At 44.1% G+C, this 144,179-nt stretch overlaps 3 protein-coding genes and 1 non-coding gene across 9 annotated transcripts in view; all 4 read left to right on the forward strand.

The window, feature by feature from the left end:
• Window positions 1-11,994: 11,994 nt before the first annotated feature.
• On the forward strand, window positions 11,995-72,673 carry LOC105024005 (LIM/homeobox protein LMX-1.2). Of its 2 annotated transcripts, none has more exons than XM_010893612.3 (8): window positions 11,995-12,647; window positions 13,073-13,259; window positions 64,761-64,993; window positions 66,410-66,588; window positions 67,024-67,101; window positions 67,321-67,387; window positions 69,753-69,914; window positions 71,398-72,673. In XM_010893612.3, exons 1-8 carry the CDS (start codon window positions 12,509-12,511, stop codon window positions 71,553-71,555), a joined length of 1,203 nt encoding a protein of 400 aa, XP_010891914.1. In that variant the 5' UTR covers window positions 11,995-12,508; the 3' UTR covers window positions 71,556-72,673. The 2 variants fall into 2 exon arrangements, with proteins under 2 accessions (XP_010891914.1, XP_019898208.1); XM_020042649.2 differs by having other exon boundaries at window positions 69,756-69,914.
• A 581-nt stretch (window positions 72,674-73,254) lies between these two features.
• Window positions 73,255-82,536, forward strand: LOC105024003. 2 transcript variants are annotated; one of them, XR_002195958.3, is made up of 3 exons: window positions 73,255-73,382; window positions 73,759-73,884; window positions 81,434-82,536. It is a non-coding gene; the product is annotated as an uncharacterized LOC105024003 (transcript). The 2 variants fall into 2 exon arrangements; XR_002195959.3 differs by lacking the exon at window positions 73,255-73,382 and adding an exon at window positions 73,389-73,540.
• Window positions 82,537-119,335: 36,799 nt separating this feature from the next.
• On the forward strand, window positions 119,336-126,152 carry zbtb43 (zinc finger and BTB domain containing 43). The gene is made up of 2 exons (XM_010893610.4): window positions 119,336-119,437; window positions 120,735-126,152. The coding sequence occupies exon 2, from the start codon at window positions 120,755-120,757 to the stop codon at window positions 122,120-122,122; it is 1,368 nt and encodes a 455-aa protein (XP_010891912.1). The 5' UTR covers window positions 119,336-119,437; window positions 120,735-120,754; the 3' UTR covers window positions 122,123-126,152.
• Window positions 126,153-130,095: 3,943 nt separating this feature from the next.
• LOC105024020 (ras-specific guanine nucleotide-releasing factor RalGPS1) overlaps window positions 130,096-144,179 on the forward strand; it is a 130,050-nt gene continuing 115,966 nt past the window's right edge. For all 4 annotated transcript variants that reach the window (XM_029117012.2, XM_029117011.2, XM_029117013.2 and 1 more), the window contains exon 1: window positions 130,096-130,173. The gene's annotated coding sequence lies outside the window, so the exon portion shown is untranslated. The remainder of the gene's footprint in view (window positions 130,174-144,179) is intronic.

Genomic DNA, 144,179 nt, shown 5'->3' on the forward strand with positions numbered 1-144,179 from the left:
TAATCAGTCATTGGTGAAGAGGTCCCCTTGTGCATCATCTTGGTGGGTCAAGAGGGTCAGTTGTAACACCTGAGACCACACCAGGCAATGCCAGGCTTTTTGTTGAGGGGGATGTCTGTACATTCGCAAGGGCAGAGTGGACAGGAAGTAATCCAGGTCTCGGAACAGGTGTGGTAATACTGCATGCCCTTGGAGGTGCTACGTTCTCTTGGACGTTTACAGCCGACCTTTTTCCTTTCATCAGAGCCAGATGTGCTCAGTAAAGACCCAGGCGGCCATGAGTAGGAATAACCTACAGCTCCCCCATGGAAAACCAGGTCCACTAACAAAGCGAAGCTAAGAGGTCAAAGGGAACAGGGGGCCAAAAAATGTAGTAAATGGATGTTTCTGGTCAACTTCTGCAAAGTCTTGCAGGGCAAAGTGTGAAGCTGAACTTCTCTGCTGTTTTGTTCACACAGCACCCACAATGCACCTGCATGAATTACATCCCTCAACCGGCAGATTTCTTTGGGCGTGAGCAACATTTTCCATTGCTGTATACTTTTCAGAGTGCTTGTCTTTGAGGCTATTTATATTTTTCCAAAAATGTTATATCCTACCAGGCTTTGCCAGATCTTTTGAATGAAGTGACCGCTGCTCACTGGATGGTAGTGGGTCTGTACTGAGAACTACAGCCAGCCAAATCAGACCTCAGCCTCCACAAATCAGTGTACGCAAACTGGTTGTGGAGTACAGTGATTACAGAGATCATTTAAGATGCTGTCTAGTTCTTTTATAGCTCAATCGTTAGGGACACATGCAAGAGGAGGTGTGGTGGTGGTATTTGGTTCATGGAAATTGTACAACATTGTTCATGGCATCCTTTTGTAAAAACAGGAATGCTAGGCTGAATCTGAGCCGGCACAGTAAAAAATCTTCAATTCTGTCACCGCGCTCGGCAGTTGCTTACGGCTTCGAAGTTGTAGCTGGGAAGGACGTGTTTGCAGTCAAACCTACCTGGTGAAGCCAGGGGAAATAACAGGTTACAAAATGTAAATGCACTTCAGATCCTGTTCAATTTGTTCTACCGCAATTATATTATGTCCCACAAGTCTTCAGAATGCCTCACCTTCCCCATCTATGACTGACAGTAGTCATCCATGTTGGTTCAGTGTGTCACACCCACCAGAATTAGTAATTTTGCTCCAAAAACGTTCACCAGACAGTGTACTGTAGTGCAAAGTGGGGAATACATTTTGCCAATTGGCAGGGGCAATTGCTTTATTAAAAACAGTACACATTTTCCTTAAAATTTCTTTTTTTTCCTTCTGTTATTTTGCGAGTTGGTCCAATCTAGTCAACCCTTTTTCAGTCGTACTTTTAAAACTGTTGTCATGCCTCATTACCACTCAGCCATATTGCCGTCATGGAAAGAAAGTGGTGGATTGCTGTCACACATTTACAATGAGCTCCAAAGACATCAAAGTTCCATTAGTTGGTGTCTTTATGGCCTGGGGGGCACTTTTGAAGCTTTGGTTTTTCTATCAGAACATGGCAGATCCATATACTTTTCATAAAGGGCAGTCTGTTTAATAGACGCCCAGGTGTGTTACATGACAAAACAAGAAACGAAATGGCACAATTTTACAGACCACATGCACCAGTGAAATGGTACAGCCTATAATTTGGATGAAAGTTATGTGATTATATTCGGAGTCTGTTATTATGGAGATCTTAGCGGTAAACTGAATACATTGTGTTGCTTGTATAGTTTCTCTGTTATTCTGTCTGGTCACTTTCTCATATTATTATGAACTTTTCCTCCAAATGAAGGAATTATTTGAGTATTACCAGCGCTGTGAGGAAGGTCAGCATAGAAGCTCACACTTGATAAAACATACGATGAGAGGACATAGCCGAAGCTCAGACAGACCTGGACAGTTCACACAAATTACAAAATGTCACGCAAAACAAAAGACTAGAAACTATACTTTAATGACCACTACTTGTGCTTTAACTACCTGATAACTTTAGTACCATTTTCAAACTGAACAATTTCTTACTTGTGTAAATTATCAATTGTAAAAGTTTTGTGCCTGGAAGGGACTGTTCGTCAATTACTTTAGATTTTTTTCTTGCCAAATTTGGTGTTTAAGCAGATAATGGGTAAACAAGGATAATTAGGTGAGTAAATATTTTGGTCCCATTTCATGCAAGGTGTATTAACAGATTTGTTATTTGCATATTCCACCTACCATGAGACACTCTGAGAGTGGGGTCGCAGGTCACAGCCAGGGATCAGCCATTATTTATGGCGGCCCTGGAGCAGTTAGGATAAAATGCCTTGAACAAGGATTGAGCAATCGTCTGAAGCACTAGGCTGCCTACTGCCCTGAAGTTTTGTAATTTGTGTAGATTGTGCCTTTAATTAATGATATAGGTCTAGAGTTTAATTATTTGCGATAAAGTATTCCTCATGTTGCGTAATATATGAAACTTTTATTCTTTAAATTCATTTCAAAACACAGAGGGCCCCATGCAGCAACATCTGATTGGTGCACTCTTCTTATCTTAGCCATATAAAAAAACATTTCCAGCACTTAAAAGTGCAATCTGTTGTACATTGAGTAAAATTGCTCTGAACGCTTTCTGTTGAACCCACCGAAACCATTTTAAGACTTGTGGCGGGACGATTTTCCGTTCAAGTTTAAAAGGCTCCACTGTCATATCCTCCAGCAAAGCCAAACACAGTAAATTATTTCTCTGTGTGGATTAATGTTTTACAAGAGCTTTGATGAGACTAAAAACGTGATTGATGGTGATCAGCGTGTGGGGTACATCTAATAAAAGTGCTCTCATCATTTAGCAGCAACCTACCTAAACCCAGTCTTCTCTGTGACTAGCACACAGCAAGATGTCTGATTTGTGAGAGGATCAAACGTCCTTCTCCTTTGCTCCAGTTTTACAGGGAATAAGTTGTCAAATTAGTTCCTTCCAGCAAAGTGTGGTACTTCCAAAGACTATGTACTAAGTTAATGCAAAAACAGCCGTGACATTTGTCCCTTGGTTGTATTAGCAAATTTGAAACATACCATGTCTTCATTTCAGTCAAGCTGAGCAGGCCTTGTTGTTTTAATTGTGAGCAAGCTTAACGAAGTTATTAAGACAACACCATCAAATGGCCAAACAAAATGCTTGTTGATGTTTATTGCACATTTGTCTGAGGGCCTATAGTGAACCCTGGCTGATGAGGGAGTTTATTGAAACAGATTTTCCAGAATCACTGGCACCAACTTTACTATCATCCTTATATTTATATTTAGAAGTAAAAGATATATATATTTTGTGCATTGTCATTCTAATTTTCTCCTCTTCCAATTGCGTTAAATTGTAGACTATGACCTTGCAATATGCAGAAATTCTCAGCAGTCAAACATAAAGATATGAGCACACCAAAGTACATTTTGCCAAGATTAAATATTTGCTTTATCGTACGGGTCGCTCAATCAGGAAGACCTCGACACTTGGAGAAAATCCTTTCATAGCAAACATCCGCGACTGAGCTTCCAGTTGCCCTGACTAACCACATGGAATCATTAGTACACATCAAGGCACAGAAGCAATGTCGAATGCTAACCTCCAGTGTTACTGAGTTGCATCGTCACATGTATTTGCCCACAAACCAGAAAACGCTATTCACAGATTTAAGAAATATTTGACCACATATAGTTATGAATTGACATGGATTGCTGGGGTTACCCTCTAAGATCTGCAAATCAGCATGTGCATGAAGTTACATGTGAAGTGTCTTGCTCAAGGCCACAATCAAACAAGGGCTTTCAGACCTTTTTATGCTCGGGTAGTCAATCAAGCAACCTTCAGAAGCCTGGTGCAGTGAATACAGTGTCTGCTTTCCTCTAGATCACGATGTAACCCCCTAACTTGCGCTGTTACCTTCTCCTTGTATTCTACATATGCACTAATCTTTTTTCATATTGGATTTTCTGGTCTTTCAACCTTCTTGCCAGTTCTCAGCTATGCAGACACCCTCTCTTGACACTGCAGCACACACAACTCAGAAAACTTTTGATCCAGTTTACCACAGTACTTTTACTGAGGGGGACATTTCTAATACTCATCGCTGCGGCCTGTATCAGACGTTCCGCTGGACCTCATTAACTTACCTCTGGTTAAAATCTTAATCCATTTTGTTTAGAAATCTTTGCTCCACAGGTTTCCAGCAGACCTGACTTCAACTGGTATTCTGTTAACACATGAGGCGCCAAACCTGTTGACAGCAATCTCCACCAATCTAGCAATATCAGCCTTCAGTTATAATGCTCCTCTTTTCAGGAATAACCTGTGAAACCCATTTCATCTAGACTCTCTGTTGTCTCTAGAGCGGTTAAGAATTCTGGTGTTGGATATGTTGGGTGAGAAATGTAGTACTGGGATTGATCGCGGGGATTTGTTGTGTGCAGATTATTATTATGTTGAATGTTGTAACTTTCTTGTTTTGTAATTAAAGATACATTTCAGTTATTATCCTACTTTTCAATCAGGGGCTCTGGGAGAATAAGACTCTTATCAGTGGATTTCCCTGCTTACATTTCTAAAGCCAAACCAAATATCATAATATTCCCAAGAGGCTCTGCCATTGCAAAACGCTGCTGTTGTGTAAATGCCATCCTACATAGGGCTGCTATGCCAGCCTACATAGTGTTGATATACCACCCTACATAGGGCTGATATGCCAGCCTACATAGTGTTGATATACCACCCTACATAGGCTGATATGCCCAGCCTACATAGTGTTTGATATACCACCCTACAGAGGACTGATATGCCTTCCTAAATAGTGTTATTATACCACCCCAACATGTGTTTGTATTACCCCCTACATAGCGTTGATATGCCACCCTACAGTGTTGTTATACCACCCTACAAAGGGTTTATATTATACCTTACATAATGTTAATATACCACCATAGAGATGGCTGATATCCCACCCTACATAGTAGTAATATATACCACCCTACATAGTGTTTATATTACACCATACATAGTGTTAATATACTACCGTACAGGGACAGGCCAGCTGCAGAGGAAGACGAGAGGGCCAGATTACTGAATATGAGCTGCTGCGGAAACTGCTCCTCAATATAAGGTAGCTAGACATACAGTATTTTTTGTTTTATTTTTTTTCTGGTTCACTGTGCTGTTTGTTCTTGAGTCATGCTTTCAACCATTTTACTGTGAGGCTCAGCACTTAGCACTGTCTACTCCTTTAGCAGAGTGAACCCATGCAGTCATCGCAGAGCCGACAGTCAGTGTCCTGTCTCAGTATTCTACAAATAATATCATAATTATGGCATGTTTAACCATGATGGGAGCTAGGTAATGTTGTGGGGCAGTTGCTGGTGGGTAAGTGCATCAGTTTGTGGGGGATGATAGGGTCTACTGGGGTGCAGGGCTGGGGCCGTATTTTGGTCCCAGTCCGTCCCTGATGATCGGCAACATGGTATAGGAAAGCCCTTGAACTTGACCCACCTCCAATCATGTGCCTTAAAGCCTCATCAAAGAGAAAGCATTCCTTTCTAAACTAAATCAGTAAAGCAATGAAGCCCCTAGCATTAACCAAGAAGACTCATTAGAACCGGGTAGAGCGACCAACAGTTATGCTGGTTCCATTCCTTTATGGAAACTCGCGATGGTTCTACTGGGAAAACGTTAATTAACACCCCTCCAAATCATAATAACAACGAGGAAAGTTGGGTATGATTGCTGAACCCCGATATCCTCCACATGCTGAACTTCACGCATCACTGAAAATGACAACAAACATGACCGCAATTTCTTCTGCTATGAATGGTTCTAGAATTCCATCCTAGTACGTGAAAGCTCCAAGTCGGCCTTCTAAGTTTGCCTCTCAAGCGTATATCAGTCAGGCTTGCAAGGTTTTTATATTCCACTTTTTCTCAACAGAACAGTGGGTCTAAGCATATTTTTCATGTGTTAGAAGCTGAGAAAGCTGTCGCAGCCTACTATAAATGTGCTACTTAGTAGGATTGGTTACGGTAATTTGTGCCTTTATATAAGTTTTACGTCGATCGTCAAGCAAGCAAAAATAAATCATGTTTTTCCGTAATTAACTAACCATTGACAATACATACAGTGTGTACTCAAAAACATTCTGTATTTTTATTTATTAAAATGTGAGTGTTTTCTCTCATGTAGTAACGCAAGGTTTCTGATGGAAGTCCTAAAGCGTACATATTAACGTTAATTGCATGTCAGTATCACATAACTGGATTTAAACATACGTTTGTACAACCAAAAAAGGTTGAATTGCCAACACATTAATAATGTAATCCTCCATTACTTATTTTTGGCTTATTGATTTTACCATGAAAACCAAAACGTGGAAATGTGGACTTTTCCACAATTCCACAGCATATAAAACTTTTATTTACAACCCCCTTAGCTATTATTTCCTATTTAGTATAATTGCATTAAGGAAACTTTAAGATAGAAGCCCTACTGGTACATTTAAGTATCTAGTTTTGCTCCCAGGTTTACTACTCCCAGAGGACAAACAGTAAACACATTATTTGTCTGCTTGGCCTGCTACGGAAAGGGCCATAAATGTATTGAAGTTCAAATAGGTCTTAAATGACAGATAATTTGTGCAGTTTAAGCAACTAATATAGATGCCTATTAAAGTTTTCGTGTGTGTGTGTGCGCGTGCATGCATGCCCTTCCAGACAACTATTTGTGCCAAAATAAATATAGCTTAACTAAAATCTTACCCATCTTACCTGAAAGTGCTTTTGTTGGTAGTATAGAACATATTAATAGACAATTTGCAATGGATAAATTATTCAATTTAAATGTAAATTTATCAATTGCCAATGGCAATTTAGCTGTTGGAACCCATCAGAACACAAAATAAAACGTGTTTGGCATACAAATATGCCAAAAAACGGTATATGTAAGAAAACATAATTAAAACAACAGAATTGTGATATCATTAAGTTTTAGACTATGTATCCGCCGCATTGCTTAGGAATTCTTGCGAGGTTAAATTTTGTAACCACGTCCGTCAGAGTTACAAACTTTACGTGGCGGGATTACTGATGTCTCATTATTTATACTTATGATTGACTATTTTAAGGTAGAATACGATTCACACTTAATTGTTGCATTCCTTCTCTTTATAACATGTTATCTTGAAATGCACAACATGTAAGCAAAGTCATAATGTTGGAAAGGGTTAAAAAAGTTGTGCAACTATACTACTTAAAAAAAGTAATAGGCTATCATATCGTTATAGTAGCCTAATAATATTTCATATTTTCGCCCATTTAAAATATTGGGTGGATCTATTTTAAAACTTAAAAGACAGAATTATGGCTGTTAACTATTATGGTTTTATTTTCAAACCACCAAATATGTATAATCGATTGACCAAGCCTAATATAATTTATTATAATTGTTTCACATTTTTGTAATTTATGCGTTATCATATATATTTTACGAAAACAGATATGTTGTTAATTAGGCGTAACATTCTTTATAGGCCAACCAAAATGCTAAATTAAAGTACGGTACCAATATCAATTAATATGAAAAATACAGCAATGCCTCCCGAGAATGAGGATACATTTAATACTGCGTAAGCAAATTCCCAAGTAACCAAATTTGGCTTAAAACGCTACCTGATACAACTGTTGCACGTATCAGAAAGTATTTCGATTAAAGATGGGAAGTTGATTTAACACTAAATGATACCGGATTGATGAACAGTATCAAGGCAAACTGAATGTACCAGTTTTTAAGACATTACTATCTTCTCATAACTCCAAAATATTCCGGTTATATGATAGATTTTAGATATCTGAGGCATGGGACTCCTTCAAATGTATTTACTACAAACGTATGCTTAAAATGTTGACGCTTGCTGAAGGTCTGAATCGAAAAAGATAGATTCATTTCAGGTTTTAGCTATGACTTTACTAATGCTTTGGCATTCAATAGTTGTAGACCACTTCAAAGTTCTGGGTGATATTATTTTTTTGTTCATTAGCCTGTATCCAAAAATTGCATAATGTACTTCATTGCATGTAATAGCTATTATTTACAAAATAAAGCATTTTATGAAAGCCCCTAAAATAATCTGAATTACTATGTAGGCTATTATAATTTCTGAGACGGCTTTATAACAATCGAACTTTATAGAAGGGAAGAAAGCAGAAAGTTTTCTCTTCTTGGCTATTTCATTTGACTTTACAATCCTCCCAAATTATTCGAAATCTTGTCAGAGCATAGCTGAACACCAAAATTAGTAAATTACGCTTACCAACAACCTCCACGCTGCTTCTTCCGATAACAAAAGAAAGAAACGTGAGAGTCAGTTCATGCAAGACTTAATATATTCATTATAGGTCGTTTTTTCACATTATCCAGCCCAGTGTCAGTAATATGAAGTAGTGAACGGAATTCGTAGAGCAACAACATTATTGCAGGGAGCACGTGCTACCCACCTGTTGCACAACCTTTACCCGGTTTCGCGGGCATTCTTGAAGCCCGTGCGTAACGTGCCAGGACTGGACCTGCTGGTTGGGCACCAGGTGAGAGTGAAATGGAGCTTACGACTTTATCAATAATAATATATATATATAATATATAATAATATGCATTATTATTATTTCGTTGGCTGCAATACTTGATAGCCTACTAAATATGTGTAGCATATACGTATCTTACGTATCGCCTCGTCGTGGTCAATGAGTGTCGACCTATGCATTTTCCAAGTCTGTCTGTTTAGGGACGTTGCCTTTTCACATTAGCCCACAGCCTGCTAACCATTAACATGTGATAGATTTAATTTGCGTTTAAAGTATTTTATGGCCATGGTGCAAGCATTGGTTTTATGAAACACTTCGAAAGCCAATGACATAGGCTCTAACTTCTAACCCAACATTATGCTATTTGTGGCTAGAAATGTGAACTGGTATAGGTTTATGCTTTTTGAATTAAAAGGCCAGATATGCTAATAATTTCACTTCAGACGGACTGTAGCCATGAATAAATCCAGTTCAGATGCTCCTATCACATTCAAATGCAATAATTTTAAACTAAAACGTACACCATTAGTTTGATCCTTACCTCGTGTGCTCCTTCAACGAGCACGTAAGTTGTGTGATTTTCTATGAACTTGTTTACGTAGCTATTCGATGGACTGTTTCATTTTAAATCGGAACATTTTTTAATGCCGTCACAGTATTCTCAGATTACTGCAGTGATTTAAAATGTGTTACTCAAGCGCACTAGTGCACTTCTGATCGTAAACACTAGGGGTCAGGATACTCAAAAATATTAAACCACCAGTTTGAGTCCGGTGACAGCCAAGCATAGACAAAAGCAAAGCTAAACAGCTGGCATGCAATAATGGGCTTTCGAGTTAATACATTTTCTTGACATATTTATTGCATTATCGTGCATGCGCACTAGCCAACCGCTGTGCTCCTTACCTTGTTCTGTCTTACAGTCTAAACTGTTTGTCATTTTCTTTCGGAATCATATTTGTTGTGTAAAATACATTTTCTTTGGTTTATTGGAGAGGAGGTAAAGCTACTACCAACCCTACATTTTTAAGGCTACTTCATTTAAATGTAGCCTAATGTGTTTATAACTCCCCCTACTGCTATTACTGCTAATAATAATATTTTACATAATAATACACAAATAATATGTTTCCATATAGGATATTTGTTTCAATATTATAAGATCGATTTTTTTATATTGATGAAGGTGAATCTAAATCTCAATTCTCCATATATGGGCTTAAATGGAGAATTCGCCAATCGGTTGGGTTAATAAGCTATAGTAATAGAATCAATGACCCTACAAGCGAAAGTAGGAAAATGTTTTCCCCTCCCAAGGGACTATGTCGTCGACCTAATACGGCTGGCATCAGTGATACTGCAGGCATCGAGGCGTAATTATCTCCAGCAGTGTTTATATCCCGATTACACGGAAGAGCTACGAATGATTTACCTCAGTGGGTCAAAATAAGACAGTAAACCATGTTGTCAGTGGCCTGTCCGTCTTGTCAGCTTCGTCCTGAATGCCACACTCGCTTCGGTGCGGGAGTGGCTCAACGTTATTTGAATAAGGCTTTAATTTCTTAAGATCTTAAGAAAACGATTGAGGGTATGGGATAATGAACCGTATGTGGTTCACTAGCCCGAGGTACGCTGCCCCAGAGGCCGGGACCGGGCAGCTGTAGACTGATTTACAGCCTCTGTGGTCCACTGAGCGACATTCTATTCCCATATCTCTGGCAATTGCCGGGACACAGATTTTCAACGGACAGTAAGCCTACAATGTTGCATGTAAAACGCTAAACTATTTTGGAAAGGCAATTTATTTTAGGGGGTTGCATGATGTTTTTAACTAATTGTAAAATAAATTGACGACCTGCACCGGACTGTATGTTATTTTGAACACAGCATGAACTTTCACATTTGTTTCTTTATTGTTATTGTATAGGCCTATTATTATTATAAGTTTATTGTTATACAATACATATTTTGCATTGTATAATTAACAATAAATTGTATAACAATAAAGTATACAAATGTAGGGCATCATTTGTGGGGTATTATGCTCTGACATTGTTTATGAGCGGAAGGAAAGACGAATGTCAGAGACTTCAGGCAGCCATAAAAACGATCAAAAGAATACATAGGTTAAATATTCTAACCTAAATATGTAGACTTCTTCGATAAACAAATTCATAGTTTACTCGTGACAAAAATTATAAAAATGATATTATTGCACAGACACGAAACAATTTATTTTTAGGACAATCATACAACAATTTTTAAGTCGCGGTTTATTGAAATTATTTTATAATTTCTTTATGCCAATGTGTGTCCCTGACTTTGTTTCTATGAAACGCTGGTGAATATGTACATTGACGCAATTCATCCATGACAAAATATACTAAGTATCCTGTACAGCCCCCCTTTAATGTCATAGATAGCCTACAGATTTTTATCTGTGAAATTAATTTTACTGCATTTTATGGACAAAGGAACCAACTTATGAATATTGCATTTAGACCCAGCCGATATGATTCAATAGGATAAAGAAGTGATGAACGGGAAAGCATTTCATTTAAAACTCCGAGCTATCTCCGGTTTTATCTGCGGGCTTATTAATCATGTAGATATGCCATTTCATATAGAACTAGAAGGGGCCCTGTCGCCACTACCGCTCTCTCCTCCACGAGCTACTTCGAAGCTGCGCGGGCCTTTGTGGTTATCAAAGCCAATCGCCAGGTGCTTTGGTTGTGCGAAGTCTGGAGGGCTTGATGCTTTCCAATAGATAATGCGATAGTGCCAAAAGGACGTCATACACAGAATAAGGATAATGAATAATTGTAGGATTTCGTATTGGCAAGACGTCGCTCTATGATTTACAAGGACCATCATTCCAAAAATCGAGATATAACTGCACTTTTATGAAACGGTAATAAGAGTTTAAAATCTCCCCATTGCTAATAAGCATCAAACCTATGACATAACAAAACAACAATAATAACAATAATAATATTAATAGTAATTGTGAACGAAATTGTTTATAATGTAACGTAGGCTACTATATAAAAATAGCCTTAGTCATGACAACTTGTGGACTATAACCTCACAGCTAAATTAATGTTGAATGAAATCAAATAACGTGCAAACATAATTCATCATTTTTTTGGTCTCTAAATTAGGGCATTGAAGTGCATATTTGTTTTGGTTCTATAGCCTACATATTTTTGCTTGAAAGCACCACAGACGTAGCCTTGTATTCAATTCAACTTGAAGGATTCTCTGATGCTTTTGGAGGCGGAACGACTCGGTTCCGTGATACTGAACACACGAACTGTGCGCACCAATAGAATCCCGCAGTAGCAGAATAGTGCAGAAAAAGTGCTACGGAGAGGGTAAGGGGTGGGCTTCTCTCCAGTTGCTTCAATCTCGGCTTCACCCTCTTCAAGAGACTATACTCTCGGCATGGCACATTAACTTTAGAGCTCACTTTGGAACCAGCTCCACTCGACGTCTCTGGATTTACAGCACTTGCTTATTACATTACTTCCTCGTCAATATTTTGATTTGGCGGACGGAGATTTCGCCAGAAACTCAGCGCACTGTGCCGACGTGATATATTTTTTTACCCGCAAAATTTAGGGACACGATAAATCCCTCAGCATTGAACTGGTGACAACCTAAAACCATTCTTAACAAATATGTTCCTTCAATATGACAGGATTTAGGCGGTGACTTCAACGTTTTCCTTGAATAAACACCGATAACCGTAGTTTATTTATCCTCGCGCAGTAGAACTCCCAACCGGTCTCTATTATAACAACTCTTTCCCTCTGGTTTTGTGTCCCTGCGAAGAAGTTCTGTGTGCTAGAAGGAGCGGTTTGGGTTGGAAAAGACCACACTGTCCGTAACCATACATTGTTATGGAAATTGCAACAGGTCTCGAATCACTGGAGAGACGCTTCTCGGCGAGGAATCATTCAGCCTGTTCAAAGATGCTGGACGGTATTAAAATCGAGGAACATCTTAGAACGGGAGCGGCTACTTTAGGCGTTATGATTGGTAAGTTGACAAAAAATTTAGACTCGTGTTGTCTCTATTTTGAATAGATAAACATGGCTCATATTTGTGGGATTTATCAAATTCGGTGTGGTCTTCGTCTCACAAGTACCATGCCATTGCATGGCAAGGCCTTATTGGACACAATAGTTGGCATGCACCTGTATCAACAAGATACAAATTAGACAAATGTTAGAAATGATGTGCACAAACCCTAATTTAACTAGGGCTAATCTTCTGACGTCGACGTCTTTGTCAGGCATGGCTGTTAGCCTGTTTATAGTTAAATAAGTTTGAGCAATGTTAGGCCTATTACTGCAGTTCCAAGTTTAGTGAGTGTGTGCGCGCTTGAGCTCAATAGCATAACAATGTTTAGACATTTTCAACCTGAGAGACACACTTTTTAATTTCCGATATTTATCTCCCAGGAACTGAGTGCCATCATCAGGCGGTCTGCGAGGGATGTCAGCGGCCCATATCCGACCGATTTCTGATGCGGGTCAACGAATCGTCCTGGCACGAGGAGTGTTTGCAGTGCGCTGTGTGTCAGCAGCCGCTCACCACAACTTGCTACTTCAGAGATAGGAAACTCTACTGCAAAATTGACTACCAACAGTGAGTACATATATCCTTCCCTTTAAATGGCACTTCTGTTTTCATTTAATTTCATTTACCACAGACCAAACTCGTTTTACCTTTAACGCGGGGCTTCAGTCACACAACTATATTCAAATGTTTGTAGCAAATGTAGACCTACAATGGTGTAGATTTTTTATCTTATAGTAGGCTCTCTTACAAATGTCTTTGATCAAAAGCGTATCCGGCTTTTTTTCAGGAAAGAGTTTGATAATTGTGCAGGACGTCGCTATACCTCATTTCTACGAATATTTCTTAGCCGTTGGTGACCAAATTAATTGACCCATCTTACATGTAGAAACTATATTTTATTCGTCAGAGACTTGATAAGTAATTTTAAGTATTTAAACACATTGAAATATTATTTGTACAAAAATAATTTACGCTTTATTTTGTTGTTAGTTAATCCGTTAATATTTTGTGTAATATTGAAATCACGAGTTATTATTTGTTGTCTTTTGTACTAAATATATTTCAAATTTCTAAGTAGCGACTGGCAAATATATCTACATTAGACAACAATTTTAAATGTTATAGTTTATAGGGAAATAAAATAGTAGTCACGAACTCCAACGGACTGAAATCTAATGAGACGGAATGAAGCTTTGTGGTAACTCCAGTGATTTCTCTGTACGTTTTGTATGACTAAACTATTTCAAAATATGAAAGTCAATTGTAGGCGAATAAGACGCTACCACTGAATAATTTCTAAAAATATCAAATCTATACATGGATGTTATAATCAAGATCTCTGCGATATAACCGTTCTATATCTGATTCAATTACTGTTGAATAATTCTGATTTGTAGTTTCTGTAAAGAATTGTAAATAATATGGATGAAGTATGAAACCTTTTCCAATATTCAATTACACTTTCTTCAAGCTCACTATTCCATTTCTTATTACAGAAAAAAAACACATTATTATTGCTGCTTTTATAATAGTTATAATACCACTACTAATTATTGTCATTATTATTTTCGTAACCGTTTGCTATTACCTCAGTACAGTTATGTTGTAGTTTCAAAGTTTTTCGCCGTAGTTATCTTACAGCGTTCTGACAGTTTTGCTGGTGCCATGGTATATGTTGGTCGATCTGTGGGATTGAACATTCAGTTGTTTTTTACTTAGTGAGTTGTCGCAATGGTTATGGTACACAGAATGGACGCAGTTATGAAAACAAAACAAAAATCTGAAGAAATTAGGATCTAGGCTAATATTGTGTTTGGTATTTGGGTGTGTGAGGGTTTATATGTTTGTAGGGATTTTAATGGGTTTGCATGTGTGAGTGTGCGCCTTTAGGGATCTTATATGCTTATGTCTGTTGTATGTGGGGGCTCTTTCATGTGTGTGATAGCATGATGTTGTGATTGTATATGCTATTGTGTGTGTTTGTGTGTGTGTGTTTGTGCCTATACAGTTGTATTGATTTTAGGTGTGTGTGTGTGTGTGTGTGTGCTTGTCTCTCTCATGAAAATGTCACGGTTACGATATTAACAAAAATAAATAATTGGTAGTTCTGGGGCCGCATCGTGTCTGTGTGTGTGTGTGTGTGTGTGTGTGAGAGAGAGAGAGAGAGTTGGGGGTCTGTGTATGTGGGAGCCGTGTGCAGACAGTTTGAGCAGTGTACGGACAGTGGGGTGTCTCTCGCTCTCGTCTCTCTGCACGGTTGCTCTTCATGCCTGTCAGTAAGTTTTAAGGGCCCTTTGTCCAGGGGCTTTAAACATTGCTACTTCAATCACTGCGACATTATCGCTCCCTGCTAGAAGTCTGGCGAGGAACAATGGGCGACATCCATTGCCTCGCATCGCTGTGTCTGTCTGCCTTTCAGCGGCCTTCCCCCGACATGATGGCAAGCAGTTTGTGGGAACAATGGGAATTTTCATAGCCGCAGCTCGGAAATTCCATCACCTGAGAAACGCATAAATCCAAGGGCTTTGGTGCATGTATGGTTTTCTGCCCGGGTCAAGAAGATTGGGTCGGGCCTACTGCTTGGAGCTATTGGTACTGTTGTGTAAGTCTTGTACATTTTGTGGAGGAGATGTTTCGGACACTGTTCGCGTGCCATGAATATAAGAGTGCGGTCAAGATGAATATTTTTTTTTTGTATGTATACTTTATCTGCATGATTTTTATTTTATTATTGTCACATTTGTGACGGTTTGTTTTATTTGGGGGTGGATACACCCCCCCCCCCCCAAATATATATATTTTTTTACATTCCTACATTTGCTCATATGAGGATTTTGTTGATAGACTGAAAAATAATTCCTTTTAGTCCTTTTTCAGCCCGGGTTGCTGCTGTGAATATTTTTATGTTCATTCTGGTGTAATTCACAAAGACAGCTTAGGCCACAATCAGTCAAAACAAAAATGTGATTCTTCATATTTGGGCATGGTGCCCAAACCATAATGAAACGCTAGGCTTTTCCTCAAACTTAAAGCCCTCAATATTGGCAAAAAGTAAACTGACAGTTTTTTCTTGTCCTGTAAGTCTTGATTGAAACGTGATAAAAACGTTATGTAGAATAATTATAAGCCCACGTATCCAGTAGAATAATTATATGTGTACATGGAAAATGCTAAATATTTTTCTGTTTGTTTTCTAGGATTTATTTCTAGAAGTAATTTATAAATCCTTTACGTTTCACCAAATTGTAAAATCATCTAGCCACAAAAACAACATTAGAAGAGCTTTAGGATAAATAATCACTACATTTTCAACTTACTCAACATTCAGATTACTAGAGCTACAATCTAGAAACTGTTCTCAGAATAGTTAATAGTGGCCTTCAAAGTTGCAAACCTTTTTTAAATGTAGATGTTTTAAACATTTTCATTACTTTTTTATGCGGGTATTAAATTTAAAAAAATTGCCTGATGGACTGTAATTACATTCTAGGCTAGTGTGCCCACATGTTGTTACATCTAATATTTCATCTACAGTAGAACACCATAAGCTAACTGTTACTGATCAGCCATGTTAGCTGTGATGCTAGGGCTGATCCAATAGGATAGCAGGATTCTGGCTGAGGTCATGGGGCTGATCCAATAGGACAGTAGGATAGTACGTGTGGTTCTGTGGGTCAATACAATAGGATAGTTGGATGCTAGGTGTTGTCCTGATGCCAGTCCAGTAGGGGTAAGATGCAAGCTGTGGTCATGGGGCTGGTCCAATAGGATAGCAGGATGCTAGCTGTGCTCCTGGAGCCAGTCTGCTAGAGAGAATGCCTTCCGCGTGTGTAACCCATTGTTTAACCTGTATGCTTCAAGCCCCGCCTTTCCATTCTACGTTGCAGTGCGTGTGGAATCTCTCGAACATTAAACTAGGGATAAACTTATCTCTCCCTCCTACAATACAGTATTTACTTGCAATAATGAGATACTTAGAGATCTAATTCACACTCATTCAGACTTTTATGGCACTCATTTAAGACACATTAGTCAGCCTGCAAACTGACAAGGGCCCAGGGCTATGCTGACGGGTCTGACAGGTGGTTGCGCAGCAGACAGCAGTCAACACACTGTGCCCTGTGATTATCAATACTGTAAATCCTGATATTCCAATCCCTCCACACCCCCATCAGCTCAGTAAATGGTTTTTAATTGGCATGTGGATTGCTGTATACATTTTTTTTTGCAAGTGTTTTTGCCTCACGCGTTTGTGTTTGTCTATGTCTCTGTGTGTGTTTTTTTTGAGGCGCCAAATGATTGCAGCTATAATACAACCGTTGCTTTCTTACTCTGGCCTTCTGAATCTCTTTAAAAGTTGTGTTAGAGGAAATGTTTTGTAGCTGGGTAGGTAGTAAAGCAGTCTGGTCTAGTCATTAATCTGGTTGTTCAGCTGTTGCCTTGCTAATATGTGTATGAAGTATTAATGCTTGGATACTGTTAGGCAACGGGCTACATAAGAAAATAAATTTTGTGGACTTATTTCAACTCTGGACATGTTTTCTCTGAAATGTCTTTTGAAGTTCCGTCCCGGCAACAGAAAAAAATTTGTGGATTAGATTCTTTGAGGTCATACATGTAAATTATTTCGGCACTGCACTACGACTCAATGCCAGTGGATTGAAATAGTTTGAAATAAGCATGAGATGAGACGGTGTGCTAGTTTTTGGGGGATAGCAGACAGTGATGTAATGTCATTTGAACATAGAAAAACCCAGACCTCCAGACCTCAGTGAGGCCAGCGTGTGGGCTCCAGTTGGTTGGGGTTTAGGATGTCTCCCTGGCAACTAGGCAACTATGCAGCAGGCTTTGCGTGAAATTTGGAGTGGAATTCTCTGTGTGTGCGTGTGTGTGTGTGTGTGTTTGTTTGAGAGTCATTTATTTGTTTTCAGAACAAAGGGGGAGAGCAGAATAACCTTCTGGAAAATTCTTTAATATCTGTATGTTTGGCCACAGTCTTTCCAAAACACCAAAGCTCATCCTTTGTTGAGAACTGTAATTGTGGTGCATCTCACAGATTCTTCTCGCTGGGTGCATTAACTGTCTACAATTATAATGTCGTCCCACTGTATGACATTTATACCCTCCGTGTATGTTCTGGCTGTGTGTGATCATGACACACAAAAAAAAAACAGTATCTCTGGACGATTGTTCCCTGGTGAAGGAATTCTAGGGCCACTTTGTCCGCTGGGCCAAGGGCTTGAACCCTACAACTTGAAATCCTACTAGTCTTTCGGCTCGCTATGTTTAGATTACATCTGATCAGAAAATATTTCTCAGTTTACAGAGACAACAGAGGAAACCTCTTCTATGAAACAGTAAATTAAATCTTAATTAAGAATTAGATATGGGGCTTGAAATGAAGAGTAATCAAGAAAATCAGATTTTTTTTCTTCTTCCTCCCACTATGTTTTAAATGAAATGCCGGTTTCATCGCTCAATTCAGTTCCTGCCGATTGGACAGGGCGTATATGTTTTTTGTTTGTTTTGGAAACCCTCAGCATTTCTTGTGGCGTTGATGCTGTGTAGAGCTTTCAGTAATGCCCTCAACCACTACATCCCTGTTGAGTGATGAACCAGTTTGTTGTGCTGACGGTGGATTTTTGTTGGTCAATGGCCTTTGGCGCCTCCTCACCATTAAGTGTTGTTTTTTAATTAACCAGAGCTCAGGATCCCAGTTTATAAATGCTGACTTGAGTTTTCGACCTGCCCGCATGTTTTTAAGACTACACAGTGCTGGATCCTCACCCCCTTGGCGGGAAAAATATTAGTACTGTGTTTACTGTATAGGAATGTGGTATATTTTTATTATGGTGGGTCAATCCATATAGGCTCTTTTTTTAGGGAATGTAGTTCTGTTTCTCTGTGGGGCTTTTCAGCGATGATCTCTCCACATGAAGAGGTTATAGCGTTCCCATTCTTTTTGTCCCGTTGTCCCGGAGCATTAGCAAACACAGAATGCCTTGAGATATTTACTCATGTCAGTCTGTGGGGAGGTATTTTAAAGAGAGCAAGTGGAGATCTTTTAGTTGTTGAAGAATAACGGACAGCGATTTCAAGATGAAGATCTGCTATTTTAAAAAATAGCTTTCAGTGACTTCAACACTAACTCATTTGCCTATTTTAGCAGCTCGTACAGTATTTGTACAGCACTGTTTCAGCTTGCTTGGCCTCTGGCTCTGCAGTGTCTATGGCCTTGTCTTGGCTTGGGTATCCTCAGTAAGGAAATATCTGGTTTCACATCAACACATGCTTTCCTTTCCAGTGTGGTGATGCAATCGTCTGTCATTCCATATTTTACATCCGATAATGTGTGTTTCACTACTGTTTTTTTTAAGTGCATTTGTTATTATTATTAAGTAAAATGTTGTTGTTTCAAAGTGAGGCCTGGCTGTTAAGGGCCCTCCAAATTGAATTGTATAGTGTCACCGAAAATACTGCAACAGGTGTTTATGGACATTTGCAGCAATGCCAGAGAACCACTCAAGAGCCTTTTTTTTTTTTTTTTTTACTCTATTACAGTACAGAACTATTCGTAATGACCCCTTGCTCTTTTCTCAAAGTAATCTGTCACGGAGCACTTAACAAACGGACCAGGCCCAAACTCCTGGAAGTCATTTGACGCTAAAAACAATAGGGCCTCTTCCTCCCCAAAGGCCCGACAACCTCACTGTGACTGTTTATTTGTTAATGCTATAGTTTGAATAGCCCATTCCTGACCCTCTCAGCCAGAGCAATTCTTCCTTCGACGGAGCAAAAGAGCCCGGCATCATGAGGCGTCAGACGCAATGTAGATACAACAGGGAGGCTCGCATGTAAAGTTGTGCCCGTGCGAGTTTGTGCCGAACAAGGGCGTGAATCAATCAAATCAAATTTATTTATAAATCCCTTTTTACATCAGCAGTTTTGTAAAAGCCCAAAGTGCACAAAGTGCTTTTACAAAACACCCAGCCTGAAACCCCATGGAGCAAACAACAACATTGTTGAATTTCAGTGGCTAGGAAAAACCCCCAGGCCGAAATTTAGGATGAAACCAAGAGGGGAACCTGAACATTTTAAGAGTACTTGTACAACTCCTCTTGAATGCCCATCAGATGTCCCCGGTGTATACTTTCCTTCAGTTTCCACAGTCTTTACTTCAGTTATACCGAGTAGGAAAGCAAAGCATGACTCATCCCGTGACTCATCTCTATTCAAATTGATTGGTTTGTCTAATACATAGTTCCTGGGAAGTGCCAGCAGTGGAGCAGCATTCCTATTCGCGCCCTGCCTCAGCGCCGTGCTACGGGGTGACGTGGAGACGAACAGGATTGTGCGTCACTGTTCTGCTCTGCGTCAATCCGGAATTCCAAACTTGGCTTCCGTGCCGTTCGGCTCACCTTCCTGCTCCCTCGGGGCAGCCCCAGTCGAATGGACTGGATTCGTCCCGCTCCGACACTCGTCACTTCCTGCGCCTTGTCTCCCGCCCCGCTCCGTAGGGGTGCGACTGTCCTCCGAGCACGGCGTCTCATGTCACCGGGGTGCGAGGAGAAGGTGCCACTGGAGTGCCAAGTGTTTGCCACGCTGGTGCCGTGTACCCAGGGCCCCCTTCTCGCACCCGGCCGCCAAATTCCGCCGGCACGTGGGGACGCGGGCGCAACCTGACCGACTCCCTCCTCCCCCGCCGGAACGGGGTGTTTGAGGAGAGCCGGGTTGCTCATTGCCTGGGGCCAAGTAAATCACAAGGCATCTGCAGGGCAGCGGAATTAGTGCCCCCCCCCCCCCACCCCCCCCGTTATTAACGACAGAGTTATATCGCCGTGGCAAGTGAAGACCGAGGAACATGTGGACTCATAAGGGTTGCGAAAAAGAGATTGTCCTGAACTCTCGCTGATATTTTAGGATCTATTTAATGCACTTTGGTACTGCCCCCGCCCCGTGCCCCCCCCCCCCCTTCTCTTCGTCTTTTCCCCCCTCTTCATCATAATGAGATTTGGTCACGGACCCCCATGTATGCGTTGCGGCTGACTGACAGTGATCTGTACTTCTATCACTGACTGTGACACTAAGCTCCCTGCCGCTTTGTCCCCAATGGAGGGACAACGGAAACCTGGTCTCCTAATCCCCTTATTTGTGTCGAGCATGGAGAAAAACGGGGGAAACAGTTCAGATTGGGCTTTATTATTAACACGCCCACCCAACCAAACCCTCCTTGGTCAAATGAGCATGAGGCTGATAATATGAGGGGATCGCCCTGTTGCCCTGCCTGCACCTTAACCCTCTGGCCCTACCAAACGTTTTGACTTTTGCAGCTATCCGTGAAGTTTATGTCTATCGTTTTATGTCGGTCTTCTTTCACATTTATTTCAGTGTCTCCAGTTTGATTTAGAATGCGTGTTTCTTCCTTCTTTTTTTTTGATTGTGTTATTTTCTACCCTGGCTCGGCTAATATTGCCCTCTTTCCAAGGGATGATGGGTTGTGGGCCATCCATAATCAGTCAAAGAGACCTCTCTACCACACCTGACGACCAACAGCGAAAAACGCACAACCAGTTCAAAATAGAGAAAACAAAAATGAGTTTACCAAATGATGATGGTGCCGCGTTGGTAGAAATGACATGTTATGTGGAAGTGGAACATGTTATGATGGTGGTCCGCAAGTTGCTGTCAAGACAGAGACACAAAGGCCTTGCCTTGCCCCCCCCCCCAACCTGTTGCTTACAGGAATGCCACAGGAAATCCCCCCCAAGCTGTTTGTCCTTTGAGCTCAATGCCTTGAAATGGTCTGGGAGGTGTAGCCTCGAGATGAAACGACTAAACTCTGCCCCTGTCTGTGCGTGGAGTCTTTGCAGCCCACAGTCCTTCACCATGTGCATTCCCAGAGTCCCCTTTATACCCAGGGACCTGGACGGCTTACATTCCTTTGTGTGCGCACCCCTGTTGGTAATCTGCTTCCAGGTGGTAGAGTCCGCACAGGATAGCAGCTTTTTGGGGGGCACGCGGGGGGCAAGGGGGTTGGTTATTTACTTGTCCAAGTGTTTTGGAAGTCTGTTAGGGCAAAAAATCAGATGCACTGAAACAAATCTCATTACTCAAAACCGGCCTAACCCCCCCCCCACCCCCCCCACTCCATTGACTTCCTTTCAGTCAGAACTAATGTGGAGCTGGCAGGTGGCGGGCGTCTACCTCCTTAAACCTCTCCGCCACCTTCAGCTTCAAACCCCCCGCCCCACAAAAAACATTTCTGGAGTTCTTCTTAAGTTCTTCTTTTTGTGAATTAAGGAGAAAATGTATTGCCAAAATATATCGTTGCCTAACAGAAACCTCTTTTATTAAACATCACTGTAAGACTTGTAGATTCTAATAAAGGAAGGCTACGTCTTAAGCGAGAATTTGTAGTGAAATCCTTGAGACATTAAGGAGAAGAAAATAGCCATTAGGTGACTCAAAAGACTTGAGGATATACTGCCTATGACGCCTTTACTTTATAAATGTCTTCAAGGTGGAACCTGTTGCTAGGCAATATGTATAGATTTCGTCTCGGTGTGACCTCAGACACACCACTTATTCCGACCTCGGTCTGGGAGTGTGTTCCTCTCAGTGATATAAGAGGTTAAGGCCTATCAGTGAAACCGCGGAGCCTCTTAAATATGTTTTGCTCTCTGGCCGTCTGTCCGAGCCGGCCATAATTCATTAGTAAACGAGGAGGCATGCGGAGTGTCACATTGTAAAAATGAACAGCTCCGTTTTATTAGAAACCAGAAGATCTAGTGTGTTCTCCATCTATCAAAGGGGAAGGCTGGGGCGTGTATCCGGGAGTAAATCCAAGACCCGGACACAGCAGGCTGTCGGGAACTCTAAATATGCCCCATCCCTCTTGGAGTGAGAATCACGGGGAGAGGAAAAAAAGTTAAGTAAACCCCCCAAAAACAACACTGGGACCAGCAAGAGCTCCTTAAAACCCCTGTTTGGGTACTGCAGCTGATCGCCGACAGCTCTCATGGCAAGAAAAAACAACCCTCAGTGAAAACCTTTGCAGATAGGGTTTCATAGCCTCTCGAGCCTCTTCAGTCAACCCTTGGCTTGACTCTGCTCCTCCTCCCCTCGCCCCATGCTCCTCCAGCCAGAGTGATTTGTGCACCGGTCCCCTTCGAAAAGAGGCAGAGGGAAATATTTCTTTCAGATCTGAATGAATGCTTAGGCAGAGAGAGAGGCTTGGTGTCTGTGCTTTGTCTTCTGATCCACAGTTGTTTGCTACAAATTGCAGTCTGGGACTCCTTTCATTGCAGCCGTTTTTTTGGGCAAGTCCAAATGAAGGGCGTTGTACGAAAACAAAGTCATCAGCAATTGAATCATCCCTGACCAATCATAGAATCGAAGCCAATGACACATGCTCTAAATGGTGCTTTACCCACGTGTTCATGGACTCACCCAACCAGTTGTTTTCCGGGCCCAATAAGATTTTTTTTTTTTTTTTTGCAATCTCGATATCAATCTCGGATCCAGACTCCTCTGAGAGAAAAAAACAATGTCTCTGTTCGTAGAGGTTTGTCAAAGCAAAGGAGTCTGGGTAGCCAGGCAAATGATTCGTATGAGTTATTTTCCCAGGTATGTTCAGAGAAAGTGTTGCCCCAGCGATGACAAGCCCATGAGTGTATGGCATTGTAGCTTGTGTAGCGAGCCAGTTCTAAGTCCAGGGATACTATCTGTTCGTTTGTTATCATATATGTTCATATATTACTATATTACCACCATATTACATGGGTGTATGCACCCTTGACTGTTATGAAGTGTGTATTGGCAAGTGTCTTCAAAGTTGCATTTAGAAGTTGAGGATACTTAGACAGATGTAATAGATGTTTCAGGACTTTAAAGGAGCGGCTTTCGCAATAAAATGTTAGCCTGATGCCGTTTAACATTTTGTTGACTTAAGTATGAAATACGAATCCTAGTCTCTTAGTATCTTTCCAGCGTGAATACTAACCTGTCATACTGTCTGCCTCCTACTGAATAACAGCAAAAATTATGAGCCCTGGTTCAGTACTGTGAATGATTTAGACACAGGTAAAATATTGCCCTTTCTTGGCACGCATCTTGGTCTCTCCCCAGTGACCTCAAAACACCTTACTTGCCATTTTATGAGGAGATCGGCCAGTACCAGTTACGAGGGCCACATCTCCTTCCATGCATCTTTTATAAATAGAAACCTAGCCTTGCTGTTAGATTTGGAGGTTGTACGTGGAAAACGATATGTACAGGAGAAAAGGCAGTTGGTGGAAATGTGTGTTTTCTTCATACCCAACCCAACCACCCCACCACCTTCTTGGATGAACCCTCTGCGGTCGACACCCCCCCCCCCCCCAACCCCCCCCCCCCTCCCCCCGAGAGGCCACGGGCCTCAGAGGGTTGGAGGTCTCGGACGCATGCCTCACATTTTACATGGATGATGTGAATGTGTCGCTAACGTGTGCGGTCGAGGCTAACTAGCAGGTGGATGGGTCCTGGCGTTTGCGTCGGATCAAAAGATTAAAACCACCGCGCTCTGCTTAGGATCCCTTTGCCCTTAGTCCCACCTGCAATAATGTCCACTCACTTATACTTTTTAATTAGTTTCTCGGATTGCCTCACCTGCCACTCCAGGCTCTCAGTCTTCGTTGTTGTTGTCCCCCCCCCCCCCACCCGCCCCCACCCCCCCCCACAGCGGATAGAAGTCAGTCTTGGTGGTTTTGCTCCTGCCTCAGCGGTAGGTGCTGCTCCAGTCGCTCGGGGTAAAGAAATACCATCCCCGCCCGCTGCCCCGGCCCCTTTCACTGCATGCACGACCCCTGCTGCCGGGGCCCCCGAAACCCAAGCCGCCGTTTAGCGTTCTCCTCCCAGCAGGAGTGGCACTGTTGCCTTGACACGACCTGTCGGGGGAGCCGGCGAGGCAGCCGAAAATGCAGGCAGGCCTTCCGCTGGAACGTGTCCCTGGGTTGGCCAAAAAACACCCATCCACTCTCTGCTCCGAAATCATGGAAGCTCCCACTTGGCAGATCTGGACGCCCTCTCCAGATGGCATTTGGGCAACTTAAAGACTCATGGGGTGAAAAGATAATCCCAATGGCTGATCTCCACACTGCCACATACAGCATTTTAGCTCACATTGACTTTCTTCATTGAAAGGATGGGCTCCTACAGAAACACAGAAGCTCTTTTTTCGGGTGACCTTCACTGTTGCTGAAGCAGTCGGTTTTAATGAACCATTACCTGGAAGGCTTGTCTGGGTACCTGGAAGACTTGACTGTGCTATTCTTCAGGGTTGGGGAGGGGTGGGGGCGTGGGGGCGTGGGGGCGGGGTCAGAAAGCAGATATCGCGTTTCACTCCATACGGATGATAATAGGCTGACATTCCAGCTGAACTTTGCTCTGGAAGACAGATAATTCAATTTCCTCTTGTTATTGTTTTTTTTTTGCTTATTCAGTATCCAGTTGCTTCCTTGTGTGGTGTCATCACAAATGTTCTAACTTCGGCTCTGTTGTGATTCATAGTGTGTCTCTCTGTAGTAAGACTTGGGGAAGGCCTTTACTTTGACTTCACTGTTTATCCGTAAATCAGTAAGATACCAAAACATGATTGCATGCAAAGTATGATAATGGCATTAGTGTCCATCCCGTCACCATCTCCCAACCCAAAAAAGTCCATGTCCCGTTTGAATAGTCAAACCTATCAAACCACCTGAACCAATCAGCTGGCTCCACAAGTTTGCTCACCTGTCAATTCCCGTCTCCTCGCCGTCCCAACCTTGGGAGGCGTGGCCTTTCAGCTGTCTGTTTGCACAGTGATGTCGAGGTGTGAAGCAGGACAGTGAATAAGTAATGTACATCCCGTGTTAATTAACAGTGGAAAATGAAAGCAACCTCAGAACTGCTGAATTATTTCTATTGCCAGTGCACCATATTACAGCACACGCAAGTGAGTCTCCAAAGACCAAAGTAATTTCAACCACAACAAATCATTTTTTTATATTACTGATTTTTATGTGGGCAGATTGCGTTTTCAGTAGAATTGGTTTTAGCTGTTTTTGCACCAGGCCTTAGTTCCAGATTTGCCAATGAACACAAGTGTCTGGTTCGGAAACAAGTCTACCTACCGGTAGAAATCAGGGTTGTCATGAAATGTATTTAGGTCCCAGAAAATACTGAAAGTAAACTAAATTCCAATTCCAAATGTTTCCCATTTGAAAAAACATTGGCGAGTTTTGGAATTTCTGTATTCTTCCTGGACTGACTCCAGTTGGAACAGAATTTACCCTAACCCTGCTCGGAAACTCAACAGTATCCAGAACTGTTCTACCAACTGATGTGAACCACTTAAAAAGTGCCTATATGGCTCTCTGCAAATACCCCAATGCAGTTTTGATTTAATCAACCCAAAACACGTCTTATCAATTACCCTCAAATATTATATCACATCACTGCTGATGCCATCAGGGGCAATCTGTTCAATTCTTACAAAATGTATTTATTAAACTTCACTGGAACAACTCAATTGAATCAGAGCGTATTGTATTTTACAACAATGACTGGGGGAGTATTCGTGGGGAGAGGACGGGTGGACAGAAGAGTTGTTCGGTATCCAGGGACGATGGGGACACTGTCTCGTCAATACCTCCACTGCTCCGTGAGCAGCCCCCCCCCCCCCCCCTCGGTTGTCATGGCGCGTCCGTGTGACTGCGAAGGGTCGACACGCCGGTGTGATCTCAGCCCAGGCGGGGTGGCCAGGCGGGGTGGCCAGGCGGTGCTCCACAGCGGTTTTCCACAGCAGGTGTGACCACATGACAACATTTCAACTCGCCGCGGTTGTGGCTGACACGGCCTGGCGAGAAAGAGGGGCGTCCCTCAGTCACTCACACGAACGCACGCACACACACACGCACGCACGCACACACGCGCACGCACGCACACCATCCCACCATTTTGAATCAGCAGGGTGGATGCAAAAGGCACACGTGTACATGTACATGAAGCAGAAGATCAGTCTCCACTCTAAGAAAACATTTGCTGTGACACGACTTGTTTAATCTTCAGAAGTCACTTGTTTCTCATCTTTCAGAACAAGGAACATTTCTGCTGAAATCATGTTCCAGATGCTCACTACTTTTATAGGGAACAAACAGTTACTCCGGTTCAGTCAAAGACAGGGAAGTGTCACAACCCATGATCCCTTAGACTGCATGTTTTCCAAAGGCCTCACAGCAGGAGAAATGGGGGACTTTGAAGTACGCTGAAGTAACTAAGGCACTGTAAATCAACAGCTTAACGTTACAAAGAATGCAGACTATTTCACCATAAGAAGAAATGCCTTCTGGTTCCAAGGCTTTTTAGTTGGACTGAACTCCCTAAATGTGTACCGAACTAGCGAGCGACCCGACGAAAGACCTCCTGGGTACAAAATACCAGTACATACACATACACACACACACACACACACACATACAGTACATACACAAACACACACAAGCGCACGCAGACAGGCAGGCTTGGGGCCCTGGTGCACGGACGCTCCGCTGACCCACTGTGAGATAAGTGATCTCAGAGGGTAGTGGGAGCCAACATGCTCCAGCTCCGTGGGAGGCGGCTTTGATGTGCTCTGTTTGGGGAGGAACGTCAGGACACCGAATATGTAGCTTTACACCCTTCAGAGGCGGAATGACATACGGACCGCAAACATACAGAGAGAGAGAGAAAATAAAAGAGGGGGTGTGGGATGGGGAATGTCAGTCAAACTTTCAGGCTTTCCACAAAAACGCTGATCCCCCACTCACAGTCATCCTATTAGCGTTTCTTTTTTATCGGTTGTTGTATTTGTTATGGCCGATGACCGGGTTTTATTTCACTATGTCAAATTTAAACAAATTAGTGAGGGAAAAAAAATCCCAGGAACTGATTTAAATGTAGCCTAAAACCACATTTGGTCGGCGGGCCTAATCGTCCACCCGCTTCTGCTGAAAACACTTGGTGGGGGTTTCAAACACTGATGAACAAATGTTTCATTTGTTTACCCGCTGGTAGCAATGTCTAATCAGACGCTAAACTAATTATGAAGAACAGAGTCGCGGGTGATAATCATTACCATCTCTCTTATTGGGGTGCAGAAATAATATGAATTCCTACGACTCGATGACTCTGTCCTATCCCCAGTGGTCGATCCTGATGTCCCCGATGTGTTGTAGGCCAGCCTGGCAGTACAATCTCCGTTAGCCTGGAACTAAACTCTCCGCTCTTTGGTGGAGTTATTTCTTGGTCCATAACGTGAGTTAGGAGGGTAGACGTAGAGATTTTATAGCAACCAGCGGAACCTGAGCAGGGAGCTCCGCCCTCTCCCTCGCCGTGTGTGATTTACAGGCGGCGTACTGATGCTAACACCTGCCAAATCCTACCGAGTCTGCAGTGTTCATGATGTTCATTATGGCACCACCGCTAAGACATGGCGGAAGAAAAAAAATGAACCCCACCCAGCTCATACAAATGTAGATGGTTTTGTCTCCACTCGTATTCACTCATTCTGTGTTTATAATTTTCTTCTGTTGGCAGGAGCAGTTGTTCATGTCCTTGACAGGCAGACACGAGAGTCCACCATTCAAGTGGTGGCAGGGGGGGCGGGGAGATGTTGATGGAGTAAATAAACCTGACGAACACATTGTCTGGAGTCAGGCGATGTGGGCGTGTCTTCAGTGCGTCTTCAGTGCGTCTTCAGTGCGTGCCTTTGGCTGGAAAAGATGAGAGACGGTTTGGACTGTAATTTAAAACAGCCTCTGTGCCGTCTCTCCCAGGGTCTGGCTTCCTAATGACACCCAGAAGTACACTTCATAGGGAACATATTGCCTGTGTAAGGTTGAGGTCTGCGAGGGGACAAATGGCTAGCAGGATGGCCGGTGTCTCGGCCCCCGATGTCCAAACGGGAAAGAGTGGTTGAGGTGTTAATATACAGGTGCACATTTCATTGGAGCGTGCTTGTTGTTAGTCCTCTGGATGAGGCCTGTAAATCGGGAGTCAGTATGGATGTGAGTGTCTTCGTGTCGGTTAAATGGGCCACATTTCTCCTGCATTTGAGATTTCCCCCGCACTGCTACCGTAAATATAAGCGCGTCAAGGACTAGAAGCAATCTGCAGGTTAATGGTTGAAGTTAACGTTTCAAAAAACTTTTCATGCAAAATTGTTCCGGGTACCTGAGATATTCCCCATTTAAACTTTCTCGCCGGTCCGTTTATCAGTTTGCGTTGACCTGTAATCTCCTCACACTCGCTTTAGACACTCGACACAGTAGTGTTCCCCCCCCGCACCTTAAACCACCCCAGGCTAGCTGGTACTATCCCATTCCTGTTTGGTCAGGGAGGAAATGTAAGGGACCAGTCACATCACAGTTTACATTCAGTAATGTAGGTGTCAGTGCCCCTTTAACATATCCCGACATTCATCAGATAAATTCTAAAACCGTCGTCTATGATTGCAGTATACATTTCCCAAAAATCCCATTGCCATTTTATAGACATGCTTAGTTGCTTGCTCCTCTTGTCCCACGGGCTTAAGTGAAGGGCAGTAGCCCGTAAACAGCGTCCAGGCCGTAGGTTCCAAAGCACGTCTTTGTAGCTCAACGTTTTTTATCTGTCTCCCCCCCCATCACCGTCACTTGACTGGACTTCCATGCCAAAGTCTAGCACCGAGCAGCATGGCTCTAAAAGTGTCCCTGGCCAGGAGACATTTATGTAGTAGATTCATAACGCCCCGCGGGATCAAAGCGTATACCAGTCAGGGTAGTAGTCAGGGTAGTAGTCCACCACTGTGAAGAGGGATGGGAGACAGAAACAGTGGTGCTGTAACCGCTAGATTTACGACGCATCCCCGGGTAGGAAACCATGTCGCGGGGAAAACAGTTTGTTGGGTTAATTATTTTTATTGCCGCAGACTGGAAAGAAAATAAGAAACAGATTCTCAGAGTTTGAGAACAATGACCGTTGGGGCTGTCATGTCATCCAGTCCTCAGCGGGCCACAGCTCAGTTTGAGCTTCAGGAATGGATTTGGCGTTTGCCGAGCTTTGATTTGACTCTTGGGCGTGAGGCTGTGTGGCTCTAAATTTGAATCACTGATAAAAATAAATAGCAGAGTAACAGTTGCATTTCTCCTCAAAGACATAATGTAGTTAAGAGTGGTTTCTAATTATTTTGGCTTTCAAAATCATTCCTGTTGATTTTTCACCGCTGTCTCTTCCCACTCCTTGTTTTAACTGTTTTGACAGATAGAAAAGACCAGATTTTGCATTGGACCCATCAGATATCTGTCATTTCTGATTAGCTCCAGTTGTTACTAAAGAACCTACATAACCTATAACAGGATGGAATTCTGATTGGTTGAATTTGTTTATTTAGATCCCATCATAGCAACAGTCGTAACGCCATAGCGACAGCTAGTCTTCCTTATTTCCATCACTCAACAAAGTATACATTACATGCAAACAAAAGTCCACAATGTGGTATGTACGTTTTAACGAAAACATCAACAATTAAACATTGCAGTTGTAATGCAAATAATGGAAACCAAAGGCAAGTTTTATGTATTTTGGGTAGGTTTCCATGAAGTAACAAACCAATTCTCCTTCAATTAGAATAGGGGCCAGTCAACAAGAGCTTAAGGAGTGTGTAACTTGTCCTAATTTTAGATGGTTCCTTATGCTGAAAGTAGTATATAGACCCAGAGAAAATTTTATCCACAGTTTGTTATTATTAAAACAGCCAATAGCATCTTTAGCTAACAGCCATTGAAGTAATGGTGATGTTAATGCTCATGTTTTAATGGCAACATCACCTTTAATAGATGTCAAACCAAACATCAAGTTCATTGGACGTTAGATCAAAATGATGTTCCAACCCCCGGATTTATTTTAGCGAGAGATGGATTAATTTAGCCAAACTCTGGAATGGTTGTTCGAAATTACCTGAAGTATGAATTAGATCGTGGCTCATTTTATCAGATTACGGTTGGACTCAGAAACCCTTCCTTATGCCACAAGTGGTGTCCATTACCTGTAAACCAAACTGAGTGAATGAACGGAGGACTTTCTCCCATTCGATGATTCGAAATTCAGCCCGTCAGCAGGAGGAACATGAAAGGTGAGCTGCTGCTGAGTTATGGGAATCTGTCCTGGATGGACGCCGCGATTGCCCATTGCCTGAGGTGGTGTCTAACCACAAGGTTGTGCATCTGCTAGCCCACCTGCACCACACTCTCCAATTGCCTTCAGTAGCTCTCTCCCTGCCCAAACCAACCCCAGTGCCCGTGACCGGAGGACAATGCAAAACAATCTCTTTGCCATGGTCCTGAATTGAGTGCCCTCACTGAGAGTGCCCTCATCCGTTCATCTCCGTCCTAGTTACAAAACGCCTCATCCGTTCGTCTCCGCTCTAGTTACAAAACGCCTCATCCGTTCGTCTCCGTCCTAGTTACAAAACGCCTCATCCGTTCGTCTCCGCTCTAGTTACAAAACGCCTCATCCGTTCATCTCCATCCTAGTTACAAAACGCCTCATCCGTTCGTCTCCGCTCTAGTTACAAAACGCCTCATCCGTTCATCTCCGTCCTAGTTACAAAACGCCTCATCCGTTCGTCTCCGCTCTAGTTACAAAACGCCTCATCCGTTCATCTCCGTCCTAGTTACAAAACGCCTCATCCGTTCGTCTCCGCTCTAGTTACAAAACGCCTCATCCGTTCATCTCCGCTCTAGTTACAAAACGCTTCATGCATTCGTCTCTGTTGACCACGTCTCCACCTGTCGGAGGACGTGTCCTTCAGGGGACAGACTCACAGCTCCTGTGTAACGCCCAATCTCATCCAGAAAAGAGATGTTCTGTTCTGAACTAACGAGTTGAAAACCGGCAGCAGGGTGTCACTGATACCTGTGGCCCACATCCCCGTGTTGTCAGCCCCCCTTGTCTGCTACTGTATGTTGGAGCGGTTGACGTCCGCTCTTGGTTTTCGGATAGCCCGGTCGAGGTGGCCAGCATTGACGGTTTTCCAACAACGAGCATCCAAATCACTCAATCCCTGTGCCTATCTGATTGAATTAAATATTGCCCGGGATAATGCGTTTTGTTTGTCTTTTTTCAATGCATCGGCTCTCAAATAACAATTTGTCACTCTGGCAGTTGGTTAGGGAGGGTACGTGGGGAGGTGTGTTTTTTCTCTCCAAAGCTAATATTATAGAAGGGGAGGTGGAGCATATATGACTTGACCCAGGGGGGCCATGTTGGCGGTGACACTGTGGAGAGGGTAATATTGGCGCCCGGGGCCCCCGGCTGCACTCTCAGGGTGGCCTGCTTGACTCTTGTCTGCCTCTCATTTGCAGGCGAGGTGTGTGTGTGTGTGTGTTGCTGTGTGTGTGTGTGTGTGTGTGTGTATGTGTGTGACCAGAGCATTGTGATATTATTTCAGCTCTGTAGGCTCCAAGAGAAAGGGTTTACACACACACACACACACACACACACAGTGAGTCGGAGGACAGCAACTGCCTGCTCTGACAAGAAGCGTGTTTGCCAGTCTGGTTTGGCAGATTTTATTTTTCTCTCTCCCTCTTCTCTCCTTTAATTATTTGATCAGTGCCGCGGGCCTCTCCTGGGTACCCGGCCGGCATTTAGCAGTCTGAGACGGCACTCCAGACCCCGAGGGGTTGTCCAAGCCATGCCTGCTCAGAGCTGCCAACACTATTAGCTCCTCTCCCTCTCCCTCTCTCTGAGGATCACCTCCTTTACTCCTTCTGCTCTGTCTGTCTGTCGTTCTCTGTCTATCTATCTCTCTGTCTGTCTGTCGTTCTCTGTCTGTCACTCTGTCTGTCTGTCTGTTATTCTCTGTCTATCTCTATGCCTGTGTGTTTGCCTGTCTATTTCTCCCTCTGTCTGTCTGTCATTCTCTGTCTGTCTCTCAGTCTGTCATTCTCTGTATATCTCTCTGTCTGTCTGTCTATCTGTCCATCAATCAAATGTATTTTATAAAACCCAATACAGTTTCCGAGCCTCTCTCTTTGTAATTTCTTTCCCTCTCACTTTTTCTCTCACTGTTTCTCTCAGTCTCCTACCCCAAAGGGGTATCTTCCCTTCGCTCCCTGCCCTCTCTCTCCCTTGAGACGAGATGAGGAACCTGGGTTGAGGAGGCAAAGAGTTGCCTGTCGTGTAATAATAATTACTCCATTGATATTCCTCTGGCAATTACGCCACTGTAATTTGCATAAATCCCTGTTCCCTTTTTTTCTGCGGGGGCAGACAAATGCCTGTAATGTCTTTGGGTTCGTTCACAGCATATATTATGTATGGCTCCAGGCTTTATCTGTTTTTCTGTCTCTCTCTGTCTTTCCCTCTGTCCCCCTGCCTTTGTCATTCTTTGTCTTTCTGTGTCTGCCTCTGTCCCTCTGCCTTTCTCTTCCTCATTATCTCTCAGTCCCTCTGCCTTTCTCTTCCTCGTTATCTCTCTGTCCCTCTGCCTTTCTCTTTTCCTCGTTATCTCTCTGTCCCTCTGCCTTTCTCTTCCTCGTTATCTCTCTGTCCCTCTGCCTTTCTCTTCCTCGTTATCTCTCTGTCCCTCTGCCTTTCTCTTTTCCTCGTTATCTCTCTGTCCCTCTGCCTTTCTCTTCCTCGTTGTCTCTCTGTCCCTCTGCCTTTCTCTTCCTTGTTATCTCTCTGTCCCTCTGCCTTTCTCTTTATCTCGTTATCTCTCTGTCCCTCTGCCTTTCTCTTCCTCGTTGTCTCTCTGTCCCTCTGCCTTTCTCTTTTCCTCGTTATCTCTCTGTCCCTCTGCCTTTCTCTTCCTCGTTGTCTCTCTGTCCCTCTGCCTTTCTCTTCCTCGTTGTCTCTCTGTCCCTCTGCCTTTCTCTTTTTCTCGTTATCTCTCTGTCCCTCTGCCTTTCTCTTCCTCGTTGTCTCTCTGTCCCTCTGCCTTTCTCTTTTCCTCGTTATCTCTCTGTCCCTCTGCCTTTCTCTTCCTCGTTATCTCTCTGTCCCTCTGCCTTTCTGTTCCTCGTTATCTCTCTGTCCCTCTGGCTTTCTATTCCTCGTTATCTCTCTGTGTCTCTACCTTTCTATTCCTCGTTATCTCTCTGTGTCTCTACCTTTCTATTCCTCGTTATCTCTCTGTGTCTCTACCTTTCTCTTCCTCGTTATCTCTCTGTCCCTCTGGCTTTCTCTTCCTCGTTGTCTCTCTGTCCCTCTGCCTTTCATTAGGATTATGTTTGATCAGCGATGACTTTGGGCCTCGGCTGACAGACATCGCAGAGACTTTGCTGATGTTTGGCACGTTTCATCCACGGCCACCACTTGACCGGGGAGAACTTTCACATTGCAAATATTGTTTTAAAGCTGGATATTGCCTGTGTATGGTCAGTGGGGATCAAACATGGCCGCCGTAGAACGCTGAAGTGTCCTGTGAAGTGAACGCATCCCGTGTCAGTTGGCGTTGTTTTAGGGCTCTTCCACCACCCTATCAGGGCAATAGAAGGGCTTGTGTTTTCTCGAAGGAATGACGGGTATCAGGAACTGGCAGTCAAGACAGTTTTCCTCAAATGTCATAGCTGGATGTCAGTATGGCTGACGTGTTGCAGTGCATCATGGGTCCTTCTGCTTGTCACAATGACAATAGCTAATTTGAACGTGCTAATGTTGCCTTGGGAGGGTCTGCGCTTTGATAGTCGATGCTGGGTTGCGTAGCTGAAGATCAGCTGCAGCCCTTGTCCTACCTCAAAAAAAAGTGTCCCTTTCACTTCTAACCGCCATTATGCAGTTTACAACATTGCATTTATCATCGAAGTGCGGGATTGCCGTTTCACGCCGATAACCCGTTCTTGCAACACAAACGGGGGGGGGGGGGGGGGTAGATTTGTTATTTTTTGTCACAGCTCCATCAATAAGCGCCTGTCAGCCCCAAAGGCATCTCATTGGTCACCGGGGAGAGTGAGGTGCTGTCGGGACCACCCCCCCCCCTCCCCCCGCGCGCCCTCACCCCTTCACCGCTACCAAATTAAAGGTAGTGTTGAGGCTTCTCAGCTCCCCATCTCACTCTCTCTGATCTAATTTACAGTCTGGTACTTTATTGTTTGCCGTTTCACTGTCACTCAAATGACGAGCGGGCAAATTCGATTCCCTCCTGTGACTCTTCTGGAACATTAATGTTGTTAGCGTCTTGCTGTAGAAGAGGCAGGAGCGTCCCATTGAATCCAAATGGGGGTTTTGATTGTGGGCTGAATGTGAGAAGGTTTGATTTTTTTTTTTTATCATAGCTGAGTAACAGAGAGGCATTTCACATTGTACACATCAATCTTTCTGGCATGCTTAGTTTCTCAGCACTGATTTTTTTTACTATTTTCATGCATTTTTTATGGTATGCAGACATGCTTCACTCATTTTGAACTATCGAGCGTAACATCCATCTTAATCAGTGAGTTTTATAGCATTGATTTTATTGCAATTATGTTAGTTATACTCTCTGTGCAGATTAGTAGTTGTGTGTGCCTGTCTGTCTGTCGGTCTGTCTGTTTGTCTGTGTGTCTGTCTGTCTGTGTCTGTCTGTCTGTGTCTGTCTGTCTGTCTGTCTCTGTTTGTGTGTGTATGTCTGTCTGTCTCTGTTTGTGTCTGTGTCTGTCTGTGTGTGTCTGTCTGTCTGTCTCTGTTTGTGTGTGTCTGTCTGTCCATGTGTGTGTGTGTGTGTGTCTATCTCTGTTTGTGTGTGTGTGGCTGTTTGTCTGTCTCTGTTTGTGTGTGTCTGTCTGTCCATGTGTGTGTGTGTGTGTGTGTGTCTGTCTGTCTGTCCCTGTTTTTGTATGTGTCTGTCTGTCTGTTTGTGTGTGCCTGTCTCTGTTTGTGTGTGTCTGTCTGTCCATGTGTGTGTGTGTGTGTGTGTGTATGTCTGTCTCTGTTTGTGTATGTGCCTGTCTCTGTGTGTGTGTGTGTCTGTTTGTCTGTCTCTGTTTGTGTGTGTCTGTCTGTCCATGTGTGTGTGTGTGTGTGTGTATGTCTGTCTCTGTTTGTGTATGTGCCTGTCTCTGTGTGTGTGTGTGTCTGTTTGTCTGTCTCTGTTTGTGTGTGTCTGTCTGTCCATGTGTGTGTGTGTGTGTGTGTATGTCTGTCTCTGTTTGTGTATGTGCCTGTCTCTGTGTGTGTGTGTGTCTGTCTGTGAGCATGCACGTGTGTGTTTCATCCTGTGAGTGTTCCTCTTTATGATGATGGATGAGGGCCTTGCGCCTGTCCTCTCCAGAGACGCCTGTCAAGGACTTAAGTGGTCGCCCGCCAGGGGACCTGAGGCAACCCAGGCCCTTACAGAGGTGCAGGTGGACAGTCTGAATTCCTCACGTATTTTCACAGCAAAATAGTCCTGCAGAAGCACAATTTGAAAGTTGCTTTCTGGGAATACACTGTCCTGTACATCACAAAGCTCATTGCACTTCACATTTTTTAACAGAAAAGATAATTTGCTAAATACATGTACACATACTTTTTAGAATTGTACCTGGTGACTGCATGAGATGAAAGAATATTCGCTGTAAGAGTATGCCCTGTACATTGATTTACCGGGAATTACACCTTGTGTGCACAATCACAGATTTACAGTCCAATCTAGATAGTATATGCATCTATGTATATTTTGAGGTGTACTATTGTGCTGCTATTTAATTAGCCGTGCATGGTTACGCGGTCTCTAGACTTCTTTAAAAGGACACTGACATGGGACATGGACAGTTTCCAGTAGCACTTGTAGCGTTAAGTATTTTTAGCAGCAGACTAGTCGTTCTCCCCCGAGAGTAATATTTGAATGGAGGAAAGCCGATCCGAGGGAAGCACACCTACTTCTTCTTGTCAGTGGAGATGCACAGCGGGAAACAGCCGTTCCCTCAGGCGTGCTTGTTTTGGAAAGGCTCTCGCGCAAGGTGGCCCACAATGCATCTGGTGCGATCATCATAGTGCTTGAGTTACATCGAAACTGGGCAGCGAGACCCCGGGCGGGGCTCAGCCCGCTACCGAACCAGACACAAATGACCCATGATGACAGGTTAGGCGTCCGAAGCGTCATTAACCGTGGAATTAAATGGAGACAGAGACTACCTGGAGACATGACGTGCATGTAGGAATACGTTTGGGCCATGTTCCGTCCCAGGTACATGACCTCGCATCCCTGGTTTTACTTCTGGACTTTGGTTTTCTCAACAGAACCTTGTAAGCCCTACGAGCCCGGCACCAATCATATGCGGATCCCAGAGTTCCACTGTTTTCTCGTGCGTTCTTCCCGGGCCAAACCGAAGCCCTCCCTTTTTCCGCTGTGCAAAGCGATTCACCCCATCGTAGAAGAGACACACACACACACACACACATGCACAGAATACAGTGTTGTTTCAGAGGCTCCTGGGAAACGTAGTGCGGTCGGAGACACTCAAGGCCTCTCTGGGAGAAGCGTGCCTTCCATCCACACCTTCGCGCTCCGCCACCGTCCCTTCCAAAACAAACACGCCGGGTTGGCACTTCAAAGGAGCCGGCTTGGGCGGGGAGGGGGAGGGCCGGGGGTTTGAAAGCGCTCCGTCTCTCACGTCTCTCACGTCTCTCGCATTACGGCAACTTAACCTGTTCTCACCTGAAGCACTCCGTACCGCTCCGCATAGCTGGCATTGCTGGGCAGATTATAACCTGCCATCCTGCTGCCCGCCTGTGCCTTTCTCAGTCTGTCAGGGGGGCGGTGGGGGGCTCCCTCGGGGTTATTAAAGCCATGACACAGGCATTTTTAATCTGATCCCCCCCCCCCCCCCCACACACACACATACACACACACACGCTCACAATGACTACCTATTCAATACACAGAAGCCGTTCCCTCTCTAACCCCCCCTCCCTCCCTCCCTCCCCCCCTCTCTGTCCATCACACACCCACCTCCCCCCCTTTCTCTCTCTCCCCCCCTCCCTCTCTCTCCCTCACCCTTTCTCTCTCCCCCCCCTCCCTCTCTCCCCCCCCCCTCCCTCTCTCCCCACCCCCCCCCCCCACCCCCCCCCCCCCTCCCTCCCTCTCTCTCCCCCCACTCCCTCTCTCTCCCTCACCCTCTCTCTCGCTGTAATCTAATAATGGGGCCCAAATCAGTGGTATCGTCCCTGAGGTTGAGAATGGCGAGACTGCCCATTTATTTCACTCCAGCTGTTTGTGTGTGTTTGTGTGTGTACTGTATCTGTGTGTGTGATGTTGTGTGTGTGTGTGTGTGCAGTGTGTGTAATGTCGTATGTGTGTGTGTGTGCAGTGTGTGTAATGTCGTATGTGTGTGTGTGTGCAGTGTGTGCAGTGTGTGTAATGTCGTATGTGTGTGTGTGTGCAGTGTGTGTAATGTCGTATGTGTGTGTGTGTGCAGTGTGTGTAATGTCGTATGTGTGTGTGTGTGCAGTGTGTGTAATGTCGTATGTGTGTGTGTGTGCAGTGAGTGTGATGTCGTGTACGTGTGTGTGATGTCATGTATGTATGTATGTATGTGTGTGTGTGTGTGTGTGTGTGTGTGTTTGTGTTCGTGTGTGTGCAGTGTGTGTGATGTCACGTGTGTGTGTATGTTTGTGTGTATGTGAGTGTGTGTGTGTGTGTGTCTATCGTGTGTGTGTGTGTGTTTAGGCAGTGTGTGTTTGCTCTACTTGTTTCAAGCCTCTTGGTGTGTTCAGGTCTTGGTGCGTACCACCATCTGACGGGTCTACTATCAGGGTAGTGTGCTTATATTAGGGTTATCAGATTTGTCTGGGACGTACTTGGTTAGCTCCCTCACAGACGACTATTACATTTTGAAGCTGCTAATTTCATACGAGGGGCCTTTTTGAAATCTCAAAATGATCCCTTGCCAACGATGCACTTAATGATGCACTTACCGAGCTTTATCGCGTCCGGCCAAGTCAGGGCTGCTAGCTGGGACATTTGGAGATGGATATCTGACAGGTTTGTGAGAGGGCGTGAAAGCAGGAGATGGTTCAACGAGTCGCCTACGGACTGTCAATATTTATTCAGCAATCGCTGCTGGCAAATTTTTTCTCTTTTCCTTCACACTTCTTCAGTTGAGGTTCTGAACATATTTGGACATTATTAACCTTTCATTATGAAGAGCCAAGATGTGTGTGTATGCCAAGTGTGTTTTGACGAGTCCCAGTAAAACACAGCAGGCGGTAGAAGACCCCATCTAGACCTCAAATTGAGTATTTTCAGTAAAACCCCTAATAAACTACTGTGCCATGTTCTCTTTCAGGGTAATCTCTGGTTTACCCAGAACATTTGGTTGTAATCCCCTCTGGGTTATTTAGGCGTTTCCATACGACGGATGATTCTGTCTGTAATAGAGGATTCACAAGTGAATCATCCAGAACGTCCACAGCTCTCGTCCCCCACTGATTGTGGTTTTGGGAGAGAAAACGGCGGTTTGCATGATCTAAACCCTCGTTTTCTGGCTGAACAACGTCTCCCACGACGAGAACCGGCGGCTGAGAGGAAGAAATGGACAAACATCCAAAACGGAGGACGAGAACAGATTTTTCCTTCCGACAGATCTTTTGGGATCCCAGCGCTTCCACCAGTTGTCAAAGATAAAGGACAATGGGTTCTCTCTCTCAGTCTGTCCCTCACCTCTCTTTCCTTTCCTTTTTCTCACTCTACCTCATTGTCTGTCTCCATGTCGCCCTTTCCCTCTCTGTCTAACTCTTATTCCTCCCCAACCCTCACTCTCTGTTTCTCTCCTGGCACACTCTACCTCTCCTTTTCCTGCATGCAGTGTATGTCAGACCGAGAGAATATAATACATAAAACCCAGTCATTTCTACTCAACAGTTTTGTGATCCACCCCAGTCCTGCCGCTGAATAATGAAGAATGACTATAAGAGCAGGAATCAAAGAGCCCACTGGTTTCCCCTGTCAGAGCCCACTGCCGCCTTTAACTGGATCCAGATGTGCCGAGCTAGGCAGACAGTGCTTCCATGCGTGCCTGCGTGGTGGCCCGTGGGGCCCTGCCAAAGCCTCGCAGCCAGGACCCTGTCCCTGGGTCCTGGGCCAGCTGCTCGCCGGGCCACCGGAGCCTGTTGCCCGGAGAGGGAGGGGGAATAAGAGAGAGATATACAGGGCCCCCCCCCCTCTCCGTTATGAGGACATTCTAGCACCCTGTGATCTTCGGTCCTCGGGCTGTGTGGGCATCTTCCCTGGCTCGGAGGAGTTGACCCGACAACTTTGTGTGTTCAGAAACGTGCGTAAGGGTGATCGCACGCTGAGTTACATACCAAGGGTACTGTCTGTATGTTCTGGCATTGTATGAATGTACCCAATCTATGGACGTGTTACCATACAATAACACATGTATGCCCACATTAATTCTGCGTTTGTACGTTAGCAACTCTTCGGCACACACAACCCATATAGCAAGCTGTACATGCAAATAAAATGACACGCACATGTCCTTCTCCAGACACTGTTATCCAGAGCAACCTACAGTAGCGTTTGTATATATATTTTTTTTTACTGGGCCCGTGTGGAAATTGAACACCCAACCCTGACAATGCAAGCACCGTGCTCAACTAGCCGAGCTACACACACACACACACACACACACACACATTCTGCCAGTGCTGCTGAATACTAGAACAGAGAAACTTTCCTCGACGCCATAAAAGAGGTTGACGGCCATCTTTTATTAGGATGGTGGGTGTTAAGACCAAAAGGCAGTTCATGGCCTCGTCGAAGCATGAGAGTGAGCATTGTACCCAGGAAGACAACTCCTCAGCGCCGCCCTACCCCCTAGGAAGTGCCCTCCCTGGTCTTAAGTAGAGGGCTTCTCAGGGAGTGGGCCTCCATTTGGGACTGCGAAGCAGGCACGCGCCCCCGTTGTTATTTCTGCTTGTGTTTTCCTTCCCTGCTTTTCATCACGCGGGATTACGGCCAGGCGAACCGACACTGAGGGCAATTATATTCAACTTGAATCTTTGTTTCAAACCCCCATTTACCTTTGGAAACATCGGCACTGCTGGAGTGTTCTGTTCACCTCTGACATGAGTCCCCATGCGTGCACGCGCACGCATGTGTTTGTGTGTGTGTGTGTGTGTGTGCGTGAGAGGAAGTCTGAGTCCTTCTGGCTAGGGTGGGTGGACTGGTATGACATTTACTCTGGCTAATGTTGAGACCTATAATGAGCTTGAGGTCCTTTTCTAAGCCCTAGATACCTTTTTACTACTTTTGGAACTTCTGTTAATTATCTGATCTATTTGTTCCTAATGGGGGGCTTGTTTAGTCCACATTTATGAAAAGAAATCTTTAAAAAAATAAACATTACCATTTGAACTTGTAATGAGAAGATACAAAACATTCAAGCAACCTTTTAAAAACCTTTACCTGATGCTTTGTTTGACCGTCATCCTTTCCTATATTTCCCTTTGCGTTGTATAGCATCATTATAATTAACTCTGAAATAATAAGGCCTTTTAATTTATCAGGACAATAGTTCCATGGTTACTTAAAATGTGGTAACACCAAAATAAAATCCCCCTTGTTTACTCTCCACTATACACATCTTTTTGTCCTATTATTATAATTATTTGCCACCTGCAATGGCCAGAGACAGGCAATATGCATGTGGAAGCAAGTGTCCCGGGGGGCCTGATTCAGGCCAGGGACGCTCCCTGAATACCCCCCCCCCCCCCCAGGCCCATAACGCTGGCTGGTACTTGTTTAGAGTGAGGAGGGCAGAGCAGGAAGGTCCCGTCGTCTGTGGCGGATGCCAGGTGGGACTGCAGTCAGTAAAGGACAGAGAGGGTCGTTTTGCTAACAGACATGATCACTGCGCCGCGTGATCTCTTCATTCCTGCACAAAGACAAGGCTCCCGTGGGAAATAAAGCCTGCTCACCCCACCCCCCCTCTTCGAACCCCCCCATCCCCAACCCTCCCCACGCCCTCCTCTTTTAGCATGCTTCATTTGCCTATCTATGAATGTATAAGTGAACAGCTGGTTGTCTTTACATATACAGTGATGGTGTGTCGCTCAGTTCGCAAAACCAGGATTGTGGTCTTCAATCGCTGGGGTCATCCGTGTGAAAACCATGATCATGTGACTGCAAATCTCTTCGTATAAAAGCATCCACCAGATGGTGTGTGTATATATATATATATATATATATATATATATATATATATATATATATATATACACAATGGGGAGAACAAGTATTTGATACACTGCTGATTTTGCAGGTTTACCCACTTAAAAAGCATGTAGAAGTCTGTCATTTTTTTCATAGGTACTCTTCAACTGTGAGTGACTGAATCTAAAATCCAGAAAATTACATTGTATGATTTCTAAGTAATTAATTAGCATTTTATTGCATGACATAAGTATTTGATACATCAGAAAAGCAGAACTTAATATTTGGTACAGAAACCTTTGTTTGCAATTACATAGATCATACGTTTCCTGTAGTTCTTGACCAGGTTTGCACACACTGCAGCAGTTTGGTCCACTCCTCCATACAGACCTTCTCCAGATCCTACTAATGGCTTTTCTTTGACTGTGGTCCCAGCTCTCTTCAGGTCATTGACCAGGTCCTGCCGTGTAGTTCTGGGCTGATCCCTCACCTTCCTCATGATCATTGATGCCCCACGAGGTGAGATCTTGCATGGAGCCCCAGATCGAGGGAGATTGACCGTCATCTTGAACTTCTTAAATTTTCTAATAATTGCGCCAACAGTTGTTGCCTTCTCACCAAGCTGCTTGCCTATTGTCCTGTACCCCATCCCAGCCTTGTGCAGGTCTACAATTTTATCCCTAATGTCCTTACACAGCTCTCTGGTCTTGGCCAATGTGGAGAGGTTGATGTGTGTTTGATTGAGTGTGTGGACAGGTGTCTTTTATACAGGTAATGAGTTCAAACAGGTGCAGTTAATACAGGTAATGAGTGGAGAACAGGAGGGCTTCTTAAAGAAAAACTAACAGGTCTGTGAGAGCCGGAATTCCTACTGGTTGGTAGGTGATCAAATACTTATGTCATGCAATAAAATGCAAATGAATTATTTCAAAATCATACAATGTGATTTTCTGGATTTTTGTTTTAGATTCCGTCTCTCACAGTTGAAGTGTACCTATAATAAAAATTACAGACCTCTACATGCTTTGTAAGTAGGAAAACCTGCAAAATCGGCAGTGTATCAAATACTTGTTCTCCCCACTGTATATATATATTTATAGTTATGTATACAGTAACTCACAAAAGTGTACCCCTCCCATTTTTGCTAATATTTGATTATATCTTTTCATGTGACAATACTGAAGAAATGACCCTTTGCTACAATGTAAAGTAGTGAGTGTACAGCTTGTATAACAGTTAAAATTTGCTGTCCCCTCAGAATAACACGACACACAGCCATTAATGTCCAAACCACTGGCAACAAAAGTGAGTACACCCCTAAGTGAAAATGTCCAAATTGGGCCCAAAGTGTCAATAGTTTGTGTGGCCACCATTATTTTCCAGCATTGCTTTAACCCTCTTGAGCATGGAGTTCACCCAGAGCTTCACAGGTTGCCACTGGAGTCCTCTTCCACTCCTCCATGACGACATCACAGAGCTGGTGGATATTAGAGACCTTGTGCTCCTCCACCTTCCGTTTGAGGATACCCCACAAATGCTCAATAGGGATTAGGTCTGGAGACATGCTTGTCCATCACCTTAACCCTCAGCTTCTTTTGCAAGGCAGTGGTCGTCTTGGAGGTGTGTTTGGGTTCATTATCATGTTGGAATACAGCCCTGCAGCCCAGTCTCTGAAGGGAGGGGATCATGCTCTGCTTCAGTATGTCACAGTACATGTTGGCATTCATGGTTCCCTCAATGAACTGTAGCTCCCCAGTGCCAGCAGCACTCATGCAGCCCCAGACCATGACACTCCCACCACTTTGCTTGACTGTAGGCAAGACACATTTGTCTTTGTACTCCTCACCTGGTTGCCACCACACACGTTTGACACCATCTGAACCAAATAGGTTTATCTTGGTCTCATCAGACCACAGGACATGGTTCCAGTAATCCATGTCCTTAGTCTGCTTGTCTTCAGCAAACTATTTGCAGGCTATCTTGTGCATCATCTTTAGAAGAGGCTTCCTTCTGGGATGAAAGCCATGCAGACCAATTTGATGCAGTGTGCGGCATATGGTCTGAGCACTGACAGGCTGACCCCCCACCCCTTCAACCTCTGCAGCAATGCTGGTAGCACTCATACGTCTATTTCCCAAAGACAACCTCTGGATATGATGCTGAGCACGTGCACTTAACTTCTTTGGTCGATTTTGGCGAGGCCTGTTCTGATTTGAACGGGTCCTGTTAAATCGCTGTATGGTCTTGGCCACCGTGCTGCAACTCAGTTTAAGGGGCTTGGCAATCTTCTTATAGCCTCGGCCATTTTAGCAAGAATTCTTTTTTTCAGATTCTCAGAGAGTTATTTGCCATGAGGTGCCATGTTTAACTTCCAGTAACCAGTATGAGGAAGTATGAGAGCGATAACACCAAATTTAACACACCTGCTCCCCATTCACACCTGAGACCTTGTAACACTAACGAGTCACATGACACCGGGGAGGGAAAATGGCAAATTGGGCCTAATTTGGACATTTTCACTTAGGAGTGTACTCACATTCGTTGCCAGCGGTTTAGACATTAATGGCTGTGTGTTGAGTTATTTTGAGGGGACAGCAAATTATACAAGCTGTACACTCACTACTTTACATTGTAGCAAAGTGTCATTTCTTCAGTGTTGTCACATGAAAAGATATAATCAAATATTTACAAAGATGTGAGATAATATATATATATATATATATATATATATATATATATATATATATGGGTGTAACGCTACGGTTTGGTACTTATCAAACAGTGGAAAAAAACTGGCAAAACATGCAAAACTATTAGCTAGCAACCAGGAACCCAAAGCTAACGTTAGCAAGACTAAGAATTATGTCAAACTCTGAGTTATCGATGCTTGGAACAGATAATTCTATTTTTCAAATTATTCGGAACATCATTCTCTATCGGGCATTGGTGCACAACTGCTTTCTGAGCGGTGAGTAATTGCAAAATGCTGTAATTGTGTTTTTTTACTGAAAAAATACAACATACTGCATGCTTTAAACACAGTGGCAATGGGCAAAATGTATAACTTCGAAATTAATTAAAGTATATGTTATGTTTTGCATGTTTTTTTCCACTTTACCCTAGTCATACTGAATGTGATTAAAAAGTTTCGGTAAGTACCAAACCGTGACTTTTTTTGGCGATTGAGCTAGCAGGTGGATGACCTGCCACAAGGAGTCACTAGTGAGAAAGGTGGCAAGGTCCAACAGTCCCAATGATACTGTGGCAATGCATTGCACCCTAGGGCCACTAGGTGAGCCCCGCTAAAACACATACAGCACATTTCTATTCATATTTTTTTATTACAGTGTCTCAAAGATCTCCAGAAAGAGAGATTTAGCTTTGAACTTTTTTTCCTCCAGGAATATGCAAATGTTCTCTCAAGAGCCCCTTTTGTTTATATTAATAGAAGAGTGCAGGGAGCGATTTAGTTGTTTCTTTGTTTCTCTTGCTGTGATGAAGGACAAAGGACAACAGTCCGCTAGACAAGTTTATTAACACAGAGTGTCTTGAACCTTCTGTCTGTGAAGCCCAGGTAACAATGAGATCTGTGTCATATTAAACAGGCTTTTTATCTCCGCTGCTGCCGAGTCTGTATTGGGGGGGGTGGGGGGGGGCAGCTTTTAGCTAAATTCTTTGTGAGTCTTCAAGTAAATGCAGTCATGTAAAAAAGGCAATTGCTGGTTAACCACACACAGTCCTTCAGAGCTTGGCTCTCTCTTGTAAAATCTAAACAGCACAGTTTTCCGAGTCAGTCGGAATGGTTTAAGGGGAAAGAAGTTAGATCTTGTCTTTCATGATATCCGATATGTACTGTTTAAAGAACTGGTTTGATTGCCCTTATTTTCTCAAGTAGCACCACTTAAATTGTATTCAGACCCTCAAAATGTGGCTGCGATGTTATCCTGATAATATTCTTACGATTTATAATCCTTGCGGTTGATTAAGCTAATCCATGCGGCTACACTGTCACAACAAATCCTTCAAAGTCATCATTTTATGCTAGCTTTTGGTAGGACTACAAAATTTACCACAGTTGGCAAAGTCAGAAAATACTTTCCAGAACCCAAAAAGCATCCACAGAGTTGGAAAGAGGTCTCATCAGTGTGTCTGTCTCGTTATGGAGTTGTCCGCGCTTGGTCAGCGCCGTTGTGGCTGTATTCTAGTAGCAAGTAATTTTCTTTGCGATTGGCTGATCTGTTCTAATCCAGAACACTGTAATGCAGCTCGGCTGCCTCAAAGCCAGGTATGACTCCCAATAAACCTGACTTAAATACGGCTTACTAATCACCACCATGATTTACGTGTCAGTTTATCTCAGAATGTTCCAGACACAGTTTGTCTTCACACTCCCTAAGCCACTTTCTCGCACATGATTGGTGTGTTGACAGGAAGTGTTATCTGCCTACCTAGGTCGATGGGAGGGGCCGCATTGGGTTGGGAGTCAGCAGTGTGAGATAGTCTGGAATTAAGGGGTCATGTGATGATAATGACTATGACATAAGTGTTCAGAGTCCATGGTAGATCCCCTGGCTGAGACTGCGCTTGGCTGGATTCCAACACCCCTCCACCACACACGCACACGCTCAATTCGGTATCTGTGCTAAATCACAAAAAGACAAGTGTGGTTTGTTGTATGTGTGTCTTGCTCCTGTAGCTGGAGAATTTATGACACATGTAATGAAGAATCCAGCCGTTCGCAAAGACTCAGTCCTCTGAGGAGCACGGCTGGATACTGGGCAGCTTAGAGGATGCTTAGCTGGTGGCAAGAGAGAGCAGAGGTTGTCTGCTTCAATCTATAAGCACACACACACACACACCTGCAGCCAAATATTACTTTAACGTTTGCTGGCTACTCCCAGTGCCTGGACATTAGGTATATGAGTGGAGATTCTCTCTCTGCAAGCTCTTGGCCTTCGCAGTCTGAAGGGACAAATATCAGGCTGACAGAGAGATGCTTAGTGTTCTGTTCTATTTCTAAAATTTGAATGAAATATCTGCCCTTGATTGTAGAAATTGTTCTGAATCCTGTGAATGTTGCAAATCAAGCAGCATTCCATGTCTCCCTGGACATAGCCCATTAACTTTTCCCTACAAAAGCCTTGGAACCAGAGATCACATTAATTAAGCTCCTAATTAGATGTGGGAAAAGCTAATTCAATCAAACTCATTATCCCCAGCTCTGAGGTCAGAAACCAAGAGGCGTTTTTGGGAAACCAGGTTAGCGCTCTCCCTCTCGTCCATTATGCCCTAGCTAACTCGTTTACGCTGTGGTGCTGGCTCGTGCCGCGTTATTACCGTGTCATAACCACTTACCGATGACGTTCCGGCGTCAGGTGTGGACGGATATGGCCTTTATCACGTTGGTTTGTTCTTCTGTGTCAGCCTCTTTTCTGATATGATACATTACAGGGTCTGCATAACCGCATTACAGGACCGCAGACACGCTGTGGAAAAGACGGCAGGTTTCAGTTCTGCCTTTTCCCCCAATTACGATGGGCTGGGAAGGCTTTGACAGCCAACCAAAAATTGTAAAGGGTATTTTTAGGTGTCCCGATGTGAGGACATCTATTCAAGGAATGTAAGGAATGGCACGTGTGTACATGAGCACAGAAAAAATTAACGCTCCGTTACCGTGTGTTGAATCTGTGGAAAGTAGCACACCCAACCTCAGTTTTGGTGTTCAAAGGGTGTTTCAATTTAAAATCCAATGTTAGTGTTGTGGCAGACAGAAAGAGTCTTATAACAGAACTGAAGTTTTCTAAAACGCCCAACATTAGTTTCAGTGCTTGTTGAACAAAACACATTTTGCTACGCTGACATTTACGTTGTAGTTGTTTAGCAGACACTCTTATCCAAAGCATCTCGTACTTTTCTCATGTTCACATTGTGGCATTGTTTTGAAGTTGGTTTACAAATTTGAGAAGTTCAAATAGTTTAGAGCTTCTGTTATTACTTAATGCTTTGTTTCATGCCTATTCTGAACAAAACTTCACGTTTTGTCTGCTTTAAATTGGAGGCAACACAGTTAGCTAATATGTTTGTTGTTTCAATGCATTTGGCTTTAAGTGTACTGATTCTTCCTATTTTTCCACATTCAAAACGCAAAGACCGCGTTTAGGAGTTGGACGTTTTTAACTCGACTCTCGCCGTATCTCACAAAGGGACCTTTTTTTTGGGGGGGGGGGGGGGCAGATGACATTGTGACGTCCTCACCTCGGCATCAATGAAAACGTCAGGGGCCTTTTCTTTTATTTGCCTGCTCTTCTGTGGTCGTGTGGACCCACCGTGTTGATTGAATTAGACACACGATTGTCATCACCCCCCAGTCTGCAGCTGGGAATCAGCCCTCTACCAAGCGTGTCCATTGTCCCCATCAGTACAAAAGCAGGGCACCAACAGTTTACACACCAGAAGAATAATAAAACTGCGATGAAGACGAAGTGTGTCTCTTAATGTCCACGACTTAGTGGTTCTCATAAAGCGTTTCAGAGCCGAATGGCCTCATATATCTCTCGGCATGAAGCGACGCGACTTTGTCGCATGTGGGAGAAAGATGTTGCGTGTCGGACGTTTGGCCCCTCGCTGAAATTGAGAGCCGGCCTGTAGCAATTAGCGCCGTTAAATGGCGAAAGAATTGAAATGGTGACTCCAAAATAAAAGCTTTATGGCGAAATGATTGAAGTGTCTTGCAGCTGTCCTAGTACAGAAAATTGTTGGGGAAGGCATGTCACTTGGAGAACACTGGCTGAAACACACACAGGAACATCGGAAATATATGTTTATAGGCCTGCGATTCCGGATATGTAATTTGGTATTTGCTAACAAAAATAAATTATATTTAGTTGCAGTCATGGCAAGCGGATGAGCTTAACCAGCTATCCTAAAAGTACTAGAAACAGGGTGTCAAATGGGTTGGATAGGGTCCGTCATTCAATGTGGCCTTCACTAGAAATATTTTCTCCTGTCATTGAAGTAACAATACTAAAGCGGTGAGGGTGAGGGTGAGGGTGAGGAGGGGAGAGTCACCCCGCTGGTGACTTTAGCTGACAGGGGCGCAGGTGAAAGGTTGCCTCCCCCAAACCCCCCCAGGGGCTTACGAGTGGAAGGGCAATATTGGACGGCGGCCATTATGTGGCGAGTGACACCAGTCGCTTGGTGGAAGCAGCCTTTGACAGGCACCTGGCGCGGGCGGGGGGGGGCGGGGCAGGCCCCCCCAGGGCGGTGTCATGGAGACGGGGAGTGATGAGAGAGATGCCCGGCCGGGACACACACTCTGCCCTCCGGCCTCTTCTGAGATGCTCGGCTACAGCACAACACCCCCCCCCCCCCCCCCCCCCCCCCGCTGGGGACTGGCTGGTTGGGGGACAACACAGGCTTACTGGGAGGAGAACTGGGAGAAAGAGGAGGTGGAAGAGGAGGTGTAGACGTTGGTGGGGGGAAGAGTGATGGGGCGCCTTTGGCATGCGGCACTATCCCTGTGGTTAGCCTCCTCCAGTGGAGCCCGTGTCTGCTGTAGGCTCACAGAAAGGGATTAGCTCATCTGTTTAGGAGCGCCTCCAGGACCCGAGAGGTGACACGGTGTCGGCGGCTGTGTGGGTGGGGGACTGTGTGGTGCCGCAGGGACACGTACGCGCCGGCACCTCCGTGTGTCAGGGGGAACGTTGCGCGTGTTTGCATGTTTACATTGCGCACGCACACACACACACACACACACAGACGTGCGTGCGTGCGTGCGCGAGTCCCTGCGTATTTTTTTGCGCCAGGGGTCGGTTTCCATTGCCGCCTCCTCGTCCCTCGTTTGTCATCCGGCAACATAAAGTGGTGGCCCCGCAGCATTATATAAACAGCTGCTTGCTCTGCAGTGCGGGAGAGCCGTGTCAGCCCTTGGACACACAAAGAGCAGCCGCCGCCTCCTTTCAGGGAGTGTAAAATTGCCCGGCTGAATGCAAACGTTTCTCACTTTTTGTTTTTCCCCCCTGTCCGCCTGAAAGGGCTGACGCGCTTGTCTGTTCAAGCAGGAGTGGGTCTCCACTCGTCAGCAGACTCCAGGGCCAAGGGGGTGTCGTGGGTGGCTGGGGGAGGGGGGGGGGGTGGTTGCTTGTTGTTTCTTGACGCGTACGTCGTGGCGTCATACACGGAGTACTAAATTTGGCACCGAAGTGGGCAGTTGAATTCCACTATTCAAAGTTAAAATCGCTCTCCACTTTTCACTTTTCCTCCTATCCTATTCACAACTGGAGCGAACGGCAGCGACGGCAGAGGCTCTGCGATTGGATGACATTGTTTGTCTGGCTGTACTATTAAACTACGAGAGACTGTTTCTTCCAGTTAAAACACGGATTAACCAACGCTTTTCCAGGTGATGAGAAGGATGCAATTTCGTGTGTGTGTGTGGGTGTAAGGGAGAAAACAAGATAAAGCAATAAAGGTGGAGCCATGTGAATCAGAGACGATCCTGGTGCCAAATCACCTGAGGGTGTCCAAGGTACCGGGGGAGCCTGAACCGAATACACACCAGCCCACTGTGAAGTACATAACTTGGCCGGGCAACGTGCGAGATGAGAAAACCCCCGTCTTCAGATAAACAGAAATATCGCTATCGTACATGTCTCAGCAGGAACAGAGGAGGATTTCAAACAATTATCGAATTGTATCTCTACAGCGGTTTCTTTCATGTGTGCTTTATGGTGCGATGTCTAGACATTACGCTGTGTGTGTGTGTGTATGTGTGTATGTGTGTGTGTTTTTTTCCCTGTCAGTTGGCTGCATCGTCATGGGCTGCCCGCCCAGAACCAACTTTTTCTTTCTTCTGTTCTTTCAGGCCGGCTTCTTGTTGTCCTCTTTTGTTTGGCACGTCGTCATGGCAACCCAATTTCGGGACCATTGTCTTATGACCCCTCACGATGCAGGCTTCAGTTATGAGGATGGAGGGACGGGGACAGATAGGCAGACGTGAACTCAGACCTCCCTCATGCAAGCAGTGGAAAGCAGTCAGACTCCACGACAGTCAACCTCCAAGCACACATTAAACTGCAGCGTAACAGATCAGAACATATACAGCAATTCACCTGTGACATTATTCATTACACACATCGAAAACGTAGATAAATATAGATCCGACCGTTTTAATCAAGCCACTTCCCTCTCCCATCGGACCTCCAATATTTTCCTCTGTATATAGTCAGAACCCTATAGACCCTGGTCAACACCATATATTTTGACAACCCTATAGACCCTGGTCAACACCATATATATTGACAACATAAAGACCCTGGTCAACACTGTATATATTGAGAACCATATAGACCCTGGTCAACACCATATATTTTGACAACCCTATAGACCCTGGTCAACACCATATATATTGACAACATAAAGACCCTGGTCAACACTGTATATATTGAGAACCATATAGACCCTGGTCAACACCATATATATTGAGAACCCTATAGACCCTGGTCAACACCATATATATTGAGAACCCTATAGACCCTGGTCAACACCATATATTTTGACAACCCTATAGACCCTGGTCAACACCATATATTTTGACAACCCTATAGACCCTGGTCAACACCATATATTTTGACAACCCTATAGACCCTGGTCAACACTGTATATATTGAGAACCCTATATACCCTGGTCAACACCGTATATATTGAGAACCCTATAGACCCTGGTCAACACCATATATATTGATAAACCTCAAGACCCTGGTCAACACCGTATATAGTCAGAATCGTATGGGAGAGATACAGCTCAATGGACCTACAGTATGTAAACACAGTTTATAGTCAGAGCCCTATGGACTCAACACGTATATAGTTATGGTTGCAGAACACTGGTGACTTAACCAAAAATAAATGTTTTTTGTTGTTGAAATCCTGGGTGAAGGATTCAGAATGTTCTGGCGATTCCATCCTGATTATGGGAATCTTATAAGAAGGCCAATCTGTGCAACCTGGGGGTTTGAAGAAAGTCAGTGAAATGTCGCGACACTGCTCACAGGGCACACCCCGGTTCAGTGTAGAAACCGACTGTTCTAAATCCCCTGGTTATCCAGCTGTAGGCCTCTCCTCTGCAGTTAGCCTCACTCTGCATCTCAGCCATCGGATGTGAGACTGCAAACCAAGCCCAGCTTTTGCCCGACGTATAATAAAACGTTTCACTAAATAACCCACTGTTCCATAAACATCTTGGAGTGTTTTTGGAATTGACAGAATTACACAGACAAAGACGAGCCACGATTCTCCATGAAATTATTGCGACCCTCAACCAAAGTTGGTTTTGAAAGGGTTCAACCGGAGCCCCCTGACATTCTCTGGTAAGATGGCTGGTTGCCATGGCAGCTGTACTGTACCTGCAGAGGGCTACCCTCCTCACACGTCGCCACCATCCACAGGGGGGGCTGTTACTCCACACCCCACCGAGAGGCCCTTTAAATCTGGGCTGTGAGATGGGTACCGCGTAGGGCTGCAGGTTCATTTTGGGCCAGGATGTTTTGTGCCACCTGAAGTGCTTCTAATCCCCCCCCAATCACTTTTCCTCTCTTTCTTCGTGTTCCTATCTCTCTTCCGACAGTTTTTGCTCTGCGATTCTCCTTCATTTCAATCCTCCCTCCCACCCTCACTTTAACCCCACCCCCCTTCTTCTCGATTCTGGTCCCCCCGGCATGGTTACTATGGCGATGTCCGCAGACACTTTGTGTGGTGCCACTCCGTCAATGGGCACCTAACAGTCACTGTGAGCTGGGCTGGGGATTACCCGACACCTCTCCTGTGCCAACCGCTCCAGAACCGCGAGCAGAGCTCCTTCTCCGCCTTCTCTACTTCTCTACTCCCCCCCCTCATTCTCTCACTCTGCGTGGTGTTTAGCCGCGGTCTTTCTTCTGGGGGGTGTCCAGCAGGGACGATCCATCAGCTGCCCTCCCGTCTCCTCCCTCCCCCTCGTCAACCCCACCACCACGTCCTCACCCACGCCACTGTCCTCTAGTCCATTCTGGGGCTTTGCCTGCCGAAATGATCATCAGTCGGTCATCAGTTATGGGTTCCACATGTTTCTAAACCCGACCTCTGATACAGTTAATCGTGGCGGCTCCAACATGGCGGGCCCCAATGACATGGCGGGCCCCAATGACATGGTGGGCCCCAATGACATGGTGGGCCCCAATGACATGGCGGGCCCCAATGACATGGTGGGCCCCAATGACATGGCGGGCCCCAATGACATGGTGGGCCCCAATGACATAGCGGCCCCAACATGGCGGCCCCAACCATATGGGGGCCCCAACATGGCGGCCCCAACCACATGGGGGCCCCAACATGGCGGCCCCAACAACATGCCGGCCCCGACAACATGGCAGCCTTTTGTGTCTTGTGTTTATAAATGTAATATTGAAATCAAAGTGCAGATCGTACATTTTTGTTTTCTTTAACTATGCATTTATACTATGTCACTAATGTATATTTGAAAGACAGTGGGTTATTTTGGTTACTTTGATGATGATGATAATGAAGATGCCTTTAAATCCCTTACTTTTGCTTTGGTGGTCTCAATGTGTCCATAGTGCAGCAGCATTTAAGATTGAATATTGCAGTTCGAACACTGGGTCCCTGCATACCTCTCACACACACACACACACACACACACTCATACACACTCAAACACACACACACACACACACACTCACACACACTCACTAACCCACCCTAAGGACAGGAACGTCTAGATTCTAAGTGGTGGGGACGCCCCCATCCATTCCCACTTGCAGAGGCCCTGCATCACAGCCAAGATCTAATATCGCACAACCTGCCAGCGCTACCATGGCAACCCGCCCTTTCCACAATGCAATCTCTCTTTATTTAAGGACAGCGTCAGTGGGTTTCACTCACGCCGCCTTCCTGAAAGAATGTTTTCCTGGGTCCTGTCTTTCGTGTGTGTGTGTGTGTTTGTTTGAACCTGTCAGTTTCAGCTTTACTTAATGTCATCAGGCGATGTTACCTACTGATCAGTGCTTAGTGTGGCTCTAGTGTTGGAATGGTTGTGTAATAGGCAGGACCAACTTTTCAGCTGAACATACTGTATGTCTGGATGTAGATCATATCTCCTCCCTCACATCCCCACTTCCCTCCCAGCGCGAGGACCGGACTGTTGACTTGGCTCTAGCCCCTGTTAATTCCCCCTAGTCCTCTCTATGTCAGACCACCCAGCATCACCGCTCTCGACCTCTGACCCCAGACCCGTCTGACTCCGGTCACCCCCAGTAGGACTGAAGGGACCCCAAAAAGGTGGGAACCAAGAGATACATCTACACTGGGATGAGAGGGTCTCGCTTTTGGTAGTGACACCCCCCCCCCCAGAGGTGACACCACCCTCACCCGTCTACCCTCCCCCAAACTCCACACACACACACACTCGCGGTGTTGCATAATAGCAATGTCCAGAAAGCCTGAGACAGTAGAATCTTGAGAGCCTCCTTCTGACTTTTTGAGCTTTGGCTGAGCAAACACCGCCCTCCCTCTCCCCATTCCCTTCTCAGCACCCTCCACAATAATCTCCAGATTACTCCTACTAATTAAAACTTGGACAAGCGACCCCCCCCCCCCCCCCTCCCCAGAGCCGCCAGGTCCCTAAAGAGGGAGAACAAACACGGATGGAGAAGAACACACACAGGCTGTTTTTCCTTTCCTTCGCCACTCGTCTTATCCTTGTTAATCCAGTATCTTTTTCAGGCGTGTTTAAGCTCCGGGCCTGGTGGAACCGTGGGCCAGGGGGCCAGGGGGTCAAGGGGGAACCCGGAGAGAGGGGCACATGGGGGTGTGCGGGAAAGGACCCGGGCCCCTTCTCAGGTCCTCAACGAGAGTCAAACCTCGGAGGAGTTTTCATTAGTACGCAGCTGGGGCACAAGCATTCTGACCACCCTGCAGATTAACGAGAGGTGAATGGGGGCCGTTGATGCTAACCCTCACCCACCCTCTCACCCCCTTCCCCTCCCCTTTTCAAATACTCAAGGACACCACTTGAGAACCCCCCGCCATATTAATGTTTATTTTTGCTCTTAAGGCTCCGGCTTTGGGACCGAGTTAGTGAGGTGGGGTCAGTGGTAATTATAGAGGCTGGGTTGACTCTCTTTACCCGATCGGGAGGCTTTAAGCAATGCCCTTTTCTCTTCCATATAAACCATGATGGTCAGTGTTGGCTCTGTGTAGGGTTAATAAAGATGGCTCTCCTCATCTTAAGACGGTTTTATTAACTCTTGCTTTTGTGCGTCTCTCTCACCTTCCTTGTCCAGCTGGCGTCTCATCTCCAGATTGGGCACTAGGGGCGCCAAGAGCCGTGAGTTGGCCATTCTAAGAAAGAGAGAGCGGTCCCCACCCTGCGCCCAAGGCCCCACCACCACCCTGCTTCCCTCTTCCCATGGCCCCACCTTCACCCTGCTTCCCTCTTCCCATGGCCCCACCTCCACCCTGCTTCCCTCTTCCCATGGCCCCACCTTCACCCTGCTTCCCTCTTCCCATGGCCCCACCTCCACCCTGCTTCCCTCTTCCCATGGCCCCACCTCCACCCTGCTTTCCTTTGCCCATGGCCCCACCTCCACCCTGCTTACCTCTCCCCATCACCCCACCTCCGCCCTGCTTTCCTTTGCCCATGGCCCCACCTCCACCCTGCTTACCTCTCGACATCACCCCACCACCCTGCCTCCCTCTCCTCATGACCCCATCTCCACCCTGCTTCCCTTTGCCTATGGCGCCACCTCCACCCTGCCTCCCTTTCCCCATGGCCCCACCTCCACCTTGCCTTCCTCTCCCCATGGCCCCACCACCACCCTGCCTCTCTCTACCCCATTAAACCTGGTCAGTCCTTGAATGGGAGACCAGTTGCTGCTGGAAGGGATGTTGGAGATCCAGTATGGTCCACCCTCCCTCCATTTTTCAGTTTTCGGACGGGAGGTTAAGAGGTGTCCTAACTCTATCTGGTCCCTAAAGATCCCATAGCACTTATCCTAACAGTAGCCTGGGAAATGTGTCCAATCTGACCCATATGTCGTTATGTCCACCTAATTACTCCCCTTTTCCAGTCGACTCACCCCTCCCCGCTCTTCCTGTAACTGTGACCCAGGCCACTACGGTTAATGAGAATGTGATCCCTGTCAACGAATCCCGGTAAAATACGGGTGAAATTAGAAAATGTTTCAAATTAATGTTAGTTCATCCTGGTACGATGCTGTACAACAACAAAAAGATAACTTTTCTCTGGTTAAAATATGTGGTGATCACTGCTACTTTGGACAGTTGTAAATTTTGCAGACGGCTGCATCTTTCCGTTTTCAGAAGAGGAAGGGGCATGCAGATTGAGAAGGTTTGAGAACGCCCCCGACACCTCTGACCCCAGAACTTGATCGAGCATACCTGAAGTGCTAACATTACAAACCTGCTTTGCCTCATTTATCCAGGATCGTAAGTAAAGGCAGAAAGAGAAAGGGAACAGAGAGACACAAACACACAGAGATGAAGAGATAAGACAAATATAGAAAAAAGTTAGAGTTACAGTATGCGGTTCACTTTTGCTTTCTGAGCATGTACAGATAAAATATGCCATGATCTTCAGAGGTCAGTGCTACAAGGACCATCTAAATACCATTATAGAGGGATGAAAAGGGGTGGAGTGACATGCCTCTAGTGACCGCAGCCCTCGTCCAAATGATCCCACTTACAGTATGCTGGGCTCCAAAGACCAGCGTGAGATGGTGTCCTTCAACACTCTCCAGCTCCACAAAATCAATAGACTATGATTGCCCTTCTATAGTTTGACTCTTTCTGCCCACAGCTGTCCCATTAATTATCACCCATATGGGAAGCAATTATATAAGCTACTGATGGAATTGAACAAATATATAACATGCCTGCAAACAGGTGACCAGTATGGTCAGTGGAACGGTTCACTGTACTCTGCCGTTAAACAACCATGTATTCCACGCAGTACCAGCATGTACTGGTTATTGTGAGCAACACGTTGGGCAGAAACTCTAGTACTTTCTCTCTATTCCTTCCAGTCTCTTTCTATCCCCCTCCCTCTCTCTCGTTCCTCCCTCTCTCTCTCTGTCACTCTCTCTCATCCTTTATCCATTAGCCGTGTGGCGGCGTTGCTGTGTAAACGGACCTCCTCTGAATGGAGCACTGCTAGCTGCTGAATAGAGGCAGGAGCCGCGCTCAGAGAGAGGCTGCAGCTGTCCAAATATAACCCAGAGCCCTGTGTACCTGCCTCCCGCCACTCTTCTGTCTCTCTATCTCTCTCTCCGCATCTCTCTCTCCCCCACCAGGCTGTGTACTCAACCTTGCCCACGCCCCCCACCATTCTGTCCCATTTCGGCACCAGTCCTTTAGCACCGTCGACCCGGCATCTTTTATGGTGTTGGACGGGCTGGACCTGCCAGATAGACCCAGAGAAAAGACCCTCCTCAACAGACCTCGTTGATTTTATTCTCCGCTTTGATTCTGTTGGTTCTGGCTGTATGATTTGGTTCCGGCTGTGTGACTTGGTTCTGACTGTGTGATTTGGTTCTGGCTGTGTGACTTGGTTCTGGCTGTGTGGACTTGGTTCTGGCTGTGTGACTTGGTTCTGGCTGTGTGATTTGGTTCTGGCTGTGACTTGGTTCTGGCTGTGTGACTTTGTTCTGGCTGTGACTTGGTTCTGGCTGTGTGGACTTGGTTCTGACTGTGTGACTTGGTTCTGGCTGTGTGGACTTGGTTCTGACTGTGTGACTTGGTTCTGGCTGTGTGGACTTGGTTCTGACTGTGTGACTTGGTTCTGGCTGTGTGACTTGTTTCTGGCTGTGACTTGGTTCTGGCTGTGTGGACTTGGTTCTGTTCATTGTGTGTGTATTTGTTGTGTGTGTTGTCTGTGTGTGTGTGTTGTCTGTGTGTGTGTGTGTTGTCTGTGTGTGTGTGTGTGTGTGTGTGTTGTGTTGCTACAGCTCCCAGAACTCCCTGTATTAGTGTTCCTAGGCAGGAATGTCTGAAAAAGATTTCTATGATGCATTGAGGACCCTGAAGACCTGAATCATCCTCCCATCAATCTCTCCCACAACCTCTCTCTCTATGTCTAACTCTCCCTGCCTCTTTCTGTCTCCCCTCTCCCCTTCTCTGTCTGTCTTCCACTACCCCTCTGACTCCTCTTTCTCTGCCCCTCTCTCCCACACTGTCTATCTCCTCCCTTTCTCTCCCCCATGTCCCCCCTTTTCTCTCTCTGCCCCTCCTCCACTCTCTTTCCCCACCCCTCTCTCCCACACTGTCTCCTTCTCCTCCCCCATGTCCCCCCTTTTCTCTCTCTGCCTCTCTCCTCCACTCTCTGCCCCCCCCCCCAACTTCTCCTCCCCCTCTCTCTCACTCGAATACCTGCTGGGAGCTTAATTAATAAACAAAGCAGCTCAATGTAAAGACCATTACCATGTTAATGCAGCGAAAACTAAGCGGTGATTTAGCTGCCCAAGCAGTTTAGCTGCTCGCTCCAGCCGTCCTCAGGGATCGGAGGAAAGGGCATCTTTTCATTTGGCTGCATTTGTTCTTGCAGTTAGCAATTACGTCCATTTGCTGACCCGTGATAAGGTTGCTTAGTTACGATGCTCCTAACTTTTAAGTAGCTTTTTATTGTGTGTAATTATAACATAATTCCTAGAATGGTAATAAGAGAGCGTGTCTCATTTACAGTTTAGTAAGTCGGTGAATGCATTTACCCTTACAGTCAGTTAATTCATCTTCCAAAATAGTGGATGTGCCCCTCACTCAATAACGCAGCATTGAGCAGCGCTAGGAGAACATTAACCGCTAGCTCTGACTACCCTTTTTTGATTTCTGAATGTCTAAAGACAGGGGAAATCTATTAATTATTGCTGTTTGATGATGAATCGATCACTTCGAGTACATCGAGATCCATCCACTCAAGTTGTTTTCTTTGAAGATCAGGACAGCGTTTCGACCGATTAGTGTTGCTTTATATTTGTAAACCTTTATACATCTCCTGTTTTTACCCCAAATCCTGGTTGGAGGATTTTTTATTACATTTTTTTTATTTTTAATGGTCCTCCAACTGGGATTTAGAAAACAAAGGGACATAGCCCTGCATAGTGTTGGCAGATTTTACTTTAAACGGGTGTCCTGACTCTCTGTGGTCTCCAAAGGTTCCTTGGCACTTACCGTAAGTGGAGGGGCTGTTAACCTCGGTGTCACGGCTAAATGTCCAATCTGGCTCTTATAACATAATGACCCCCTAATCAGAATCCACTGGTCGTCTAAAAAGCAACCATTATCCTACTGTTATTATATTACTACTAAAATTGGCCATTTCATTAACGTCATTGTACTGCAGTACTGGAAAAATTTTACTATATTATAGACTGGGTGGATTGAATCCTGAATGCTGATTGGCTGGTAGCCGTGGGATATGACATCAGGTCATTTTTCACTGCTCTAATTGGTTACCAGTTAATTAGAGCAAAGAGGCATCTTGGGGGTTTGTGGTATATTGGCCATATAGCACACCCCCTCATGCATATGCATATAACATAAGCTACTGTGTACATTATGAGAAATGTTTACAAATGGTATTTAATTCCAATAAAATCTGAATGACAATGTGTGACGTACAGTGGCCAACATTTTTGGACCGCACAGGGATCTGGCCAATCAGAAGTCCCCTATCCCCCTCCCCCTCTGATAAGAGCTCTGCTGTTTGACGGCGGTGGAAAAAAATCTGCTGCCGGTTTTTGTGTTGTCGTCGTCCCCACCCCCCCGGAATACGCTCACACGGACTACCGCAACGACACAGCATTATCCACATGGAGGCTCTTGGTCCAGTAATACCCCAGATCTGAAGGAGAAGACCATCTGAAGCTAGCGCAGCGTTTAATGGCACCCATCGGCCTCTTTGTAGTGCACACATGTACACTCATTAGATGGATGTGGGGGGAGCGGTCGGAAAAAGCCCCCCCCCTCCCCTCTCTATCTGCTGATGCACCCTGGTGCAGAGTCCATTATAGCATCAAAGGACCATTCAGAAGAACGGGCGGCGGGGGGGGTCTAGTGGAGAGAGGGTTAACAAAAATAATTGCACAAAAAATCACTCAAACACGGACAACATCTGCTTATCAAATGTGTTTTAGATCGCGTCAGCAGGGTCACCACTGGGAAGGCCTGGAGATGGTCAGGAGGCTGTGGCTACTGCCAGGCTCTCTCTCTCTCTCATATTTTGACTTGTTCCTTATACAGTACTTATTGTTGGTCAGTGAGATAATCTGTGGCTGTTCTGATACTGAGGGGATTTCCAATGTCCTCAAATGGTCCCGAATGGCAGTCTATTCACTGAAAACCTGGCTACGCCTTACCAGAGCTCTATGGGGAAGTACTTCCTATACACTAGAAAATAGTGTGCGATTAGATTTGTTCCTATGCATCATGATTTATGTTTGAGAAGGTCATTGCCCAGTAACACTAAAACAAATTCTGACTACTGAAATCTTAAAGGAGTTCAGTCTTTAAAGAGAAAAGGGCACACAAATCGTCAAGAGAGAGAAAATGAGAAAGTACAAGTGAAAAAGAAAGAGTGAAAGGGAGTGGTATCGAGAAAGAAACAGATAAAAAGACTAGAGATTAGAGAAAGAGATGAAAAGCCAGAAAGAAAGCAATGATCTCCGTAAGGAGTCTGCTGTCAGCCTTCACTGGGGATTAACTCCATTCCAATACAGACACTAACTAGAGACAGCCAGGGTTCTGTTGGAGAGACAGAGAAGTGGCTGCTGGGTAATGTCCTGTGTCAATATTGATGCCACTGCGATGTTTGTGCAAACAAAATGGGTGACCAATGAGACAGATCTTCCAGCTGAATACTGTATCTAGTATCTTGGGTACAGAATGTGTTCTGGGGTCCATATGAATGGACAAACCGACGGACAGACGTCACGCGTACAACAAGTGTCATGGTCGCTTTGGGGTCTCCTAGGCTGTTCTTCATCCCCCCTAATCAGGCTTCCACAGCCTCAGTTTCTGTACTGAAAGCTGGCCCAAGGAAGGCCTTTTAAGATGTTGACCTGTTATATTGAACAGGATCCAGTGGTTCTGGCTTCCACAAGCCCTGGCGCTGCAGGTACCACGCCCTGCCAACTTAGCCACAAAGGACAACTGGATACTTAATGTCTTGTATTCTATTACCTGCTATTTCTGCTCTTGGCAAATCTAAGATGCTTTGCAGAGTCATTGGATAATTTGGGGTGAGGGAGATGCAGCCAAGACCCCTTTCACGTAACCCAGAACCCCCCGACCCACCACCCCTGAAGACGCAATTCCTTCAGAAGCCAAACTTGGAAAGGTATTAAAGTGGGATTAGCTTCCCCCACAATGCAGTGCCTGTGTCATTCAAAGGGCTCTGTTTGGGAGAGCGGCCCCTGTTTGATTGTGACCAAAGGCAGGAGGCTGAGTAAGGGGGCCATGCACACACACACACACACACACACACATATCCACACAAAAACACACATACCCACACGCACAAACACACCTCCCTTTACCCCAGTCCGGCGCTCCCAGTTAATTCCCCTTCTTCAGTTCTTCAGAGAATGCTTTAATTCCTCTGCCAGCTCCAGTGAACCCCTCTCCCCTCTACCCACCCCTGGAGAGGGTGTGGTGGGGTGGTTGCTATAACGTCACGCATGGATATACTGAAACCAGCCCTGTAGAGAATGGAGCTCAGGGGGCCCAGTGCTGGGCAGGAGTCTGGATTAAACATCGGAACAATGCCGGACAGGAAGATTCCTCAAGGGACAAATGGGAATTACAGGCCCGGGAATAATGCAAGGTGACAGAGACAGGAAGTAGAAAAATAATGGCAGACAAGATTAGCCGGTTTGGTTAAAGAGAGGGAGAATAGAGGCCTCAAGGCAGGCTGATTCCATCCGGATGAGGAGTTGTTACACTTCCCTGAGTTGTAAGGAGGTCGCCGTCCCGACCTTTCACCCTTTAATTCTGTTGGCTAACTGGGATTCTGATATCACAGTGACAGCCTGCGTAGCCCTGCCCTTCAGAGTAAAACTTTGTTGGGCCTTTGTCAGAAGAATATTTGCGAGCTTTGACAATTAACCATAGTAGAACACGTTTTAATAATTCTCATACTCCTGTTACACTTGCTCCTTTATTTCCCTCTCCCAGGCATTTTTTTGCCCAACCCCCCCCCCCCTTCCCTCCCACCCTTTGAGTACCCATCAGCCCTGAGGTGCTGTGATTTGGGGGCAGCGATATTACAGATACTGAGCGCGTTATTAAACAACGTCTCTGCGGTCATTAACGCCGGAAAGAACCGCCAGGAGGCAGACGTCAGAGCAGGTTGCGATTCTCACACAGTAAGGGGCATCCACCCCGCGCACTGTCCCACCACGGCCTCTCCCGGGCACCTGCCTGTAATATTCATGAAGCAGGATAATTGGTTTGGGACTCGGCACAGATATGGAACGGCGGTTACCTTTGGGAGAGGTGACTAGTGGATCTGTGAAACTCTCCTGTAGATAAAACCCGGACTCCCTGGAAAACTATTGGACCATCCTGGCAAAATAAATAGAAGGAAATTAAACAAAATGTAGATTCAGAAGTAGCACATGCTAATGGGTGGTGGGTTGTCAATGGGAAACAGGAGGGTCGTTTAACATATTGTTCTAGAATGTGTAATCCGAAATGTCAACATGGTGTTAGAAGTGGGATCCGAAGTGCCACAGAGGAATTAAAGGGACAATTTTGGGTTTTGGTGCTTGTTTAAAATGTCTACTGTTGACACACTTCCGAAATGTTTTGGATGTCAAGAATACACTTTACGGAATGCATCAGGCTGTCGAAACATGACAACAAATTTTCCTTTTCTTTAAAACAACGAAATGTTTATCTCGTTTTCAAAATGAGCATTTAAAAATAAATTGTACATTGCCGAGACATAACGCGTGGACTTCAGACTTCTACCGGGCGGAACGTCAGTCACAGATGAGGAATATTACGACCTGTGTCCAGTGTCCACTGGAGTCTTAAAGATTTGCTCAGCCGGCAATGATACATCAGGTTTCCACGGTGATGACGGAAATCTCATACGATTAGCATCACACACGTGCTGCTTTGCTTATCGATCCCCAATCAGCTGGCTCGTCTGGCCTAATCACCATGGAAATGGCCTCCCCGGCTCTTTATATGCTGCCCGCTGTGTTTGTGATTCATCACTGTCATGTCTCTCTCCGGTTGTTGACTCCTGCATGTGGCAGTGCGCTCGCTTGCCTCCCTTGTCTCGCCCGGCTCACGCTGTTAAATAGATGTGAGCTGCAGATATCCGGTTGTCCGGCAACCGTCCGATTAATGTGTCTTTGTTCTACTGTACCGGCGGCCGGTCCTTCGTGGATGAGGTTCCGTTGTTGGTACTGTACTGGGAGGGATGTGCCGGTACTGGGAGGGATGTGCCGGTACTGGGAGGGAAGTGTCGGTACTGGGAGGGATGTGTCGGTACTGGGAGGGATGTGTCGGTACTGGGAGGGATGTGCCGGTACTGGGAGGGATGTGCCGGTACTGGGAGGGATGTGCCGGTACTGGGAGGGATGTGCCGGTACTGGGAGGGATGTGCCGGTACTGGGAGGGATGTGCCTGTACTGGGAGGGATGTGCCGGTACTGGGAGGGATGTGCCGGTACTGGGAGGGATGTGTCGGTACTGGGAGGGATGTGCCGGTACTGGGAGGGATGTGCCTGTACTGGGAGGGATGTGCCGGTACTGGGAGGGATGTGCCGGTACTGGGAGGGATGTGCCGGTACTGGGAGGGATGTGCCGGTACTGGGAGGGATGTGTCGGTACTGGGAGGGATGTGCCTGTACAGGGGTCTGTGCATGTGGATGTCACTCATCACATCCCTGTTAGCCGTTATGGTACCTTGTTCCCCATTCAGGGCACTTCAAAGAAGGGCACTATCATAGCACCTAGGCTGCCATTTGGGTGTCATGTACAATGAGGAAAATCAACACGTACTGTGCCGCTACAACAGCATTCTTTGAGACTTAAAAGGTTAAAGAACAGAGGTGGGGGGGGGGGGTCGGGGGTCGGGGGTAACGGCTGCGCCCCACCCATCAGGGGACTCGCCTTGTTGCCATGCAAATGGACCGTCTCAAATCATTTAACACCCCCCCACCCCCCGAAGGCCCTCCTCGTTTCCCAACCGCCGGCTGCCCACAATCAGGCTCAAGCGGAGCGTTGCGAGGTGGTGGGGGGGGTGGATGGTGGGGGGGAGGTGTTCAGCTGAGCTTTTACAGTCGAGCGGGTGTCAAAGGGCTAAGTGGTCATCCTGCTCGACTAGCCAAGCATGGGCTGAGAGACAGAGTCCGGTCCTACATAGGAATCACACTGGAATTACATCAGCTGAGTTTTACATTTGCTAATACATGGCAGTGAACAGTAGGAATAATTCTGCCTTAAAACAGTATTAATACATCCACTGGTCAGCAGCTAACAATTCAAGAATGTATTACAATGTAATATATAAAGAATGTATTACAATGTAATAGAAAAAGAATGTATTACAATGTAATAGATAAAGAATGTATTACAATGTAATATATAAAGAATGTATTACAATGTAATAGAAAAAGAATGTATTACAATGTAATAGATAAAGAAAGTATTACAATGTAATAGATAAAGAATGTATTACAATGTAATAGAAAAAGAATGTATCACAATGTAATAGAAAAAGTAGCTGAAGCTACGTGGTGGTTTTGGTTGGCAGCTTGAGCTGCAGTGTGGAGTTAGGGCACCCCTGTCTAACCCCAGCCTTCTTCACCTTTTACTCTCCCCTTGTCTCCCCAGGCTGTTTGCCACCAAGTGCAGCGGCTGCCTGGAGAAAATCGCACCCACCGAGTTTGTGATGCGTGCCCTGGAGAGCGTCTACCACCTGGGCTGCTTTTCCTGCTGCGTGTGCGAGAGGCAGCTGTGCAAAGGAGACGAGTTTGTCCTGAAAGAGGGCCAGCTGCTCTGCAAGAGTGACTACGAGAGGGAGAAGGAGCTGCTCAGCTCTGTCAGCCCCGAAGCTTCAGATTCAGGTAAACGGCGGAAGATCCCTTGGGCCGTTTGTCCTCTTAGTCATGTATGTGGGTAGGTAGGGGCACAGCACTGTTAATCACCAGAGGCTAAAATGATCTAGTTGTGCGATGCGAAGAAGCTCTGGAGTTGGTTTCATTTAGTCAACTCCGGTCGCCTAGGATCAGGGGCTGAAGAGACTGAACAATGTTTTTAGTAACTGCTTCGGCCGGTGAGGTAATGGAAGAGGTTTCTGAAAAAGGAAAAAATATATATACAATGGAAAGACTCGGAGTGTAAAACCTTGGCTGATGTGTGGATGGATGTCGTGTCTTGTGATGAAGTGGATGGTTCATTATGCATGACAGTGGTGCTCTGCCCTGTTCGGCAGACGTGTGAGCTCCTCCAATCTGTTCCTCTGGTTCTATCTTCTCCAAATAACGAGGCAGCTTGCCAAACCAGTGTGGTTAGTGGCGCCATCTGGTTCAGATTCCGCCACACATTTCTGATTAGTGGGAGCGTGTGTGCATCTGGAGGCGTCCGAACGCAGACTGTTTTCATCTCCGCGTCACAGCGATGATGCTATCAGTCCAGTGCAGCTTCCAGCCACTGTTTGGAGCTGCTGAAGACTTCCTGGTCAGAGGTTGTGTGATAGGAAGTAGCTAGTACGCCATTTGGAACAGTGCCACGTTTATTAAAATGGACGTGAATACTCATTAGGAATGTTTGTAATAAAAAATTATAACATTGACATCGAAGGTAGGATTGCAGTCTAAAACATTTTTCAAAATGAGAAAAATAAGACATGGCAGTGAAAATCCATGGAATCAACGTGACAACCATCTAACGGTTGAAAGGACCCCAGAAGTATTTCTTTAGCTATTCTATTATAGAAATGTCCCTTCACCTACGCTATTCCAGTCTGGTAACAGGTTTCAGTTCTGTCAACAACATCTGCAGCAACTCTCTTGCCATCCACTGAAAGTCACAACGTTCAAATGACTGGTGCTCTTTGTTTTGTATCCATTAACAAAGAAGAAAAGATCTACATCTCCGGACCACTGTGACAAGGTCACCCATGTCTATGAATGTAGAGCATATCAATATTGATTATTTCCTTGATGATTGGATAATGGCAGCCATCGTACATTTATTTAAAACATGAAAATCCCAGCCATACATCCCAAAAGATCTGACTTGCAAATATTCAACCTTTTTTTTTTTTCATTCTTTTTTTAGACAATCCACCTTCGTCTTCAGAGGACAAAAGCAACTTTGTTTAAATGTTAAAGCAATTTTACAGATGCAATTTAGGACTTTTGGTACTTCTCTGCACAGTCCCAGTTTCAAAGCACATTCTACCTCTCCTTACTCTTCACAGTCAATAAAATAAAATAATGAAGGGGTGAATGACAGCATTTTCGGTTTTGTATTTTCAGAGAAGAGTGAGGACGAGGATCTGGACGTGAAGCCCGAGAAGGGTTCGGGGGGGCAGGGGAAGGGCAGCGATGACGGGAAAGACCCCCGCCGGCCCAAGCGGCCGCGCACCATCCTGACCACCCAGCAGAGGCGAGCCTTCAAGGCCTCCTTCGAGGTGTCCTCCAAGCCCTGCCGGAAGGTGACATTCCTCCCTGCAACGTCCGACCCAACTGTTAGTGCAGTGTTAGGTTCTAGGGCCTGACTCGCTCCAGGATGGGCTGGTACCTGTGGCCTTCTGGATCAGAAGAGGAATGGGATTAGCCTAGATTGTTTTTGTTTGTCTGAACATGGCCAGGGTCTTCACAGAGCCAATTCCTTTCCAGGTCTTTTCTATGACTATTGCTGTGTCCAAGTGAATAAAGACATTTCTGCCACTTGTCAGAAGTTACTATGATAATGACTAGTTTATATGTAATGACTAGTTTATATGTAATGACTAGTTTATATGTAATGACTAGCTCTGAAAATGTAATAACCATTTAAATTATCAGTCATCTTACAGCTGTTGAATCACCTCCTCCTTCCACCATCAGTGGGCTGGAAATAAACCTGTTGGTTTTGTCTCCTCCTCCAGGTCAGAGAGACGCTGGCAGCAGAAACTGGCCTCAGTGTCCGCGTGGTCCAGGTCTGGTTCCAGAACCAGAGAGCCAAGGTGAGATTGGCCCGAAAGATGTCTGAGGCAGCACCCCGAACTGAAGGGGAAAAAGCACACATTGTAATCTGGAAAAAGACATAAGTCAAATAAACCAACATTTCAACCTATTTAGTCCGAAGGGCTTTGGTGTGAAGTAGTGCATCTCCAGGAAGACACGTTGCACTTTTGCCTCTTTTTCTTGCGTCTGTTGTTAACACGGTTGTGTTGTGTTTGTAGATGAAGAAGCTGGCCCGCCGGCAACAACAGCAGCAGGAACAGCAGAACTCTCAAAGACTGGGCCAGGGTAGGCTGCTCCGACTTTGTGTGTGTGTATGTATGTATGTGTGTGTGTGTGTGTGTGTGTGTGTGTGTGTGTGTGTGTACATGGTCACGAGTGGGAGTGTGCCCAAAAGACTTTCCGGTTTGGACCCCCGCTGAGGGTGTGGTTTGGAGCGGAGGCGGGGATGGAAAAGACAGGGTCCTTTCTTTGACAGAGTGCAGGGCAAACCTATGATGTGGCACCACTGAAACTGTTATACTGCTAGAATATCGGCAAAGCCACAGCAGATTACAAATCTCCCACAGAACCGGTCCAGAAAGACTTGGAAAGCCTCGCCCTGTAGATGCCAGATCTTCTTTTGACAAGAGAAAATGTTGATGTTTTAGAAAATGCTTCAATATTTTTTATTTTTTTTTCACTTCGAAATGTTGGATTTAATTTACCAAATGGAAAATAATACACTCACCCTACAAAAACTGTCCGTCAATAATCCACAATTATTCACATTTTCTGTTGCTGCAGGATAATTTTCCTGCTATGACAGACTGGCTCAAATTAATATCCTAAATCTGTGTGCCTCAAATGTCTCAGAGCTGTAGTGCTGATGCGCTACCAGTTATCCTAAATCCGTGTGGTTGTGATCATTAAGGGAAAACAGCTCTGGGTGTCAATACTCGGTCCGCTCCTCAGCCAAGCCCGTCTATCCATTAATAGTCTCAGGACAGAACTCCTCACAGGTCGTGAGACGGCGAGAAGAAAGGGGGGTAAGACAGGGTCGTGAGACAGGCTTCAGTCCCATGATGTGTTATTATTACCCACTATCCTTCCAACCCCCCCCCCCACCCCCGGGCCCTGACCTTTAACCCCTCCACTCACCACCACCTTTGTCTGGGATATTACAGTGGATATGAGTGTGTATCTTTGTGTGTGTGTTTATATGTGTGTTTGCGTGCGTTGTCATTGGGCAGTGTCAAACTCCCAACCTTGGAGAAGTGTGACAGCAGCTCACAGACTGAGTTAAGGGTAGGACTATATTCTACAATGAATGTTACAGTATGCTCTACAGTACATTCTAAAATAGATTATACAGTACATTCTACACCAAATTCTACAGTAGATTCTACAATATATTCTACAGTATATTCTGCAGTACATTTGACAATAAATTCTGTGGTAGGTTATATAGTAAAATATTTAAATATGTTAAAATATGTTCTGCAGTAGATTCTACAGTATTTTCTACTAGACATTTACATTACAAGATCAAAATAAACATAATAACGGTAAATGTAAGTTCCGAAAAGCAGTCAGTTTTAAGAATCGTTCTTCAAATCTAAATTGCACAAAAAAAAACAACACTAGTATGTAAATGTAAAATCTCTCTTTATTTTACTCTGTGTAGATATTTTCCAGCTACATCGCAGAATATACGAACAACAACGTGTAATCATGTTTAAGCATTGCAGCAAACCGACATGGTTTGAGTAACAGTGTGGATTAGAAGCAAGGGTTCATAAAGTGAGGCCAGACCTTTGTGGTATCACTGTTATGACTCCCCATGCTTCTGTGTGTGTGTCTCAATGTGTGTGGGGCGATTATTGCCACTGATGACAAAGACAGGATATGAGAGATGGAATAGATTAGTGTTCCCATAGTACAAGCCCCAGCCGTTTGGTGATCTGCTGCCATGTCAATAATCAGATCTAATAACCCGCTTTATAGCTACCTCAATCAGTCTGTGAAGTTAAAGGTAGACTCAGCAATATGTCGTTGCCTTGCACAGCGCTGGAGATAATTGGGATGAGTGAAATGAAGGACAGCGTGTGCACAGGTTCAGTTCTAACTGTTACAGCGTGGTAACCTTGGACCCAGAACATTGGAAAGCTTCAGCATTGCAGTTTAACAAAGTGTAGAGGAGAATTTTTGCATCAAGGTTTTAAAAAGAACAGGCAAGAACTTTAGGTCACGATTTAACAAAGATCAGAAGAGAAGTTCAGTGTCACAGTTTATCTCCCATAGTTGTTTTGTGAATTGAGCCCCTCTACCTTTAACGCCACAAGTTCTGGGACTTAACAAGTCTTAAAGCTGTGACCGTAATAAGTGTGCGGTCTACCAAATAATAATATGTACAGTGATGGTAGGTTATGGAACGTTATGTCATTTGCACACACACACACACACCTCTGCCCTGTTATGGGACACGTGTGGCTGAGTTCATGTGAAGTGACCACCTTCCTGTCCGAAAGCAGAGCGCGGGCATCGCCACTCAGTCAACACCCGGCTGAAAACCATGAAAACTAGTTTCCACACACACACACACACACACACACACACACACACTCACACTAACCCGTATCTCTGCCCCCCCTGCCACCCCCACCCCATCCAGAAGTGATGTCGGGGCGGATGGAGGGCCTGCTCAGCTCCTACACACCCCTGGGACCCCCTCAGCAGCAGCTGGTCGCCATGGAGCAGAACGGCTACAGCACAGACCCCTTCCAGCAGGGACTGACCCCCCCACAAATGCCTGGGGACCATATGAACCCATACGGTGAGCACCGCAGGTTACACACTCACACACTCACACACACACACACACTCACACAAACACACACAATCAGAGGAAAATGGTAGCACACCACAGGAGGCTGGTGGCATCCTAATTGGGGAGGACTGGCTCGAAGCGACGGCCGGAAACAATAAGCAGAACACCATCAAACAAACAGATTGTGTTTGAAAACATTACAGTCACTTCAATCCAGCCGTGATCCAGGGCTTTTGTTCTCCATCACCAACACAGGAATTATGTCTGCAGACTCTGCCCTGAATAAGACAATGTCGTAATGTTCTGGGACCCCTTATGTAACATTGTTTATTTGGTGTAGCACATTGGGCTCCACAGACTCCGTCATCTCCAAGCTTCAGTAAACAGCCACTCATTTTCCCCCATAGACATTTCGGCATCATTGCTGGAACTGGTGCTTCCAAAAGCTGAATAGGTACTCTCCAGTGAACATCATACACCTTTCTTTCCCAGTTTGTTTTGATATAAATTTGATTGGTTGAATATGTATATTTATTGCATGTTTTTTAAGTAATTGCCGTGGAGAATTTTTCAAAACACTGTAACCAGCAAAGTTGTCTAAATGTTACGTGTGAAATTATTGACGGCTTTACTCCCCACTCAAAGACCTTGGGGGAGGGCCATCAGCCCTGTTCTATAATTGGCCTAAAGATTGCTGTCTGTTAGGTGATTGGGTGTCCTGTGAGCCAGTGGGTCTTGCGGGATCTTCAAGCGTCTGCTCTGTCCAAACGACCACCACTATCTTCTCTCCTGGCATTAGCCCAAATTATGTCATCCTTCACCAAAACCCTAGGATCTTAAAACCATATCTTTTCTAACCCGCACCCCACCCCCTTACACGCATACACAGTCACACACACACACACACACTGGTTTTATCGGCTGCGAGGGCCAGCCAATAACGTGAGCATCTGATTAAAAATGTATGACCCATCAAGCTGTCTGTCAGCTGATGTAACGGTGTCATTTAGAACCAAAGCGTCCAATAAAGCCAGCGACACCCAGGAGAGAGAAGACACCGCGCTGTTGCAATTAAACACTGGGGCTAGTGAAAACACACACCACGCACGCAGTCAAACACACACACACTCACTCTCGGTACTTGTGTTCCCACAGTGCACCATAACACATTACATCCTGTTATCTGCCATCTTTATTAAGGCTTTGGAAGCTCTTCGGCAACTTTGATTCAGGTGCCAGAAGGTGCAATATGAGGGGTTCAGCCCACACACTGGCCATTAGCAGAGAACGCTTGTCCCAGCTCATTCTGCTCTGTTGTCAGGGCTAAGCTGCAAACATTAACTGTGGGGTTTTATCTTGGCTTTTGGGAGTGTTATTTATCATTTGTATTTTATTCACAGAGGGGCCTTGAAAATCTGTTTTTTTGTTCAACCAGTTCACATAACATCAGTAACTAACTCTGCTTGTCTTGTGGCGTTCTCTCTGACAGGAAACGACTCCATTTTCCATGACATTGACAGTGACACGTCCCTCACCAGCCTCAGCGACTGTTTCATGGCGCCGTCCGACATGGGTTCCCTGCAGGCGCGGGTGGGAAACCCCATTGATCGTCTGTACTCCATGCAGAGCTCATACTTCGCCTCCTGAAAGTAGACCCCAAACCATAGGGGGGTGAATTGTGTGTCTGTGTGTGTGTGTGTGTGTGTGTGGGGGGGGCGGCATTCAACTGTACAGCCATAAAACAAGCCTTTTCAAGATAATAAACAGAAAGGATCAACGGAAAACTACCACGCAAAACAAACAATAACCTTGACTGGCTAGTAACCAGGGACTAAGAGGGAAGGACGAACTTGAAGACGAAATTGGACACTTTTTCTCCCTCCCCGTAGCAGTGGAAATGAGCTTAAACGACAGGGTTTAGAGCGAAATTGACGGGATGTCGGTGGGATGTTTGTCTGAAATGGGGGGATAAACAAAAGATGTGTTTGCTCTCTGGTCAGAAGGGTATTCTGCATTTGTATAGGTAATAACATGGGAATATTTGTATGACCTGAACACTACATGAGAAGATGTATAAGTATTACTGAGTCCAAGTCACTGATTTTGAAATGTCAGTCAACTAAATGCTGCATAGAGAAGATATAGTTAGGAGATGTCCAGCTCCGTGCATGTGCCCCAGCTTTATTAAATGGACAGGGAACATTTCCTAAAAAGCATACACAAAAAAGAACCAGCAGTGGCCAATGCCAAATTGGTATATTGAAATGTATGAAGATGTATGTTGTTCATAATTCTTTATCATCACTACGATACACAAATAATTTTGATAATAAACGTTTAGCCATTAAGCTTTTTGGATGTGTAATATTAAAAAGAGAGTCTGTGAACGTAGAGGATTTTAAAAAAATGTTATGTTTTGTTTGTTAAGTGTTTGTATGTGGAACATTCTCAAAAACCAAGCAGTTTTGCATGTTGAAATGGACAGCAATCTATTTATTAACCAACAACATGCTAAGTGGTACTTCAAAATGGAAAAGCTTTATTTAAAATGGCAAATATCCCAGTGTAAAGTAGTGAGAAGAAGCATTATAATTCATTTCTATGTCCTTTGATTATGAAATTTATAGTAGTATTTTTGTTGTTGTGTAAATTAGGCTGTAAATTAGTATCACTGTGCTATTTATTTGTCACAAGCTCCCTGAGACCTTGTCAAGAGTGCATTTTTAATGCTACAATTTGCTAAATTACCAAAGTTTGTTGGTACTACAAATAAACTCTGAAAACACTTCCAATGTCTTGGCTTAATTTTGATGTTACATTGAGTCATATCATCTTCAAAACAGCTTCAGGCAAAAATACAAAGCAGATTTTTCAGGTCACTTACAGATTCTGTATTATACTATTTATTTCTGGGGGTTTATTTCTTTTTTCAGTATGTGGTTCATTTACAAGACTTAACATAGATCATCAAAACTAAGCAAGTTTTCAGTTGACTAAGTTCACAATATCCCACAGTAACTTTAATCTGCGTTTATCAATAAATACATGTTTCACATTACAATACATTTTCATATACTGTAATGTAATTAATTGCCTGTCACTGCACTTCTCATACTACAATTGATATGATTCTCTTTCTTGGTAAGTACGTTTCACTATTAATTCAACTTAATAGTGAATACTAATTAAAAGATTCATTCCAGGATCTTAAAAGGATAACCAATCCAAAAACCACACAATCCTATGATTTATTTTACACGGGTAAACGCAAATATCGGAGAACAATCGTGTGATGTGACATTCTTTTGGATTTCTCAGTCAATATAAACAGTGAGTTAAGAAATTCGTAGTGGCAATCTGTTAACACTCAAGAGAACTAGAAAACCCACAATGCAGGCTGGCTGGCTCGGTTTATTTAAATCTCAGTGGAAGAAATGAAGAAAATGTATATATACACGAACAATAATACCAGAGGTAATTTTAGCCTGTGTGGTTTTTCGTTTTAAAATCCCCTCAGGTTCATTATCAATACAGGAGTTAAATTGAACACTGTACTACTCAGTTCAACTTTAGAAAATGCATTAAGTTAGCGCAAATCAGTCATTCAGGTTGCTGTGTGGCAATGCCAGCAGGTAAATACATTGAAATGCTTTGCGTCGTGGTAGCTAGCTGGTTTTTACGAATAAAGGATATTAATATGACTGTACAGTTAATATAGTTAGGACATTTTTACTAAAGATTAACTTTGTCATACCCAGATAGATGGATGTGTTTTATACAAGCATGCCCATGCCGTCCAGCTGAATTGGCAGCCTGGAGTTCAGGTTATTGTTTTTGTGTTTGTTTTCAGGCGTTGTATGCTTTATCGGACAGGAAAGTGGTGAACGATTGAGTAAAGAGCTTGAAAGAGCAGTGGGTCGCATTGGGACGCAGCAGTACAGCACCGGGGACAGTGGCCCAGAACGTTGGACACCAGGTAATTGTTTTACACGTGAACGGTTACCTTCCATGTTTATTCACCGACATCTATATCCATGGCAGACAGACAACTTGGAAGTAAAATTGTAGGGAGAACTGCTACCAGGTGTCGATGAAACGAGGGCTTTAACCAAACTGAAGGCTTTTTGGGTCTGGGGGTTGATTAGCCCTAGTTTAAGCACACCAGGTTGGTTTTCTCTGTTGTTAATTGGATAAGTAACGTAACAAATCGGCTACTGAGCTGCGACTATGTATTGGCAGAAATTATGTAATAACTTCAAAGGTCACAGCTTTGATCACACATGGGAATGAAGTGGTGGAACTTTAATGTGCAGTCAATTTTAATATTTCTAGTGTAATACCTATCAATGACGTGAAAACGTTGCCATGTGTACAGTCCTTTGAAGTATTACTATCGAAGCAATTTTTAAACAAATTTTTTTATATAATTATCAGCAAATTGAATTGTCATTATTTTGTTTTTAAATAATGACATAAGTAAATACAGTGTAGTCAGTATATTTCCCAGTAAAAGTATGATGCATCAGTGGTGGTGGTTCAAGATGTAAATGTGTAAGGTTTTGATAAGTAACACTGGCTGATTTACAGCTTTGACTAATTTTGAATTTTGTAAATATTTGTGAGTTTTTTTAGAAATTCACCAGATATTTGTTAAAATACTGTAGCAAAGTTGTAGTGTATAAAAAAAAAAAACGAATAAAAAGTTTTCCATTCCGACTTTCAGGCTTAATTTGCCCCCAAAAAACTGTACACTTACAAAAGTGACATAACAATTCACATTTGCAGTTGACACACTTACAAAAGTGACATAACAATTCACATTTGCAGTTGACACACTTACAAAAGTGACATAACAATTCACATTTGCAGTTGACACACTTACAAAAGTGACATAACAATTCACATTTGCAGTTGACGCAAGATCCTCTACCGGCTGCTGACACCCAGCTCAAATTAACATCCGGCATCTGTAACTAACCACCAAACACAAACATTAGAGGCGCCAGGACAAACCACAGATCAATGGCGTGATATTGCACAACAAGACAAGGGTAACCCCCCCCCCCCCCACCCCCCGAACCCCATCGGCCAGCGTGTGTCCATGGAGCCAGGTCACCCTGTTACTAAGTGTTCACAAGGGGCCCGGGAGGCATTAAGACACAGTGGATGACACCCAGACTGTACCCGCGGGGCCTTGTATAATCAGGCCAGGCTAATATCTGCCTGCGGGGGGAGTGATGGCTAGAAGATGAGCCTTCTCCTAAGTCCCCAGTAGACCTGAACTGTGGGCGGCTGAGCGGCTGCGTTGGATCACCCACTGGGGAACCCTTGGGGCCGAGAGGTCAAGACAGCTGTTTATTAAACTCACTTTGTAATGGTGGTCTCGTGAGGACCGTAAAGTAGCCGTGGACAACGCCTCGCGCTGTGGCCCTATGTGGTCAGGCTGAGATAGGTTTGGCCTGGCTTGGAAACACAATCAGTTTCCCCTAGTGCTTTGCTAGTGGTCGTTTCGGTGGATAATATTCTCTCTGATGGCAAACAATGTGCTCCAAGTCCTCAAATGTGCACGTGTTATTTTATTTCTTTGGCTTGTCAGCACTGGGATCCGATCTAACAACCTCTGGGTTTTTGGTCAGATGCCTCAACCACAAGGCTGCCTGCATGCGGCCCCACAAATACCATAATTTACATCCAGCTAGGATTCATGACATCTGATTAATTCCTCAAATAAATATTGCAACAACATCTGTGGTGATGACATCAGCACAAGACGATATAAACACAGACTAAGAGAAACCAAAACTGAAGAGGAGGAAGGACGTGGCGAGGGAGAGACGAATGACGAGAGAAAGGAAGAAAAATGGAGAGCTAGAGTGGGTCAGAGGAAGAGAGAAAACAGAGATGGATAGAAGGAGGAGAAGGACAAACAAGGGGCAAGATTAAGGGAGAGAAAGAGGGACAGGGAGAGGTAAAGGGAGGAGGAGAGAGAGGAGGTGCAGCCATCCAGACATGGGGATTAGCAGGTGAGAGTGTAGCCAGAGGGGAGTGTACATTCGGAGGTGTCAGGCAACACCTGGGTCGCTCCTTCATCATTCTGACAGCAGATCGGTTTGGCAACCCCACCCCTCCACCGCCACCTCTACCCAGCCCTTTGCTGAAGATCTGTCTAGATAACCGGTCTTGATCTCCTCTCCCTCCCTCGCTGTCCTTTCTTCCTCTCTCTTTCTCTCTCATCTGCCGCTGAAGTCCCCACGGGGTATAATGGTGGCCATTACAGAGGTTGCCTCTTATCCCAATTCCTCATGCCTGTCCTTCTATCCCCGCAAGGCAACATGTGGATTAATAACACCACTGCATCCCGTCCCCGCATGCGCACGCACACACACACACACACACACACACACACACACACACACACAGAAGCACACACACACAGACAGAAGCACAAGCACAAACAATCACCTGAATATGGACACACACACAAACACATATTTAAAATGATTTATTTGAAACCAACAATCACATCACAGTTGAAAGGAGTTCAAAGGTTGTGGATGTCTAGACGTCCCTCACTACGCTGCCAATCTGGCCATGACCTATGACCTCAGCAGTACCTGGCTAGCTGCTGTCCATGACCTCTGGCATAGCAGTACCCCATCTTGGTTTTAGACAGGGCTGCAATCTGGAGGCCACCTGCTGTCAGTGCACACATGTAGTCCCAAATACCAGAACTGCATGTGTGTGCAAATACCCAAGGCTGTTCAGGTTTGACACTAAGAGCTAGTATTTTAGGACCACACACACACACACACACACACACACACAAATGCATACACTCTTCATCTTCCTGCCGTACCTATGGCATGCACGGCTCAAGTACACGGTCGCAGTCCCAGCTCCCATACTCCTATCGCTCCTCTTGTACCCGTTAAATGATTGTGTTCTAATGTGTGGTAGATGCTCACCACGACGTGTGTATGACCCGTCTTCCTGGCGTGCTACGGTGCAGAACATAAAAGACCGCCTTAATTCGTCTCTGCACTAGGGTACATTTCAGATTTGCCGTGCTGGCTGAATGTATCTTCCTCAGGTCACTGAACACAGGCGATAGTTCACACCATGCTTGGTTAGCTTTCCTGACTGACAGTCCATGACAATATTTACACACGGAGCAACAAATATCTCCCCCTGCTTTGTATCAGCAACAGTGAACATGAGTGGAATAACCCAGTTTGTTCCAGTCGGTCGGGTTGGCAGGCGTAAGACAAACAACCACCTCATTGCCAAACACTTGATCGTAAAAGAAGTCCTCCGTCCTCACCCCCACCAACAAAAGAACCAACAGACGCCTCTCGTTTGTGTCCGCTCAGGTGGAAGTTACAAACCGAGGCAGATGTCAATAGCCTTCCGCCTGACAGAACCCATCGCCTGACAACGTTTTTGTTTGGCGTCACCGACAAACACTTCCCGGGTGATTCAGAGGCCAAGTTCAGACAGCAAGGTGAGCAGAGACGGTTATGACAGCTCTCTTTGTATTAGCGTGAAGAGCTTGATATGGATGTTACTCAGCTACCAGAGTGGGTTGGTTGTAAGGTTTAGTAACCCGTGCCGGAGCTGTCAACCAGGCGAATGCCTCAATGTTGTACACTGCACCATGTTGCCTCTCTTGTTTTGTAACAGTCAACCCGTCAATTAAAAAGTAACATAATCCTACCTGTGTCTAACCAGCACTAACAGGCACGAAGCCCGAAGACAGGCGGATGTTTGAAGACGCCCTGGGGGATTCTCCCGGGACCAGTTCCGTAAACACCGGTCCAAACCCAAAATCTGAATAAAAATTTAAAAAAACATCACAGTGCTGAAATGATTAGTTGCTTTGTGCTTATTAGTGTGCTGTTACTAGGATTTGGGGTTGTCCCATGTTAAGTTGAGTGCCCACTTAACCGTTTCCTAAAGGACTCAAACGTGATCGGTAGTCAACATGAGAGCCGGCCTCTCCCTGATCACGAAGAGGTAATCTCAGTAACAGGAATGCTAAACCTTACAGTAACCCCCCCACCCCACGGTACGCTCATGTGATCATGAGCCTCACCGTGTCTGAGGGGCTCCGCCCCCTGGTACCGCCCTGGTGGACGGCTTGTCTGTCCGTGTCAGTGGTCCGTGTCAGTGGTCCGTGTCAGTGGGCACCATGAGAAATTTTGGGCTTCTCCCTGCTTATCGCGTTGTGCCGATCTGACAGTCACAGGTGTGAGCAAGCGAAGCCGTCAATCTCGCGGCCTGTCAGTCAGCCGTTACATAACAATGCCGCGGGGAGACTGCCCGTTTGGCTTAGGATGGTGCAAAGGGAGAGATCTCGTTCCTCGCAAGGCCTGGGAAAGTAACACACTGCCGCTTGCTCAGCTTTTTAACCTCCTGTGAGCTCTCTCCCTTGCTGTCAGTCAAATTACTACCATACTTTTCCTCACCTTTGAGAGAAGACACTAAATTGATTGATTGGTAATGTCTGAGGCAGACGAATGTGGGCCACGGGGCAGGTAGTTGCACACACTCTCCGCATTTGATCTTTCTAACCCTTTGAGCTTCGATAATGATGCCCCTGGCTAATCTTTGGATTGTGTGGCAGTTTTGTTTTCTTTCAAGTGTACACAAAACACCAGAAAAGAGCCTGACATCATTCTCTGAATAGCTCGGCAGGTTGGCTGAGGACGTGCGAGTGGAGTTCATTAGGGCCGCTTTGAAGGTTGTCCCTGACTAAGCCTGTCTGATTAGTACTTTTCTGTTATTAACAGGGTGGATGACACTTCTGCTCTTACCCCACTGAGGTGTTTACCGTAAACAACCAATGCGTGAAGTGTTAACCTCTTTAAGAGAAGGTGCAGCCTTAGGGCAGTATTCACTTGCAAAAAAGAAAAGAGACATCAAAGAGAAATCTACAAGATTTGTAACCATAAGTTCTCAGCTATGCAGATGGGTGATTAGCGTTCTCAAACAAAATGGCCGCCACGTTGTCTCTCTGGAGGGTGCTGCAACAACTTGATAGTTGGGGAGGTCAGTTAAATTTCGCCCTGTACAATATCATAAGCTCAGGCAACAGAGGAATATTTGCTGTAAAGATCATAACTTATTATCAAATTTGCATACTCATTGAAGTTGTTAGTGATGACGTTTCTTAGCTATCAGTGACAGTTTGTGTTGCAGGTGTACGCTTCAAGTTAGTTGTCTGTCCTTTTTTAGCGTAACCATACCTGTTCTTTAATCTCATTTAGGCCTAGACACTGTATGATTTCTTTCCTGACACCCTTCTTTATTTGCCAGAGATTTATTATTATTTTGTAAGAACCAAAAGGCCCACTGGGCTATAAATGGAACAGCCATCTGGCATTGGCCTGGAATGCCAGATGGCCCATCCCTCACTGTACTCTGTATATTTCTAGTACTTTATACTGTCTTGGAGATTTTAATCTCTGTAAACCAAAATTGTGGTTTACAAACAAAGCTAACAGCCAAAACAAACAGATGCAGATGTGACATTTGAGCGATGACAACCCTCAGATCAAGGAGTTGCCCAGTTAGGATCACTGATGTAGCTAGCAACTACCAACTGCCCAGCAGTGGAGGACATCCTGCTGTATTTATGGCGCAGCACTCTTGAGACAGGGTTGAGGGGTTAGCGTGCCCTCTTCTCAGGCATGCGCACTGGACAGAAGAGGGATTTATGGAAGCCTGGGGCTAGTGACGCGCTAATGTGGAGAGTCCTGACCCCCTCACCCTTAACTCCCGCTAAAGGGCTAGGAACGACTCCACCCGGGTTTAACCGCGGACGTTTGTGTCCCTGCTTGGCCTTAGGGGACACCGGCTGCCACAAAATGAGAATATTTATTGCGCTTATTGCATTATACCAGCAGCTCAATATGAAATATGGATGTTTTATTCATTATTGATTTCTCTTAATTGTCCCGCTTGGTCTCTCAGCTGCAAACATAGATCACATTGCCTCATGGGAGTTATTTTAATGTTTAAAGATGTTATCGATGCTGAATACTCCATCATTGCTTGGTAAATATTGTATACAGTGCTAATGTAGTGTCTGGCAGTCGTATTGAAAATAATTCAAATTCAGGTTCACATGGGTTTCATATCTGGATGTGGCAGCCGATCTGACCGAGTTGAAGGGGTTCAGTAGAATGGACGCGGAGTGTTGACATTCTACGGGATTTCTTCAAAACAAAAAGGGCGGTTGTCCACCGAGTGTGCCTCTTTCCTTAAGACGTTTTTTAATTAAGTTCGGAATATGGACGTTTAGGAAACCTGTACCACCCAGCTAGGATAATCGCATGGTGAACACCGGACTCTTTGTCGACTGCATAGAAATGATTGTTTGGAGACGTCTGCATGTATGTTAGTAAAACAACCGACTGGTCTACTCTTTCTACCGTGTCTCTACATGCCTGTGTTTAGAAGCCACATTTCCCGCTCACATATCACCTTCAAATTATTTAGATTTTGTTGTATTTAAAAAATATTTTCATCTGCTCTACGGGGCAAACCTGCACTCCTTTTTTGCTCCCAATATCACTTTTGTTTTCATTTTCTGAACCATGACCTTTTCTGTTGACCCCACTGTTGAGGGACCCCTTCAAAGTCAACAGGGCGGACATGTCGGCGTTTCAATATGGAAGACAAAAGATAACAGGGCAGCGATTCGGCCAAGATGGAGTGACAGCCAGTGTCTATGCGGGCTCCCGATATTTGCCCTTTGGGTCGCTCCGTCAGTCCTAAAGCAAAGTCCCTTGAAAGCCCTGGGAAAGAAAACACAGGTCGTGTAACTCAAGCTGGACCTTGGTCAATAAAGACGCTCAAGACTGTTTGGCCACATGGAAACCTTACACATATCATCCAGTATGACACTCCAAACACCTAGGAAATTAGCCCAGCCACAATATTTTCAATGGATTACAAGCAATACCAGCCTTCTTTGGCCGTGTCACTGAGCCCTTTGCTCCGAGCCAGCCATTCATTTTTATTATTTTTTCAAGCCTTTACTCTCCATCCTCATTCCACCATCAGACTGAGCAGTGTTGACTGTCAGGATAACTTAATGAATAAACTGGACTCTACCTGTATGGCTCTCCGTTCTCGAGATGCGCTGTGTAGCTGCTAACACTCCACGCAGCGTAGCGACCTGGTGGCCACAGCTGTGATTCTAAACAGGATTAACTTCCTGTACGTAACGGTTCAAACAATTGATCTCATAAGACGAATCAACGGTAAAAATGGCAGCCGTATGGCATTCCCAGATATGGTAGCACGAACCGCAACCCTTCTTTGATGCTATGATCTACCAACAACACTCTAACCCCCCCCCCTCACTCACCCTCCCTGACCACTTGCCCCCCTCCTCCCCTCTATTGCCCCTCCATGTTTCCAGGTGGGTTTAACCCTTCGTACCCCAAGGGCTGTAAGGCAGCCGGAGAGTCTCCTCAGCCGTTGATCGCTATGTTTTTTTTTTTCCCTTCTTCTTTCAGTGTCGTCAGAGCCGACTGGGTACATGTCTGTGGAATGCCTGAGATCCGTTTGAAGCCTGAGCCGGCTAACTAGGCCCGGGGGCACAACGCGCCGTGGCAACGACCCCAAGGGTTAACTCAAGCCACCGGCGTCCCAAGCCTCCTGCCCATCGCCGCCCCGGCTGTGGGCTCGGTCTGCCGTCCACCGCTGTGTGCTTTTCCCAGAACCCTCGCTGCCTGCCGAGACTGAGACAGACACATCTCACGGCCCGTCCGGATTCAGTCACCGCCAGGGAGACTCCGCTAAAGAGGTCGGAGGTCAGATGGAAAAGAATGGAGCAGAGGTCAGTCACTGACGTTTTCCATTAAAGCTACGCGTTCTTTGGCATTTTTGGTCTTTATTGGACAGAAACTGTAGCAAAGATGGAGGAGTGTGCTTAAAAAAATTATTATTATTATGTGCACAATATATATCACCTGTTCTGAACATTCCCAAAACAAATGATTGAGACTGGTCATCAACTGTCGTTGAAGTGCTTTATCATCTGATTGAAAGATTGCCTCTCCATACGTGGTGCTGGCTACAAACCAGGGTTTTCCTTTGATGTGGACAGGATAGCTGTTGGGTGTTGATGATTTGTCTGTTACCCAGAGAAACAGGTATGTTGTTATTCGGTGACTCGGCAGAATGTAGGTCACCAAAACACACGCTGTGATCTTACGGCTCGTCAGAGGGGCTAAGGTGTGTCTTTTGGTTCCTGAATTTGACACGTTATCTATGCATTGTCTTCTTCATATATACCTGTTATCTATGCATTGTCTTCTTCATATATACCTATTATCTATGCATTGTCTTCTTCATATATACCTATTATCTATGCATTGTCTTCTTCATATATACCTATTATCTATGCATTGTCTTCTTCATATATACCTATTATCTATGCATTGTCTTCTTCATATATACCTATTATCTATGCATTGTCTTCTTCATATATACCTGTTATCTATGCATTGTCTTCATATACATACGTATTTTTAGCAATTCTAGCACTATCGGTTCAGGCTTATTCCGTTTTAAATGGGGATATTTGGGGGATTTTGTCAATAAAGCCTGCTCTCTACTTTTCCAGAGTCAAATGCCATTTTTATGTCTCTATCTCCTGCATGAAATGAGTAATGGTTAGTTGTGCAAGCTAGTGTTAACTAGCATTAGCGCAAGTATGTTCTTGCTGTTGACTCAAGGCTTCTGTTAATATGATTTAAAAGAGACCAGATTGATTCAGCCGACCAGATAAAGCCTCTTGTAAAAAAATAACGACTGGCGTGTGTTCATCGTTCCGCAAACAGAAGCAGAGCTGTTCACTGTGTCTAAACTTTGCCCATGGTTTTATGGAAGCTGAGTATAACTACTGAGCAATTATGTCATGAGGAGAAAACAAACAGATTGCTATGTCTTTATGACATTGCTTTCATATCCGTGAAAAGGCCTATGTAAACTAACTGTAGCAGTGAAATGACCACGCTTACAGCATCGAGTGGAAGGAAAATGTCAACGAAACGAGGGACGTCCACAATATAGCGTTTAACATTTGAAAAGCTGCAAATGTGAGGAGATCCCTGAATTTTATACCAAGCCAGAAGCGGAAATCTATGGTATAAAATGTGTGGATGTTGTAGACAGTCGAATGGGGGGAACCCCAATTGGTTCTTCAAGGCAAAATGTCAAAGGATATTGTAAATAACTCTTTATAATTGGTACTCAAAAACCCAAATGAATGTCTTGTTAAAAAAAATTACTCCAGGAGGTTCTACAAATGGTTGTTTGGGTAACCTGCCGGGATTCCCCCAAAGTTTCGGTGTAGCCTATGAAAAATATCCGGAGAGTGGAGATTAATAAGGGTTGGCGAAGTTTCTGCACGTAAATAGTGTGAAACCCTGTCAAAGATTATTTACGACATGTTCCAGTGTAAATTTACACGCTATAGAAAACATTATGCAAAAGGAGACATGTTTTGTTCTGTCTGTTGTAGTGTGGATGGCCACTACCATGTCACCCTACACAATTCATTTTCACAAGCCTGGCTATCACCTGGCATTTTGGAATGCCAATGGGTTGTGACTGACCAGTTCGTTTCTGCCAAAGCAACAACTCTTTGTGGGGCCCACACACTGACACACTGACAGGCCAAAACAGCCACTCACATGTCAAAGGTCAGATGTAGAAATACAATTCACTATTAATTCAAGCTTGTAGGTTCATTTTAGTGTTATAAACGAGTAACTAAACTAGTAATCAGTCACCTGACCATACTCCGTGAAGCGTCTTTTTTTTTTTCACGGCCTCTGTGACGTCCAGTGTTGATTGGTCAGTCGTATTGTAATAGTTGTGACAGTGTATAACACCGCTTTACAGCTCAATAACCTCCCGCAATCAATGCTGAGCTTCAGGCAGCAGAAGTGTACAATAAAATGTCTACTCAATTATTTAAACCCCTCCCCCTGTCCCGTCGCTCCGATCCCAGTGGAATTCTGCCTAATCTCCCAACAACGTTCCCTCTGGAAATCCAATCGGACACTCCCAACACCATTCCAACTGTCACAGAAATGACAGGTCTGATTTGGTTTTCGGTGACAGGGGGAATGTAAATTAGTTGGTGTGTGTGTGTGTGTGATGACCCCTGGTGTGTCACAGACACAGAACACTGTCATTTTATTGACCTGGTAACGGGTGGCCACGCCCAGGGGGTGGCCTATGCTATTTGATAATGTCTCTGAAACTTCTTTGAGACTCATCAGAAGGTCACCAGGTCTATAATAGTTCTATATTACTTCATTGATTAGGCTTCATAATGTGTATTTGTTGTTGATTGGTTGAGATGAGGGCATTAACCCCACTGACTATTATATGTACAGAAACAGTGTCAGCAATTCACCACCCAATCTTCCCTGTAGATTTCAAGCTCCCTTATATTAGGTTGGTTGAACAATCCACTGACAATAACACAGCTAATTACTTCAATGTGTTTCTCATTCATCAGATTCCATATCTTAATTTGATCATCCTGTTGTTGCAGTAATTTTCCTTGCAAGGCAGGAAATGAAAGCTTGTAGTGCATTTGAGCGTTAAAACGGCTTCTTATTGCTGTAATTTCCTCTTAAAAAGGTTTGTCTTGATTTGCGCTATCAAAAAATGCTCTAGCTCCGCAAAATATTTTTGATTAATTGTAATCCTCATAACAATTCAAATTTCCTGTTGCTCTCATTACTGTTCCTGGCACAAACTAAGATATGGCTTCTTTACATTCAACCAGAGTTATGTAAATGCCAAAACAAATCACTGAGTTTAGATACAGAGGCTGTGATTTCTAATATTTTGACACTAATTGGTCTTCGGACTAATCAAAATGGGGCCTGTGCTCATTTGAAAGTAATGTATTTGTTTTGTTGAGAACAGGGTCAAAACAGTAATGGCCTGGTCGTTAGAACCCTCTTCAGAAAGATTGACCTACACGATTACTTACCAATCAAAATGCTTGTAACCACATCCAATTAACAGATGTCTAGTCAGTTAAGTGGTCATTTCAATCCAATTAAAGGTTAGTATTTCATGTGTCCACAGTATTGGATAATAACGAATTGAAGGGCTCCAATGGGAAAAGCCACACTGTGTGATTTAAAGTGTTGCGTTTAACAGCAGCACTGGCAAAGTGAACCTTTTGTTTGTGTGCCAGGTTAAATAAGATGAATGCCATGATTTAAGGGGCTGTGCCTTTAAACTTAGACAGAATTACCGCTCCAGTTGGGGCTACCGAATGACGATAATTACCTAGCGAAGAAGACCAGAGTCAATCCATTTTACATTAGCTATGCATTACTGTCAATACGGCATCCTCGCTGATACTTGATACTTCAGATTGTCATTTGTGGCCTGCCTCAAATTGCTGTGCCTCGGTGTCATTTCTGAGGCACAGTGACAGACCTAGGCGTACAGGGAGCATAGGACATCTCATGTGGAACTACTCAACTGCACGTCATACCGCTGAGGTTCCTTTGGGTTCTGTTAAAAACAATCACGGAATGCACATCTCTCATTCCTTACTACGTTTTATGTCATGGTGTTCAGTGTGGTGTCACATTTCAATAGGATAGGATGTCTGCAACTCTGGTACACTTTCACAGTGAATGTATCGCATAAGGTGGATTTGTACATCTCTTTATACAGGAGATTTATACAACACACAATACCCCATAATGACAATGCAATTTTATTGACTATTTATTGAAAACAAAATGAAATATCTTGGGCAAATTAGTATTCGTGCCCTTTATTCAGTACTTCATAGAAGTGACTATGGCAGGGATCACAGCTTCAAGTCTTTCTGGGTATGGCTATACCAGCTTTGCACTTCTAAATGTGGTTAGTTTCTCCCATTCTTCCCTGCAGATCCTCTCAAGCTCTCTCAGATTGGATGGGAAGCGTCGGTGAATTGTAATCTTCTGGTCTGCCCAAAGATATTCAGTTGGGTTTGAGCCTGGGCTTTGGGTCAAGGACATTCACCAACTTGTCCTGAAGACCCCCCATCATTGCCTCAGCTGTGTACCTCATTACTGTCCCTGTGTTCTGAGGCCTGGTGTGCTCTTAATCAAGTATCTTCAAGGACCTCTGTATTTTGCACCGTTCATCATCCCTCAAACCTCACCAGTCTCCAAGTCACTGCCTCTGAGAAGCATCCCCATAGCATGATGCTCCCCCCACCATGCTTGACTGTAGGGATGGTATTAGCCTAGTGATGAGGACCTTGTTTTTGCCAAAAGTAGCGATTGGTCTCATCGAATGAAATATTTATCCTCATGCTGTCATGGTCCTTCAGGCAGCATGTCTTGATTTTTACTCAAGTGACTTCTGTCTTGCCTCACTAAAGTACAGACCGGATTGATGGAAGGCTACAGAGATGGTTGTCCTGCTGGCAAGACCTCCCATCTCTGAAAATAAACTTGGAGTTCTGTTTTGGTCAACAAGGACCTGATTTCCTGGTTACTTAATATGGCCGGATGGCTAGGTCTGGGGAGAGTCTTGATTGCTCCAAACGTATTCTATTTCACATTGATGAAGCCCACCGTTTTCCTGGGAACGTTTAATACTATAGCTTTTTCTATGCGACAATTCTTGTAGGTCTACAGAGTTTCTTGGACTTCACGGAGAATGTCAGAGTAACAACCAAGCTATGAAGTGTGGGACATTATATAGACAGGTGTGTGTGTCCCTTGATCATGTCCAATCAATTGAGCTTGCCACAGGTTGACTCCAATCAATTTCTAAGGACATCTAAAAGATCAACGGACTGAGGATGCATCTAAGCTTCATTTGGAGTGTCACTGCAAAGGGTCTGAATACTTCTGCGCATGAGATATTTCAGTTTTTTTTATTCTCATTCAAATCTGTTGTTGCTTGGCCCTTTTGCATTGTTTGCTGTAGATTGATGGCATAATTAAAATGTAATCAATTATAAATTGTCTACAGCACAACAAAATGTAAGGGCCTGAATACTTTCAGAATGCAATGTATGACATTTTAGCCTCCTATATGAGCTACCTGCCTCTGGTTCCCCAAAGCATAGTTCCACACAGATGATAGTTCCACTGTGATAATGGTTCGTACCTGATGGCCGTTCCATGCTGATAGGGGTTCTACCCCATGGTTCCACACTGATGAGGGTTCCACCCTGATGATTTTTCCACCTTTATGGTTTGATGCTCATGACGGTTTAACCTACATGGTTTTACCTTCATTAGAAACACAGGCGTTTCAGATAATGGCTGTTCTGTTATTTTATAATTGCTTCCTTCTCCTATACGTACCTCGTCGTTGCTTAGTAATTCACACGAGCAACTCCACCGGTCTGTACTCTGCACGCTGCCACCAGCTGTTGACAAACATCTTTCAGGCCTACCTGGTCCAACTGGATCGCGTGCATAAGAACAGGGTCATGGGTTGGAACAGTGAAACCTGTGTGCTAGCAGCCTGGTAACATTGCGGGAGACAGGTGACAGCCATCTTGAATGTTTATGACATATCTCTCTTTTCCCCGGCTCTGGTGATGTCATCAGGGGTTCAGGGGTCATTAATGAATAATGTCTGGCTGAGGAAGCTTGAGTTTCAGTGTGAAATAATCCACCTCTTTAAATGATGTCAGAGAGAGAGCGAGAGAGAGGGGGGAAAGGAGAGGACAGTGGGGGAGGAATAGTGAGAGAGTAGAGTGAGAAGAGTGATCGGGCAGAGAAAGAAAGAAAGAGGGAGTGAGGGTGGGGGTGAGAGTTGAGGAGAGAGGGTATGAAAACAGAGGAATGGGTGTGAGACAAAAAAGGATGGGGGGGAGAGAAAGAAGAGAGGAGAGGGGCAAGAGAAAGAGAGGGGGAGAAAGGGCAGAGAGACAAGAGGGGTGAGAGAGGAGAGAGGAGGTGAGAGGAGAGAGGAGGTGAGAGGAGAGAGGAGGTGAGAGGAGAGAGGGGGTGAGAGGAGAGAGGGGGTGAGAGGAGAGAGGGGGTGAGAGGAGAGAGGGGGTGAGAGAGGAGAGACGGGGTGAGAGAGAGCACACTTTCTAAAACAATAAACTAATCAACGTCGGAAACCGAGGAAACAGTTCGGGTTACGGAGCAGCTAAGGGCCAATCGGGCCCCACACACTGACAGACAATGGACCTGGCACCGCTGCTGTTCCCTCCTCTAAATGCTAACTGTGATGTACATTGAGACAGCTACAGGTTTTGATCCCAATGCATGACTTGCACGTAAATCACTGTAGCAATGCTAATGGGAGATTTAGATGGAAACGTGTGCTGCTCATAAAAATGTGAAAGTGGCACTCAGCCTAATAGTCAATGTCATCACTACCAAATAATGTTCCAGTGTGATCTCAAAAGCACCTTTGAGAAAACGTTCACCTGACTCGGAGCATTAAAGTACATTTTACGTTTCCTAAAAAGAATACAAGGTACATTTCAAAATTACCTGTCTAATTAATTCAATCTTCCTTAACATGTAAGGTTCAATATACCTTAACTTGTAGTGAACAGCCAGTGGAACTACCTATAAAGGTATTGCGTTTGAGGAGAAATGCATGCATGCTGTTCAGTGTCTGTAAAAGACTGGCCAGTCCCACCCACCACTAGTTTCATCCAAGGTCAAGGGTCTCACAGTAAATGTTTGTGCTGGGGACTCTTATTGGGTATGAAGACATGAAATCATGTCAGGGGAGCGTGGGTCTGCATATGTTGGTGCAGGCTAACAGTTCTTGGAGTAGAACGTGGGACTGGAAATTGAATTACCAGAAGTCCCTTCGACCACAACAATTAGAGTGGAACACTCGTGGTCTCGCTGAATGGTGAAGTCATTTATATTCATTCAACTTCAACACTCGTGGTGTAACTCATTGTGAATATGAATGTCACTTCTAGTAATTATATTTCTTGGGTTGGAAAGGTCTTCCAAAGCCGGTGAGGTGGGGAGAGCTCTGTAATTCAGATCTCTGGTTCAGATTACGGCTGGGGATTAGATCTGTCTGACTGGCTGCCTGGACTGAACGGTGACTTCCACCGTCACTTCCCACTCGTAATCATATCATTATCATACCACAGGGCAAGAGGGCTCGTTTTTCAGGAGTGTCGTTAATCTCTCCGTTGTTCTGTGTTCTTTGTGTGTAAATGAAGGCATTCAAATTAAACACGGCGTTGTCCAAAACTGCTATCGCTTCGCATTTGAGGCGCACTGTGAACCGTTCCTGCTGAAAACCACTGCTACCGATTACCGAACCGGTAGAAATGTTGTGTTGGTCGTGTGTGTGTGTGTGTGTGTGTGTGTGTGTGTGGGGGCTGGGGGCGGAGACTGTGAGGACATGGAACTGTCATTTCTGAATCTCGGCAGCTTCGGTGAGTTGGCTGCGTTGTGTTCTCTCAGCGGGCCTTCAGACTCCTGGCACACTACTTACAATTCCAGTTGACCGTGCCAACATGGGCTCGCGATGCTGCACAACTATAGATCTGATCATCTGGTGCTCTGACCTCTGAGGGACCCGGGCAAAAATGAAATAATATTGGGGGAAAATGAACAGGGGTTGGGGCCAGGGACTGGCCCTAGGCTGAGAGCCCGGCCTGTGAGTTGGGTAATCCTGCCCTGACCTTACTTAGTCAACTAAATCAACATGTACAGATCCCAACACTTGACTCCGTAGATCTTCCACACTCAGGCAATGCCTGCAACCACACAATCACACACGAGTTGCCGGCGTATTTACACATTCTGTTGGCCGTTTCATATTATGCTCCAGGCTACTCCGCACAACCTCAATCTCCAGTTTTCAAATCCAAACACAACATGCTGGCCAGCCGGCAAGCCAAACCAACCATCCATCTAATCTCGCTTGACAGTTTTAAAATGCCATGGTGGTGTTAAAATTACACACTGTCAATTCAGGAAAAAAAAATAAAAAATTCATTGCAACGAAACAAAACAAAATATAACTAATATTCACGCACAGGAATGTACCACAGAATGGTCTGGTGCTGGAAGTGTGGGACCATCTCAGTGTGTGTTTACTGGAGGTGATATTGGACCAGCCCAGGTTACTACAGAACCACTGTTTAAGAAATGCCAGTCTGTAGTTAATAACGGATGATGACAACCATCGCACCACTGTGTGTGTGTGTGTGTGTGTGTGTGTGTGTGTGTGTGTGTAGCTTTACACACAAACTGGTCTGTCAAGAAATATGTTGGACTTAAATTGCCCAGGGAGCCCGCTTCGAGACTTTGATAAATGAAGCCTGGTTATTTTTAAGCTGCGTGTGTACATGGATATGGTCGTTGCTAAAGCTAACCATGGCGTTTTTCTGGCAGGTCGAGCGTACGTGTCACCACTGAGCAGGAGACGCTTGCTGGTGCGCGATAAAACACGGCGGTCAGAACGCCGCAGACACCTCACGGGCAGAAACGGAATAGGGTTGCGTTTCATTTGTTGATCGAATGGAATAATGTGGGTAGAAGCACTATTGTTTTTTTCACCTGTTCCCTACATTGTGTTGCATACTTGGTGTAGGCAAGTGTGAATTTTGTATGTGTGTTTGAACGGTTTTGGATCACCAAAAACCTGTCTCTATTGGCACCCTATTCCCTTCACAGTAAGGCCTCACATGTAACTGCTATAGAGCACTCGTTTAGACAGCAGCCAATGGCACTCTGGTTAGATGTAAGGACACTATACTGGGAATAGTATGGCTGTTTGGGAATCGTAGCCTTGTATCAATTACCAAAGGGATGAGCATCTAGGGGTTCTAGAGTTTCCCTCGCCAAGCTCACACCCAGCAACACTGTGATGTTTTCCCAAGGCGTTTTCCCAAGGGGTAAGTTAGCAGCCATCTTTGATGGTTAACCTCTGCTGACCCTTGTCCAAAGAGTTGCCCTGGATCCCACAGCAAGCACCTCCTGCTTCTCATTAGTCCCGAGTCATGTGTTAGAGGGGTTTCATCTTGAACATGGCAACCTGGCCCCCGAGGAACTTGGCAACCTGGCCAAAGGAGTACTGAAAGTTGTCGTGTTTTATACTCCAACATGCTGAGAAGAAGGTTCGATCCAACATCTTCAAAGAGAGAAAATGGCCAGGGTTAAGAAACTTTCTGTTTAATCACACCGATGCCATGAACGTGAAGTGATTAAAATATCTTGATTTGAGAATACATTGTGTTGAATGATGGGAGCATCTATGCATTGCCTTTTGGAGATAGAGGATGGATGCACTCAACCATAGTTTATTATACATATTAGCTACAAACGATCCGGTCATTCTTTCACATTAGCAATTTCCCATTTAGCCAGGTGAAGGAGATAGTGACAACCCCTCGAAGGGATCCAACACCAAGTTACATAATACTATTTTATTTGAGCCTCTGTGATGTAGAACACAGTCAAACATTTTAGTTTTACGAAGACAATTTTACATTAGCAGTTTTCCCAAAGTGCTTTTACAGACACCCAAACCTGAACCCCAAAGAACAAGCCACAATAGAGTTGATGCACAGTGGCTAAGAAAAACACCATAGAGTTGTGTCAAAACTTGGGAAGAAACCTAGAGAGGAACCAGAATGAGGGTGGCCAGTCATCTTCTGGCTGTGCCAGGTAAAGATTATAAGGGTACATGACATTTTGGGCCACATCAATGTTTTTGAATGTTCAGATGACAATCAGGTCAATAAATGCATGTGGGCTGTGTCCAGAGCATTCTAACAGAATCCAAGTCTGCTGCATAACCAAGTTGGTTGAGAACAGGGACAATCAGGTGGGCTGAGAACAGGGACAATCAGGTGGGCTGAGAATCGGGACAATCAGGTGGGCTGTGGGCAGTGGCAGGAAAAATCATCAGGCACCGACTTGATTTGCAACACAATCCCCATCACAAACAAATGTAATATAAACAGTTTGGCCTTATGACAGGACAAATCTAGTGTCCAGCACAATAATACAGCGTGGCCCCGGACAGGGCCAACCAGGCAGGAAGTAACCCTACCCACTGGCAAACACAGTGTAGCGCCTCAGTGAAGTAGACCTTGTGGAACCTCAGTGAAGTAGACCTCGTAGAGCCTCAGTGAGGGAGAACCTTATTGAAATAGACCTTGTAGAGCCTCAGTGAAGTAGACCTTGTAGAGCCTCAGTGAGGTAGAACCTCAGTGAAGTAGACCTCGTAGAGACTCCGTGAGGTAGAGCCTCATTGAAGTAGACCTCGTAGAGACTCCGTGAGGTGGAGCCTCAGTGAAGTAGACCTCGTAGAGCCTCCGTGAGGTAGAGCCTCAGTGAAGTAGACCTCGTAGAGACTCAGTGAGGTAGAGCCTCAGTGAAGTAGACCTCGTAGAGACTCCTTGAGGTAGAGCCTCAGTGAAGTAGACCTCGTAGAGACTCCTTGAGGTAGAGCCTCAGTGAAGTAGACCTCGAAGAGACTCCATGAGGTAGAGCCTCAGTGAAGTAGACCTTGTAGAGACTCCGTGAGGTAGAGCCTCAGTGAAGTAGACCTCGTAGAGCCTCAGTGAAGGTCTGTGATATTCTCCTGCTCTGAATGCAAATGGATTAGATTTCTTCTGTAAATAAGAGGGTAGGGATGTCCACTGCAGACTGAATATAGTCAGAATCTGGGTTGTGTTGAGTGTGTGTGACAGGGTACATCTGTCTGACTTGTCAGTGTGGATCATTACTATATAAAGTGTGTGTGTGTGTGTGTGTGTGTGTTCATCACCGCCCCTGTTCTCCCGTATTCATATAGAGTCTTCACCAAAGCCCAGTGGAGTGTATAAACAGTGGCCTCAGGCCTAGCCCCCACTATGACACCACCTGCAACAGAACCTCTGTCCCTCATCCGTGTCTCATCCATCTCCTCTCATCCTAGCGCACTCTTGTGTGTGTAAGCGCGTGCGAAAACGGAGGCTAGAAAATCCTTTCTTTTTCCGCATCAAACCTGTCTCATTCTTACCCGCAACATTGCCTCTGTGATCGATAGTTAAAATAATATAGCAAGAACAGAGCCCATTGTTTAGAGAATGTGTTATTTTTCCTAAGTTTTTCTGATGTAGATAAAAACTATATATATATATATATATATATAATTTTTTTTCAAATGTAGTTCAATTAAAATATACTTATAGCTTAACTTGTGTAGCTTAACTTCATCCACTGTAGCTTAACTTCAACCAATGTGAAGTACGTCGATTTTTAAAGCACGTTTCTCCCGCATTAGATACCCGCCTCCATAATGCAGGTTGTGAATGCATGCGTTTTTATCATCAGAATAAATTGTATTTTACCTGAACTGGATTTATCTAGACTGCAAAATGATCAATGATCAGAAGTGCTTTGAAGTTTACATTTTGTTTTGTGTTAACACGTTAAGCAGAGCGCAATACAACAAGATCAAATTACCAGATTAGGCTACTAGCTTTTACTTATGTAGGTCTACGTGGTATAACATTTTAAAAAGGCCCAGGTTTGCTGTTTGTCTTCATAAAAACGTTTTGAATATAAAACGTATAACATTGCAATAAACACAAAGAAACATTAATACAATGAAAACTAGCAAAAATAAACTTGTATTTTTTGTTTCCTACCTTAGAACTCAGAACTGAAGCAATTGGCTTTGTTAAACTGTTTTGTCAAATTCAAGTAATCCTGTGGTCATTCTTGCAGGATTTGCCATGACTTCTTTTGGCTTTCACTGCATTTTCTGTCTTCAACTTGCCCAGTGTCCTCAAATTACTATCATATTTCTTCTAACCATTTTCTGACCATCTCATAAGATACCTCATGTATTTTCACCTTTATTTGTATATATTCTAATGTTTTTGCGAACAAAACCCTTAAAGTCCAGATAAATTGCTTTACATAAATGTATCGTGTAGCCTAAGACTTTTGCACAATGCTGTATGTTGTAACGAATTAATTAATGGAAAAACCATAAACATCTACCAATATTTAACGGAGAAAAACAAATGTCGCGTCTGATTATACCACGTGACCAAAAACAAAATCTATTACAGAACAATAAACAGCCACAGGACAATTGTTGATTTTATACATATTTACTTAAACAAAATCTAATAAAAATTGTACGATTGACAACATTTTTCAGTTTTCAGATTTTTTTAAACAATACAATTTTTGCACATGTTTATTTATAAACCATTTGGCATTTGGCACCAATGGTACTAATAAAAAGAATAGGCCTACTTCTATTTCTAATAATAATAATAATAATCATCATAATCATATTCATAACCAAATTAATATGTCTACATAAGCTAAACCAAAATTGGAATAGGCCTACATTGACAGGATTCAACTATAACCAAAGTGTTCATAATAAAAAAATGTGCCATTTTATCTAGTTGCAAAATGTCTAATATTAAGCTAGCTACTGAATTATCACGTTCAAGACTCAGGAGCCCGTCACTTTATGAAGCCTTCGGCTGGCGGGCCTCTTCCCTTGACACGTCTTTCAAGCCGAGAATGTTAATAACCAAATTCCGCATCGGGTTGTTCTCTGCGCTCCATGAAAAGTACCATGTTTAAGCCCCATATCGACTGGAGCCATCGCAAAATGTTAGGCTAATTATCCCGTCCAAAAATTTATGCATTTCAATAATTTGGCTACATTTCGATATTGTGACAGCAGCTATCATTGTGAAATTCCGTATTCTCCAACTAAGCCACAGTCAAGATCTCTGACTTCAATTAAACGCCAATTAAAATGTCAAGCAGGTGAAAGGAGCGAGGTTTTATCGAGGTTAGACTAATATCTCATTGGTCATCTTTTAAATACATAACCTGGGTAGGCTAATAACATTAATGTAGACTATTTAAGGCGGCAAGTTCACAGTATTTTCATTTATTTACGTAAACGTATTGAATTATTGCATACAAATGATCAATTATCGTTATTTTATAAATCATTTTATTTTATAATTTGTCTCTAATTTTCTTTTTAATGTAGCCCTATCCTACACGACTTCAGCCATTTGACTTGGGGTCATTGTACTAATGTGGATATTTAACGAAGCAGTTTTTAGTTCTTTGATTCGGATATCTTGGAAATAGAACAAAATGTACAAATTATCATACAGAATAAAAAATCTGTCATGACCGTAGGATACATCTTAACCTAGGCCTACCTCTCAAACTTTTTAATTGTTAATGCATCCATAATATTTAATATAAAACACACACACACACAAAAAAAGACTCAACGACATGTTATTTCTATAAAATGTAAATGTTATGCATATCGGCCAAATGGGTAGGCCAATTAATCGCCCAGTTTAAACTTATTTTCAGATTCCTGGTTTTGGTGGAATTCTATCAATGGAGACGATTTCTATTCACCCAGATTATCCACCTAAATGGGGTGACTTCAATTGGTTCCCCTTGTTCAATAGCGCCATCTAGAAGCTAAATAGTGTACATCACAGAGTTGTCCATGAAAGTTTCTTCAGAAGTTGGTATTGAGTCCCAAACCTTGGCACACATGGAGGGCCGTTGATTGTGCACACATTAAACGATATACAGGTAGCAGAACAGTCTCCTGTACTGGATCCCCTCCTCACTGCGGGGAGGAACGTTTGTAAAGTTAATTTCAATTGCATTTCTAAACCGTTTGCCATTGGGCTGTGAGAACAACTGGACATTTTATTAAAGAGATTAAGAGAGAAATAGTGATCTTGCTGTTTTAAAAAATGTACCGTGGGAGCCATTTTCCTATTGTTCTAAAACATTATGTGATTACTTGTATGGATGTTTAAGTGATTTTCACACAAAATGAATGGAGCCCAAAGGAGTTGGGCTCTATGTACCCTGGGTGTTATTACACGTTTTAGATTGATAACTAGACTGAATACCCATCTAATAACATGGCTAACGTGGGGTCCTGTGTAGCTCAGTTGCCGAATGCCGAAGGTTGCGTGTTCGATTCCCACAAGTAGATATGTGTACACTCACTGTAAGTCACTCTGGATGAGGACTTCAGCTACATGACCGAAATGTCAAATGTAACAGTCTTATGGTCAGCCTGTTGTGTGACTGGCAAGACAAGAGAATGGGTGCTGCTGCACTCATGTCCCTGGTGTATTCTACTGTTCTTATTATTATAATTTTTTATGTTTAATTGCTTTGGTTTGGTTAGGGGTGCCCCCTTGTGGCAGGTGGCCCTAAGCCACCACCTATTTCTCTTATGACTGCACTGGATACTATTAGTCTTTCAAAAGTTTTTTTTTTTTTTTTTGAAAAATGCTGCACTTGCAAGCTATCCACCGTCTGTTTAAATTGGCGGTAACCTGGGCTTTGCCTGGACGCGTGCACCTGCCCCTTATCTCCAGATCCTATCGGCCACTTGTCGATTCTGCCTGTCATCGCCGTGACTGCGGGTGAGAAAGAGCCAGTTATGATGTGGTTGATGAGCGGTCAAACTGCAAGAAACGAGTAACAAAGCCTGGTGACAGCTGACATTAAGCCTAGTTTAGCAGGCAGCAGCTCAGTGTATCACAGAACCACAAAAATGTAGGAAGAAGACCAAATGATTGGTCAAAACAGTCACATTTGACCTCCTGAGGTGTTTCTAGGCTGAATTGGATGTTCAACCTAACTCTGTAACCAGCTGAATACTGAACTATGACGAATCACTAACAAAACAATAATTTGCCAAAATATTTCTTCTTGAGAAATCTTTTTTTTTTTAATTCATCAAACAATATTGATTCATGAATTCACTTGCCATGCAAACTTAAATGTATTCATTAAAGGCTACTTGCTTTGCAATGATGCCCACAAACGTCGTGGTTTGCATATTAGCTTTTCTGTCATTTCTGTGTAATAACCTTAATAAGGTGAAAAACAAGGGTCTTGGTAATGATTGATTTACTAAGCTCTCAGGGGCTGCTGTCCTGTCATTACTTTAACAGGGGGGACAGAATTAAGTGTCACACTTGCCCTCTCTTTCGTTGTCCTTAGTGACCCATGTCCCCATGAACAAAAACTCACCCCAAGTTGGCTGATTTAGGGGATCACAGACGCAGACGGAGCTCTCCGGGACCTCTCACTGCTGACAATAGGACACGGAGAAAACTGTGGCGGAAGGCGGACCAGAAATTCCCCTCACAGCTGCAGGCCTCGTCCGATCCCCGGCCTAAATTCCGACGGCTGACCTGGTGTCTGAGTCCCCGAGGGTGGCCTCCAGACTGACCGAGGAGGCTCAATGGATGCCTGGCATCCCGCATTCATGTTGTGTCGAAGTGATCGAGGAAATGACTTGTCACCTTCAGAGCGATGACTTTGAGTGATCAGGTGCTCCGAGTTTAGTGAGGAAAGCGTGAAACATTTTCGAACAATGGACAGCTGAAATCCTGGCCGTGTTTGGTGTCAATTTCGGCGGTGCCTGTTCAGCGTATTGGAAAGATTGGAGTAGACAAACATTGGTACTTTTCTTGGTTTCGCAATTACAAGTTGGAGGGCTGCCCACTTGTGTTTTCCCCAGTGTCGACTTCCCCCGTTTCCAACATGGCGTGAACACCATACCAGTCCGGGACCAGACATGGGGGGGTCAGTGGGAGGGTGTTTGGGGGGAAATGTAGTCTCCAGACATTTTGGTGACTATTACTACATTTCTGACCTCCCGAAGCTCCAGGAATGTCTAGCCCGTCTCCGGTGTCTCCCACGCTCAGGCCGGTAGTGCGTTGCCACGGTTATCTCAAAAATATGTTCCAACCCAATAACATTCAGCAGGTCCCCCCAGAGCGGTTGGTTGGATAGGAGTATCTAGCTTCCAGAGTTCGCGTGGAGGCCAAAGGTAAAGCACCTCCTTTTCTCTCTGCGGGGATGGATTAACTAAGAAGATTCTGAGACAGGACAGGGTTAGGAGTCTGTTCAGCCCCAGGAGGCTGATGCATGATGGACTCTTGTGTACTAAGTAATCCAAAAATGGGACGTGGGCACTGAGGTTTTTAAAGGCAATGTTCACAGGGATTTCCAATCACGTACCATTTTCGGGATACACTGCGGACATCTGCCCAATCCAGAATTTCCTTTTCAAAGCCCCAGCGGTTCTCGTTAGCTTTTGGATTCAATCCCGGCCCAAGTGTTCGGAGTCCAAAGATTTCTCTCAAGATATCGATGTTATTGCTCACTTCGAACTGATGCTTTTTTTACTTGACCATAATTCCATAATAAAATGTGACGTACAGTACAATCACATTACTCATAAAGCCACAGACAACTGTTGTTGTTGTGTTTTTGTTGTTGATTTAAATGCTTTAGTCAGTTGTTATGAAGACTGTCAGAATGGGTTGTGGGAGGAAGGGAAGGAGGCAGAATCCATGGTGCAGGTTAGGCAGAGTACGCTACTGAAGACAGTTGAGAGACACTTGATCTCATGATATCGGAGCTCTCACTGTTCCACGCATCAGTAGTGGTCTGAAACAGCACGGACAAGCCTCCGTCGCCGTTTCCTCTCACTGTGTCTGGTGTCCACTGGGCTCATCTTTCGGGAAGAAACATTTATTGACACCTGTAGCTTCTTCGTGTGACGTGCCAGTTCATTGTTGTTCTGCTGTGTTGTCCTGTTGTCTGAACATGTCCTGCTGTTTTCCTGCCACCAGGTCGGTCCGTGCCTGCTGCTGTCATGCTGTGTCTTCCTGCTGTAGTTGGGTGTCTCTATGGGATGGGTTATAATGTCTCCTTGTTAGTACTGTGCTGCTGTCATGCTATGTCCTCCTGCTGTAGTTGGGTGTCTCTATGTGATGGGTTATAATGTCTCCTTGTTAGTACTGTGCTGCTGTCATGCTATGTCCTCCTGCTGTAGTTGGGTGTCTCTATGTGATGGGTTATAATGTCTCCTTGTTAGTTCTGTGCTGCTGTCATGCTATGTCCTCCTGGTGTAGTTGGGTGACTCTATGTGATGGGTTATAATGTCTCCTTGTAAGTACTGTGCTGCTGTCATGCTGTGTCCTCCTGCTGTAGTTGGGTGTCTCTATGGGATGGGTTATAATGTCTCCTTGTTAGTACTGTGCTGCTGTCATGCTGTGTCTTCCTGCTGTAGTTGGGTGACTCTATGTGATGGGTTATAATGTCTCCTTGTTAGTACTGTGCTGCTGTCATGCTATGTCCTCCTGGTGTAGTTGGGTGACTCTATGTGATGGGTTATAATGTCTCCTTGTTAGTACTGTGCTGCTGTCATGCTGTGTCCTCCTGCTGTAGTTGGGTGTCTCTATGGGATGGGTTATAATGTCTCCTTGTTAGTACTGTGCTGCTGTCATGCTGTGTCCTCCTGCTGTAGCATGCCTTGTTGCTGCTATTACAAACTGGTTGCCCACGCTACAGGAACAGTAACAAATTACATTATGTAATTTCCATGCTATCCTAATGGTCTCATAAGCCACGGCTTTCAGTTGAGTAGGCCTACTAGCTACAGATGGTGGTATACTCTGGTAATGAACAGTGTATTTCAGTTCACTAAAGTTAACTAGACAAGACTATAGGATTATACAGTATAGTGAATAGTAGCATTCTATTTTAACATGAATTAGGTTTACATGAGATTTCTATGTCCAGACAGTCAGACAGACCGACACGCATGCCATTTTGTCTCAGCATTGTTTGATAGTGATTTCCAACGGACAAATGGGAAATATGGCCAGGATGGAATGCCTTCGTGGTCCGTGTGTGCGTGTCTTTGAGGTTACTTGGGGAGGGTCCACTTCTAAGTGTTTACTGGTGGGTAACCAAGGTGGGCTGGGCCGCAGACATGAAACAGCCTGGTTCAGCTGACCGTGGAAACACAGCACACCTGACGCACAGATCAAAAAGAAGCTGTGTGCGTGTGTTTCAGCAAGCTCATGTGTGTGTTTGTGTGACTTTAAAAGCGATTCACTTGATCCCATGGGTTGGCACACAGGGGGGCAGTGGGGGGTGCTTGGTTGCTTACAGGATCTGACCAGTAACTGGAAAGGTGAATCAAATCCCTGAGGTAAAAAATCTTTGTCCTGTTCTTGAGAAAGACTGTTAGGTACCTAAAAAAAAGCTGCAAAGACCCTTTGCCCTATGTAGGGTTCTCCATAGAACCCTGTGTGTATGGTTCTACCTAGAACATAGAATAATTATATTATCTAAATGTTTTTTCTTGAAGCCTTTATGAAGGATCTTCAAACTACAGTGTTGCCTTTGCAGCTTTTTTTCTTCAAACAAGCAGCATATGTATAGTTCCACCAGTTCAAGCCTATTTAGCACTTATAATTTATAAGAATGCATACTGTATTAACACACTATCCTAAGGCCTTTGAAGGGCCTTATACAACCCAACAGAGTTGTGTAAGGAAACCCCTGGTTCAAACGTGTTTTAAGAGGTTCTTAGTTGTACCATTGCATTATTTCTGTCAAATCAGAAAATATTAATTATGAAGATATGCAAAAACTAGACACAGACTGATTTATTTTTCGTACTCTGAACTAACTTCTAGACTAACTTACTAATATTGCTCAGAATCACACAATGCAAGCTACATTGTTTCTTTTTGTAAAATGTGGAAGCTCCACAATGGATAGAGGTTTCTATTATTACAGAAATAATGGCTCATTCTTTTAGCCATAAGAGTTGCTAATCGCACTGGTATCTCCAGCAAAATATAATTGCATGCCATTGTTTTTAATCAGTAGTTAGGTTTGCTATACACACACAATCGCTCTGCTTGAGACAGATCATAAAAACGTATTAACAACAATTTAAAAAAGATGTCATGGTGTCTTATGAAATTGGCAAACCTTTTCCAAAGACCTCAAAGGTCAAGGCGTAATACCAAAGTCATTTCTCACATAAAGCACTTTTGTCTTCTCTCACAAAAGGTTGAATCCCGGGGCATCCCAGAAGCATGAAGACATTAAATTTGCTCCATGTATTGATTGGTTTGTTATTAGTTGGGGGAGAACATTGAACTCCGGAGGGGGGGGGGGGGTGAAGGGAGACGTTCCTGGTAACGAGGGGTGGAGAGCATTCTGCAATAACGTGCAGATTTTTAACAATAAAATTATATAAGGACGGTTCTCGAGTGGCGCAGCACTCTTGGAATCTGACTCGTAGTGCAGCTGTGTCATTGTGATCCTGGTCGCTACATACCGACCAGGTGTCCATGTTGGAGCCACGGGTGGTTGGATTGGGTGGCCTCGCCACTTCATGAACAAGAATGTCATTGTGTCGGCTTCTATGAAATAAGAAATATTGAGATTCTGAACTGATTGTAATAAAACATGACAATATTAATTAACAAGAGCAGCACTGAATGTTCACTCTTTGCTTTCATGGTTCTCCAATGTCTGTGTGACCAAAACAGAAAGAGTACTCCCTAAATGTCATTTTACTCCAAGTCAAGATCAAATTCTCATTCTGTGGCTGTTTACCCAGAAGGCTGTGACCACATATCTCTGCATTGATCTGCTGGCTTGGCGCAGGATCGATTTGTTTGCATCTGTCCTTTCCTTATTGTTTCAATAATCTCTGTGATAACAATAAGGTGTGAATGAAAGGTGCTGTCTGACTTGTGTGACATTTTTCCACAAATTGATCGTATGACCTGGTGTCGTGCTTGGCAGTAAAAAATGAAGAGATTAAGAGAAATGTACTGTATATATGACTGCTGAAAGTATTTGACGGTTGTTTTCCATCAACTGATGTAGACATTGAGAAAATGGTTTATCAGAGTAAGATGTTTATTCACAAATAGTTCTACCCAGGGGGAAACAACATGATTACAGCAATATACAGTTTTTTTCCAAAATAACTAAAGGTCTTACAAATATATTGTCGTTCACATCATTAATATACATTAAATATCAAAAATTCACCTATCAGGTACAAGAGTTTGGATTTCAAATCAACCATTACCTCAGCAAATTTAGTAAATCTGTCTCTGGGTCAGGAGGACTTGTTTACATTCCTTTGACATGAAGTGGAAACTAAATGATTGCTGAATTAATGAGCTCTATTCTCTGATCCTCTACCATGGTGGGTTACAGGAGATATTGGGGCTACAAATCACCTCCGATTCTGTCACAGAGTTTTCCCAATTAGCACCAGACACATGTTCTTGACAGCTATTCTTATAGGTGAACGTCTCACAAGTTACACATGATTTGTAATAATGTTATATAATAATATACAGTGCTTGACTTTAGGCAAACAGTGTTCCGGTTCCTTTTTTAGGCAAAAGAGATCTGAGATAGGCTACTTTAATTGAACAAGCCTTATTAACACATACATTTTGATTAATATAGTCTAATGTGCGGTTTGTCAGTTACTGCACTTATTTTATCCCAATTTAAGCTCTGACAATGTACCCTATGTTATTAGGAACTGCTTCCTCATGTTTCAATTAGGGATTAAGGGTCATGGTTAGGATACAGGCCATGGTTAGGATAGGGGTTATGGTTAGGATTAGGGTTATGGTTAGGATAGGGGCCATGGTTAGGATTAGGGTTATGGTTAGGTTAGGGCCCATGTTTAAGATAGAGGTTATGGTTAGGATAAGGGCAGTTTGGTTAGAATATGGGTTATGGTTAGGATAAGGGCAATTTGGTTAGAATAGGGGTTATGGTTAGAATAAGGGTAATTTGGTTAGAATAGGGGTTATGGTTAGAATAAGGGTAATTTGGTTAGAATAGGGGTTATGGTTAGAATAGGGGTAATTTGGTTAGAATAGGGGTTATGGTTAGAATAAGGATAATTTGGTTAGAATAGGGGTTATGGTTAGAATAAGGGTAATTTGGTTAGAATAGGGGTTATGGTTAGAATAAGGGTAATTTGGTTAGAATAGGGGTTATGGTTAGAATAAGGGTAATTTGGTTAGAATAGGGGTTATGGTTAGAATAAGGGTAATTTGGTTAGAATAGGGGTTATGGTTAGAATAAGGGTAATTTGGTTAGGGTCTCAGCTCATGGATACTTGAAATGTCACTAATAGTCTGTAGAGCACCAGTCAGCTCAGTCCGGAAGCATCCATTATTTAGTTCCTGCAATGCATCATGGGGAGAAATCAACAGGGGCTTTTCGGAGCAGCCATCTTGCCATGGCTACAGCTTTGGAAGACGGTCACAACCAAGGGGCTGCGGGGAGAGAGGCGGGGAGAGAGGCGGGGAGAGGATGCATGTTGCCGTGGCATCCAAATGCACATGGTTTGCATTTTCCCCAAATCCTGCTTAGACGCTTCTCAGACAGACCCGGGTCGGCACGGAAATCCAGATTTAGATACACAGGGAGATAGACTGGGATCCGAAGCGGGCGGCCCGGAGTCAAACCCAAACTCTTATTAAAGCATTAAGTACATGTTGCCACTGGACCCAGTCAGAGGCTGCTCCAGGGGGAAGTTGTTGCCTTTGAAATGAAAATAGTGCCGGGTGGAACCGAGGAGAACGTGCCATCTGTACAAACAAAGGGTTTAGAACGGTTGTCTTAGGTGGAACCGAAGATGAAGTGGAGATTCAATGTTGTTCTGTGGATGTTAAGTAAATACAATGTAATGGGACGCTGTCATAATGGTATTATATTAGCAAGAGTGCGCTGTAAAAAATAAAGGGCATTTTAACCAGTCGCTTTATTCATGTTTTAATTTGAACTGGGTGGACTTTGAGGATTCAGCTAAACTAACAAGTTTTCTAAACAAATCAGACATGTAGGTGCCTGGACTTTGCTGTAGGGTCTGGATATTCAGTCATCTCAATACAGGTTGGGGCGGGTGGTTAAACATTTTAATTGTTGGATATCCCAACATGAGCTGGATTCCAGTCGGATTTGTAATTGTAACACAATTGTGTCTGTGTGTGTGTGTGTGTGTGTGTGTGTGTGTGTATACATTCAATACACACAATACAACTGATGTGTTTCCTCTTTGACAAATTGTTGACCAAACTGCTATCTCACGGGTCATCTGAGCGTATCCTCCAGACCTTCTGACTAGTGGGGGACCAGTTATGTTTAGATAGCTTGGACGACTCGGATCGGAACCGCTCCCATTCCTGAGATTTTCTCTGAGAATAGTGTTGGCTGCAGTTCTACTGTGGCCAGTTGAGAGAGGTTCCCATAGTTGAATCCCATGAATTGGCCCTTGTCAAGCCCCGTTTGGCACCAGCGCTCTGGGCTGCCATCCAGCTCGGGTCCCCTGACTGAGTCCTCCGTCTCTCCCTGTCTCTCCCTCTCCCTGTCTCTCCCTCCAGTGGCTCCCTATTTGAACGTTGCCCTGTTGACCCTGAGGCTTGCTGAAAACTGCAGCCTAATTGAATTAAGCTTTTGATAGCAATGACAGGCAGAGTAAATATTGTTGTAAACTCCTCCACCTCGGTGTTGCTCCAGCTAGTTTGGTTTTCACATGAGACCAGCAACGTGCCGTGACGCAGCCTCGGCCCAGATCGCACAACAGAACGGGCCGGGGCGCACTTTAGGAGGCCCCTGGCATTACCGTAATTACATTGATAACCATCCCCTTACCGCAGGCACGCGCACGCAAAACGTGCACTGCAGTGCTTGATGAACCAGTCGGTCAGTACTTTCCATTCATCATCATGTATCCGAAGACATCTTTAGGAAACTAATTAAATGTTGTGAAGGAAATGGCTGCTTATTGAACAGTTGCATTGAATCATTCGCTCCTTGAGACCCAACGGAGCCCTTGGCTCACACCGGGGCCATGAGGGTTTTGAAAAAAGGATGTGTCGGAGGGGAAGTTTGTTGTGTTGGATACAGGTGAAGGCTGATCGTCTGACTGGCTCAACCATGCCGCCACACAATGAATGGATGTCAGTAGAAGATTCAACACTCAAGATGAAAATGGAAGTCCCCTAATCCAACAACCATCAAAAGAAGGGTTTAACTTTTAGTGGAAATGTAGTAATTGTGAAATAACAATGAAGTGATAATGTAGTTCCCGTGTAGTAATTCAAATTCAAATGTGGTGTCCTTGCAAACTAGATAAAAAATTATAATAATGCTTGATTTGTGTTGTTGAATATACTGGGGCAGGGTTGGGGTCACTTACATATATTTTCCTGTCGATTCAGAGAGTGCACTGAAATTCCCAGGGCATAGAAATGGAATTCAATACAAGGAGAAAAAGAACCTTAACAGATCCCTGTAAATTTGAAACTACAGAAAAAGTTACACATTACTTAAAGGGGCAGTTCACTTAAAGGGGTAGTTTGAATTTACAACGTCAGTTTGTGTGTAACCCCTCACTAAATATATTGGCTGATTTAATGATTTTTGGGCGGAGGCGTTAAGAAAATGTGAATGTTTGGAGTGCACCTGTAGCCAGAGTTAAATTCCAATAAATTCAGAAAGTATTCAAAACACTAGGCCAGTTTCAGTTTTTGCCAAACCCTAAACAAAACACTAAACAATGTGTCGAGATGAAAACCTTCACAGAGACCCAAGAATACATTAGAGAGCATCGTAAAATAGAAACCGTTCAGGGCAGATTTTGGTTCTTAACTTGTGACTCCTCCTATTTTTCATGTTCCTCCCCTTGGTTTACGGCCCCCTTTCTCTACCTAGAGTAGGGATTATGTTTATTGCAAAGGGGAAATGAAAGGAGATGTTATTCCATGTGAACACAGGTAAAATGGCTCCCAAGCTGCAGCATACTGGAGGAAATGTAGAATTTGTCAGAGCAAGCTGTGTATGATCTTCTAAAACAGACGTTGAGGTAGAGCAACCCAAGTGTTTCACCTAAACCAAGTATTCTGAGCAAAACCGGCCCCTACTCCTGGCCCTGGTGGAGAAACCACTGGGATCCAGCTTGGATAAATGTCACAATTTGAAATTGGTACTTGATCTTTGTTGTAGCGCGGAAACCCTCTTTATTGGGATATTTATTCACTACAACTGTGATGCTGTTGTTTCACTTGGGTATCTAAAGATTTACTGACTGTTATTCACTCTGGGTAAGAGCATCTGCTTAAATCACTGAAACTACAATGTAAAGTTAACCTATACGGTTAGGGGATCAATGTAAAGTTAACCTATACACTTTAGGGGGTCAATGTAAAGTTAACCTATACACTTTAGGGGGTCAATGTAAAGTTAACTTATACAGTTTAGGGGGTCAGTGTAAAGTTAACCTATACAGTTTAGGGGGTCAGTGTAAAGTTAACCTATAGAGTTTAGGGGGTCAGTGTAAAGTTAACCCATATGGCTAGAGGGTCAATGTAAAGTTAACCTATATGGCTAGAGGGTCAATGTAAAGTTAACCTATATGACTAGGAGGTCAATGTAAAGTTAACCTATATGGCTAGAGGGTCAATGTAAAGTTAACCTTTACGGTTAGGGGGTCAGGGTTAGGGGCTAGGGGTAAACCTTCCAGTTCTCCACCGGCACTATTCTAGCTCTGACCCTTGATTGACCCTCCCACTGAACACGTCCACAACATACCTAAAGAGTGGGCTTATCAACAGAATCATGATCCTTTGTTCACTGTCTCTCCCGAGACGCTAAGTTGTGGCGTCTCCCAACTATGTTTTCCCCGGCCTGGGTTCCCAATTCCCCGGGGTCCTGTGCCGTAATGAAAGATGCTCCTCTTAACACCCCCCTCACCCTCCTTATCCAGCCCTAAACCCACCAGCCACTGTGCAGGAGGTTGGAGCTACAAGCCTCAGATTCTTCTTCTTTGGTGCCAGGATAACGGACACAAACCGTGGGGTCAACCAGAGGGAGCAGGAATTTAGATGAAAGATGTTCTCTTAGGAAAACAGGTGGGGATTCTTAGGGCTTTAATCAAAAGATGATTGCTTTTGTTTGCCTGTTATTTCGGAGTCGTCCATCTAAGACGTACCTGGCAGAATTCTTCACCAAAATGAAATACTTGCCTTGTACATACTCAGACTGACCCATTGTCCTGAAACCCACACAGAAGCTTTGATCGTTCAGAGTCAGTCAAACGGACTCTATCATTTGTCAAACTGTCTGAGATTACATAGGAAGGTGGCCTATTGATTGGTTGTCCTTTCACTCAAACAATTTCAAAGAGAAGAAATGTGGCTGTGTATGTTAAGTTGTGTGTTTGAAGAGGATCCATTTCCCTAATGATAAAATGTTGGTGCTTTCGTGCTTGCGTGTGTGTGTGTGTGCGTGCGTGTCTAGGCCACGAACAGTTCAATGATCCTCAGCCTTTATCATCTCTGCAGCAGAACAGCAGTGTGCTCCTGAGAACCCTTGGGCCCAGTTTTGCTAAAGTTATCTATCCAGACCACGGTTTCTCGGATAGATTAATCTTTTAAATTGTGAAAGTTCTGTTCAACTTCTGGAACACGGAGGCAGAACACAAGTTAACAGTTACAGACAGTAGAAATACTGTAGCTTTTATTTTAAATCATGTAGACTACATTAGCCTTTTTCTGGTATTCAGTGCTGGTCTGTGATCAGTTAAGCTTTTTATATTAGAGCCTGACATTCATGATTTTGTTCTTGGTCTGTAACACTGTGGCCCATCACTCTAAATTGGAACAGGATTTAATGTAGTTTACAGTAATAAAGCAATGAAAATTATATGTAAAATACATTAAATAAAACATTATTACTGTATTATGTTTTACAAATAACTATCAAATCTAATGAGGCATTCCAAAACGGAGTAAGGCATTGTTGGCAGAATAGATTGATGTACATCAAAAAATTATTAATATAGTTTGCTTGGTTCTTAAATAGGTATCAGGTTACAAATCAGAGACATTGCTTGCTGCCAGCGTCTATCAGGAATTATACACGATTTTGTTATAAAGTAGTTACCTACACAGTTGACCACTTTTCTATCTAGCTCCTTTACTCTGAACTTACTAAATATCATTCACTTAGCATCTCTCTTGTGAATTGGCTTTGATAAAATGTGCTCAGTGGTCAGACAGGCAAGTTCCTAATGCTGTATTTGCATTGCGACGATGTTCATTGACAGCGAAATTTGACAGCGAGATTAAACAGTTGTGGGGCTCTACCTGCTTTTCCCTCATAAATTTTAGCGAATCGCTCTGGCTGGTTGATGTTGTCACACGCTGTAGGTTGGTTGTCACACGCTGATGTTGTCACACGCTGATGTTGTCACACGCTGATGTTGTCACACGCTGTAGGTTGGTTGTCACACGCTGATGTTGTCACACGCTGTAGGTTGGTTGTCACACGCTGATGTTGTCACACGCTGTAGGTTGGTTGTCACACGCTGATGTTGTCACACGCTGTAGGTTGGTTGTCACACGCTGATGTTGTCACACGCTGTAGGTTGGTTGTCACACGCTGATGTTGTCACACGCTGTAGGTTGGTTGTCACACGCTGATGTTGTCACACGCTGTAGGTTGGTTGTCACACGCTGTAGGTTGGTGTACACAGCTGAGGTGGAAAGCCTGCCTGTTCATTCTGTGGTTGTACTGTAGTTGCAAGACTCCTTTGGCGCTTGTATATTGTCAGTAAAACATTCAGGGGAATTTTCGTGGCTTTATCAAAAACATTTTAGCTAATCATGTACGTTTGTGGTTTTGCTACTGCCTGTAAACATCGACACCGAGGGTAGACTGAGATGTTGCAGATGGCATATGTGCATATTGCCCTACAGTAGCTCTGACTGGCTTTGGGCCGCAGGTAAGACTGACCCATTTATATTGACGTGCTCTAACTCTGCCTTGAACAAAATCTCAGACCTACAGTATCTTACAAAGTTATATTTGTTATGGTTGGTGTCATTGAAAAGGGTTGCGATACTGTGTTGATTCGATCAGTGAAGTTTGTCTCCTCTATAGTGACGCTGCAGTTTAGACGGTAATTGGTCCATTTGTAACGCCTCTCCGTGAAAGGTACTTAACTTAAGCTGCTATCAGATAAATGCACCTGCTGAACCTGTCTTACCTATCAGTTTAGGTATCATGCTGTATTTAGTACATGTTGATATTTATTGTCTTTTATATCATGTTTATGTGTGTTTATTGTAACGGGCACAGACACGTGTAGCCGAAAAAAGTGTTCTGGGCCCTGGGGGGCGTTTTATTTACAGAAATAGTGGGAGGCTCTTTTGCGTCTTTTTGCTCTTCTGCCCAGAGCTGCATTTACGGGGGCCCATTTATCATACCCCTGATTGGGGGCAGGTTTGCCTCTTCAGTTGGTGGCAGCCATGCTGCATTAAAGGGTAACAGCTGGGCTTGGTTCAGGGCCCCGTTTTGCAGCAGTGGGCCAAGTGGTTGTCCCTGGGGCTTAGGCGCTCATGCCGAAGGGAGCACGTTCAAGCCACATTATACACTTTTTTTACACAATTTTGGTAGTTCTGTTGTATCGTCCTCATGTAATGGAATTCCTTTGGCTATGGTGTAATTGAAAATGGGTATTAGTTCCCAACTGACTTGCCTGTTTTTTTTTAATAGTTTAACTTTTACTAACACATCCGATCTGGCAAAATTCAGATTGATAGCTGTTTGAAAAACTGGGCCCTGATGCCTGCATGGCTTCCTCAACCTCGCTACTCCCTGCCAGAAGTGCCCAGAGTCACTCTGAGCTCCTGGATCAAGAAAAGCTTCCCCGGATCCCAGCAGATGTTCTGGCCGCTTCTGAACTCCCTCCAGCCGTCCAAGCTCTGAGCTTTCCTCTGAGGATCTACGCTGGGAGGACGAAGGTTCAGACATCTCCCATTCTTCCTCCTCATGCTCATCTTCTCCGGCTCCAATCTTTAGTCTTGACACATCTTTGTGGTCGGGTAAATGTCCCTGCAGCAAAGAGGGAACTCTTCAGGTTGTGTGAGAGACAGCTGAAGTCAGTTAGGGCTGTGTGGACTAACTTGCCCATCTGTAAACCACCAGGCTTTCATGTGTTTGGTGAAGGGCCCTTTGCCAGCCATCTTTGTGGCAGGCAGTAGCGTGCTTTAGACTCATGTGCAACAGTAGACAATGCCCTTTGTGAAACCCTTAGATCGCCTCAAGAAACTGACGTTTCTATTTGCCTAATCTGTGTGACCTCTTGTCTTCCGCACAAAAAAAACACTTCAATGCTGACTTGTCGCTATGGCTGAAATCGTGACAACGTATTTATACTCTTGCCCCTATTGATTACAAGGTGTTATTCTGAAATATAAGTAAAATTCGGTTTTAAAAATTATAAAGTAAATGTGGTTAGTGGGACGTGCAATTTGATCAAGTTTAATATTTGAGAAGAAAATACTGAATATCAGTAAGAGCCTGCAAATTGAGATAAAAAGGGTGAGTGAGGTATCAAGAGAAACAGTAGAGAAGTGCCTCACAAACTTAACGAGCTCATCCACCTGTGAGGTGGATGAAGGGTGGGGTCCATGGTGGCGCTCGTAAATCTGCCGATGAAACCATCACAAAACAGCCACTTTTCGGTCGTCTTCGTCTCGTCTGACTGTGGTTCCCAAAATGGGTCTGGTCACTCAAAGCCCCCCTCATTTTGGATGAATGCCTGAACATGGTGACCTTTGGCCTCAATTCCTTCAGCACCTACCCTGGCCCGGAGCAGTGTTGCGGAACGGCTGCGTCTCTCCTCGGGTCAGGTGGATGCTAGGGCTGTTGTACGAGACTTGGGGTCCCATGAATCGCGCCTTTGTTCAACTGGCCTCGGTAGAGAGGACAAGAAATGCGGTTAATAGCTCGGGAAGTGGGCCTAATCTCTGGCCGCCATTACTGCTAAGCAATATTTGCAGGGATGACAGACTTATCGATGACAAAGGCACAGGTGGAGAAACCTCAGGTCTCAGACTGGGTTTTGATCTCCCTTCAGCTGGGCAGGGCATAGCAGAAGGGGGCCAAGCACTGGGCCCTGAGGTATCCCTCTCTCTTCATGGTGTGCCAGATGTCAGTCAAGCCCTCTCAAGTCTTGGCCATTACCCCTGCAATTGGGTTTAATCTGGCAAGAAAACGTGATGATATCTCTGGAAAAGCTGGAGATTTAGTCATTACTGAAGTGGGAGATTTAGTAATCATTCATCTGCTCATTTTATTCTTTTTTGTTTTTATAAAAAAAGAAAAAAAAGAATGCAGTGCAGTGTATGTTTATCTAAAATCAAGAACATTCTGACCTTGACTTTGCCTTTATCTTAATGTCTAGATGCACCTGTTACTTCTGTATATAAACAAAATGTAAAGAAAATGCTTAATGATGTTATCATTTATGGATCATTCATAATATACTGCAAATAATCCAAAACTTGGCATTAATAGATGATCATTGGCTCTAACAGAAGTTATAAGAAGAAAATAACAAAAGTGAACTACAGCGTATAGATTTAGGACTGGGAGTAATAGGACGATTTCCACCTAATCCATCTGCATTGTTCTAAAGTGTCACTGCAAGACAACTTGTTGTTCCTTACTGAACCATTTGTGTCTGTTTGAACCAACAGTGAATAATTGTGGGCTGATGAAAACCTGCACATATTTCCAGTGTTTGCCTTGATGACGTCCCTTGACCACATATCTCATGGTTTATCTAAAAGAATAGATACTCAGGCGGACTTTGTCTGTTTGGCACCAAGGTTGAGTTGCCAAATCCTGGACTGCAGCAGTGAAGCCACAATAATCCGTTCCCAAGTTTTTATTTTTTTAATGGAATTATGAAATTATGGGGTAAAACCCAAGGCTTTTTTTGATTGGATAAACCTCTGTGTCAGGTGGCAAGAAGCCACATACCACTGGTCCTTGGATTCTTTTAGTCCGTGGCAAGAAAAGGAAAGGTAAACAAGGAAAATCTATGGGCTGAGTAAAATCAATAGATACCAGAAAGTAAAATATCTATGGAAAATTTAAATAAAAGTCACAATAAAATCCAATAGATCTCTATTTTATGCAATACTCTGCATTAACCGTGACAAAATATTTACTGTGCATTATACCATATAATATGCAGTTAGGTCTGGAAATAATTGGACACTGACAGTGTCCAACTGCCTGTTTATCAAAATATATTCAAGTTACAGTTAAATAATGAATATTGGTTTAAAGTGCAGTCTCTCAGCTTTAATTTGAGGAGATAAAATCCAAATTGGAGGAAGGGTTTAGGAATTACAGCTCTTGATTGTTAGCCCTCTTTTTCAAGGGACCAAATATAATTGGACAGTTACTCAAAAACGGTTTCACGGACAGGTGTGGGCTATTCCTTCGTTATTTCTTCATCCATTAAACAGGTAAAAGTCTGGAGTTGATTCCAGGTGTGGCATTCGCATTTAGAAGCTGTTGCTGTGAGCCCACAACATGCGGTCAAAGGAGCTCTCAATGCAAGTGAAACAGGCCATCCTTAGGCTACTCAGAATATCCATCAGAGAGATAAAACACATTGGTGAGCTCTGCAACACAAAAAGGCCTGGACGTCCATGGAAAACAACAGTGGTGGGTCATAGGATATAGTATATTATAGTATATTATTGGTCATATTTTAGTGCTTTAAATATTTTGTCATGTGTCTGAACAACTGTCCAGTTCATTTACTTTAGCAAGCTGAATTTTGTAAAAATACTTTCTGTTCTTGTTTTTGGAGGTAAAGCTCCTGTGAATAATAATGTCTAGCATATTTTGTAATTGATTATTTTTAAATAAAGGTTTTGGTAATTTAGTGTCCAGTGGGACATCATGTTAGTTAAACCAAATTAAGTACCATATCACAGTTATAGTAAAAATATTAAATAAAATAAAAATCAGTACAATTCCTGTTCCTTAGTTGCTGATATTAAGGGGATATTTTGAATTATTTTGTTCTTTTTCCTTTGGATAAGTTTTACTTTAGTTTAACTCAAACAACCAGGAGCAGACATGGAATCAACCCAGAAATGTGCTTTTTGCTAGTGCACAGTGTGAAGAAAACTAAAACTGTAAACTGTACCTTTGTTGGATTACCATTTCATGTTTAGTATTACAGATTGTGGTGGGCCTGAGACTGGAGTGGCGTGAGCAGTACCCGGGCCACCGCACGCAAGGCTGAGACTAATGTTGTGACGAAGCGTAGCCACGCCACGCATCATTGGCTCCCTGTGTGCCGCGGACGCTTCAGCCTCACCCGCTCAGAACCACGGCTGACAGGTCCAGAATGGGCATCCGATCTGAACACACAGAGTTGCGTTCAATCGGTTTCCTCTTTGTTTAATTTATCAAGAGCCTTTTGTGCTTCGTGACGGGCCCAGATTTGCTGTGTGTGATTAACAGTTGCCTCTCTGCCCGTCGGTTACAGTGTACCATAAACTACATTTGCTCATACTGAGCCAGCTGAGTGATGGAACTAGCACAGTCATGCTGAGGTCTAGGCCTCCTCTGATCGTGTGTTGTAGCGCTCAAACCACACCACTACGTCAACTCTACGTCAACTCTACTTTAACGCTACGTCAACTCTACGTCAACTCTACGTCAACTCCAATGAGCATCCATCTCCTTAAGTGGCTATTACAATAAAAACCTCCTAACACACTGGAATAAAAAACGGGCTACATAATTCCACCTACCATCAGTTTGAACTAAGTATAAGTATTAATAAATGAATTACAAATGTCACTTTGTGTTACGGAGACGTGATGTGGTGTGGATCAGGCTTAGCAGAGAAGGCAAATTGTTTCAATATACAAACCTTTTTTCTTGTGTTTGGAGCCTAAGCAAATTACCCCCCCACCAACCCCCCCCCCCACATCCGCCACACACACACACACACTTCCCTTGTAATATACCCGTATACTTCCTATTCAGCCCATCTCCTTTTGCCCAATGAATCCAATTTTGTGTGTCTAATAATTAAATCAGATATATTGCTTTTGCAAGTTTGACGGAATTATCTTCCAGCCCTATCAGTTCTTCTCTAGATAGCAGAGGCAATATAAAGCTAGGCCCATACAGTGCCCAGAGCCGTCTCATAAAGACCCATGTATATTTCATCAGCTTCTGCAAGAAGGCAAAACCAAACATCCGACGGGGCTGTTCAAACACAGCCGGTGTTCGCTTAACCCCTAACTGGGCTGCCCTCCTGAATGGACAAATTGAAGCATCGTATTTGCTTGAATGTGAAGTCTTTTTGACACTACTCTTTTCTATACTTGTTCGACAGCCACACGAGTCTACCTGCTGACAGCTGAAACACTCCATTTCTATTAACTATGACACCCAAATGACAGATCTGCAGTAAACCATCTGTTGTCACTGATTACTAGCACTCCCATGGATAACATTCATTTTAAATTCATGTTCTAATAATTTTTGTTGTCATTTTTCTGACCTAGTAGATATTCAGTTGCGTTTAGGTGTTTCCTGCTTTAAGATACATACATCAAAATATACACTCACCTAAAGGATTATTAGGAACACCTGTTCAATTTCTCATTAATGCAATTATCTAAACAACCAATCACATGGCAGTTGCTTCAATGCATTTAGGGGTGTGGTCCTGGTCAAGACAATCTCCTGAACTCCAAACTGAATGTCAGAATGGGAAAGAAAGGTGATTTAAGCAATTTTGAGCGTGGCATGGTTGTTGGTGCCAGACGGGCCGGTCTGAGTATTTCACAATCTGCTCAGTTACGGGCATTTTCACGCACAACCATTTCAAGGGTTTACAAAGAATGGTGTGAAAAGGGAAAAACATCCAGTATGCGGGAGTCCTGTGGGCGAAAATGCCTTGTTGATGCTAGAGGTCAGAGGAGAATGGGCCGACTGATTCAAGTTGATAGAAGAGCAACTTTGACTGAAATAACCACTCGTTACAACCGAGGTATGCAGCAAAGTATTTGTGAAGCCACAACACGCACAACCTTGAGGCGGATGGGCTACAACAGCAGAAGACCCCACCGGGTACCACTCATCTCCACTACAAATAGGAAAAAGAGGCTACAATTTGCACGAGCTCACCCAAATTGGACAGTTGAAGACTGGAAGAATGTTGCCTGGTCTGATGAGTCTCGATTTCTGTTGAGACATTCAGATGGTAGAGTCAGAATTTGGCGTAAACAGAATGAGAACATGGATCCATCATGACTTGTTACCACTGTGCAGGCTGGTGGCGGTGGTGTAATGGTGTGGGGGATGTTTTCTTGGCACACATTAGGCCCCTTAGTGCCAATTGGGCATCGTTTAAATGCCATGCCACGGCCTACCTGAGCATTGTTTCTGACCATGTCCATCCCTTTATGACCACCATGTACCCATCCTCTGATGGCTACTTCCTAAGTATCGTTGGGTGGTAAACTCATAGTTCAACTAAAATATAGGCTGGAAGTTTTTTGTTATATATTCTATGTCAAAGAAAGCTACTATTATCATACATTGCCAACTGTGTTAGAATAATAATAATAATAATGATGCATTATATTTATATAGTGCTTTTCAAGGACCCAAAGACGCTTTCCAAAATGAACATGGAACAGAAACAAACAAACAAAAAAAAAATGTATTGAGAGAATGAGATTGGGCATGGCTAGGGGTAGGTGATTTTGAACAGATGAGTCTTGAGGCGTTGCTGGAAGATGGGGATCGTCTCAGAGTCACGGATGGTTTTGGGGAGAGAGTTCCAGAGCCTAGGAGCAACCCTTGAGAATGCCCTGTTACCAAAGCCTTGGAGCTTGGACTTGGGGATTATGAAGTAGCCCGCAGTACCGGAACTGATTGATATGTGGCCTGATATGGAAGAAGAAGGTCGGAGAGGTAGGCAGGGGCGGTATTGTTTAGGGAGGATCTTGTAGTCAATGCGTTGGGAGATTGGAAGCCAGTGTAACTCACAGAGGATAGGGGTGACATGCTGCCGGGACTTGGTGTGAGTCAGTAGTCTGGCTGCAGAGTTTTGAACCATTTGGAGCTTATGGAGGGATGTAGATTTGATGCTGGTGAGTAGGGAGTTGGAGTAGACAAGACGGGAGGTTATGAATGCATGTATTAGGGTTTCAGCAGCAGGACGGGAGAGGGAAGTTCTGAGTTTGGCAATGTTGCAGAGGTGGAAGAATGAAGATTTTACAGTCTGTTTAATGTGCTGAACAAAGGAGACTGTAGTCCAGAATGACACCAAGGTTACATGCGTGGGGGGATGAAGAAACAACGGTGTCATCGATGCTGAGAGTGAAAGTGGCAGTTTTGGTGAGGGTGGATTTGGTTCCAATGAGTAAGAGTTCTGTTTTGTCACTGTTTAGTTTGAGGAGGTTTTCCTTCATCCATGCTTTTATTGCAGTCAGGCAGGATTCAATATGGGTCAGATGTGGCTTGGTGAGAGACTTGGTGGCTAGATATATTTGTGTATCATCAGCATAGCAATGGAAATTAATGTTGAAGTGACAGAGGATTTGACCAAGGGGAAGGATGTAGATGGTGAAGAGTAGAGGACCAAGTACTGGGCCCTGGGAGACACCTTGAGTAACTGTTGACTTAACTGTGTTGACTTAACTTGTAATTGATTAAATATGTTTTGTCATCAATCTACCTATTATGCCCAATAATGACCAAGCAAAAAAATTTTTTTTAAATTGATGATAATTTACTTTTAAAACAATGACATCTTATACACATAGGTATTCGAGCCCTTTGCAATGTCACTCCATGCATCCTTTGTCCTTTGATCCTCCTTGATGTGTCTAGAAGTTGGAGTCCACCTTGTGGCAAATTAAATTGAGTGGACATGATTTAGAAAGGAACACACCTGTCTCTTTAAGGTCCCACACTTCACAGTGCATATCAGAGCAAAAACCAAGCCTTGAAGTCCAAGGAACTCTCTAGACCTCTGGCACTGCTCGTTATCTGGTTAATACCATCTTTACATTGAAGCATGGTGGTGGCAGCATCATGCTATGGGGATGCTTATCAGCGGCAGGGACAGGAAGACTGAAGGAAAATACAAAGAAGTTCTTGGTTCAGAGCTCAAGCTGGTGCAAAGATTCATCCTTCAACAAGACATTGACCTGAAGCACTCCGCAAGACCGTGCAAGAGTGGCCTCAGGAAAAGTCTGTAAATACCCTTGAATGGGCCAGCTAAAGCCCAGACTTGAAGCCCATTGAACATGAGTGGGGAGACCTGAAGATTGCAGTTCACTGACTTTTCCCATCCAATCTGAAAGAGCTGGAGAGCATCTACAGGGATGAATGGAAGAAACTGCCCAAATCCAGGTGTGCTGGTAAAAGCATACCCAAGAAGAGTCAAAGCTGTGATCTCTGGCAAAGGCACTTCTACAAAGTATGGAATAAAGAGTATGAATACTTATGTACATGAGAGATTTTTTTATTTTCAATAAATTACCACAAATTAAAAACTGTTTTCCATTTATCATTATAGGGTATTGTGTGTAGACTGACACAATTATAAATGTTATCAGTGCTTGACTTGGGCCGGGCCGGAACGTCATTCCGGTACTTCTAATTTTAGGCAAACAACATTCTGGTTTCTTTTTTAGGCAAAAGAGCAAGCCTTAATGGATCAAGCCTTATTAACACATACATTTTGATTAACATAGTCTAATGTGCAATTTGTCAGTTCTTGCACTTATTTTAGCCCAAATCGAGCGCTGAATGTAATCAATTATGTGAGAAATGTGAAGGGATCTACTTTTTGTGGGGAATACTTTCCAAATGCACTGTAGATAAGACCAGATCATCTGTCCTATATGATACTGGTCTGGTATTAGTAGAAAAAAGGAGCTTCTGTGGTTTCGCTCACTCTTCCTCACTAATATCCAAAAGCAGAAATGCAGCTTCGGCTCCTTAAGAACCTGTGGCTGTAATACAAATTGCAAAGTCACTGTCTGCATCCCAAAATGACACCCTGTTCCCTACATACTGCCCTGCTGTTCAACAGAGCCTTTTAGCCTTGGTCAAATGTAGTGCACTGTATAGGAAATAAGGTGCCATTTGGCACTAGGAGTATGACTCCATTCCCACCTGGAGGAGCTCAGGCCTCTGATCCTTGCACCTGCCCTGAGTAGGACAGGCCCACAGCGCAGGGCCAAAGAATGTCTGGTCAAGCGAGCAGCGCAGGCCAACAAAGGCCCACTTCAGCACAGATTACAACTTCAACAGGGGGCCCTTTGATCGGGCTACTTTGAAAACATCATCGATATCAAGATCGTCCCTCGAGGTCAAAAAAGCCATTTCAGACTACACTGTTTTGTTGGTTGTGTGTGTGTGCAGTGTCAAGGAGTTAGGATAATTTCAGGGAATTGTCTGGAGCTTATTCCAGTGTGTCTTTTTTTTTCTTTGTCTATTCATACAATATGGAATCAGCCACACAACACAGTAGAAGTATATTATATGAAAGTACTTTGAATGCAGTGAACATAAAGTCAACCATAGTATAGACACTGTCCGTAAAGACAATGGTTATAAATTCACAGAATAAACAAGTATCACACCTTACAGTTTACACAGAAGTTTCAGACCACCAATTGTTCAAACCATATTTCAATGCATGATGTTAATTGCCCGCAGTCAGAAAAACAAAGTTTGGTTTTGTGACTCTTCACTGATCAAAAGATGTGTGAACTACCATTCGAGTTCAATGGTTAGGCCAGCCCCGGGCATGATCTCAAACCTATTAAGCCGTTGGTTTTGAGCACTATCTCGGGTTAGCCTGTAGCACCACCTACTGTTGCTCAAACCTAACTTCATAAAATATAATAAAAAGAAGGAATTCAGATGGTTGGGACGACATGCCTCGTAAAAAAAGGGGGTTATGTTCTTTCGGTCAGTTGTGCGCAGCTATCAGTCTGGCGAACGTTCCCATTAATGCCACCCGTTGTGATAGCGAATGGGCGCTATGACAACTTATCAACCGAAAGTATACGATTGCAGCCGATTAAAGCCGAGTAAGTGCATTTGAACCTACAGCAACAACTTCTGCCTTTTCTTGGAAATGCTAGACTGGAAATAACTCCAGCTATTAATGTTTTAATTGTATTAATATGCTGATAAGTAAATCATTACATAACAGCCTAAGCATTTTATAAAAACCACAATTGTGATTTCGTACGCTCAATTCTGTAATGGTATTCACCAACCTAAATTTTCCCATGGACTGCATACTAATGCACACGGGTTTGTTTGCAAATAAAATACAGTATATTTTTTTACGATATATAGACAAAAGGTGTTTTCCACGATATTTGTTTTTTTTTTTAAATCTTAGATCGGCCCATTCTACGTAGGCGACCTTCACCAAACTGAATATGCTATTTAATATACATTGATTTATAGAATGACGTTAACTGAAATATAAATTGAAAACCTATTATTTACTATTTCACAATTTCGATGTAAAATTATGTTTTAATGAACGTTACCACTTTCAGCCCTCGCCTCTGTCTAGCTATTATAAATGAACTTACCCAGGTGGGGGCGGGCCGGAGGGCGGGTTTGTTTACATTGCTCATCACGCGCCATGCGATTCTTGGTTACGTGATGACGTATGTTGAAAGATATCCGATGGAACCTTGAACTCGGAAGAGAAGCGGTTGTTGTATTCTAAATTAAGAGATAAAAATGAAATCAAAGGTGAGAAAACGTTATTTTGTATCCATGTATGATACCTAGAGTTTGACGTACAGCAACCCATTCTTGAAAACCTAGGAAAACATGATACTCGTTAGGATTTTATGTATTCAGGACATGCTACTTGGTTAGCGCGTCCAAGCTAGCCAGCTTCTGCTACACAATTTTTTTTTCCGGCATCGTGTGAATCACACGGGAAATGGAAATGTGACACTTGCACGCAGTGGTCTGCTTACACATATGCACTTAATGATTTGAATATGTTGAAATCAAAAACTATATGGCTTGCATACGTTTTCCTTAATTTAATATTCAATTGTATTCGGTTGATGACAGCTTCTGTCGTTGGGTATCATTGAGAACACCCCACTTATGTAAATGATAATGGCCATCTTAAGCAAGTTCTAGCTACTCCATGTGATGTCCTTTGGTTCAATATGATTTAAAATAATTTGCCATATTAACTGGCTTAGATTGCAAACAAATATCCCATGTATTGTTTTTATCACACATTCAAGCTGAATGGGAGAAATAGTGGATTATTGAGAGATCTTTGACAAATCACAAACTACTCTCTGGTTACAAGAGGAATGCAATACAAAGTCCTGTGTCCAGCAGTACCTGTTTTAGATCTAGAAGAATGCCAGTTTATATACAACTAAAGTACAGTAGCTATTCTATGTAATCTGTTGTAGGGAAAGGTTCCATAGCCTGACAGAAAAGTTAAGTACATCAAAACTTCTTTGGTTAAAGCAAGTTATATTCAGGGGTTGAATTATTTCTGCCTGTGGAATGCCGCCATAGAAAGCATGATTAAGAATCCCAATTCTTTAACCCAGTCCAATTCTGTGGCACGTTCAGCTGGGATTTTGGAGCCGTTGAATGGAAATATGCTATGAAGAACCAACATGTGTTGAACTTGGTAATGAACTATGGCACATGGCAGCTCTTTTTATTGAATTTCTGTCCATAATGGTTAATAGGCTTCCATAAATCCAACTGTTCCACCATTTGGTTGTTTTGGCCAGGCCTGGTGTAAAGCAGTGAGTTGCATATTGAAAGCACCCAACCATTAATTAAGTCCCGCCCTCTTCCTGTTTTTCAATGGGTTGTTCAGTACAGCAGAGAAAAGTGAAAATAATTTTGCACGTCCAACTTATTAGGTGTGGGGCAGGAACAATGATTAAAAAAAAAATAAGAATGTCCTTAGATCTGGTATGCTCCCAAGGTGAATTTCACACATCACTTTGGGTTTATTCATTCTGCATGTCAGTAACCAAATGATGTACACTTTTCCAAGCTTTGAACCCCCTGGTGACTATGGAGGCTGAGGGCAGCGTGCTCCGTGTGGACTTCCCCAACTTCTCCGGGTCCCTGCTGCAGAAGCTCAACCAGCAGCGGCAGAGGGGCCAGCTATGTGACATCATCGTGGTCATCCAGGGCCACCAGTACCGCGCCCACCGCGCCGTCCTGGCTGCCAGTTCACCGTACTTCTGCGACCAGGTGCTGCTGAAAAACAGTGCCCGCTGCGTCTTGCCCGATGTAATGCACCCGTGTGTGTTCGAGCGCCTCCTTCTCTCCTGCTACACGGGGACACTTCACCTCCCGGCCGGGGAGGTGGTGGCCTTCCTCACCGCGGCCAGCTTCCTCCAGATGTGGCACGTTGTGGACAAGTGCACTGAGCTCTTGGAGGTGGTTGGAAGTGGTCCTAGCTCGCTGACGCACAAGTCTTCCAGCGGCCCGGGGGACAGGCTTTCCCCAGGGGACAGCAGTTATCACAGCCCTGAGGAGGGCTCACTGGGCCTGGAGGCCGGAGGAGGAGGAGCGATGGAGGGTTTTGCCAAAATGGAGATGGATCAGCTCCTGGAGAACAGCTTCTCCCCGCCCACTTTGGAAAACAACGGTGCCCAGGCTGGCTGCTCCCCGCTGGCTGACCATGAGAGCTCAGGCAGCGAGGCTGCCAGCCAGGAGGGGGATGACGAGGAGGGCGGCGAGGGGGACTTTCAGTACTCCCGACCTGCGTATGTACCGCCCAGCATCATGGGACACAGGAAATGGGTCCAGGTCAAGTCGGAGAGGCGTGAGGACTGTGTCGGCGGGGAGCCTGCTGTCCCTGACCCCGACCAGCACAGCCTCGGCCAGCCGTCAGTCAGTCGGGGCTCTGCGGACGACGGCGTCGACGACAAGATGGCGGCGCGGCTGGAGGAGAGCCTGGAAGAGGACCCGCTGGACTTTTACGGCACCTCCATGGAGGGCTTCTCCGCCGACAAGGCCGACGGGACACCGCCCGGCCAGAGAATAGACCTGCCCGCTGGGGAAGGCACGGGCGGAAACCCCGGGGGCGTCCAGGAAGAGACCTCCCACTCGGGCTTCGCCTCAGTGGCCTATAAGCTGTATCCGTGCCAGTGTGGCAAGAGTTTCACCCACAAGAGCCAGCGGGACCGGCATATGAGCATGCATCTGGGCCTGAGGCCGTACGGCTGCGCCGTGTGCGGCAAGAGCTTCAAGATGAAGCACCACCTGGTGGGCCACATGAAGATCCACACTGGCGTCAAGCCGTACGAGTGCAGCCTGTGCGCCAAGCGCTTCATGTGGCGGGACAGTTTCAACCGCCACACGTCCTCCTGTACCAGGGCGCACCAGGCCCGGCGGGCCGTCAACGAGCAGCAGGCCGCCCAGATCTGCTGACCCCAGCCCCCCCCCCCCCCTTACACAAACACGGCCTTGTAATAGTTTCACTGATCCGGCTTCCCAGACGGGCTGATCCTTGATCGCATTTTTAAAAACTCCTGCTTAGATGATTCATCTTGGGTAGTTTCAGAGCCACGTCACAAGTCAACTGATCCTGGATCAGAATTCTTGCCTCGGCTGGGATTCCGGATTTCTGGTGAAATCAGCTGCCGGTCTGCTGTGGGTTGACTTGGTCATGAGATGTGGGGTGTAAATGTAAATTGACTTTGGAGTAGGATTGTGGGGGTCACACGTCCAACGTGGGGTCTGTGTTACCTCAGTGTTCTCACAGAGAGGCAACGATAGCACACTGGTTAAAGCCGCTGCGTTTCCTGGTTATCAGTCAGAGAAGGGCCTTTCAGCTTGTTGACAGCGTTACCTTCCTCAGATGGAGGACTAGGTGGTATACAACCACAAACTAAATTCCTGTTTTCGTAGTTGGTAGGTTAGGATTAGTAATGCTGGTTATGATAATTAACGTAGCGGGTTAGAAGAACTTATGCAGGAGGTTAGAAGAATTCAGTTAGCACGATAGGATAATGAAAATTAGGGTTAAGGTTAGTATAATTGTTAGGGTAAGCCAAAGTGCTAAAATTCTCTCTAAAAATTATGGCGGTTTTGACAAATAATGCTCCCGGATTCCGTCCATAGCTGTATACTGTCGAGCCGCGGCTCCTCCTCAGGGCGACAGTATGTTGTAGAATAGCGCCATTCATCATGTCGGTCAGCCAGGAATTCCCTCGAGGAGCCAGGATCAATGCCCTCGGAAGATGGTGCCGATTCAACTGTTGACCACAACTGAGCTTGCTGGTACCACAACGACTTGTGTATCAGGACAAGACAAGGCTAACTCGTCTGACTTCCTTTACACCCACTATTGACAGTGCTGAGCCAATTCACCCCAGCCAGAGTTTCCCAGATACTGACGGCACGCGGCAATTTAGGATTAGAACCCTAGTCGAAATGACACCGTTGCACTGCAAGGGAGCAGCTCGGGAGACCCGCACAACTTCTGGTTTGTCATCCGATAACTTCTCACATCTGTCATTTTGAAAGTCAGGAATTCTCTGTATCGTGGTATACAAACCATTTATTTATTCATGTTTTTTGGGAGTTGATTTGTGTAAATTAAGCAGTGTATATTTGAAATGCTTGTACATTTGTAGGAAATGATGGTAGTTTATGGTAAGTAGTGTTTGTCGAGGTGTGCCAATGTACTGTATAGCCTAAGTTAAGGTCAATAAAACCTGGAAGGCTATTGAGCTAGCTATGTAAATGGAATAGTGCTTATTATTCGTTTGTATATTTATTCGCACATATTTGCTGTACTTAACATATTTTAGAGTCATACATTTCAGTTTTGGAAATCAGCATTGTTTTAATGAAATAACGGCACAGCCAAGCTGTTAATCAATGGAAATCAAATTTGAGAACACTGTTGGTCCGTGCAGTGAGCTGGTCCTACTACTCAGTGAAAAGGGATGTGTTACCTCTGCTGTCATGCAATGTACGGCTCTCGTCGGAAATCACCGGCGTGCATAAAATCAATGGCCACGGACTAACTCTAGTTTGCCGTATTGAACATACTTTCAAGTCATCCATTTATGTTTTGTGAATGGCATTCTATGAGGAACTTAAACCTACAGTGTGACTTTCTGGTGGTTTAATCTAGCCTAAGTGGTCTCTACACCTTCTTACAGTCAGTCAGTTTTTATTTAACTTCTCACAGAGTTAAATAAAAAAACAATACAAGGTTAGAATATCTCGTTTTAAATCAAATATAGAATAGGTCATAGGTTATGCGAAGTATGTCATAAGACATTAGGGTTCATATGGGCGGTGCTGTCTGAGCTGTGATGCTATGTCCGTTTTATACTGTTTCAACTCAACAGGATTTTCATGATTTTATATTTCCAAACAACAGTTGATATGTTTGTTTAACCTGGAAACCTCAATTACACGTACTGAAACCTCAATATATTATAAAATATTTACAGATATTTTTGGGAAAATAGATAAAAATAGATGTACAATAGCACAAAAAGACAACTGTACCATAATATGTAGTTACATGGCCGTGGTCAGTGGATGTCCAGTGGACACAACCTTCTCACCTTCCAGGGACATCTTAACACATCTAGATTACTTCTAGTTTGAGAACCACTGTCTCAATGAATGTATGACTGACATGTTTGAGTCATTGTTCAATGTGTATCATAATATCATTTTTTATGAGTGTGGGTTAAGGGAACGGGAGAGATTATCCTTGAACTATAAAGTTGAAATCCTTAAAGTAATTGTGAAGATGTGACAATTGGCACTTTTACCAGAAGCAGTATGCCACAATATGTCCACAGGTTTTACTTGTTTTTATTATTGCCTGGAAGTTTTCCAAAAAATATTGACCTCTGTTGGTAATGCTTAGTATAGAAGTGGTGTTGTTTCATTACTGAATTTTTCAACCTGTTTCACAAATGTGTTGCAGGTGTCTGGAATTGGTCATTTCTCATAATTCCGCTGCATTCTTGATTACTATTATACAAATTGTATTTTTGTAACGACAGTTAATGAAACTCGACAATCGTTTTAAAGTGACAGTTGTTAGCCTATTTCATGTGAAAGCTAACCTTGGTTTATTTAATGCAGAGTATTTGAGACTAGGGCAGTTGTAACACTAGTCTTTTACGCTGTTACTCAGAGAACTTGAACTAGGACAGCGGATTTATGATTCAAGGAAACGTACGTGTGTATCTTAACACCGTTTATGTATCCGTCCATAAGAAGGTCACTATATTTCGATGTGAAAAGGTCAGGATGTCATTTCCCACGCCAGGTGTGGTTGTGAAGGTAGCTGTGGTCAAATGAAAAACCTGAAAAAATATTTTAACAAAGTGTTTACAACTGATTCGGCATTCCACAGGACCCTACAGTTATCCAATGCACCTTCTGGGCAGCCATGTCCTTAGCTGCGTGACAACAGTAGTCGGCTAAGCTTGTTGTTCATGTTTAGCCGCCATGTTGATGAAAATAAAGCTGCGTAAAAGCTGCTTGTCCATTAATCGTTAGGAAAATAAATGTACAGCTAATAAAAGGTTTAGGATTTGGGTTAACCCTAACCCTACTTTTAAGCCCAAAAAGAGGATGTGCCCATAAAATGTGCAAATGATAATTAGTTTCATTACTCCCTCTTGCTTCTGTTTGGAGGAACTTAAGGTGTTGCCTTTGCCCCACTCTCCTCTAGCAGATCTCTGCCTGCTGTATGTGATATAATGTATTGAAATTATGCTACTTGCTTTCATTTTTCTTATCAGAGTTTTTGTTGATTTTCAGGTCATCTGGAAAATAAATTCCTTGGGAGTTGTGGGGCTTTGGTATTGTTGAATCTCCATGCAGTCCTTTTCATTTTGTTTTGAAATCATCACTTTGTCTTAAACATTTTATTTTATATATGTGTATATATAATATACATAATTAAAAAATGATAAAATATATTTCATGTTAATTACTTTTTGCCCTTGAAATTATCAGTCTGATCGGAGTTCACAAACCTACCTGATTGGTTGATTTGAGCTAGAACCCACCCGCTATCCCAGCTGAACTGGTGTAATGTAATGAAGTCCGCCTTGCAGTGTCATCTTGCAGTTTGCCAAAAGAACCCTCCCCGTTGAGGCTGAAATCGGTCACTATCATCATTTGTACCTGTTACAGTGTTGCAGTGTTGCAGTGTCATACAAAACATAAGAAAATGTCATTTTTGACTGCCACTAGGCCTTTCAATGGAATTAAAATGCACAGGCTGGGATTTTACTCTAGTTGCTTCTTTAGTGATGCTGTATACAGAAGCCATGGAGAAATGAGAGTAATTATTTATTTTCAGAATAACGAAAGACTGATTGATCAGTAGGACCAATTGAGTTTGTCTAGGAAGATGTTTCTGCTTTTGTGTCCTTATATAAGTGATGAAATTAAAACTACCTCACGCAAATTATCATGTGTCTTTTGATTTTACTATCCAATGAAAGTGGCTCACTGTTTTCCGGAGCCCTTGTACAGCCCCAGACTTGTCACCATTTTGAACATTTTCTTCTTATAGAAGAACGATATGAATGTTTTGTACGAATAAAATGTTTTCAGAAATAAATGTTTTTCCCCTGTGTTACAATGTAATTGTGACGTCTACAAATCCTCTATACTTCCCCAAGTTAAACAAACTACTACCCTAGGTCAACAGTAAAGCCCCAGTGATGGAAGTCAAGGGCCAATCTGTAATTTAATGTAAATGCTGCCACTCTAGGGCAACAGAATGTAGATTGTTATAGTATAAAACCTGAGAACCTGTCCTAGGACAGAAGTTGCAACTGACGTTCAAATGTTGTCAGCTGGGTTACCCTGCTCTGAGCAGCTGTTTGGTCATTGGCTGATCCCTCCTGCTGATAACAACCGGGTCATCAGGAGGGATCAGCCAATTAATTACACTGCTTCAACATGGAAGGGTAGTTCTAAACCAGACCCTCGGCTCTATCCACTAGCTCAGTGTGCCCTCTATTGTCACGTGTTGCTGACAAAACTCCAGCTTGGATTCCCTCACAAACCTTCAGAAAGTGTGTGGGGGGAATCCAAAAATCCATCCAATTCACATTTCACTTTGAGCAACAGAGAATTTAACTGAGGAGGTTTTTCATCTTTAATGTGTCAAATCTCGAGTCAGACCAGGACTTGGTGTCTCATGGGGATTCCACTTGGCTCATACTGTAGCGGAGGCTTCATTGCACACTTGCTAGAATTGGAATCTGGAGGGTCTGAAAAGCCCCTAAACCCTGTTATTTTCTCACTCCGATTTGGGACACCGGTGCAAATGGCTGGTGCACACATGACTGCACAAATAGAGGGGACGGGCTCTAACTGGGATTTAGCAGTAGATCAACCACCATTGAAACCTGCTTAAACACATGCTCATATACATATATACACACACACATATATATATATATATATATACACACATATATATACACATATATATATACATATATATATATAGTCTAGGGAAACTTCTGACAAGGCGAAAAGTAACACATTTTACATAAAACTTGGTTTACATCAGCTGATAGAACTCAAGTGTAGGTTCCATATGGTACCAGCAGATGGCACTGCTAGTCCGCTGTGTTGTAGGTGGTTATGTAGTTTCACTGGTGACAAAGCACTGGACGAACGGTAATGGACTCTAGTTATTTTACTACTGTAAGTGACCAATTCCATATGTCAGTATATTTCAGAAAGAAATACATAGTATGGGGTGTAATCAGATCATCATCCAAGACATCTTGTTGTTTCTGGTCATGCTTCCGACCTGGTCTATCTATAAATAAACTCTGGACTAAGCCCACATGCATTTTTTTATTATTACAATTTGTAGTCTTAATATGTTCACCCGGCATAGCCAGAAGAGGACTGGTCACCCCTCTGAGCCTGGTTCCTCTCTAGGTTTCTAGGGACGGAGGGCTCTCTCGAACTGAGGAATGCTACCCTTTTTGGGGGGTTTCTCTTATCCCTTCCAACTGTTCACGAGAGGGAGAGCGAGAGACAGATTAGACTGTACATTACCTCACTGGTAGACGAGCTGAGCGAGAGATACATGCAGTGTAAGCCCTAGCAATACAAACACATGACAGGTTAGCAAAAGAAAAACACAAAGCCTGGTACACAACAACAGGTATAACCGTGAAACGCTACACAGCGAACAGGTATAACCGTGAAACGCTACACAGCGAACAGGTATAACCGTGAAACGCTACACAGCGAACAGGTATAACCGTGAAACGCTACACAGCGAACAGGTATAACCGTGAAACGCTACACAGCGAACAGGTATAACCGTGAAACGCTACACAGCGAACAGGTATAACAGTGAAACGCAACACAGCGAACAGGTATAACCGTGAAACGCTACACAGCGAACAGGTATAACCGTGAAACGCTACACAGCGAACAGGTATAACCGTGAAACGCTACACAGCGAACAGGTATAACAGTGAAACGCTACACAACAAACAGGTATAAGAGTGAAACACTACACAGCAAACAAGCATTACAGTGGAAGTGTAGGCAATGTCCAACAGCCAATCACTTATTTCAACAACTGACATTAGGCATGTTAGACTCTCTTTACACAGGAAAATCAATTCCAATATTTTGCCCAATTTGATCTGATTGATAAAATGCCCAGTTAGTGACAAGTATTGCAGGACCTTTGTAAACTCTGCTTCAGCCACTGTATTTTCTACACCTCCCACTCATTAACATACTCGTCACCCATCCAATCACATATCCCATCTCTCACTCATGCTGACAAAACCTGAAGATGGTACCTGGTCTGTGTAACCCAAATCAAATACCAGACGTGCACACGTTCTACCAGAACGTTAATGTCGCTACCGGTTCCATCATGCTGTTGCTAAAACGCCAAGGGCCGCTTTCACCGGCACAGATTAAAACAGATTAGGCCTAGACCTGGACAAAAACAAAAATCAAGGGGTTGGGAGATTGCCTTTGAACTTGAGTTTTTAGTCCAGTACTTAATCTGTGCCTGCATCCCACCACTGTTCCCTGTGGGTGCACAGCTCCTGGCCTCCCACTGCTTGCCTGCCTTTGAAGCTGAGAAGGGTCAGCCCTGGTCGGTGACAGGATGCTGATGGCAGTGGCAATGGAGGACCAGCAGGGGCCAGAAAAAGATCATGTCCTAAAGCCCCAGGGCGGTAAATGGGATATTGTCCGCTTATTATTGAGCGTGTTAAACCCAGGGTCGTGGCTACATTTCCGGTCTGTATTTGTGTCATGGACATCTGTTAGTCCCCTGCTTAACGTGGCTCATTGGTTCACTCTCCTCCACCTGAAATGGGTTTGTTTGCCCTAAAGTTACTATATGTATGTACCTCTGGATTTACAGTATTTTTGCTGTAAAACACTTGCTTACACGCGTGATAACGACTTATACTTGTACATGCCTGTAATAATTAGAGTCCAGAAGAATTAATGATAAACATGTCTAACAGGGATTGTCCATTGTCATGGACTCCATATTAAAGAGGTTTAAATAATTTTGATGAAATGATAAGCAAAACTAGATTTTGCCAATAAGTCATGTTGAGACCTTAGGCTGGTCGATTTGCATAAAAAGACGAATGAGTAAAATTAATGTTATAATAGGGCAGCCTGTGTAAACTAAGCCGTAGAGATAGAATGTTATTTTTCTCTCCATGACAAAGAGAAAAAAAAACATATATAATTATAATATTTGAAACCATGCGTGTTTTAGCATTGGTATTTCAATACTTTTCTTTCAGTATAAGCATTTTCAAATGATGTTGCCAATGCAGCTACTTGCATTTGCAGTTTTATGTATGTATTTAATAATGTATTTCTTATAAATAACTATTCATAAACAACGTTGAACTTATTTCCAAATACGTTATTTGAAATACCCGCAGACACAGTGACACAAGCGCTTCCCTCGAAACCGTGATGAACTAAACGCACCTGCGCGACTGCAGGCTATTTTATTTACATAAGACCCGGTCTGTAAAACTGCTGATTGGTTTGTCTTTACCAGAAGGTGGGGCATCTTGTGAATTCGAAGGGCTGATTAGGCAATCCACCTAGCCGTCAGGTTAAGTGTAGGCTACCTACCTGACACTTCCTGCTGTCGTTGAGTAGTTTTTTTTTTTTTTTTTGCTTTCGTGCGCGTGAATGACATTTCGACATATCACTGCCATGTTTGTATGCCTTTATCAGATGTACTCAATTAAGATTTCCACGTCCTCGGGTTGAAGCGCCGCGACCTTGGGTATTTTCTCGCATTGAACGGATATTGTCGTCAGCATAGCATAGCTTGGATACGTTACTACCAGGATTGGATTGTTGGTTTTGGGGAGTTTTATTATCGTTTACGATCCCCGGTTAATACAGCAGCGAGACGCAACAGCGAGGGACTGGCCCTCGCATTTGGAGCGGTAAGCAACACCTATGATACGGCACATTTGGGTTTAATTTGTTTTCAAGCGTGCAGCCAATGCAGTAAAACTAACCTTTCTCTGCGGTCTTTCATAAACGCCGTGGATTATAGACTATGCGTCACCGAGGGCTTTCCTGCGGGGTAAAGGTGACTTGACCGATGTGGGTGTTTGTACGTTCCACCGTGTCGTACGCACACACATCTCGGTAGGTCTATGCAGTGTTCCCAACTCCGGTCCTCGAGTACTCCCAGCGGCATATCATTTTTGTTCGAGGCCTGGAGAAGCACACTCATTACAAGTCAATTAGGGCCTGATAATTAGTTGACAAGTTGAATCAGATGTGCTTGGCTGGGGTTACATTAAAAATGTGTGTACTGTTTGGGGGTATTCGAGGACCGGAGTTGGGAACCACTGGTTCTATGCGACACGTTTTGCGTTGTCCTCGTGACTTCAGTTATCAGTAGATGTAATGACGGGTTTCGATAATATCGGTGATATCAGTGGTGATACTGTCCGCCATGTAATATTGCCAATGTACAATGAAGATTTGTCTTCATTTGTTAATCCAGTCATTCATAAAAGCCCGGTCAGCAGTTGGTTTATACATATCTACCGTTCTGTAGTCTATGTACCTCTCGATCCTCGAACGTTTGTAATGAAAGTGTAAACACATCATCGTCAACATGATAAACCCAATTATTTTTTTTAATGCTGTTCTGTCGTCCATCCATAATTCTACAATGGGATAAAAGACCGTGCTCCTGCCGAACCCCTTTTCACCGAAACCGTGGCAGGGACGATCTTTGTTAGAGTTTCAACTGCTGATTGCGGCTTTAGAGATATGTACCGTACACGGGCGGCATAGGCAACATTATGGACTGCTAATTCTAATTAACGTTCCACATTTCGATTCTAGATTTTGGTGAGCCTATTCATCTGTTCTCTGGGTGATTACAACGCCAATGCCAACAGTGTCCAATTTACCACGATTCAGCACATCTTTAAAACATGTTTACCGAATTCCTTCTGCTGAAACAGACCCAACATTATTGCTCCTTAGCACGTTTCACTGCACAGTGATATAAGCAAAACAGGACTGCTATTGGATAGCTCCTAATACCGCTTCTTCTATCACTGCTTAATGGCATTCAGTACTTTGTTGCAGATAATTGGCTGGGATGTAAGAGATAAGACTAAATATGACTGCCGATCTTGCTGGGTACAGTCTTTATAATTTCATTCTGTTGCGTCCAGAGTGATGCACTATCAATTCCCCTTACCTCGCCTAAATGCAAAATTGTGTGATTTTAAAAGTGGAATTAACAGAAGGATAACCTTACCCAGCAAAATATTTCCATGTTTTTATTTTTTTCTTCTTCCATTGCCACTTTCACCCCAGGTTTGATATTTTCTTGTGGTCTCAGGGCATGGGGTGGTTGCCTTGTAAGGACTCGGCACACAGAACCACCCATTTAATTTAACTTGGTGTATTGCACATTGCAGGTAGACCAAGAATGGCAACTGATCATAGCATTTCGAAGGCCTTGGGCCACTCTCATGCTGCAACTGTTGACCCCCTCCTACAAGAATTCCCTCGAAACTTTGAGTAACTTTGTAGGAATCTTCCCCCCCGCCCCCCCCCCCCCCAAGAAATTTAGTTTCTGAGGTGAGTTTCCTGTGTGGCACTGGGCCATACCTGCAGGCCTGCGCTCCAAGGCTAGCAGCATTGTTTCATTCTCATATGTTGCCAGTCTGGTATTCGAAGAGATTGAAAGGATGTCCTCCTCCAAACCCAGATGTGTCTGAGCCATGAGATCAAAATTTTGATGTAAAATATGGCAGTTGGATTTGGCGGTTTGCCATTACATTTTTCTGTGACCTGCAGACTTTCATGTGATTAATTCAACAACCAAATCTGTTAACGCGCTTCATGTGGAATGAGAGAGAAAGCTGCTGTTGGACTGGAACAGAAGGTCTAAGCTAAGCGTATGAATCGTTACCACCTGTGACTATAATGTTATTATAAAGACGCTGCACTTTGTGAAATAATTTGACAGGGATTTATTTTACCCTTTTTCGTCAACTGTTCTCTTTTTAGTTTTCTCAGATGGTCCAGCACCATTGTGAGGCAATCACTTTTTTGGGGCATAATTGTCATTCCTGAATAAAAAAGAGAGAACTGTATTAAAAATCATACTTCTGTGCTTTGTTCTGGGGTTAGTGGTCTAAAATCCCAAATCTGCCATCTGGCGAGTGGTTTGAGACCTGGCTGGTCTGTCGGTGCCCTTTTCTCTTTTTGCCACAGCAAATCTCCTTAGCCTTCCTACTTATTTGTCATTAAAATAATAAAATAACCCTCACTACTTAAGAAATCTGTATCTTCACATTTCACACCAAGTTATTATATACAAATCTCTTTTAGCTTTGTTTGAAATTACAGCTATTATTTATCAGACCCCTTGAATGTGTGGAAGGACCTGTAAGACTGAACGTCTGTGAAGAGTTAGCGTGTTGCTTTTGTAGTACTTTAAAGCAACCAGATCTAATCATGCAGTACTTCCTGTAGAAAATGGCTAAGTTATTTAGTTGTTCAACTCTGTATCTCTAGCATCTTTTATTTTAATACAGACAGTTTAGTTGCTTCTCACTGGGTCTCATGTCTATACTGCCTCACAGAATTAGTCAATTCTTGCTTACCACACTTTGGTGCTTTTATTAGTTGAGCCTGCACATGAAGTTCAGGGTCTGTGGGTGTTTATTCACGCAACAATCTGGTCCTAGGAATCCTGTTCACCTGATATTACAAAGATACGTTTGTGTAACAGGTCTGTTGGACCACACAATATTGTCTGAAATCAAACCATTGCTAGATTTTGACCAAATATTGTAGTTATATTGATACTGCTATTCATGATGCGATGTATGGCTCTGGGCAAGGATTTAGACTGGGTGATCTGTTGGACTCCTGGAGCCGCAATGACTAATTGACAAGCAAACTAGCCAAGCAGTGTGGCTCTTGTTTGGAACATTTCGTTGTTTGTAACAATATGGCATGATCGATCGATCGATTGATCGTTGCCTAATCTTTGGTAATGCAGTTGTGCTATTTCTCATCATGTGTTGGGGTTGAACTAGACAGGAACTGAGCGCCTCTTTGATGTTGTTACGGCCCTGCTGTCCAAGCCCGTATTTGTTTTAATGGTCTTGGCATATTGCGCTGAATCGTCCAGTGTGACGTGGGATGTTCTCTTGATAATATTACTGTTATATCAACACTCATTGAACCTGTTTAACAGCTGTGTTCATCACTTGACGGCCCAGTGGACCTAGCAGTCCACTTCACTGCACACAACTTAGAGTGTTTGAAAGCGTTGTCGTTTCTAATAAATACATTCCGGTATAGGGCGAAGGAACAGCTGACTTGCTGCCCTTTTATATAATCATGACCCCTGCTGGTGAACCTTGTCCTTTAGGTCACCACCCGAGCTGTCTTAGATCTAGTAACTTTAGGCCTGATCGCTAGATTATTGTGTGATAGTTTAAGATTGATATTTCCGGGCATTACATTGTGTCTAGTTTCAGAGGTAAGAATGGGTCATTATGCTTCAGTCACGGGTGTTTTGGAAACAAATCCACTCATTTACATGCCTGTCTCTGTCGGGCAGGCTCGCTTTGTCACTGTCAACAAGGCTTGTCATGATAATCTGTTATTGCTTAAGAATGCCTGATAAAGATGCTGAATATAGCATTCTGGGTTGCCTCCAATGGAAATATCACTTTTATCATCAGTGTTTTTGTTGCACAGGTTCTCAGAAACACACCAAGTGCAAGTATCAATTGGTTCCGGTGGCTCAATCGCTTTCTCCTTTATTGACCTCCGAGGGCAGTGTTTCTGTAGCAGTGGGCGCAGAACCTCTGCTAAGTGAATTAGGGGGAAACACTGAAGATTGAGGCTGTCTACCAAGAACTAGCTTTGGCCCGGCATTAATTGTGGATGCCCTGCATACAGGGGAAAGGAGATAAGCAACAGTTTTTAAGCAGGACTTCTCGGACGTTCTCTGAAATTGTTTGATGGATTTGGTGTGAGCCAGCTGCAGTCAGCCACTCCAGGATGAGGCATCTCGGGTGTTTCGGTGAGCTGGGCTGCAGGCTCCATAGCGGGGAAACCATATAGCGCTGTATTACTTCCTAGTTACGGTCTCTCTATCACCATCAGCTTGCCTGCTGAATGTGGAGTCTCCTCAGCATGGCTGTCAATGAGGTCGGGTGATTTTTGTTTGCAACCAGTGACAGCTGTTTACATGTCTAGCATTGCAAGAGGCAGGTTCCGATGCTAACCTGTGGGCCAGGCTATCAGTTTACAGGCTGACTACAGATCTGGTTATAACCAGTCTGGCACATCCTAAATTACTCATTCTATTTGAGCTCCAATACAGCATGTCTCTGTACTAACACATGTTGTTTGTGAAATAACCAGCTAAGCATACAATGTGACACTGAATATTGCAGTTAACTGACCTTTGTATAGATCTTACTGCGTATGTGTGACTGAACATTTTGTCATGCAACGACTTAAATGACGTCTCCACAGTGCACTCTGAGGGTGGTTGTTGTGAGCAGGTCACCGACAGTAGCAGAGCTGTTGGTGGAAGCTGCGCCTCAAATTTAGCATCAACTTGAGCTGCCTTACTCCTGACCTCATCCTCAAGAGGTAAAACTTCAGACTGACCTTAATTTTGTGTCGACCTATGACTGCCTCGCTCTGCTGTTGCCCAAGCTCTCAGCAGAGAGAGACAGAGACTCAGTCACGAAACCTGATTCAGCTGTTCTGTCTCTTCCACTCGGCTGTCTTCCACCCCTTGGCCTCTCAGGCATTCACTCCTGAGCCCTATATGTGCCAGCGTTAGTCTGAGTGCCCCCCCCCCCCTCCGCTCACTCTCTCCGATGCCTCCTTAACGGTTTCCCATGACGACGTCACTTGGCATTCGCTGCTGCTTTTATTGCAGATTGCCAGAACAATGTAGTATGCCCCAAACGAAGGATCTACTTACTACTCCATTTGGACTTTCGAGACCCATTTGCCAGTCCAGCACCAAGGATGGATTTAAAGGCTTGAGCTAATGTCAAGGGCTTCTCAGCTGGGATACTGGTCTTGATTTTTATCAACAGTCACACAGGCTGCCTTGTTTTTCACGTGTACAGTCAACCTTTGCTTTCCGATTGCAGCGTTTGCAGCGCTGTCTGACATATCACCTGACTCACTTTTTCCCTCCACTCCCATCAAAATGTGTCTATGGCAACTCATCACAAGTGTTAAAGATTTGGGGAAGCTAAAGATTGCAGCCAGCCAGCCAGCCAGCCAGCTCCCCTCCCCCACTCTGCTCAGCCAGGAAGTCATGTGGGTCAGCCTGTTAGGCCGCGCCCACTCACCTGATGACCGCAATTAGGCTTTCACCTGCCCAAGCCCCAGTGTGTTGGGATTAGACCAAAGAAGAAGCTCCTTGTTATCCAACATCACCTCCATCGGAATCTGTCCCACCCAGGAAGTGATGCGGACAACCCTGCTTAGCCGCCAGCAGACTCCCATAAAGAATCCACTCGTTTAGATGGAGGAGTCCGAGGTCTGCACATGTTGTCGATTTCATTATTAGTAGAAGTTAGTCTGCCTGTTTAATGCGACTTCATTTAAATTCTGAGATGCAGGTCTGGAGGATGTATGCTCTGAAGATGCTGCCACTGAGCCTGGGGAGTGACTTTTTCTTCCCCAGGTTTCCATAGAAGGTCAGACCACATGATAAATGGGTCTGAATCAGTCTCTGCATTTAAAGAGGCACCCAAACAGAAAGTCAAAGGAGAGCCAATGTACATTTTATAGGGTTAAATCCTGGACACGTTTGTAGTGCGAAACTGCATGGTGCAGCGCTTAGTGGTTAATGCATGTTAAATGCTTCTTGGATCACTGAAGATATGTCCAAGACCATCATTTGAAAAAATAGGCTTGTTGAATAATCAGGGCTTCAATGGTTGCACTTCACATTGAAATTAAACAGCTACGTTAATGTTAAGTAGTTATTATATTGTACTGATTACATATTATCCTCTAGCTTATTTGACCATCTACTGTTCTTTTAAAAGTACTCTGAAATGTGGTGTGTTATTCCCCCATTTTTAGCTACCCTAATTTGTAGCTTTTCTGTGTCACTTTGACCGAAGTTGAATTATAGTGGAAAAGGTTGTTTTTACCCAATACTGCAATACTATAATCAAATGGATTACATTTGAATGATTTGTGATTGTGATTCTTATCCCTTTATTTTCTAAGACCTTTTTTGGTGCCTGGCTGGCCGGGCGAAATATCAGCTGTAGTGGTTCCAATGGATGCTGAGGCATCGACGACTGACTTCTAACAGTGTCAGTGCGCTTTAACATTTTGTCTGGTGCTTAAAAACCTTTTTGGTCAGAATCCAGTTCTTTTAATTATGCCTCTGAAGGACCTGGGTTAGCTGGTCTTCCGTGCTCGTACTGTGTGAATGTTGTTTCTCCGGGCGACCCCCTGAAGGCAGTACACACAGCAGCCACTCTGACAAATGTGGAGCTGTGACCCGTTGCCATAACAACGCTTGAGTTGAGTGGGGTTTCTGGGAGTCTGTTGGTTTTAACCTCGGCTGCCTTTTTGAGTACCCCTTCAAAGGATTTTTATTTATTTTTTTATTCTTCATGGTATCAGGCCTTCAAAGTGTTGTCTTTTGTTACACACATGTTCTGGTTGTAAATGCTTGTTGACCCACAGTGACTGCTCCATCAGCAACAGTACAGTCTGACTACAGCTGCAACAGACCGTTGGTCAGGATTGGAACTTGCTCATCTTTGTTGCGGTTTGTCGATCCAGTTTGCTGCATGCTAATCTTGTGACTTGCTTTGTTTAGTTGGTACCCTAGCTACATTTCACAATACAGAAATGTTTCCTGCTCTCTAAAGGGGTGGTTTGTAGGTTTTGCATTGAAGCCCTTCTACATTTTTAATCAGGTGAGCACATTGAAAGCTTTTTTTTCTATCGTAAACCGGTATGAAGAAATATAAAGGGTAGTTTTGTGAGCCGACGCTAACTACCATTTGCACAATGAATAGAAGTCTACAGCAAGCCCTCCTTGCAGAACATTTGAAGGTCGTGGAAGATAATTGGTTACAGTGTATTTGGAGATCAGGAGAGCAATTCAACCGAGTCATTAACTGATGAAGAGAGACCGCAATGATGTTGGAGTGTCAACTGCAGAACATCCATTTGGTGTCTGTGTGTCTCTTTTAATTCCATTGAACAGATTAATTTTGTTATTTGATGTGGAATGTTAAAATACTTTGACAAAGTATAAAAGAGACAAGTTGACAGACCAGTGGCCGGCAGTTAACTGTTTTAAAATCATTGTAGTGATATCATTTTCACAAAGAAAGCTTCTCTCAGGTCTTGGTATCAGTCAGTGTTGTTTTCCTCTCATCTCTTGTGAATCCAGTCGGCTGTCAGACTCCCGTTTTCGTTTTCACATTGCTGTGGTCTCTGAATCCTCCACCTGGTTGTCTGGCCTCCGGTCTCATCAGGCATTCACTGTGTGCTCGGCCCTCTTCTCATCCTTCCCTCTTTGGTCAGGCGGTCTGGAGGGCCCTGAACGACTAGATTATGAAAGAGAAGAGTTTCAGTCAGGCCATCCTTTTTGCTTTTGCTTTCTCTTTTGTGCTTTTGCTTCTTTGCTCTTTTAATATTGCACTCTTCCCCTCTCTCGATGTCACACACACTTTCACTTTTGCTTGCTCTCAATCCCCCAAACATCTTTAATGTAAGGGTGTGTTTTATAGGTTGAATTAAATGGTGCGTTCGTGTGCGTGCCTGGTTGTCTCTCTGTTTCTGTCTTGATGCGTGTGGTTGTATCTCTGTTTCTGTCTTGATGCGTGTGTGGTTGGCAGATTGGCAGAGTGATTGTTTCTGTCTGGGTGGGGGAGAACCAGACCGACCGAGGGGAGGAGCAACTGAAAGGGAGAGAGTGTCTGAGACAATATAGCGTTTGTGTCCCTTTGAATCTCCATGTCTGTCGCATTGCTGTGTGATTCTGACTGTCAAGATAATGTGGTGTTGTCTGCTCTGGCATCCATAGCGCTCCACTGACTAAGGAGCCCTGACATATTCCTCTTAGAGGCGCCAGACATCAAATAAGACCTACAGTCTTTGATTCTTTACTTCCGTTTTCGAAGGGAGACGTGAATGACCGAGACGTTCTTTTGTGATGATGTCAAGCCGGATATAAAGTGCTCATGGTGAACACTACATTAGAAGGACCTAATCAATATTAACTTATTTTCTTTTTGCTGGTTTTCATAAATTGATACTTTTGATAAATTGATAAACATGACTACTTGATTGTGATTCATAAAATCCAGAAAGCATGCATGAATCACAAAATATAGTACTAGAAAATAAAATGTTTTGGCTGTCGATATACTATATACACTGATCAGCCACCTGCCTAATATTGTGTAGGTCCCCCTTTTGCCAACAAAACAGCCCTGACACATTGTGGCATGGACTCCAGTAGACCTCTGAATGTGTGCTGTGGTATCTGCCACCAAGACGTTAGCAGCAGATCCTTTAAGTCCTGTAAGTTGCGAGGTGGATCCTCCATGAATCGGACCTGTTTGTCCAGCACATCCCACAGATGTTAAATTAGATTGAGATCTGGGGAATTTGGAGGCCAAGTCAACCCCTTGAACTCGTTGTTGTGTTCCTCAAACCACTCCTGAACCATTTTTGCTTGTTGCATTATCCTGCTGCAAGAGACCAATGCCATCAGGGAATACTGTTGCCATGAAAGGGTGCACATGGTCTGCAACAATGCTCAGGTAGGTGGTACATGTTAAAGTAACATCCACATGAATGGCAGGACCCAAGGTTTCCCAGCAGAACATTGCCCAAAGCTTCACACGGCCTCCGCCAGCTTGCCTCCTTCCCATAGTGCATCCTGGTGCCATGTGTTCTCCAGGTAAGCAACACACACGCACCCGACCATCCACGTGATGTAAAAGGAAACATGATTCATCAGACGAGGCCACCTTCTTTCATTGCTCTTTGGTCCAGTTCTGATGGTCACATGCCCATTGTAGGCTCTTTCGGCAGTGGACAGGGGTCAGCATGGGCACCCTGACTGGTCTGTGGCTACGCAGCCCCATACGCAACAAACTGTGATGCACTGTGTGTTCTGACACCTTTCTATCAGTACCAGCATTCACTTTTTCAGCAATTTGAGCTACAGTAGCTCGTCTGTTGGATCGGACCACAAGGGCCGGCCTTCACTCCCCACGTGCATCAATGAGCCTTGGGCGTCCATGACCCTGTCACCGGTTCACCGCTTTTTCTTCCTTGGGACAACAAGGGCTGCAGTTCTGGAGATGGTCTGACCCAGTGTTCTATCCATCACAATTTGGCCCTTGTCAAAGTTGCTCAGATCCTTATGGTTGCTAATTTTTCCTGCTTCTAACACATCAACTTTGAGGACAGAATGTTCACTTTCTGCCTTATATGTCCCACCCACTGACAGGTGCTATGATGACGAGATTATCAGTGTTATTCACTTCACCTGTCAGTGGTCATAATGTTATGGCTGATGGGTGTATCAGTGTTATTCACTTCACCTGTCAGTGGTCATCATGTTTTGGCTGATGGGTGTATCAGTGTTATTCCCTTCACCTGTCAGTGGTCATCATGTTATGGTTGATCGGTGTCAAAATGATCCTGCGTTTATTCCCATCATTATTTTAAGTTTTTTTATTCGGTTCAGATTCAAATGTGATCCATGTTTGCTTTTGCTTGTACAGGTGCTGGTCATAAAATTTGAATATCATCAAAAAGTTGATATATTTCAGTAATTCCATTCAAAAAGTGAAACTTGTATAATGTATACATTCATTCCACACATACTGATATATTTCAAGTGTTTATTTCTTTTAATTTTGATGATTATAACTGACAACTAATGAAAAACCCAAATTCAGTATCTCAGAAAATTTGAATATTGTGAAAAGGTTCAATATTGAAGACACCTGGTGCCACTCTAATCAGCTAATTAACCCAAAAAACCTGCAAAGGCCTTTTAAATGGTCTCTCAGTCTAGTTCTGTAGGCAACACAATCATAGGGAAGACTGCTGACTTGACAGCTGTCCAAAAGACGACCATTGACACCTTGCACAAGGAGGGCAAGACACAAAAGGTCATAGCTAAAGAGGCTGGCTGTTCACAGAGTTCTGTGTCCAAGCACATTTAATAGAGAGGCGACGGGAAGGAAAAGATGTGCTAGAAAAGTGTACAAGCAATAGGGATAACTGCACCCTGGAGAGGATTGTGAAACAAAACCCATTCAAAAATGTGGGGGAGATTCACAAAGAGTGGACTGCAGCTGGAGTCAGTGCTTCAAGAACCACCACGCACAGACGTATGCAAGACATGGGTTTCAGCTGTCGCATTCCTTGTGTCAAGCCACTCTTGAACAAAACACAGCATCAGAACCGTCTCGCCTGGGCTAAAGACAAAAAGGACTGGACTGCTGCTGAGTTATGTTCTCTGATGAAAGTAAATGTTGCGTTTCCTTTGGAAATCAAGGTCCCAGAGTCTGGAGGAAGAGAGGAGAGGCACAGAATCCACGTTGCTTGAAGTCCAGTGTAAAGTTTCCACAGTCAGTGATGGTTTGGGGTGCCATGTCATCTGCTGGTGTTGGTCCACTGTGTTTTCTGAGGTCCAATGTCAATGCAGCAGTCTACCAGGAAGTTTTAGAGCACTTCATGCTTCCTGCTGCTGACCAACTTTACGGAGAGGCAGATTTCATTTTCCTACAGGACTTGGCACCTGAACACAGTGCCAAAGCAACCAGTACCTGGTTTAAGGACCATGGTATCCCTGTTCTTAATTGGCCAGCAAACTTGCCTGACCTTAACTCTATAGAAAATCTATGGGGTATTGTGAAGAGGAAGATGCGATACGCCAGACCCAACAATGCAGAAGAGCTGAAGGCCACTATCAGAGCAACCTGGGCTCTCATAACACCTGAGCAGTGCCACAGACTGATCGACTCGACTCGATTCAGGCAAAAGGAGCCCCAATTAAGTATTGAGTGCTGTACATGTTCATACTTTTCAGTTGGCCAACATTTCTACAAATATTTTTTTTGTATTGGTCTTAAGTAATACATTTTCTGAGATACTGATTTTGGGATTTTCATTAGTTGTCAGTTATAATCATCACAATTAAAAGAAATAAACATTTGAAATATATCAGTCTGTGTGTAATGAATGAATGTAATATCTAAGTTTCACTTTTTGAATGGAATTACTGAAATAAATAAACTTTTCGATGATATTCAAATTTTATGACCAGCACCTGTATTGTTAAGACCTGTTTATTGGCTTTTCTTGGGGGTTTTTGTGAGTCCTCATGTGACACTCGTCCTGCATTCCCCTTTACAAAGATCTGGAGGAAGAGAGCACAGACAGCTGGTCATTTGTTTTCTCAGGCCAACCGTCCATAAATGGGCTGGAAAAAAAAGAGAACGCAGACGGAATCACAGGAATCCTGACTTGGTATTATCGTATGTTTCTTTTTTTTACTTTCTCATCCGGCGAGGCGGTGTGGGCCCTTTGCCGCCCCTTTGCCTTCTGCGTCGTGCTGCATGGTTCACCAATATTGCTGTGTCATAGTACTACTGGTGCTGTAGGTAAAAACTCATATTTCACAATTACAAGTTAAAGGTGCACTTCAGTCTGAAATTAACAAGCTCCTTTAAAATCTGAATGTTTTGAAAGTGAACCCACCCGGTCTCCAAAATCGCCATCTGTCCCAGGTGTGATGCACTGCCGGTCATTAGGGGAGGAGCCTGTCCTGCTCTCCGTTTTCATAGGATGCAATCAGATGTCAAGGTGGGACTTTTCACATGGAAAGTGTCGTTTCATTGGAGTCATATGTAGAATCCACCAGAAGAGGTTGTGTGGAATTTTATTTTAAAATTTTAAGCTGTGGGGGAGGGGTGTTTGAATGTGGTGGAGGCTGGAGAGGCAGCTGGTTGTGGATTTTGTCCCTTGGACACATCCTTAACAAAGGCTTCACGCTACCGAGCCCAGGCGGGACTCTGAATGGAGCCCAGGCGGGACTCTGAATGGAGCCCAGGCGGGACTCTGAATGGAGCCCAGGCGGGACTCTGAATGGAGCCCAGGCGGGACTCTGAATGGAGCCCAGGCGGGACTCTGAATGGAGCCCAGGCGGGACTCTGAATGGAGCCCAGGCGGGACTCTGAATGGAGCCCAGGCGGGACTCTCTAGGCACTATAAAACCTAGACTCGGTCCCTCTTCTTGCTTCTGATGAAGTCTGTGACCTCTGGGCTTGTGCGTTTTCTCCATTTACCTGTGTTCCCTGTAGCATGAATGACCCAGTGATGGGTTTCTGAGGTAGATTGTATGACCACTCTGGTTAACTGAACTCTGGGCGGATTAGACTACTGTCATTCTTGCTCCTCGTTCACCTTTCTAACCTAGATGATTTCGGCCAACCCACCCTCATCTTTACTTTTAAGTAAAATTAGAGTAACTATGCTTACAAATCAAAAATAAATATGTAGGATTGGGAGGATAGATTGGATGATATTTGTACTTTAATCAAGTCCAGACCTTTTTCTTTTATAATTGTTACAAATATACAATATCTCACACAAGTGAGTTCACCCCTCACATTTTTGCAAATATTTGATATATTTTCATGGGAAGACACTGAAGAAATGACACTTTGCTACACTGTGAAGTAGTGAGAGTGTACAGCTTGTATAACAGTGTTTGCTGTCTCCTCAAACACAACACAGCCATTAATGTCTAAACCACTGGCAACAAAAGTGAGAACTAAGTGAAAATGTCCAAATTGGGCCTGAAGTGTCAAGATTTTGTGTGGCTACCATTTTCTAGCACTGCCTTAACCCTCTTGGGTATGGAGTTCACCAGAGCTTCACAGGTTGCCACTGGAGTCCTCTTCCACTCCTCCATGACGACATCACAGAGCTGGTGGATGTTAGAGACTTTGCGTTCCTCCACCTTCCATTTGAGGATGGCCCAGAGATGCTCAATTGGGTTTAGGTCTGGAGACATGCTTGGCCAGTCCATTACCTTTACACACTGCTTCTTTAGCAAGACAGTGGTCGGCTTGGAGGTGTGTTTGGGGTTGTTATCATGTTGGAAAAATTGCTGTGTGTTGTGTTATTTTGAGGGGACACTTCTACAAGCTGTACACTCACTACTTTACATTATAGCGAAGTGTCATTTCTTCAGTGTTTTCACATGAAAATATATGCAAAGATGTGAGGAGTGTACTCACTTTTGTGAGATACTGTATAAATAAAATAAACTCAACGGCTGGAATGCTGAAATTCATGTCTCTCTCTCGCTCGCTGTCTTCCTGTCCTCTGGTCTCTCTTCAGAAGAGCTCCTGTAGGGACATTAATTGCAGTGCAGCTGAATAGGGGTGTATAATTATGTCTCCTCCACTCAGGCCGTGTGTCTCCCAGGCCTAATAGCAGCACTGGATCCTCCCCACTGTCATTAAGGAAGCCATGGATAATGGTGGGGAAGGTGAGGGGCAGAGGAACATGATGACGGTTAAAAAAAATAATAATGTTGAGCTGTGGCGCCCCAGTCCTTTGAAAGCCTCTGGTTTTAAGAGCTTTGGTTGCCGCGAGGCGTTCATTGTCCCCATTCTCTGGCGAAGAGGGTCGCGACAGGGGGAGGTGGCTGGATAATGGACACTGCGGTGCTAACTGGGCTGTACAATTGGATTTTGAAGGGGTGTGAATTGGCCCGTGTGGTTTAGATTCAGTCCAAATTTTAGGAAACCCTGGTGATGTCTGTAATGTTGCAGCTGAAATTATTCTTGTTTGTTTCTCCCCACTGAATTTAAACCACAGTGTAGTTACTGCTAACAGGTACTAGGGA

Source organism: Esox lucius, chromosome 23 (genome assembly GCF_011004845.1).
Source record: "Esox lucius isolate fEsoLuc1 chromosome 23, fEsoLuc1.pri, whole genome shotgun sequence".
Taxonomy (NCBI): Eukaryota; Metazoa; Chordata; class Actinopteri; order Esociformes; family Esocidae; genus Esox; species Esox lucius.

What these genes read in the sequence shown, in the direction of transcription:
- LOC105024005 (XM_010893612.3), top strand. Translation starts at nt 12,509, where the DNA reads ATGGAAATTGCAACAGGTCTCGAATCACTGGAGAGACGCTTCTCGGCG. An exon ending in TCCAGAACCAGAGAGCCAAG is followed by an intron (nt 67,102 to 67,320) that starts GTGAGATTGGCC and finishes TTGTGTTTGTAG; the next exon opens with ATGAAGAAGCTGGCCCGCCG. An exon ending in GGACCATATGAACCCATACG is followed by an intron (nt 69,915 to 71,397) that starts GTGAGCACCGCA and finishes TCTCTCTGACAG; the next exon opens with GAAACGACTCCATTTTCCAT.
- zbtb43 (XM_010893610.4), top strand. Translation starts at nt 120,755, where the DNA reads ATGGAGGCTGAGGGCAGCGTGCTCCGTGTGGACTTCCCCAACTTCTCC.